This window comes from Arvicola amphibius, chromosome 4 (genome assembly GCF_903992535.2).
Source record: "Arvicola amphibius chromosome 4, mArvAmp1.2, whole genome shotgun sequence".
Lineage (NCBI taxonomy): Eukaryota > Metazoa > Chordata > Mammalia > Rodentia > Cricetidae > Arvicola > Arvicola amphibius.
The window spans coordinates 119,312,311-119,456,489 of NC_052050.1; the positions used below are offsets into that span (position 1 = coordinate 119,312,311).

A 144,179-nucleotide genomic window follows, 5' to 3' on the forward strand; every position below is an offset into this window, starting at 1 on the left:
TCCATCTTCAAATATCTTCCAATATTGCAGATTTTTTTCTTAAGGATACATTTTAGACCCAGAGTTTTGGGGAGTGCTAGTAATCCTAACTCCTGGAAGGCTGAGGCAGGAGAATTGAGAACTTAAGATCAGCTTTAGATTCACATCAGAAACTAGTGTTCTTGCGTGCTCCCTCCCTCCTTCTCGCTCCCTCCCTTGCCCTCCCTCTTCCCACTCCCTCCATCTCTCAAACTGAGCAGAGTATACTTTCAGAAGGCAGCAACCGCCTTCTTCTCCCCACCCTCAACATAATCTTTTATTTTTTTTTCTTCCAAGTTTAAACTTTCTTGAGTTCTTCATTGCTGGCACCTCTGGCATTTACAGTTTGGCTCTACAAGCATTGTTATATTCTCTGTTGATTTCGCCAAAATCAAGTCTGCCCCTCACTGAGGATTTAATATTATTCTTTTGAAATTGTATTTGAATTTGTCCAAAGGTTATTAATTATTGGAAGCACAAATGACTTTTTTTTTTTATAGAGAGTATAAGCGCTAGAGAGACGGTGCAGTGCTAAGAGAGCTTGCTGGGCTTGCAGAGGATCCCTTCCAGTTCAGTCTTCAGCAACCTCGGTAGGGTGGCCAAAGGCCTGTGTCTCCAGCTCCAAGGGAATCTAATGCAGCCCTCTTCTGGCCGCCACAGGTATTACACCCATGCAAACATAATTGTAAAGAAATTAAAAAGAGCACATACATTTTTTTTAGCTAAAGAAAATGAGATTTGCATCGTAACAACATATGAACATAATATGTCATCATCACTCTAACTGTAAATTGATTTGAAAACAAAGACGAGTAAGATCTTCCAGGGTGTGATTGACAGCCTGTTGCCCTATCCCATGTGTATGTATGTGTTGTTGACTCCAGAATAGAAATTGTTCCTTAACAGAACTTTGAGATAGATTATTCAGTAATTTCCCAGTGTGAATGTATTAGGCTTTAAGATGTAATCATATGCTTTCTTTGTAAAAGATCATATTCAAAACAAACTCTCAGAAAATATACGAAGACTAACTCTATTTAAAAGTACAATGATAATTTGGCTTGTTTGGCTCTTTGCTTTGAGACAGAGTTTCTCTGTGTAGCCAAGCTTTTCTGGAACTCACTATGTAGCTCAGACTGGCCTCTAACGTGTGAGTCTCCTGCCTCAGCACCAATTTCCTGAACCCTAGGATTATATTCATACACCGTTATTTTCTATGTCATTCACTATTTAGACGCATTAGCCAAGCACAAACTGTTCCTTTCAAAAAGATGAGAGAGAATAAAAACATGTTATTTTTGTATGCCTATATGTTCTTTAAAAAAAGAAGGTTAAAGACAGCATGGGGTTTATTCCTGTATTTACCCTGGGAGTAGAAGCTTAAATTTGCCTATATAATCTTCCTATATGGAGCCATAAGGACACTTCCTATGCCTAATAAGGTATATTACATAATCACTAACATGCCAATATAGACTTCACCGTTTACTTTAGGAACAATTCAGAAATCCCTCCTCAATTATATGAAGCATATTTCTAACGGCATAACTTTGAGATTGTAATTTCAGTAACACTGCCCATCAAAACAATCTTTTCTGTTTGTTTGTTTTTCGAGACAATGTTTCTCTGTGTAGTAATGGCTGTCCTGGAACTCACTCTGTAGACCAGGTTGTCCTCGAACTCCCCCTCCCTGAATGCTGGGATTAAAGGCGTGGGCCACCACCACCGGGCTCATCAGAACAACCTTTAAGTGAAGTATACCTCTAGTTGCCATGCTGACTTCCAGAAGTTTGGCACTATTCTGGGAGTAACAGTGAACAAAACAAACAAAAGGCCTGCTGCAGGTAGAAATAGGGCAACCTTTTCAACATCAAGAAAATGAATCCTTGGGAGAAGAAAATCTGTAGTTCTTGATATAGCCACTAGGTGGCAGAGTGCGCGATACAAATAGCCTTCTGTAGAGGAAAATGTGTTGCAAAGAGTCGCTTTCTGTAAAATTGTCTAACATAGTTCGTTGCAAGTGTTTCTTCTTTAGCAATACAGCTAGTAGCTGACAATCACAGCACACCAAGTTCTCAATTTTACTAAGCGTCCATCCCCTGCTGGGCGCTGGTCTGTTCAGAAGGCAGAGAGCCTGCTAGGTCTATTCAAAATCCTGCCTTCCAGCTCCCTAAGCTTATGTTAAGTAACTAATTTCTTTTCTTCCTCACATTTCTTTGTACTCCGGATGTACAGATTATAACAAGAGTCTGAATATCTGAATTCACAGAGTCAACTAAGCCTTGGCTCAATTTTATTCAAATGTACGTAAATATATTTAACTATCACACTTTTGTCTATTAATCTGGGAAGTTAGGGTCCAAACTAACATATTGGGATAATACTCATGGGGACAAGAACTAAACACAAGCACCAATAAAAACACACGCATAATCATGCACATATTCAGCTAGATCCCTCTTCTTTTTTTTTTTTTTTTTTTTTTTTTTTTTCTTTTTTTTTTTTTTTTTTTTTTTTTTTTTTTTTTTTTTTTTTTTTTTTTTTTTTTTGGTTTTTCGAGACAGGGTTTCTCTGCAGCTTTTTTTGTTAGAGCCTGTCCTGGAGCTAGCTCTTGTAGACCAGGCTGGCCTCGAACTCACAGAGATCCGCCTGCCTCTGCCTCTGCCTCCCGAGTGCTGGAATTAAAGGCGTGCGCCACCACCGCCCGGCTATCCCTCTTCTTTTTTAAATATTTTTTTCCATTCAAAAATTTACACTTCCTCCCCTCCCCCCTCCCCCTTCCTCCTTAAGAGAGGGCAGGGAATCCTGTCCTGTGGGAAGTCCAAGGCCCTCCCCACTACATCCAGGCCTAGGAAGCTTTGCATCAAAATCGACTAGGGTCCCAAAAGGCCAGTACATGCTGTAGAAAGAAGTCCCAGTGCCTTTATCAATGGCTTCTCAGTCAGCCCCCATTGTCAGCCACATTCAGAGAGTCCGGTTTGATCGCATGCTCATTCAGTCCCGGTCCAGCTGGATTTGGTGAGCTCCCATTAGATCAGGCACACTGCATCAGTGGGTGGACCAACCCCTCAGGGTCCAGACTTCCTTGCTCATCTTCTCCCTCCTTCTGCTCTTCAACTGGACCTTGGGAGCTTAGTCCGTTGCTCTGATGAGCATCTCTGTCTCTAGCTCCATCTGTCGCCAGATGAAGGTTCTATGGTGATACTGGAGATAATCATCAGTGTGATAGTGGGGCAAGGCCAGTTCAGGCACCCTCTGCTCTGTTGCCCAAGAACCTAGCTGGGGACATCCCCGTGGACACCTGGGATTCCCCCCCCCCCCCCCCAGCCAAGTCTCTTGCCAACCCTAAAATGGCTCCCTTAATGTAGATATCTTCTTCCCTGCTCCTATATCTGCCCTTCCTCCATCCCTACCCTCCCACTCCCCCAAGCTCTCTCTAGTTTTTCCTTTCTCCCTTTTCTCTCCTCCTCCCCTTCCCCCAACCCCACCCCGACCCCTCTGCTAGATCTCATGACCTTAACTGCAGAATTAAGTTGCTTCATTTATTCAGACTCCTTCTATGGAACAGAACTGATATATTTTTCCCAAATGAAACTGGACTTTCATTTATTCTTGCATCTATCATAGAGGTTAAAAAAAGGAAAGAGAGAAAACCACGTTGTCTTCTTTAATGAGTAGTTTGTACAAGATGCAGAAATATCTGCAATCATTTAAATGCAGACTCTGAGCTTCCCTCTGCACTGGCCTGTGAGGTCCATATTCTTGTTTTTAGATAAGAGTTCTTTGATTCTAAAAGGGAGATGAGTAATACCACTGTCTGAAGACGCTATATCCAGATGATTAAGGTCCTTTTCTATGGACATACATGAATTTTTATGCTTTGGCTTTGGTGTTGGAGACCAAAGTCAGGGGTTCACACATCTCATGCTTGCTAGGCACACACTCTGTTTTTGGACTGCATTTCCTCTCCCTCTCCTCCTCCCCTTTCTCCCCCACCCTCGTCTTCCTTTCTCTAGAATCTTGCTACGTAACCAAAGTCAGCTTCAAAACTTCTGTCCCCCTGCTAGATTACAGGTAACCTTCCTTTGTAATTCTAGCAATATTGTATAGCACAGTCATAGTTATCTTATTATAGTTATATAGTTATAATTATATGACTTATCTTTTTAAAATATATATTTGTTTGTTTATATAGAATTCTGCCTGCATGTATGTCTACATACCAGAGAGGGCACCAGATCTCATCATAGATGGTTGTGAACCACCATGTGGTTACTGGGAACTGAACTCAGAACCTCTGGAAGAGCAGCCAGTGCTCCTAACCTCTGAGCCATCTCTCCAGCCCCTGACTTATCTTTTTTGCAGAATCTCCTTCCATACAATATCTTATGAAATGCGGTAATCACTGAAATACAATTCAAATAAATAGTTGTTTGAACAAAAAATATTGATATTGTACCACATGCTGTTTTAAACACAAAATCTTTTTATTTCTGTACGTTTTATTTTTTTGCTCTCAAGATTGCCACTGTAACTGACATTACAGCAAATCACAGTTTGCAACCCTAACCTTAGCCCTGAGATGTACATTAACTTATGAGAAAATAACAGTTTCCATCTTAAGAAAGGCTTTGTCATTAAAAAAAAAAAAAAAAAAAAAAAAACAAAGCAAAACAAAACAGAACAAAAAACACACAGCTCTCTTCAGAATATCTTGTAAATGCTAACGGATTGTGAAATAGAGACCATTGGCAAAATCAGTTCAGGGAAAGACTAAGCTGCACGTTATCTGCAACTCTCATTTCAATATCATTATAAATTAAGTATACGATTCTGCAACCCAGATAGTAATGGCATTTTTTCCTACAGGAAACTACTGGTGAAATGTATTTCTCAAACATGAGTTTCTGTCTCAAGCCAGTGCTGAGTTATGAGGCATGATACAAACGGTCCCGGCATCACAAAATGGCTTTGCCTTTTCTTTTTATCATGGATTCCAACTGAAAAACAATTTAAAGATGTTTTTTATTAAAACCAAATTTTGAGCCCTGTGTGCATCCAACAACTCCACCTCAAAGTGTTTAAACTTTTATTATTGCATTTATCACATTGTATTACAGTCAAGAGTATCATGACCACACATCCTTAGTTTATGCGTCTTATGCTGAAGTACCATCTGGTTTAGCATTTTAATACCCCGAAAAGTGTCCTGGTTTAGACAATAAACCCCAAAGTTCCCCCATTACAAGGCAGGTGCCGGCTGCAGAGGCTAAGACACACTGCAGTGGTCCGAGGCTGATCGTGAATCTCCATGACTAATTACTGATGCTATGTACCCAGTGATGTCTGGCTGGTTTGTCTAGAGAGACTCTGGGGAGAAACGCAGGCGAAGGGTCAGAGAGGCAGAAAGAGTCAGTGGAGGTATGTCTAGAAGTAGTTAAGGACTGTGGCTAAGCCCATACAGAGATGGTTCCTCAGACTGTTTCTAAGAACAGAACATACTCAAGATTGTAAGTACTAGAGATAACACTGCCTTTTATTTGTATTATTTATTACTTTTTATTTCATGGCATTGGTACCTTCCCTGCATGAATGTCTGTGCAAAGGTATCGGATCCTCTGGAAGAACAGCCAATACTCTTAACAGTTGAACCACCTCTCCAGCCCAGTACCTGTTATTTTAAAACTTGGTCTCTGTAGCCCAGGCTAGCCTTAAGCTCCCTGTCTCACTTGCCTCAGTCTCCAGTGTGCAGGTGCACCAGCGCAGTTTCTTTTTTTTATTATTATTATTTTTATATTATTAAAAATTTCTGTCTCCTCCCTGCCTCCCATTTACCTCCCCTTCCCACCTCCACTCCTGCTCCCTCTCCTGGCCCAAGAGCAGTAAGGGTTCCCTGCCCTGAGGGAAGTTCAAGTTCCTCCCCCCCCCCCCCTCCACCCAGGTCTAGGAAGGTGAGCATCCAATCAGGCTAGCGTCTCCCCCCCCCTCCCCCGCCCCCCCCCCCCCCCCCCCCCCCCCCCCCCCCCCCCCCCCCCCCCCCCGCGCACCCCAAGCCAGAATGTGTAGTTGGAGCCAAATCCAGTGCCATTGTCCTTGGTTTCTCAGCAGCCTTCATTGTCCGCCATGTTCAGGGAGTCCGGTTTTATCCCGTGCATTTTCAGTCCCAGTCCAGCTGGCCTTGCTGAGCTCCGATTAGATCAGCCCCACCACCTCGGTGGGTGGGAGCACCCCTCGCAGTCCTGACTTCCTTGCTCATGTTCTCCCTCCTTCTACCAGTGCAGTTTCTTTATGTTTGTGAGTGTGTTAGGTGACAGTCCCTTGTTAGAGTGACGAAAGTTAGAGTGACGGAACACACGAGGATGTGACACGCAACTCGGAAGCATTCCCACGGTCTCTGACACGAGGTTGAACTTGGAGTGGAATTGTGGTTGCTCATGTCGTAATCATCAGGGTTAGATTTAATTTGGGTTAGTATATTTGCTTTTGAGTATTCTGAGTATAAAATTGGTTACAGTGTATTAAGTAAAAGTAAATAGTCTTACCTAATTTTTGAGACAGGATCCCACATAGCCCAGGCTGGTGGTGAGCACAACACATAGTTGCCGATGACCTGGATTTTGGGTTGTAAGCACATGATCTTTGATGATATTTCACTGAACTCTATCCTATCTTGTTTTCTAAGGCAGTTCTTTGGTATTTCTGTTTGTTTGCTGAGGACAAAGCTTCACATGGTCCAGCCTGGACTAGAACTCACTGTGTAGTTGAAGATAACCTTGAATTTCTGTCGTTCCCAATCTTCCTTCCAGATAGTTAGGTGCAGTCATTGAAACTGTGCATAGTAAAATAGTCACACGTGGGGATTCTATGCGTATCAATTGCCTCAATTATTCATCACTTTTTTTCCAGGAAAAAAACATTCAAAATATTTTCTTCTAGCTTTCAGAAATATGTGTTACATTAGCAGTACTTGTACTGGGAACTGATAAGAAAAATATCTGGTAATGGAACTCCTCATGTACTGGCAAGGACATAGGTTGGCCAAAGAAAACATTCCTGAATGCAGTCACTTGGAACTGAGTGTTAAATACATTTGTAAAATATTTTTTTAATTCACTTATTTGAGAATTTAGTTACAAATGTGGATGTGTATGTATACACACATGTGGGCACTGATGAGCTACCATGCTCTCATGGAAACCAGAGGGCGAACGTCAGGAATCTTTCTTGCCTTCCGCCTCATTGAGGCGAGGTCTTTCTTTCCTTTCATGTGGGTTGTGGTGGCTGAAAACGAGTCATTAGGTTTATGTGGCTAGCTCTTTACCTGAGCCAGCTGCCCACCCCCAATACTTTAAATTAATAATGGATGGTCAAGACATGTAAATTAAGTTCTTTGATATTTAAGGACGCTGGGTTGAGAACACTTGTGAAAATCAGTTTTGATCATTCAGTGAGTCCTTGTTTAGATCTGAGTAAGTGCCATGTACTGTTCTAAATGTACGATGACACCAGTCTATGCTTCAACGCCATGGTTTCTCCTACTGGCCTATATTCCTTCAAGGTTCTATCTTTACCTTTATCTCCCACCTGAATACCAGATTACTGAGGAAATCTGAATGAGAAATGTCTCCCGTAGTCTTGGTCATTGAAACACCTAGTTCCCAGTTAGTGGCACTATTGTTGGGGGTTTGGGAGGTCTAAACTTTCTGGAGGAATTCCATCACTCGAGGAAAGCTTACAGGTCTAGAAGTCTCCACCACTCACTCTGCTTCTGCTTGTGGTTCTTCAGTAGGTGAGCTCCCAGCTTCCTGCCACCATACTTGCCGCTTGCCGCGATGCCTCCATGATACAATGGAAGCAAGTGGAAGCCTCTGGAACCAGAAGCCAAATAAACCCTGCCTTCTGTAAGTTGTCCTCTTCATGGGGTTTTGTCACAATGACCGAGAAGTAACTAACACAACAGCTGTCTAGGATCGTCTTTACAGAACTGTTGCTTCTGTCCTTTAACCAATTGAAAGAGAACGTGCCGTCTCTTGTGCTAAGGCCCTCCTGGCTTATTCTTATCTTCTTCCCAACCCAGGGAAACTCCGCTTTTATTCCCTGCTCACCTTCTGGTGGCAACACTTTCAGCCCACATGGGGTAAACATTTTCACTCTCATCTTTGTATCCAGTACCCTAAGATGGTTTACTTTAAAAGTGTCTCTCGAATCATTTGCTGTCTATTCTTCTCCACTGACACTGCTAACGTTCATATTTCAACTACATTCCACTTGCATAACTATAAGCACGTAATTATGATTATGAATCTGCATTAATTTCCTTATAACAGAGTTCATTGCATTTCTGCTGTGTTTTGTATCGTCATTAGGAAGGATGGAAACAGATCAGGAGTGACATATTTTGTTTTTCAAAATCCCAAACATAAAATGCTGAATCTCTTTTTCAGTGCTTACCCCATATTGTTTAGTCATTTCCTAACTAAACTGTGCTTATACTTTCCTCTCCCACGACAGAGGGTTAGTCAAGATTCCAATACACTTTTGTCCATGCTTTGGCTGGAGAACACTTGTCAAAATTACATTTCTGCCAGTAAGAAAATATTAAAATAACACGCTTTCTCCTGTTATTCTTATGGTTCCTAACATATACAAAGCACTTGAGTGCCTTTAAAGTATTGTGGGAGTTTGAATGGAACTGGCTCCCATAAGCTCATTATTATTATTATGGTATTAGCGGCAGTATTAGAAGGTATGGCTTTGCTGGAATGGGTATGGCCTTGTTAGACAAAGAGTGTCACTCTGGGGGCAGGTTTCGAGGTTTCCTGTGCTCAGCATATCACCCACTGTCTTGGTTGACTTTCTGTTGTTTGAAGATATAAGACTCTTGGCTATTTCTCCAGTACCATATCTACCTGCATACCGCCCTGCTCTCCACCATGATGATAAAGGACTGAACCTCTGAAACCGTAAGCGAGCCAACCCAATTAAATATTTTCCTTTGTAAGAGTTGCCCTGGTCATGGTGCCTCTTCACAGAAATAAAAACCCTAACTAAGACAAATACCACAAGGTACCAGTGTAGCTTGTGGGCCCTGTAATGGCCTTGTGATCCCCCGAAAACCACACTACCTCATCTCCTGCTACATCATGTGTGCCTGTGTGAACTTTGACAGAACTGAGCCTGACTGTGCCTGCCTTCCTCCATCAACATCCCTGAACCTTTGACAAAAAAGGTATAGTTTTCTTCCTCTATGTTTTCTGTGAACCGCATAAAGTCCTTCCTGGCAAAAAAAAAAAAAAAGGATTTCTTTTGATTTGTTTTATATTAACAATTTTCAATTTTGTATATGCCTGAGTTCAGGAGGGTTATGTGCATAAGAGGCCAGCTGCCAGCCAAGCATGAAGCATAGGATCCCCCCCGGGAATGGGAATGGGAGTTAGTTGCCAGAAGTGAAGACCAGGAACCACACCCAGGTCCTCGGCCAGAGTGTATGTACTCTTAACCTTTGAGTTGTCTCTCCAGCTGCACAGGCTGTCTTTATCTGCTTGAGAATTTGGATAACTTTAATGTACAATCATGTCCTAAGTTTCTTGCCCCGGTAGGTACTAGGAGCTATGTTAACCTTGGCTATACGGAGTACAGCATGAATATGTGGGGACTGAGACTTTCCCTTACAAAGTGAGAAAGCCATAGAACGCATCAGACAGACTTAACCCTTATGTAGAATATGGCTGGCTAGATTAATGCTGAAGTACGTTGAGGTCATTTAGTGAAAGTCTGAGTCACAATACAATAAAATGAGAGAGGAAAGGGCAAGACACTTAAAACGGGGGAATATGAAAGTGATAGCCATGAGGTTGGAAACAGAAGATCTGACGAAATTTTAACTTACTCACTTTAATTCTTTACTTAGTCTCCAACTCCATAACCACTGTCTTCACTCAGATTTCAGCTGATTTTCTTTTATGTATTTCTTCATCTCCTCGCTCTTCCTTGTCCATGAACTTCTTACACAGCAGCAGTACAAATTTCTTCTCTTTAACCTGCTGCTTTCAGGAAATCTACAGCTAAATATGTTCATATTAAAGTTTTTACTTACTGTGAAACCAGAGTTCATTTTATGGGGAAGGCACGGAAGCAAATGCTGGTAATTCCCAGAAGAAAGTGATTTTAGCTATCAGGTTTTATATGTGCAAAATGATCTCTGTTTAAAAATGCATTTGGCTATTGTGCCTGACATAAGATAGAAAGCATTTCATTGGGGTAGGTCCCCTTGCGATGATTCCATGAACGCCAATCTACTTTATATGTCAACTGGCAAAGTGACAGACTTTACTGGCAGGAGGTGAGCACTGAAATATTTTCTTTTTTTTTTCTCGGTTTAGAGTCAATGTCATGAAAAATACATTTGCTTCAGATGTGTTGACAAAACCAGATTTCTGAGGTGGAGAACCAGACCCAAAGTCAGCACAGATCCATCATGGTAATAAAGTCTCCCCTGGGATGGCAGTGGCAAGGCATTGGATTGTACATAATCTGGGAGAGTTTGGTTCCACTCAAAATTCTAGAAATGCCTATCGCTTGTTACTGAATACTCTGTTGATGGACATCCTAGAAAACTGCGCACACTGGCTTCGTTCTAACATAATTAAGTGAAAAAGAGAAATACACAGTGTTTCGATTTTTTGGTAAAGAAGAAAAATTTCCAAAGGGAAGTAAAATGAGTAATTGCGATCTCTTTGTAAATACAATTGGATTTTGTGGTTTATTTTCATGAATAACGGATAGTTCTGAATTCTATAAACTAAACTGTGTATATGAGTTTATGAGCTTTGAGTATCTCTGAAATACAACCAACTATTTGAGAGCCTTATGTGGCTTTGGAAGAAACTCACCGCTGGGTGATGTGATGGATGACTGACGTACTACTGTTAATACACAAACAAATATGTCATTTTACTTCGTTGTCTGAGTAGAACAGGCAGCCTTGACAAGCTTGTCTATGACACACCAGTGGATATTCACTGCAAACCTGACTGTGGCAGAAGCCTTCTCCATGCAATGACCAGATAGCCAAAAATGACTCAGCATCAAAGTACTTATTTATTCTGTTTGTTTTAATAAAAGTTGGTGAATGGACATCATGTTAAATTTCTGCAGAAATAATCCTTAGGTGTTTATTACATCCTCAAGATCTTTCAAATGATGCCTTTGTTGTAAGAAATTTCTTTTGAGTGAAACCTTTTGAACAGATTTAAAAACAAAGTCATAAACATTGATACATTGGTGTTGATAATTGACGCAAGTAACAACTTGTATGTTATTGTGATTTAGTATTGATATTGATAACTGGTATTCTTTATACTTGATATTGGTACATGTTTAAATTATGTATAACATAGAAATTTTATAAAAGCATGTTTATAATATCAATACAAATAAAAGCGTTTTTGTTTTTACTAAACAGATAGTCATATTCCATCTTTCAGTGTTAGCTGATCGTGCAATTCATTTTGGATGTAAATTCATGAATAAATGATATACTAAGTCAAATTTTAATCACAAGATTAACTTAAAATCTCCACTAGATATCAGGTCATGCTTCTTTGTAAAACTGTGTTTTAAAAAGTGTAAAACAATTTTTATGTTCAAGTGCTTTGATTAAAAAAAAGAAAACAGAAGGTAACCTGAGATCCTAAATTCTTTGTTTATTTTAATTTTTGAAATGCATTAGAGGGGAGGGAGGACGTTAGCAGGGATTTTTGTCTTCAAATATTTTCTTCTGCAGGTTGTCAAAAACCTTAACATTCTAATAAGTGATTAACTGTTTGAGAAGAGACTGGAAACAATATCTTAGGTTTGTGTCCCCAAACATATAATTTCTGATGTAGACCTTTAAAGTGTCAATACAAAAGAGACAGGGCCATTGACTTGTACCTGGCACTAGTTCCTCCAGTTAATTTCATTCCTGGAGAGTGGCTGTGGGCGACAGAGCGGCGTCCCAGTTTCCCAGGTTTGCAGCCTGACAAACTGCAGTGGAGCGAAATTCAAGGAGCCTGACAAAATACCATGTCATCATTTTAATTAAAGCCAACCCATCCTGTCCTGCCCCACCAAGAAGAAAGACCCTCCCCCAACTTTAACAAATGAAAACTTTTTCCCAGTATAGGTTTGGTATACTTCTCTTGTTGGTTTCTAATTCAATTAGACATAGATAAAATAAAATAATCTACTTTTCTACACTTGAAAACAAAACATTTGTCTGAAACCCAATTTAGCAGACAAGCCCACTGCCTAAAAAAATATCAGGAACTTTGGATAAAAATACTTGAAATCATTCTGAGGGTAAACTGTTCCAGTAACTTAGAAACAGTATTTAACTTTATTTTCTTAATAGTCCAGTGAATTCATTTTGATTTACCTAAAATATGTTTTTCTTGAGCATTTTTTAAAAGAAGATAAGAAAAAATCTTTATAATGTATGTTGGTATGTTCTTTTCCCATCTTTTTTTCCCTTCATAACTTCTGTTTTGTTTCAAATGGTAGTTGTAATGTGTGCATATATCTCTATACATATTTGTATACTTTAATGAGAATGTATCTGGGTCCACCCAGATACCTCGCAGAGTATCAGATGCCTATGTAAATATCTCTTAGGACTGACTCAAGATAAGAACATTCCAGATGCTTCCAGTTTTTCTGCTTTCCTTTAAAAACAACAAAATAGTTAAGTGTGTTGCTTACTTTTTTTTGTGTTTGACAATATTTCCTGAGGATGGCTTCCTGGAAGAAAACAGTTTCTTGGGTGGATGTTTGACATGAACTCTGGTGTGGAATATGGTGATATTTAGAAGTTGGCAAGCAGATTTCAATTAGGATAGACTGCTATTTATTAAAAAATAATTGAGGCTTGTGAATAAGCTTGTTCTTGTGAACATCATCCTCGGCGGTAATCATAACATTACCACACACTTCAAAGAAGAATTAAGAGAAGTAGAATAGGAAGATCAAAGGATTCAATTTCTAAAGTTAAAAGTAGTAAAAAAAAAAAAAAAAAGAGGGGGGGATGACTCAGGCATTAATAGTTCTGTCTGCTCTGACAGAGGAATGGGTGCAATTCCTAACCCCTACATGGTGGCTCACAGATTTGTCACCCTCTTCTGCTCTCCTAGGACACTGAATGCTCATGGTACACAGATATGCACACAATCAAAACACCATACATGTAAAAAATTAAAAAAAGTAAAAGCAGAAAATGTTTTTATTTTAAAAACTAAAGCAGCAGTGATTCGTCCAGTTTCCTGAACTTAGGAGAGTGGGAGGTTGAACTTTGCTATACTTAGTCTTGATTGTCTGCTCCACATGGTCTTTAATCACCAGGGAAACTGGCTACTGGGTTAGGATAACTGGGGCAGGAAGACCCCACGGTAGGTGGCACCATTCCGTGGGCGGGGACCCCAGGATGCACAAAAAGGAGAAAGTAAGCCACCTGCGAGCATCCATCACTTTCTTCTTACTGGCTGTGGACACACTATAATCTGCTTCAAGCTCCTGCTGCCAAGATCTCCACCATGGTGCACTGTACCCTTGAACTGTGAGCCAAATAGACCTGTTCTTGAGTTGCTTTTTCAGAGTATTTTTATTACAGCAACAGGAAGTAAAGTGTGCATGCTCTCTCTCCTCTCTCTCTCTCTCCTCTCTCTCTCTCCTCTCTCTCTCTCTCTCTCTCTCTCTCTGTGTCTCCCTGTGTGTGTGTTGTATGGTGTGTATCTTTGTATTGTGTGGTATGTGGTGTATGGTATATGGTATGTGGTGTATGGTGAGTGGTATGTATGTATTGTGTGTGTCTATTGTGTGTGTGATACAACAGTAGGAAAGGGATTATGAGAGGGGGAAGAGAGATACAAAGGTAATGGGGAAAGGGAAAGTAATAGAATACTGTGATGTGAAAGCAGTGATTTTAAATGATTTGAGAGGACAAAGGGGGGTCAGTATGAGGGAATTTGTGAGGTTAGTATGGGGCAAATAAACAAGAATATTGATAGATTTGTATGAAAATGTCACAATTAAACTCATTATTTGGTAGCTAACAAGAACAACTATCAGTGTTAATTGAACAGAGTGTCCTCGGGAAAGAGCTTTTGGTGACAAATTTGGAGACTAAAGTATTTTAAAGTACTTTCTTCTTCCTCTTTCTCTCTCCTCCCTTTTCTTTTCCTTTGCCTCATTCTTTCTTATTTCTCATGTTTTCCTTCTCTGTAATTTTTCTTCATCTCCCTGCTTTCCACCTTCTCTCCTTTCTTTGCCTTTCTTTTCCTTTCCTTTCTAAACATGACTTGTCTCAGAAAACATGACTGCTGACTATATAAGAACTTGCCCACTTGGTACAATGGTACAATGTAGACTTGAGACAACCCAGCCCTTATTGAGGAAGGAAATTGTAGACAGGCTAAGTAGCACTCTTGTGAGTTTCAGCAGAGGTCAGATTACATATTAGGTGAGGGAATAATTGTTTAGGGACAATATAAAAGCCATTAGCAGTAGCGTGACTTTCTAGCCTCATCGAATTCAGCCCCAGGTGGAAAGAGAGTCAAGAAGTCTGAAAAGAAATGGAATAACTTCAGTGTATACTATACAGTAAGGGTCAAGCTCAGCATCCCTTTGGAGAAGAGAAAGGGCTGGTGATTGATCCAATGGCCTCACATGCTAAGCAAGTCCTTCTCTAGTGAGCTATACCCCTAGCCCTCAGTACCCTTCTAGACAGTACCCTTTCCTAGCCCCTGCAATACCAATTTCCTTTAGTCTTTCTAAAGTTTTGGTTTTCTTTTCATACTTCCCTTTTCTATATCAAAATTTAAAATTCTATTTGTCAATTTTATTATATGTGGATATGGGTGTTTAGATGTACGTTTGTCCATGTACCACTTGAGTATGCTGCCTGCAAGGCAAAGAAGAGGATGTTGGATCCCTTAGAACTTGGTTACAGACTGTTGTAAATTGTCACGTAGGTACTGGGAATCAAACCTGGGTCCTCCAAGGAGAAGCCAGCACTCTTCACTGCTGAGCCATCTCTCTAGACCCCCAGCATATTTTTACTAGATCATTCTATTTGTGTGTAGGGAGGTCACAGGACCTCTGATCTCTACACCACTGACCAGAGGCAAGCACACAGCACACATACACAGCTATTTTGTCCAGAAACGAGAAAAGTAACAAACATTTATAGATGACAGGCACTGCAGCTGCTGCTGCGCAAATGTGACCCCACGAATCACGAGCCTGGAACTGGTGAGTGGGAGGACTGTTAGGAACTACAGACTACAGAAGCCTGACACGCTAAAGTCAGAGCATTCGGGTCACTCTATAGGAAAGTTGAGGAAAGATCAGGATTTAAAAAAAGTGCACATGGCAAACACCAGGTGAGGGGAATGTCAGAGGGGAAAAGATGAAGAAAACACAAGAAGATTTCGGGGAAGATAGTGATCTGGAAAAGCAACTGGGCACATTCTGTCTGTCTTTAAGTGAGATATGAATTTTAAAACAATGACTAAACATTTTTAGGCACAGCAGAAAATTGATGGTAGCACATTTAGTGTTGCAGTATGGTTATAGTTCTCTGCTCTCAATAGATTTAACGCGTGAAAGACAGCAGAAAAGTGGGAAATTACATTTGGGCAGAAAAGAAGAATGAATGAATGAATTTCAAATTGAGGACAAAGTAGCCGAGGCAAACTAGGGTCATAAAAGAGCAGCGTTTGAAAACTCACAGGGATTGGTGGCCTAGAACGCACTTGACACCACGCTGTGACAATCAAGAGGAGGACGGTGCACATCACCTGTCCAACCCAAGGGTGTGAAAACAGAAACCCGATGAGAGTGCCTAGGTAGGTAAGAACCTTCAGGGTACATGCTAAGGCTGGACTGGCTGGAGAAGGGACTTCCCAGGTTCAGGCAGAATGGCACACAGAAACTACATCACCTGTGGTCCAGCGGTCCAGTGGTCCATGGTATATCTTGAGTTGGCAGTTGAACTTGGGTCATTACTGACATGAATGTTGGCAGGAGTTTTGGGAACATCAAGGTACTAAAAAGTTGTTGTGGCCAGGCAAGGTGTAGCAGGGAGTTTCCCTGAATATTCTGAATGAAGCATGAAACTGAAATTGAGATCTGTAAGTTACAATAGCAATCTCAGGAAACCGGAAATGTCAGAAAAATGAATGTCTTCCAGGGACAGTTGAAGGGACTGAGTGTAGCATCTAAGGAGGTCATGTGTACTTCGGGTGGCAGAGCTGGGCTAATAAGATTATACACGTCTGTTGGAGCCTAACTGATGCCATCAATGAGCTCCGGATCCAGGACAGGTGTGTAGAGTTTGTTATTTTTCCTGCTGGGTTTTGATCTCGCTTTCTTCCAATCCTTCCTTGCTCTGTCCACACTCGTCTCTTTTGCAGTGGGATTCTGTATGGCACTGCATATTTGAAACATGTAACACTTTTTTTTAACAGAAGCTCATCACTAAATAGGTTGCTTTAAGTCTAGAAGAGACTGAGGTTTGGATTTTTGAAGTATTTTTGCATTGAGACGGCCATACTTTTATGGGGTCAAAAGGGATGTTATAGTTTGAATGTGGAATGTCCCCAACTGACTCATGTTCTGGAACACTTGGTCCCCAGATAATGGTGCTGTTTCCAAAGGCTGTGGGACCTTTAAGGAATAAGGTTGGCTAACAGAAATGAATCCTTAGATTTTACATTATAGTCTGACTTTGCTTCTGCGAAGCTTTCCTTTCTGATCTGCAGAGATGTAAAGGGGGTGTGCTGTATGTTTCTGCCTCTCCTGAAAGCTCTCACCACCTTGTACCAAGCTGGCCCCAATTGCCATACCTTCCTTGCAATGCTGAACTATCATCATCCCTAACACATAGGCCAAAAATAAAGCATTTCCTAAGGAGGGGCATAAAAGAAAAGGATGTTAAAGTAGAACTGCATATTCAGAGAAAATTTCTTCAAAAAGAAAGGTATTGTCAAATATAAGTATGAGTCCTGGGCTAGAGAGATAGATAGCTTAGAGGTTAAGAACATTGGCTGCTCTTCCCGAGGTCCTGAGTTTAATTCCCAATGACAACATAGTTGCTCACAACCATCTATGAGATCTGGTGACTTATTCAGACATGCAGACATATATACATAGTAAACAAACAAACAAACAGTCTTTAAAAAAGTATGAGTCCCACAAAAACACAAAGATAACAGCCATAACATATATGCAGAGAACTTGGTGCAGACATATGCAGGCCCCATGACTGCCACTTTAGTGTCTGTGAGCCCATGTGAGGTGAGACATGCTTAGTTGAGTTGGTGGATCATGTTGTCCTGGTGTCCTCAACCCCTTTGGTTCCCAAGAGAGGGACCTGATAGAGACCTCCAATTTTACTCTCTCTGAAAAATGCTTGGCTGTGGGTTTCTATACTTGCCTCCGTCTGCTGCCAGAGGAAGCCTCTCTGATGATGACTGGACCAGGCACTAATCTATGAGTAGAGTAGAATAGCATTAGTATCATTTCATTGATTTTTTCATCCAGTTGTGTTTGGGTCTATCCTATGTCTCTGGGCTATCCAGTCTCCAATTCCTGGTCAACCAGGTAGTATAGAACATGGGTTCCCTCTCTGATTATTTTCCCTGCTCTTGAGACTCTTCCTTCTCTTGGGTTACCTTTTTCAGCCCCAATACAAGGGCTTTTGTCTTGACTTACTACATCTTGTTTTGTCCTATTCGGCCATTGTCTTTTGGAGGCCTGATCTTTCTGTTTCTGAGGAAACAGAGTCAGGGGTGGGTTTAGGGGAAAGGAAAGGAGGGTAATAGCTGAGAGGAATGGAGGGAGGGGAAAGAGCGATTATGATGTATTGTATGACAGAAGAATCTATTTTCAATGAAATAAAACAACAACAAATCAAATGAAACTATGATAACTAGATGACCACAATTACAACAGATGTTCTCATTTTGAGAAGAAAAATACTGTAAAAAGGTTTTGAATCTTCACACACACACAAAGAGTATTTAAAATTATATTATTAGTAAATACAAAAATTATTTTTTCTTACTTCATTTAAAGATGCTTGTTAAAAAAATAAAAGACTTTAGATTTTATAATATATAACAACTCGAATATTGTGGGTAGAGAATATGCCACACAAAGTGTTAATTTAATAATTATAGTTAATTACAGTAACTTAATATAACTGACATAATTTAATTTGCAGAGGGTTGTTAGCATTTGGAAAGAGTCACATAATACTTTTACATTTCCTTGAATGTAAATTTTACCTCAAAGTGAAAAATGGCTAAGAATGTAGACCTCTAGTCAATGATGTATAAATTTAGCAACAAAGAATATATATTTTTGAAGCTAATCTTGGTGTGTTTAGGATATTAAGGTAAGTTGGCAGATGGAGGGATGGAGGAATACACGATGAAGCAAATAGTGAAGCTGTCGTTGCAGAATTACAATGGGTGAAGAGTGCAGGCTTTCTCTGAAAAATGTTTCAACTTTCTGTTTGACTATGTCCATAATAAAATTATATTGAAAAAAAGAAGGCAGAGTGTGAAAATCAAAAAGAAAACAATAGGGAAATGAAGGCTTAAAAAAAGATAGTCAAATTGAGAAAAGGGGGGTAGGTAGAGAGGGAGAGAGCTATCAGCAGGTAAGAGAGACATCTAAAAGTGGGAGAGGTCAATGCATCATTCACCAAAAAATAACTAACTAGGGGAAAAAACTCCACAGCTTCCCTCTTATTGCACAAGCATGAGCTCAAGTCTAAGCATCACTACTATAACCTAGCACAGAACACAGCACACGCCTGAAGAGTAAAGAGGATATAGTGAGATTCACGGCGTAATATCCTTTTATTATTAACTCTGAAGATAGATTGAGATTAGGAAAATAGTTAGGACCAAGTATTTCAGAAACAAGGACGTAAAGACTTCCCCAAGTTCTAGGGAAGTGTGACTTTTAAATTCTGACTTTTTTATATTCTAAATATTTAAAGGATGTATTGAAACTTTATTAACCCAGAAGTTTTAAAAATGAATCAAATGATAACTGTTATACAAATAAGGCCAGTTTTGCATAGTATATTAATAGAGTAACAAGTCAACACTCTTTTCAAAGTTCCAAGAAATGGGAAGCTGGTATTGGTTTCCAGGTCAGATCCTGACTTTGATAAAAAAATTTCCAAACTCAGTTCAAGAGAAAAGGAAAAGCTTTAGTTAAAATCTTTACAATAAAATAATTACGATTATAAATCTCTTTAGTTAAATATGCATACATTACATGGTATTTTAAAGGATGGAAATGGATCGTTTTCAGAGAAATCTAATGCACAAACACTCCACCTTAGAGCGCATATGTCAGTTTAACATTCTCTACAGCTGTGTTATACAATGGCTGTTTTGTGCAAACATGATGAGCAAAATTAAGAAATATTCACCAATATTAGTTAGTTTTGAAATTTCTAAACTAGAAAACAGTGAAACAAAAAGAGGCTGTGCACTCCAGCTTGGCCGCATACAGAGGCGGAGAGACCAGCATTAATGCAGCCCATTCCTGCTAAGTCCTTTCCTGGGCAGCCTTAGCCTGGAGTAAAAGTTGAAGTACCAACAATTGTGCTTTTATGCAGCCACATGGCCAATAAGGTAGATGTTGTCATAAAGGTGTCCTACAAAATCTTCACTAATGTTCTGAGCAGCACGGCGGGTATTTCGAATAAATTCTCTTTTTGACATTTTATTCTTCACATGGGGACTAGTGAGGTCAATGGACAGTAGAATCAAAGAGTAGCACAGTACGTAGACAGCATCTGAAGGAAAAGAGAACACATCGGTTAGTGATTTGCTCAAAATATCACTGGTGCTAAGGAGACAAAAGTTCCTATCACAAAAGATCACACAGGGCGGCCAACCCACCCTGTGAGTCTAGGCTTTTCTTCCAGGTTAGTCTTCAAAGCTCTGGGAAATTGCCTATGACCAGGCAAACTGAGATAAACTCAGCCAGTCTGATTACTTCAAGATTTTTAGAGTTTGTTGTGAAAATACCTTCCAGACTTAACATTTCAGAATTTGCTCTACTTTCATTTTCAAATGGGACAGTTATATCCAACTATAATAAAAATAAATCCTACCACCAGCTTATCATCCTCCCCATTTAAAAAAAAAAAAACAAGATAGCCGGGCGATGGTGGCGCACGCCTTTAATCCCAGCACTCGGGAGGCAGAGGCAGGCGGATCTCTGTGAGTTCAAGACCAGCCTGGTCTACAGAGCTAGTTCCAGGACAGGCTCCAAAGCCACAGAGAAACCCTGTCTCAAAAAACAACAAAAAAAATCAAGATATTTATTTACAAAGAATGCTTTTTACAAAACCTAATTTAATTTGAGAGAATTTTTAATGGCATGAAATGTATTACCTTGGCACTAAAAAGAGATTGCAAAACGTTTTTAAGGTTGTTAAATTACTATTCACATTTGAGAGGTGTACTCTGAAGGTGGGTGGAATCTGTATATGATCTTTAAAAATATATCTTTAGGGAAACATTGCCCTACTTGAGCACATCAACAAAGGAATTTTCTTTTTTCATATACTCACAAGGTGCTTAAGATCACAACAGTAACAACATGATATTTACACTATTATACTATTTTAGAATCCTGAAATCTTAAGAAAGCTATGTTAAATGTTATATTTCATAAAACATACTCAGCAAATTTCATATGGCAGGTATGTTTTGTTCTACAATCATTGCTTAATAAGCCTAATCTTAAACCCAAAGATAGAAGTAAGTCTATAAAATGAAAGTACACATATGAGACTTGAGAGCTAGCATGCGTATATATGTATATACATAGTGAAAATTAATTGTATTAAAACAAATTTTAGTGGAAAATATTGTTATCTATGTACAGCTCATTAAAAGCTTCAAAGAACTTTACATCAGCTGGTAAAAATAACAAATAACTTTTAAAAATTGACATAGTTAGTCTAACTTCTTCCTAATGCTGTGCATCTGTTATGTGCAAAGGGTTAGTGCATGTCCTTCTGAGTGTGCACCCATGCCATCCCTGTGCAATGGGTTAGGGCATGTCCTCTGAGTGTGCACCCATGCCATCCCTGTGGCAACACTTAAACATTTACAGTTTGTGGAAGTATTTTCCCCACAGTGGAAAAAATGCCTCATATTATGATTATTTTCCCCACAAAAGGTAGGAATTGGAAAAATAGTGCAAAACTCGTGCGTGTGCGCACGCATACACACACACAGAGTTATCCTTACCAGGACTAAGGCCAAGTTCTCGCATTAGGTCAGGATTACAAGCACAGAACCTATGTGAGAACTTTGTTATAAGAGTTTCAAGGTACTCCCCACGTTCCTCAGGAGCATGAATATGACGAAAAAATTCTCTCAAAGCATTTGGCAAGAATTGATTCCTAAAATTATGCAAGGTTACAAGGTCATCCAAGACATCTCTCCTAAGGAAGGAAAAAAAAGGTGCATCTGTAGTTAATACTTCTAAAAAAATGAAAAATCATAATTTGTCATTTTTGTATAAAGTATGAATCATCATTGATTACTGTATCAGTTAGTCCTATAAAGTATATAATATCCATACCCTTTAAAACCTTTAAATACGATCATTTACAAAGTTATTTTGAACCCCTTCACAAATAGCCTAAAACAAGATAAAGTGAAATATGGAATTTTACTTATAAAATAATATACTTATAAAATAATTCTACTTATCAAAATTTGAAGTATAGAAAGTGCTGCTCAGCTGGTATAGTGGCACTCATGAAGCTGATGCAGGAGGATCATGAGTTCAAGGCCAGTCTGGGCTACCCAGAGACAAACACCCTTCCCGCAGAGAAACAAAGAAACGCTGCTTCTTTACCAGTCTGTGCCTTCTGATCTAAGCCAAACAGAAGTAGAATTTATGCCCTTTAAATTAGAAGGAATCTTTCTGTATTGAACCAAGACACATTTTCAGAGGTAAGAGCTATTTATGTAGACTTCTAAAGACACCCACATAGACTATATACACACTACTTTATAATCTGCTCCTCCTTCCTGATAGTGTTCATTGTGCATGGTTTTGTCTTTAGGAATAGATTCACTTCATTCTTTTTAGTGGCTGCTCACCATCCCAACATATGGATATATATTTAAGTGTTTGTAATTGTGTAATTATTGTATAATATATAAACATACGTATATGTTATATATTTTAACCTATAGAATTAAATAGAGACTCTTTGTAATAACATTCTTTGATTGTTGCTGAACTCAAACTTGATTATATGACCATAGCCTTTGTTTTGACCAATTGCTTATGACAAGACTAGGCAAATACAGCAAGTAGGCAAACTAGAGCCCACTGCTTACATTTGTAAATAGAGTTAATGGAATAGGGCCATACTGCTTTGTTTATAGTTGGCCTGTGTCTACTTACACAACACAAATGGCAGAGTTAAAGCAAATGCAACAAAAGAGCACAAGGTCAGCAAAGCTAAATATTTACAGAAAGATCTACAGAAGAAGAACCAATCTCTAGGTCTCTAGCATTTAACGACACAGTAGCAAGGACAACACTTTTCATAGGAGACTTCATTCAATGACAAGAAAGCTGATGTAGATGCTCTCTCAATATTTTCATGTCTCCAATTAGCTAGAATATAAGGGCACGAGTGAATAACTACCAGATGAGAATGACATATGATCCGTTATCTTTACCTGTGTGATTGAAATACTTAATGTCACCACCTTTTAGACTTTTTTTAATATGCATGGGTGTTTTGTCTGCATGCTTGTCTGTGCACCACTGAGGCCAGAAGAGAGCGAATGATCTGGAACTGGAGTTATAGACTGTTGTGAGTCACCACGAGCGTGCTGGGAACCATACCTGGATCCTCTGCAGGAGCAGCAAGTGCTCTTAACTGTGAGGCATCTCTCCAGCTTCAGCTTTTCAGACTTTGTAGACATGTGCATAATGTCTGTGCAATATTATGCAACTATACGCAACCCTTAGAGTTCCAGGTTCTGCAGTTTACCGTTTGTCTTTACAATAGATTTTTAAATGAACAGTTTCAGGATTTAGAACTTCTGGTCACCTAAACACTTAGTTCATGGCTAACTATTAAGTTAGGGCTGCAACTTCCACAAAGAGGATACTTGATCTTAGATTGCGTCCCAGGGATGCTGGGCTATCATTTTGTATCTATTTATGTTTCTGAGACAGTGCCTCACTCTATGGCTGTGGCTGGCCACAGCTCTGAGATCCTCTGCCTCAGCTTCTGATGCTGTTATTACAGATGTTTATAAGCTTATGTCAGAACACACATGACATCTGTTACTTTCATAATGACAAGGTTTCATTAGCATTCGAAACAAAAAGTCTAATCAATTCTAAGACATAATAAATTTTTTATGTTTTTACTCAATTTTACAACTAGATTGTTCTATGTACTATAGCATTTAAAGTAAAAGTTAAAACATTACTTAACTCATTTCTGATAAAAATTTAATTTTTGCTTTACCTTTCATCAAGGTAGATTCTCAGTTTTTTCCAATTTAGTGTTCTTGTACAGAAGATAAATTTTGCTATTTCCTTTGGCGAATCATCTAGGATACCCTTGGACATAAAGTAGCTCACTCCCTAAGGCAGAAAGACAAGTCTACATAAGCAAATTCAGCCTTGATTTATAAATTTTAGTCATTAGGCAATTGCAGAACCATAGCTACGGGTTCTTTCCAGCATTACTATAATGTTGATAGCTTTAACATGCAAAACACAAACTGGAGCCTGAGCTAAAACCTAGTATGTATAGTTGATAATTTACATGCAATGAAAAGTAGGAAATTCAAAGTTAAGATTCATGAAGAGATCCTATTTTCTGGCTCATGACAGGTAAAATAAGTATATAGAAATATGGACTAATTTAGGAGGGGATGTGGACAAGCCATGATACAGACTATTAAATGAGTTTTGCAACAGATACTTCCCTTTCCTAATAGAAAGCATAATTTTTTAAAGCTCAGGTATGTACTGTGGTATACATTTTAAGAAAATAGCTTTTGGAGAAAAAACAATTAGATTCTCCAAATGGAACACTAACAACTTCTTTCTGGAAATAAAGGTAATTACATTCTGTAAGTTATAGGGAAGAAGGCCAAACTCCAGGTCGACTCGTGGGTTTTACTACTTTGGCTTTGAGCACCACTACATTTTATAAGCATCTAGTTAAAGTACCACTGAGAGAAAGCATGTAAGACAAAGCTTTCAGTTGTACTTGATAGGTTTCTCTTTGAATTTCCTTTTCTCTGCATGCAGAGTTGTGCAGAGAAGCACTACCCGCACATTTGTATCTACCTTTCACTTAAAAATCAACAACAGAAACATCAACAGCAAAAACTAAACGCTGAAAGCAATGCTCTCGCACATGTAGGAAAGTCACATTCAAATAAATGCCAGATTCATTTGAATGTGCAGTTATTGAAATAAAAGGCAGGTGTGTTTATTTCAACTTGTAGTTCTCCAGATACATGCATTCCCATGAATCCATGTGTCTGGATACTAGAACAACGTGTGCAGCTAATTGGCAGAGAAAATGACGTATAATGTGCATGCAACATACTGTTTTCACACATAAATTCCTTCAGCATTTCTTCAGTCAGAAATATTGTGCACAATAGAATTTTAAGAGTTGGAAAAATTTTTATGAAAGACTCTCAAAGATAAAAATGTTCTCATTAAAATTTTGCATTAAAATTTTTAAAAAGCAATTTGGTACCATGAGGTAATGCTTTTGAAACGTTATAATTATCTACAAATTGCAATTTGAAGATAAGGGTTTTCATATAAAGCTGATTTTATGAGCCAACAGAATCTTAACAGCAACATTATCAACTTTTCATGTGAAATGTAGTCCTATAAAGCAATGCTAAGGCAGCGACTCTAAAATGCGCACAAAAAAGAGCAGACAGTGATAGCATGAGGCTTTCCTGTCAGTTTCGGCTGTGTTCCACTGGCTCCTTGGAAACAAAGCTACATGATGTACTGTGATTAAGATAGAAAGCCTTTTTTCAGAGGGAGGCTTTCTTGGCAGTGTTTGAGGGGGCGGGGACTAGACAAATTTTAATGCTTGTTCCATCCTTTCCTCCATTAGTCTAAATGATTGAGAGTTGACTGTATGTTTACTTGATCTAACTAGACAAAGGGAGTCATGTTTGTTTGCCAAATGGCTCTATGTAAAACTGATAAAACTACGTTAGAATTATTTGCAGTGTTTCATTTTAACTGAAGTAATTTAAAGAAAAAATGTTTATTATACATTACAATACTTTATTCATATCAAAATTACCATTTAAAAGATAAAAAATTAATTCTAGTCTCCCTATTTAAATTACCCAAAAATAAATTTATACTTTTCTAGATAGAGTATGGTGACATTTCAACATCATTTGATACTATTTAGTTACACCTTGATATTTGGCTCATTAAGTATCATAAAATATACTTAATAATAACAATGCACTGTTGGTCATTTCTTTCTCATGGAACGTGTTTTGAAAACTTACATATCTAATCTAACTTAAGTTCTCTAAAATAACTGAATGAAAAAAGTAAGCACAGATAGCAGTTTTAAATACAATCCTGAAGCCTGGAAAAATGATCTGAAATAAGCCAACTTTACTGTTTTGAAGAGGAAAGGAAGCAGGTGCCAGTGTCTAGGCTGAGCTTTCCCTGGAGCAGGCAGCTCAGCCCAGGTAAGCACAGGAGGTACAGCCAGCAAGCACGGAGATCAGTTCACATTAGAAGCATGTAAGAAACAGGCTTGCAACTATAGCTCGGCTGCCCAGTCAGTCTGTCATCTGCTTGATTCTCCTTCCTTTTTGCTTTTCCAAAACAGACTTAAGTTTCAAATTTACTACCTTAACTTCACATTTATTTATTTAATCCCATTGCTTATTAAAATTTTAATTCCTGATATAAACTCTATTCTGTTCCAGTTTTAGGATTATTTAAGTTGTTGTGATCAGGGTGTAGTTGCTAGTTTTCACTTGGGGAGAAATCTAAAATGTATTTGTTAGGTGAATGCAATTGACCACAATGGTGTTCCATCTTGTAGTGAGCTGCCCCAAGACACAAAGATAAGCTCAGAAGTATTAGCCAAAGCAGATGTTCCTTAAAAGTATTTCTGAAGAAAAGTTACCATGGGGGTAAATAAATCTGTATAGAAAAATAGACATCATGCCTAATATTTCTTCAGAAAAAGACAAACTCATAATGTTTATACTAAAATCCTATTTCTTTCCCGCAACTCCCCCTTTGTAGAAGAGGCTGGCCTTGATTCCAGAGATCTACCTGCCTCTGCCTCCTAGGTGCTGAGATTAAAGGTGCACAACACCACTGCCTGGCTGAAAAACCTGTTAAAATTTGATTCATTAAAAAAAACATTCTCACAAGGATTCACCCCTAAAAGAGGCTCTAGAAGGCCATTAATGGGCACAGGCACCTTGACTCACTGAGACATCTAATCAGCCCCAAAGAATTATAGACCTTTAAGGAAATATCCATTTAAATTTCATAGTTGGATATAATGAATACCCAGAGACTAGTTTATAAAACAAATCCATGTGCATATTTACATATTTCTCTATATGCATCGATCTTAAAAGTTTACATAGGTTATGAATTCAGTAGCAGGTGCTGAGTAGTGTAAGACAAGAATTTTACCCAGAGAAGAGACACATAGGTAAATAATAATACATCCACAGACAAATTAGTGATACAAGATGGTTGAATAAAGCTTAAATGAACATGTAAAATAAGCATTTTAACAGTTCAATGCCAGAATTAATTACTAGGAGCTAGGACACTTGGGTAAGACTTGAAAGAGTGAAAAGGTCTTTGACTAGGAGAAACACTGAAGAAGACCACCTTAGTTTATATTGTATCAAGAGAGTCAAAGAAACACAATATACCAAGTTAGGCTGCTTTTAGAAAAGAGGGAAGTATTCGATATTTGAAAGCAAGTCTCAAACTGGATTTATAACATTATTTAATTTTATGGTAAGATTTGTATGTTCTATCCACATATAAGTGAACACTTCTGACGGCTACATAACAAAGAGAAACAATAGTCTACAATGTGAATTTGGCAATGTAACAATCCTTTCTTACTATGGTTTGGCTTTCTGGCCTCTTATTTAGTCACCTTGATAAAAAAAATACAAAATGTGGAATTCTAGAAATATTTCCTAGAAATATTAAGAAAAAAACTTCTTTTTTTTTTTTTTTGGTTTTTCGAGACAGGGTTTCTCTGCAGCTTACTTAGAGCCTGTCCTGGAACTAGCTCTTGTAGACCAGGCTGGCCTCGAACTCACAGAGATCCGCCTGCCTCTGCCTCCCGAGTGCTGGGATTAAAGGCGTGCGCCACCACCGCCCGGCTAGAAAAAAACTTCTTAAGTTTTAAATTAATCATCATACTTAAGAGTGTGAGGTCACAAGCTTCTCGGCTCAACCTTATCTGATATGCGTCCCTCTTTTATCTGATACAAGTTTCATGCTGGCTATGAGATCAGTTGTCCTTGTGTTACTGTACTTGTGTTTAACTGATCTGTGTTTTACTTAAAAGTGCCCCCAAAGCATAAAACCACATAATGTTAGCAATGCTAGCAAGGGGAACCCAGAAGGGTATTGCTTTTAAAGAAAACATGCAAGTACCATAAGTCATATTAGAGAACACACTCACAAGCTTTTTATAACAATATATTTTGTGAGTTTTCTATTAATATTGTATCTAACTATTCCTCATTGATGAGTTACGGTTATAATAGCTACATATACACAGAAAAACAAGGTATGCGTAGATAGCTTCATGACTATGTACACACACGAAGTTTCAGGGAATCTTGAAATGTGTACCCTGTGGAGATGACTATAACATACAAACAATTAATGTAATATAAATTCCAATAGTCTGTGGTAGTTGGCTATCACAGATATCCAAATTTGAGCATGTAGAAAAACAGTAGAAGTAGGAAGTAGTAGATTCTAAAACCATATTTTAAAACTCTATATGTTGCAGGAATGAAGTTAAGAGAGGAGCTTACTTGATAAATATGCTGGACATCAGTCCACAAGTTAATGAGAAGTGAAAGATAAGCAATGTTTCTGGCCTGATAATGAGAGAAATGACTACAAAAAACCCCAGCAAAACAAGAGATAGACTGGAGATGTGGTTCCGCTGGTATCAAGAGCGCTTGTCTATACACAAGGCTTTATCCCCATTACCACATAAAAACAACAACAACAACAAAAAAGCGAAATTAGGAATGGCAGTGCATGTTTGCAATCCTGGAATTCAGGAAGAGGAGACCGAAGGATAAGGAGCTCAAAGGCCAATATGGGGTATGTGAGACCCTGCCTCAAAACAAACAAATGGGGGTCTTAAGGTCTGGGGAGAACTCAGTGCTATAGTACTTGTTCACTGAAGGTCATTGAATGCAGGACCCTGGGCTTGATTCCAAGATGAGAGAGGAAAAATGGGAGAGAAAGAGGGTAGACAAGGAACACAAAAAACATTACATTAAAAATTAGACCTATCTATGCATGATTGCCCCCAGCAGGAGTTAAAAACAAAATGAGTGGATAAAGATTAAAGAACTACAACAAGAAATATGAGAGGTAAGGAAGATAACAGAAGAACACCTCAGCATCTAAGAGACTGAGATTATTTTCAAAGGTTTATTTATTTATTATGTATACAGAGTTCTGTCTGCATGTATGCCTGCAGGCCAGAAGAGGGTGCCAGATCTCATTACAGACACTTTGTGAGCCATCATGTGGTCACTGGGAACTGAACTCAGAACTTCTAGAAGAGCAGCCAGTGCTCTTAGCCTGAGCCATCTCTCAAGCCCAGAGACTGAGATTTTTTTTTTTTTTAAAAAAAAGGATCCATAAAGACCAGTGCTAGCCTGGTATGGTAGTTAATACTATAATCCCTGTACCAAGAATGCTGAGGCAGGAGAGTCAATGCTAACCTAGGCTATGCAGTGAAGTATAGGCTGGCTAAGACCCAGTTTTAAAAAGTTAAAAACCTCACACACACTTTACAACATAAAATATCAACCAAGAATACAAGACAAAACAAAAACAAATGAAAAATAAAAACAAATTCCTGAATGACAAAAGAAGCAATTACTCAGGGGGTTACAGGAGCATAGTTTTCAGAAGTGGCATTAAATCTCAGCTCTGACCACAGCTTTGCCACCCAGTGATGTGGAAATAATGACTTAAACTTCTTGAGCCTGGGGGCCTGGAGAGAAGACTCTGCTGCATTAAGAGCACTGGCTGTTCTTCCAGAGATCCTGAATTCAACTCCCAACAACCACTTGGTGGCTCACAACCATCTGTAATGAGATCTGGTGCCCTCTTCTGGCCTGCGAGCCTACAAAACATCAGCCTGTTCACTAAACAATAAAAGTCTTGAGAGAGTTTTTTATGGAAATACGACAGTGACTGACAAAAAAACACAGTAAGTTTCCTTTTAGACAGATCTAGGAAATTAATGGGAAAAAAGGACACTATAATCATTGACTGGGAAAAAAGAAAGCAGTGACCTTAAAGAAGTCTCTCCATAGATTGAGTTAAGTTCAATACTACTACATAAGGAGTGAGTTCATGTAGTGTGACTGAGTATGGCACACTTATCTGAAGATGTCATTACACAGTGGAGAAGATGGAAAATTTAATTATTGAGAGAAAGAAAAAAAAGAGTATCTTTAAATATAATTTTGACTTATACACATCAGAAGAAAAAAGAAAGTCGACAGAGAAAGGAGGCCGGAGCAAAGCAGGTGAAGAGAGCAGGAAAAGAAGGAATGCACAGCCAGGATGCACAGTGCTTTGCAAGCCTGCTGGACAGGGCAGGGTATTAAGAAGGCAAAAAGTGAAAACAAAGCCCATATTGGTTGATTTTTGCTTTTATGGTTATTTTGTGAGCTTTAGTAAGTATAATACCTAAAAAGCAACATGGTAACACCAGTGGTCATACAACAGGAAGACCTCATCATCTTAACCCAGAAGAAAAATAAGAAAACTATCATGAATATAACTTTATAAAGATGATAGAGACCCTTAAAAAGGAAACAAAAAATTCCCTTAAAGAAACAAAGGAAAAGACAAAAATTTAGAAGAAATCAATATATCTCTTAATGAAACTCAAGAAAACTAAGGAAAAAATGATCAAACGGGTGAAGGAAACAGTTTAAGACTTGAAAACTGAATTAGAGGCAATAAACAAAATACAAACTGAGTGAATTCTAGAAATGGAAAATCTGGGTAAACAAACAGGAACTACCAATGCAAGCATAACCAACAGAAGACAAGACATGGAAGAGAGAATATCAAATGTTGAAGATACTAGTAAAAAGACTCATTGGTCAAGGAAAATGATAAATCCAACAAATTCTTAACACAAAACACCCAGGAAATCTGGGATACCACAAAAAGACCAAAACTAAAAATAATAGGTCTAGAAGAAGGAGAAGAACTCCAGCTCAAAGCACAGAAAATATATTCAACAAAATCATAGATGAAAGTTTTCCCAACCTAAAGAAAATTATGCCTATGAAGGTACAAGAAGCTTACAGAACACCAAATAGATTGAACCCAAAAAATCCCCCTCGCTATAAAATAATCAAAACACAAAACATACAGAATAAAGAAAGAATATTAAGAGCTCCAAGAAAAAAGGCCAACTAACATATAAAAGCAGACCTAATAGAATTACACCTGACTTCTCAATGGAAACCATGAAAGCCAGAAGGTCCTAGACACTAAGAGACCATGGATGCAAGCCCAGACTACTATATCCAGCAAAGCTTTTAATCACCACTGATGGAGAAAACAAGCTACTCCATAACAAAACCAAATTTAAACAATACCTATTCATAAATCCACCCTTATAGAAAGTACTAGAAGGAAAATTCCAACCCAAGAAAGCTAACCACACCCAGAAAAACAAAGGCAACAGATAACCTCATACCAGCAATAACCACAAATAACATAAAATATCTTGTGGTAACACTACTCAAAAAAGTGAAAGACCTGTTCGACAAGAACTTTAAGTCTTTGAAGAAAAAAAAAATGAAGAAAATGGAAGGATCTCCCATGCACTTGGATAGGTAGGGCCAACATTGTAAAAATGGCAATCCCACCAAAAGCAATCTACACATTCAATGCAATGCCCATTAAAATCCCAACACAATTCTTCACAGACCTTGAAAGAACAATACTCAACTTTATATGGAAAGCCAAAATATCCAGGACAGCCAACACAATCCTGTATAATAAAATAACTTCTGGAGGCATCACCATTCCTAACATCAAGCTCTATTTTAGAGCTACAGTAATGAAAATGGCTTGGTATTGGCATAAAAACAGATAGGTTGACCAATCAAATAGAATTGAAGACCTGGATATTAGTCCACACACCTATGATCACCTGATTTCTGACAAAGACACTGAAATTATTCAATGGAAAAAAGAAAGCATCTTCAACAAATGATGAATGAAAGTAGATTCATACTTATAATAAGTATGAATGAAAGTAGATTCATACTTATCCCCAAGCACAAAACTCAAGTCCAAATTGATTAAAAAAAACCCTCAATATAAATCTAACCACACTAAACCTCATAGATTACGAAGTGGGAAGCAGCCTTAAATGCATGGGCACAGGAGATCACTTCCTAAATATAACCCCAGTAGCACAAACACTGAGAGCAACAATAAATAAATGGGACCTTATGAAACTGCAAAGCTTCTGTAAAGCAAAGGACACAGTCAATAAAACAAGAAAGCACCCTACAGAATGAGAAAAGATCTTTACCAACCCACGTCAAACAGAGGACTGATCTCCAAAACATATAAAGAACTCAAGAAACTAGACATCAAAATTCCAAATAATCCAATTAAAAAATGGCATACAGATCTAAACAGAATTCTTAACAGAAGAATTTCAAATGGCTGAAAGACACTTATGAAAACGTTCACTATTCTTAGCAATCAAGAAAATGCAAATCAAAATGACTCTGAGATACCATCTTATACCTGTCAGAATGGCTAAGATTAAAAACACCAATAATAGCTTGTGTTGGAGAAGATGTGGCCTAAGGGGAACACTCCTCCATTGCTAGTGGGAGTACAAACTTGTACAACCACTCTGGTGGTTCCTCAGAAAATTGGGAATCAACCTACCTCATAACCCAGTAAGACCACTCTTGGGTAAATACCCAAAGGATGCTCAAACATACTATAAGAACATTTGTTCAACTATGTTCATAGCAGCATTACTTGTAATAGCGAGAACCTGGAAACAACCTAGATGCACCTCAACTGAAGAATGGATAAAGAAAATGTGATACATTTGCACAATGGAGTACTACTCGACAGTAAAAAAACAATGACATCTTGAAATTTGCATGCAAATGGATAGAACCAGGAGAAAAAAAAAAACATCCTGTGTGAGGTAACCAAGACCCAGAAAGATGAGCGTGGTATGTACCCACTCACAGGCGTATACTAGCTGTAAAGTAAAGGATAAAGAGACTATAGTCCACGTCCCCAGAGAAGCTGAATAACAAGGAAAACCCTATGAGAAATATATATAGATTCCCCTAGGAAGGGAAAACAGACAAGATCTGAGAAAATTGGGAGAGTGGGGTGGGAGGAGAAGGGAAGGCAGAAGGAGAGAAGGAGGGAAGAAGGGAAGGGGGGAGTAGAACTACAGGGTATGGAATGATATACATGGAGGAAGAACAGAGACGAAGAACAAGGAAAGAAATATCTTGATTTAGGGAGCCATATGGGGCTAGCAAGAATCCTGGCACTAAGAAATTTCCAAGAATCCACAAGAATAACCCCAGCTAAAACCCTAAGCAAAAGTGGAGAGATGGTACCTGAACTGGCCTTGCCCTGTAGTCAAATTGATGACTATCTCAAATGTCATCAGAGAACCTTCATCCAGCAATTGATGTAAGCAGATGCAGAGAACCACAGTGGAACATTGGGCTGAGCTCCCAAAGTCCAGTTGAAGAAGTGAGAATATGAGCAAAAAAGTCAAAACCATGATGGGGACACTAAGTTTACTTGAGCGAATGGGAGCTCACCAACTCTGGTCTGATAATGAGGTAACCTGGACCAAACTAGGCCCAAAATAGTATCAAATTAGGCCCTCTTAATGTGCATGACAGCTGTATGGCTGGGGCAGACTGTGGGGCCACTGGCAGTGAGACCAGGGCTTATCCCTACAGCTTGTTCTGGCTTTTTGGAACCCATTGTCTCTGGAGGTATACCTTGCTCAGCCTAGATATAGTGGGGAGGGCCTTGGTCCTGCCTCAAAGCGATGTGTTAGACTCTGTTGACTCCCCCGCATGGGAACCTCTCTGACGATGATGAGTGGATGGAGGGGTGGTGGGGAGTGGGGGGGTGGAGAGAGCAGGAGGAGGGAGGGCGTGGGAACTGGATTTGGGCATGTAAATGAGAACAGATAGTTTTAAAATAAATTAAAATAAAAAACAAAGCTTGGATAATTAAGAATGATCTATCTGAGGGTTTTTGTTTGCAAATGAAAGTCACCCTTTTTTACTTGCAGTGAAACAAATGTTTAAGATGTATTAATGAGAAATTTAAACTGTTTTTAATCTTGTTAATTCATCTTGCCATATACACTAACTTTTGCAATATTTTCTCTCCTCTTTAAGTGTGTACAGCCTTCTCACATGCTGCTTAGAGACCTTAATAATTCAAATGTAATATGTTTTTAAGAGTAACCAAAATGAGTCATCTCAAAATGTACTTCTTTAGCATATTTCCCAACACCTTTTCAGAGGTGTTACAGATATAGGGAATGATTCTGAAAAGTTGGACTTTTGTACAAACAAACTTACACTTGTCTCTGTTACCAAAAATCTTTTCATTGCAAAGAATGATTAGGGAAAACTCTTTGAAGAAAGACTTTTTCCTTTAACATAAGCTTTCCTATTACTGATACACCCACACTGAAGTTAATTTACTGGAATGTTCTATACTGCATAGAACTTAAGAAAGGGTGTCCCCAAACTGTAGCTGTCATCTCTTCTTCCTAAGAACAGTGGCCACATACTGTCCACACTGAAGAGAAGTGACAGCCGTGGACAGTGGCAATGTGCTATGACTAATTCCCTTTAATGTCATACCTGAGCACCACATCTCATCCAGAAGGTGGGAGAAATCATGTTATTCCGGTTTGAGTGTGGGATTCAGGAAGAAACCACATTATTTAAGAATACTGCTTAAACTGGCAGAATCTTAGCTTCCAAGGACTTTGTGGTATATAAAAATGTAGGATGCTGAGAAATGGTTGAGTATTGACCACATGTATCTGAAATGTCTTGTGCCTAGAATGTGACAATAGGAACTCTCATATAAAAGATAAATAGGTAAATGAAAATTATAACAGAAATATGGGGAAATGGAGGGTAGATCCAGGACAGATTTTTCTGCCTGTTTTTCAAAAGAGATAAAGCAATGGCATTAGAAAAATAACATAAACCTTGCTATTTATGTTTTAAGTACTAAAAGCCATATTAATTAATTTAAATAGAATGAAACGGAAAACAAGCCACATCTGTGAGTAACTAAAAGCCTCTAGGAGAGCCATGCCTGTGACTAATGGGCATCATTACAATCACTGACTGATATGACGGGTTTTCTCAAACCACAAATTACCACCAATGATTAAACATACAGTCATCATTGTGATTGTTTCTGAAACAGCTGCTCTCATCTGAGGTACAACTCTAAGAAGAACCCGTTTTCTCTTCAGCCAACTCTGGGCTAGGAAAGGAAGCATGTAGAAGAAGTTTTATTAGCTAAGGTGTGATTGGCAGTGATCCAAACTGAGGAGACAGTGATATTTGCGCACTATGAGCTGATTTAGAGATCTTGCTTTATGTCATATATAAACATATAAATATTTCATTTGCAATGTATACATACATCTAACCCTGAAAACAAATTATAGTTTTATCATGATTCCTACATTTGAATACTCTTAGACATATGGACATCTGAAATATTCTGCACATCTGAAGCATTCTTTGAAATAACATTTTTTAAAAGCCTTAAGAATACAGAAGTAGAGAAATATATTTATCAAAACAACATGTTACTGTGTATACATGTCAGGCAACACACTACTAAAGGCAAAAAATCTCACCAGAGTTTGAAGATCTTGACCTGAATGATGCACACTTTATGAAGTACTACTTCCCAGGCTGCAAAGAGGTATTTACTAGCAGGTTCGAGAGAAGCTTCAAGGCCTAGAGCAGCACGTGCTTCTTCAAATTATAAGTAACTGAAGCTGGGCCTGGGGAACACGTATCTAGACATAGCTGGTGAGCAGTTGGAAGCACTAACCATTGAACTTCTTTTATTTTATTTAATTACTACAATGTCACTAGTACTTTAACTACCTAGTCTATGGAGCAGAAAACAACACAGAGGTTATTTGCTTCAAATCAAAGTGACATGACTCATACAAAGTAAAGATGCTTAGTAAGACACTCCCCCAGGATACACGGAAGTGCCTCACATTTACTTCCTGAAGGTTAGAGCACTGCTCCAAATCAGCAGCTGCAAAAGCAGATCACTGTATACGACTGACCCTGGCCTAGACGCTTCAGCATTAGGATCCTGAATCTAAAGAAGGTATCTCTCAAAGCTTAATGATAAAGAAGAAAACATTAAATAATCTAATGGATAATGCACACCGTGGTCTATTTGTTAAAATAAAGTTAATGTTATACTTATGCTAGTCCCATACTTTGAAAGCCATGACTAAGCTCCTAGAAGCTTCCAGTCAAGTCATCCAAAAGCTGAAGGAAAAATGTTGTTTATATTTTTGATACGCAGCCATGTTGGTAAGCATCAATTGCTAAAGACAGGCAATAGAGGCAACTATCTTATTTAAATCTGGAAAGTGATATCAAGTATCTGAAACTATGGTTACAACAAGTGAGAAAACCTAGTCAGAAAAAGTATGCTAAAAAATTATGGAAAAGATATTTTTCTTTGAAATGTATTAAAATATCTAACATAAGACTTATAAGTATATTTATCTAAATTGATAAGAAAACCATTCAAATGAAGAAAAAGTCTTGTTCATATGTATAGTCCACCAACACTGTCTACTAATTTCACTTAGCATTACAAATCCTTCAGTACACTTCTGCTTATGTTATAGCTAACAGAACTAAACTACACAAACACTTCTGGGTCAACAGAGAAAGAAACAGAAAGACTGAATGAATGGTTTAGGCCTGTATTTCAGAGACTCTGCTAGGATGCAAAGCAGGAAATCAAACTTTTATTAAGCACCCCTAACACCTTTTTAATGAGCAACCACTTGCAAAGGCTTGATTCTCTCTCTTCTAGTTCTTCTAGGGCTCATGGGTCTACCCCTCCTCCCAGGGTTATCTCGAGGACATTTTCTGGCCAGATATCTTGTTGCACTTTTCAGCTAAACATCCTGTTTGTTCTTGTGCTCCCTCTGCCCCCCTGGTGGTTAGCTATAGGGTCATTGTTTACTCCATTTTAGCGGTGGTAATTTCCAACTGCCTGGGGGAAATTCCATTGTGCAGCAGCTAGGTATATCAGGGATTCCAGAAACTTGAATAAAGAAAGGGCATTCGGCATTATCTCCTCAGGAATGACTCATGTCTCTTGTGGGTCCTTCCAAGCATTACAGTTCTGGTGTCTGCTGGGCCAGATGCCTAATACCCAAAGGAAGAATATTAGCATCATAAACACTACTGAAGAACTGTTTTGCCATTTTAAATCCTCCTACCACTGAGTGAACAGGGGGCTATTACTGCACAGAAAAGACAAAGGAGGTAGATGTAGAACTGAGCTTCTAACATGACAGTAAAAAAAAGTGTGTATATATACGTATATATATATAATATTTTGGCTTTAACTCCTCACTAGCGAGACCACATAAATGACAGGTTACAGTCATGGCCTTTAGAAATGAAAATAGATTTTTCTAAGATGACCACATTGATTGTATCTTTCTTGGATTTCTTGGCATCCATGTGATGCAGCTCTAACAAATGCATTTGCTGATTCTGATATGCATGCACATGTAACGACAAAACCACCTCCAGCCATCTTCCAGTTGTGAGGACTCTCAGCAACACACTGAGAAGAGAATATTTGGAAGAATTGAGTCAACTGTAAGGCTAATAACTTTTTAAATCAAATGTATCCCTTCACGTGATTGCAATCAAGTTCCCTATTGTTGATAGTTCAAAGAGTCTTTATGTATTGTTTATCTTCATTACTACCCAAACATATAGGAGTTTAACAGGTAATCCTTAATGGAAATTATTCTAAAACACTGTTAATTATCAAGGTAATTGATTTATCTTCATATTTGCTTGTGAGAATTTAACTGGAGTAAAAGGAGCTAGTTGACAATTAGAGAAATCCCATACCCCAATCAGCTCATCTAGTTTTTCCTGGGGAAGTTAAGAATTTTAATCTGTTAGTGGGTTACAACGTGACAAATGTGCTGGGGCAATGGTGGCACAGAACTTGTGGAAGTGGCCAGTCAATGTTTGGTTCAACTTGAGACACATGCTCTATACTGCCTGGATTGGATAGTCCAGAGATCTATGGGAGAACCAAACACGGCTGGTCTAAAAAGAAAAAAGAAAAGAAACCAATGACATGATTCCTAATGATACTCTGCTACATTCATAGACTGCTGTCTTGTTCAGTTGTCACCAGAGAGGCTTCTTCCAGAAGCAGATGGAAGCAGGTACAAAGAGCCACAGCCAGACATTATGCAGAGGGAGAATCTAAATTGAAGGTCCCAACTGGGTCCCTACCCTCAGAGCTTGGGGAAGCTGGAAGAAGAAGAGGAAGAAGATGGTAGGAGTCAGAGGGGGTAGAGGACATCAGGAGAACATGGTCCACTGAATCAACGAAGCAAATCTCAATATGGCCTCAGAGACTGAAGGGACAAGCACAGGGCCTGCAAGGGACTGTACAAGGTCCTCTGTGTATACGTTAGCGCTGTCAGCTTTGTGTTTTTGTAGGACTCCTAACAGTGGAAGTGAGTGTGTCTCTGAGTCTTTTGGCAGCTCTTGAGACTCTTTTCCTCCCATTGGGTAGCCTTGTCTAGCCTTGATATGAGGGCTTTTGTCTTATCTTGTTGTATCTTGTTTTTTCCTGTTTGGCTTTCGTTTCTTGGTGGTGTCTTTTCTGAACAGGAAACAGAGGAGGAATGGATCTGGGGAGAAAGAAAGTGGAGAGGAGATAGAGGAGTGGACAGAAGGGAAACTATGATTGGGATGTATTATATAAGAGAATAATCTATTTTAAATCATTATGAGACATCACCCTCAAGATGCCTTAAAGGAAAAAGAGGATACAATTTAAGCTACTGTCAGCTTAGTCAAAGCATTCTATTGGATTCACACTAAAGGTAGCAATTCATAAAATGAGGCACTGACTGAGAAGCAAACTGCCAGGCAGCAACAACTCAATCATTCCAAGATAAACCTCAGTTTATATCCTAGCTAAGAATGGCCTTGATGCAGGGGGAGGAGCTTGGTCTCAATGTGTGATGTGAAGTGCTTTGTTGTCGTCGCCAATGGGAGGTCTGCCCCTTTCTGGACAGAGGAGGAACAGATGGTGGGAACAGACAGGAGGTGGGGAAAGGGAACAGGAAGAGAGATAGGAGGAGAAACTGTGGCTGGTATGTAAAGTAAATAAAAAATGTAATTAAAAAAAGAAATTCAAGTTTCTTTATCTCTAGCTATAAAAGATTGTTCAAGGTACATACGCCTTTCTTCCTTATTTCAACTATCTACAACATATAGTTATTATTGAGACTATTTTCTGCAGAAAGATGAGTAAAATTTTCTAGCTCTGTGTCTCTACAGTTAAAGTCTCGGATGAGCAAGTCCCCGAGACTCCAGATCCCTGAGTGTCTTTGCTTCTGCTATGCCTCCACATGTTTGCCACTGCCACTGCCTCTGGTATCTGGCATAGGGTGAATGGGAGTGAGGAATAAAGAAATAAAGAATAAAGAAAAAATCAGAAGGAAACCATCAAGAGAGTGTGTGTGTCTTTTCCTTCAAAAGTCTTCTCAATCCCTGAGCTGCTGAAGGCTGCTGGTCCCCCAAGACATATGACCTGTAAATCTTCACTGGAAATAGAGGAGATACTTAGACATTATAATGTCATACATAGAATAAGATGTCGAAGACATAATTACAAATAGTTGATTAGTATCAAATTACTTACAGGGAAATTTGCATCAATCTATAGCAATATTGAATATTACGTCAGAGGATTATTTTCTAAAGTAACATTTTCCTTAACAAATTAGATAAGAACCAAAATACAAAACATGAAAATTACCTTAGTTTGTCAAGAAACCACAAAACTGTTGTTTTTAAGTAGGAAGTACTAGTAGACAATGGAAAAGAAAACAAATAATTACAGGTATGTAGAGTCCATTATAGAGGTTGCATCTTAAAATTTAAAACTAGTAATTATAACTCAACAGAGTTTTATCAGAGAGGTCACATTAGATAACTGTAAATGAATAATATGGCATCTCAATCATTCTTAGATTTATAAATGTGTATGTATCTGTGTTCCTTGGAACGTTTAAGAAAACCAAATATCACTATATCAAATAAACTTGGATGATGCTACACACCATGTTTACCTGTTGAATATTCATCGTACTTTACAATGCTATATCGTAAATAAGCTAACTAACCAGAAATCTATCCTATTCAAATTTACTAGACTTGAGAACACTTTCCTTACTATGTAATTGGGAATGTTCATCTGTATGTCCTGATGAAACTTACTGGGGTTATCTATCCTTAGGAGTGAAGTTTAAGTTATTTTCATCACTGTTCCTATGCTATAAAGTGGATAATAACCATTTTTATACTATAAATAGAAAGCTCAGTCAAATCTCTAACATTAAGTGAGCTCACTCTTAAAATTTTTCCTTTAATGGTAGAACTTAAACATTTCCTGATTCAACAGCAAAAAGAATATGTAGTTTTAACAATAAAGTATACATATGTGTGTGTGTGTTCATTTCCATTTAAAGTATGTCAAACAAAATATTTCTATAATAGGTTTTATTCAAGATCCATTTTAGTAAAATGAATAAAAGTGCATGTAATTTTGTATTTCTATATAAATATAAAAGAAATATGTTTATATATCTGAAGCATACTTTCAAAAATCTGACTAGATGATGTTAGACTATTTAAAGCATGTAGAGATAAAAACAAGTCTATATTACTATGTGTACTACCTGTTTTCAGACTCAAAATTTAATGATAACTATGTCCAGAAAATAATCTAAAACAAGAAGGATCCCAAGAAATACTGGATGGTAGCTAGAACTGCTTTATCACAACACTCCTAGAAGGGCAGAACTGACACAGTGAGCTGGTACATGCAGGAAGTACAACTTCATGTACACAGAGAGTACTCAGCACATTCCTCTACTAGGATGTGGTCACCACCACAAAGTACACAAGCTCATGCACAAGATCAAGACACTACATACAGCTGAGATCACAGGGTCATGCAGATAACAATAGCGTGCTAGATCATCGTACCAAAAGTGTGCAGATGTTCTCCCCCACCCCATGAGCCACTGCCAGCAGTTGCTATGGAGTTTGGTTACCCATATCCGTGACATGAACGGTGTCCTTTGGAGAATCTTGTTCCCTGTGGCTGTAAGTATTCTTATATTTATATTTTAATGATGTTTGCTATGAACGATCTTAAGTACAAAACTAGAAATCATGGAAAAGTACACTTTTTTATAATACTCAACAATTATATGCACCTTATCTCAAGCAGCTATGATAAACACCATTTATATTTGAACATATCATCAACAATAATTTATCGTTCACTTAGATGAACCCAGAAAAATATGTCTGATGACAGTGCTCCAGTGAGTGGGGGAAAAATAAATCTCCAAAAAGTACTTTGACTCTAGCATTCAAAAATCTGTGTAAGAACCACCCCATGACCTGGCTAATTACACTCATATTGCCAAGTTCTACATGAGAATATCTTTCTGATAACTTTCTTTTATGTGACTTTGATTCTACAGGCTTTATTTTGTAAACAACAAACAAATTTATAATGAAAATTAGAATATAGTCATTAAAAGGTTTTCCCCCATTTTTCTGAACACATTAAATGAATTTCAGTATTTAAATGCCTTTTTTGGAGTGGCCTATTTGTCCTGTAAGTGTATTCTGGTAAAAACAGGATTCTATTTTCCTATAGGTAATACCTACTAAAGTATCACTGATATTCACAAAATCAGAGACGCAGAGTCTGGAGCCACAGACATCTGGATTGGCTCAGCTCTGTGCTGTTTGGCAGCACTATACAGACCTTTCAGAATAGTGAATTATTCAAGAACACTCTATGGTATTCTAAACCAGGCCCATGAGTAAAAAAAGAAATACAGCCAACTCTCAATAACAATGGAAGGTAGGATGGAAAAGCAAACTGACAATCTGAAAATATTATTTTGATCAAATACTTTAAAAATTCAAATCATCATCACATTAAAAAAGGACTTGAATACCACCTTTTTCTTACTTCCCTCAAAACACTCTTGGAGTTATTAACAAGAACTCTATTGTATAATGCACACAGTTGCAAACATAGAAACATACTTTTGTGTCTAACTTTTCCCAATTTAGACACTTAAAACTATCAAGCCCATTTCCTGATGTGTGACTTACCAGCAATGACATCTCTCTCTCTGACTGCACTACTTGGCACTTTCTAAGTTATACTTTACTTACAATGGATCATTTGCAAATCATACGATTAAAGATGATAATTTGATTTAACATTAGTATAATTTATGACAGAAGCCAGTGAGACTTCATAAACTGAGTATAATAAGATGGGGCTTACAAAAGCAGTCTCTCCTGATTCTCACACATTCTGGAGCAAAACGCTACCTTCCCTAAGTGTCCTCAGTTCTTCTCCAGCAATCACCACGCAATTGCCAAGCAGACCAAAGCAAAACATCAGAAAGCTCACCATATGTGCTGTTTAATCAGCAACCAGTAACAGTCTAATTATAATTAAAACACAAAGGCTCTGAAACTACTCCAGTCTCTGAATAACTATAGTGAGATCACTGTACAACACACGTTTGCCACAGAACAAGACCTGAAGGGTGATATGCTCATATTGCTATCTGTTTACACAGAAGATGTTATGAAAAGAAATTATACTCTATAACAAAAGACACTGGGAATTATAATAAAGGGATAAGTGATAAACTCTAATTTGTGATAATTCATTATTGTTTATTACAGTTTATAAGTGGCTTTTTACATTATAATGGCTTTAAATATATAGTTTGAATGCTAGCTTTTAATAAATTATTCCATTTTAATTAAGAATATCATGAGTTTTTTTGGGCACACTGTTTAAGGTCCCAGCACTCAGGAAGCTGAACCAGGAGGATCAGAAGTTCAAGGCCAGTCTGAGTAACAGTAAATTCAAGACAGGCCTGGGCAATAAAAAAAAAAAAAAGTCTCAAAAAGCCCAAACCACAACAGTAACAAGAAAAAAAACATTAGAATTTTACCTACTTCTTTAAAACATTGATAAGAACAAAGAATGATAACAGGCATCTGATTGTCAATATTACAGCACATAATTTGCTACACTTGTAAGAATAAAACTAAATGATTATGTGTATGTTTAACAATGATATTCAGTTTTATAAGTGTACAAGAAAAACTTAACAAAGAAACTATAAATAGTAAGTAAAAATCAATTTATTTAAAATATACTGTCACTGGGTTATTTCATTCATAGTTATAAAGGCAATACTTAGATTTAAGCTTAAAATTAAAAACTGGCAAAATATTTTCCTACTTACAACAAAATTGAGATAATTTTTTTTTTTTTTTTTGGTTTTTTGAGACAGGGTTTCCCTGTAGTTTCTAGAGCCTGTCCTGGAACTAGCTCTTGTAGACCAGGCTGGCCTCGAAATCAGAGATCCGCCTGCCTCTGCCTCCCGAGTGCTGGGATTAAAGGCGTGCGCCACCACTGTCCGGCTTCAAATTTAGATAATTTTAAAAACTTCTTGGATGCATGACTTACAATTCTTTTCCTCCCCCTTTAAAAATGTATTTATTTATGCATTTTATGTATATTGGTGCTATACTAACATGTATGCCTGCATAGAAGAAAAGGACATCAGATTCTATTATAGATAGTCGTAAGCCACCAAGAGGCTCCTGGGATTTGAACTCAGGACCTCTGAAAGAGCAGTCAAAGTGTTTTTCTTAACTGTTGAGCCATATCTCTAGCCCCCAACTTAAACGACTTTTAGTAACTTTATAACAAGTTAAATCATCTTAAAATAACTATTAAATTAAGATAGTTCTGGTTAATGTTCCCATAGTAAACAATGCACCCAGAAGCAGTAACTTCCAAGATCATTTCATTTCTATTTGGATTTGGAGGCATAAGTCCAGTAGATGTGTAAGCATTTCTGAAACTTTTAATTTTTCAAAAATACATTAAAATAAGATTAGGAAAAGGTGAAGGAAATTTTTCTTTTCACATTTTCATTGTTCCATATTATGAAAGAAGTAAACATCATTTTGAAACAGAATCAAGAGGAGGTTTTAGATAAGGTAAAACTATGCTTTCTAATTAAAAAATATTATGTTTGTACATGTGTATGTGCCTGTTCCATGACACAAGTGTGTAAGATAGAAGGCAACTATGAGGAGTCTGTTTTCTCCTTTCACCTTTGTAAGAGTTTTAGGGATTGAACTCAAGCCGCCAGACTTGCATGGCAAGCTCGTTTATCTGCTGAGCCACCTTGCCAGCTAAAGTCATCAATATTCAACATCTTGATACAGTACACTAGAATAATGTTTTCTGTGATTATCTTTAATAAAGTACATTACTACTAAATAGAATAGATGGAAAGATAATGGTGCAGATATAATTTGATGAACATATTACATGTTCTCATTAACAAAGTTTTGTACTTCCTGGTAATATGTACCTTAGACAGGTAGAGTACTGTATACCCTCAGGATGCTGCTATAAAATGTTAGCAGGTGGAAAGATTAGAATATGATCAGGGAAGGCAAATAAAATGCATTATGACATACAACAGTAACAATACTTGGTTTTTCAGAGATTGGAAAGGCATTTTCAATTACTTTTAATCAGAAAAGTCAGCCAGCCCAAAGCAAACAATCCTGTTCTCTCCTTACCTCCTCTGGGTTGGCATTGAAGGTGAGGCTCCCTTCATCCAGCTGCAGGTACAATTTCCTAAAAGAGAATCCTAAAGGTGGGCTCTTATTGTAAATAGAGCAGTGACCCCAAGTGGATTTACACAACCTAAAAAATAGAAAATAAAACCAAAGTTATAACATTTCCTAAGATAAACACACATTCACATGATAAAATTCTAAAATTAGATGACACAGAATTAGATTCTGCAGCTGTCAGAACACCATCTAAGAATGGAGTCATGCAAAGAGAATTCTGAGTGCTTATGAGAAAACTCCAAGAAAACAAGTCTTGTGACCTCAATTTCTTCAAAAACATGGACTTGTTCTTCAAATATGCTCTCATGCCCCTCCCAGGGGTAGTGGATAGGAGGTTTACTTCAGATATCCATTACAAGTGGCTACTGCTGAGTGTTATAGGCCTCCATGGAAACCATGTTTTGCCATATAAGCCTGTCTTTGTGACTGAACACCTTACTCATGGGATTCTTCTTAATCCTCAGAGTGTAAGCCATCTGCTCTGAATAAAGTTGGCTATACAGGAGAGTTTAGTGCGCCTCATTTTAGGTTCCTTTCTCCCAGGTCCCACTGCATTAAGAGTAGTAAATACATGATTATAAACTTTTATTTTAAATTTTGTACTTCTGCTTTACTAGACTATTACAAGTGCCATACAATTAGCAATTCCTAAGAATTTCAGTTGCAACGATTAATCATATTCATGAATACTATCTGAAGTTAAAGACAAGCAATTAAAAATAATCAGTGATAGACGACAATCACTTAGAGATTACTGAAATGACAGTCACTATTTTCAGAGTTTTAATTGTATTGGCTTGCTCAATCCTATCAACAATTTTCTGATATTGGTTGTAGTCAAAATTTCCTTTGTGGGACTGCCAGCCCACAAATAATGACACCAATACTTATTATTAATTATGAAAGTTTGGCCTTTAGTTTAGACTTGTTCCCAACTAGCTTTTATAATTCAAATTAACCTGCTTCTATTAATGTACGTTCTGTCTTGTGGCTTTTATCTTCCTCCCACCCTTTTTGTTTTCTTTTTCGAGACAGGATTTCTCTGTTGCTTTGGAGCCTGTCCTGGAACTAGCTCTTGTAAACCAGACTGGCCTCAAACTCACAGAAATCCGCCCGCCTCTGCCTCCCAGTTGCTGGGATTAAAGGTGTGTGCCACTGCCCAGAGTCTCTCTCTCCCATTCTGTACATCTGACTTGTTCCACATCTTGGTGGCATCTTTTGGCCTCTCTTCCCAGAGTTCCTGTCTCTCCCTGGAAATCCCATCTATTCTTTCCTGACTAGCTATTGGCCATTCAGCTCTTTAGTAAACCAATCAGAAGGTGTCTTAGGCAGAGACACCTCTTCACACAGTGTAAACAAATATTGCAGTAGTTAGTACGCAATACAAGAAACAGAAACAAGAAAATTCCCAAAAGAAATCCAGCGAACATGCATGTGGCAACATTTAGTCTTACTCAAAGCTCACAATGCTAAGAAGTTAGTTAGAATCTTTTAAATAACCAACGCCAACGGTGATATAATACTAATGTTGGACAAGAAGATTTCACTTGCTTTTTCAAAAAAGCATATATTAACAAATTAACAAAGAATAATTCTACAACTGTGCACATCAAGTACTGTGATGATGACCATGCTTAAGATACTGTTTCAGATCCATGATTCTTCACCACCATGAAGACATCAGCTGTTAAAATTTCTATTCAAGGAGTGCACCCAGGCAGGTAGGAGGTCCCCTCCTTCCTTCATTAGCCTGCTTGCAGCAAGGTAGGCCCTTTGTCAGCGAGCTGCTTGGCCTGCAAGGAGACCTGACAGTCGGCCAGAGGATCCATCATTCATTGGGGTGAGTGAGGAGTTAGTGCCTGAACCACAGAATCGGCCAGGAGAGGGACCACTGGACCACTGACATTCCCCAACTCCCCCTCCCCCCCACCCCACCCGCAACAACCTTCCCTGCTCTTCCTGCAGGGGCTATTTCTCCCTGGATACCGCCCTCTCTCTTCCTGTCCCTTCCCAGCTTGCACCCAGAATCCCTCCCCTCCTCCCCCCCCCCCTCATCCTCCCGTCTTTGGGGCCACAAAATCCCACAGCTCAGCCTGTTTGGGCGCTGGGGACCTGGAATTGAATGCACCCAGGCCGGTGGGAGGTCCCCTCCTTCATTAGCCTGCCTGCAGCAAGGTAGGCCCTTTGTCAGTGAGCTGCTTGGCCTGCAAGGAGACCTGACAGTCTGCCAGAGGATCCATCATTCATTGGGGTGAGTGAATTGAATTCATTGGGGTGAATTGAACTTCTAAAAGAAGTCCCAAAGGGGACTATTCAGTGGAAGAAATGGGCAGGCGCCAATGCAAGAATTCCTCTAACAATTTGAAAAAACAACATGAAAGCACCAGAACCCAGCGAACTTATAACAGGAGGACTTGAACACACTAATCAAGAAGAAGTAGAAAAAATTGACCTTTATGAAAAGTATAGAGTCCCTTAAACAGGAGGTGAAAAACTCCCTTAAGGAAATGGACGAGAAGAAATAACAAAAGTTGAAGAATTGAGTAAATCCGTAAAGATATCCTAGGAAACCCAAGAAAAACAATCAACAGATAATGAAACAGTGCAGACTTGAAAACTGAAAATGGAGCAAGGAAGAAAACACAACCACGAGGGCCAGCTGATATGGAAAATCTATGTAAACTAACAGAGGACTACAGAAACAAGCATAACCAACAGAATACAAGAGATATGAAGAAAGAATCTCAGATTCTGAAGATACCTTAGAGAAAATAAATGCACTGATCAAAGAAACAGCAATCCAACAAATTCTCATCACAAACATTCAGGAAATCTGGGACACAATAAAAAGACCAAACCTAAGAATAATAGGCGTAGAAGAAGGAGAAGAAATACAGCTCAATGGTTCCAGAAAATATATTTAATAAAATTATGAAGAAAACTTCCCAACCTAAAGAAAGATATTCCTATTAAGGTTCAAGAAGCTTACAGAACACCAATAGACTGGATCAAAAAAAAAATCCCTCGCCATATTTAATCAAACACCAAAACATACAGAATAAAGAAAGAATATTAAGAGCTGCAAAAGGAAAAAGGTCAAGTAACATATAAAGGTAAACCTATCAGACTAACACCTGACTTCTCTATGGAACCATGAAAGCCAGAAGGTCCTGGATAGATGTTTTGCAGAAACTAAGAGACCATGGATGCAAGCCCAGATTACTGTAACCCAGCCAAGCTTTCATTCACTATAAATGGAGAAATCAAAATATTCAGGATAAACAAATTTAAACAACTACATAGCCACAATCCAGCCTTACAGAAAGTAATAGAAGGAAATTCACAAACAAAGGAGTCCAGCATTGCCCAAAATAACTCAGACATCTAGCGACCTTCACCAGCACATCTCAAAGAAAGGAAACACACAACTCTCTACTACCAATAAAAAATGACAACCGGAGTTAAAATCCACTGGTCATTAATATCACTTAATATCAATGGACTCATTCACCTATAAAAAAGGCACAGGCTAAGAGATTGGATACGAAAACAGGATCCAACATTCTGCTGTTTACAAGAAACACACCTCAACCACAAAGACCGACATTCTACTCAGAGTAAAGGGTGGGAAAAGGTTTTATCAAGCAAATGGACCTAAGAAACAAGCGGGTGTGGCCATACTAATTTCTAACAAAGTTGACTTCAAACTAAAATCAATCAGAAGAGATGGAAAGGGACACTTTATACACATTACAGGAAAATCTATCAGAATGAAGTCTCAATCCTGAATATCTATGCCCCCTAATACAAAAGCACCCACTTATATAAAAAACATTACTAGAACTCAAGCAGCCATCAAACCAAACACACTGATAGTGGGAGATTCAACCCACTCCTCTTTCTACCAATGGACAGGTCAATTCGACAGAACCTAACAGAGAATTAAGAGACTTAATAGAGGTAATGAACCAAATGGACTTAACAGACATCTATAGAACATTCCACCCAAACAGGAAAGAATATACCTTCTTCTCTGCGGCTCATGGAACCTTTCGAACATCTGACCACATACTTGGTAACAAAGCAAACTTCCACAGTTACAAAAAACAATTAGTAAACCACCTGCATCTTATAGGATCACCATGGATTAAAATTAGAATTCAACAACAATGCTACCACCCCAGAAAGCCTACAAACTCATGGAAACTGAACAGTCAACTACTGATCACACATGGGTCAAGGAGAAATAAAGAAAGAAATTAAAGTCTTTCTTGAATTTAATGAAAATAAAGACACAACATACTCAAACTTATGGGACACTATGAAAGCAGTGCTAAGAGGAAAATTCATAGCACTAAGTGCCCACTTAAAAAAAAATCGGAGAAAGCACACATTGGAGACTAACAGCACACCTGAAAGCTTTAGAAAAGAAAGAAGCAGACTCACCTAGGAGGAGTAGAAAGACTGGAAATTATCAAACTGAGGGCAGAAATCAACCAAATAGAAACACAGAAAACAATCACAAAGAATCAATGAAACAAAAAGCTGGTTCTTGGAGAAAATCAACAGATTGACAAACCCCTAGCCAAACTAATCAAACGGCAGAGAGAGAACAACAAATTAATAAGATCAGAAATGAAAAAGGGGACATAACCACAGACACAGAGGAAAGTCAGAGAATCATTAGATCTTACTACAAAAGCCTGCATACCACAAAATTGGAAATGTAAAAGAAATGGACACTTTTTTGTAAGTACATATACCAAAGTTAAACCAGGACCAGGTAAATGCTCTAAATAGTCCTGTTAGTCCGTGAAGAAAAAGAATTAGAACTATTTATCAGAAACCTCCCTACCAAAAGAACCCAGGACCTGATGGGTTCAATGCAAGAAATTCTACCAGAACTTCCACGAAGACCTAATACCTATACTCCTTAAGGTATTTCATAATATAGAAACAGAACAGTCATTGCCAAATTCCTTTTATGAAGCTAAATTACCCTGATACCTAAACCACACAAAGACCTCAACCAAGAAAGAGAATTACAGGCCAATTCACTCATGAACATCGATGCAAAAATTCTCAATAAAATACTGGCAAACAGAATCCAAGAACACTAGAAAACTTATCCACTATGATCAAGTAGGCTTCATCCCAGAGATGCAGGGTTGGTTCAACATACGAAAATCTATCAATGTTAATCTATCATATAAATAAACTGAAGGGATAAAAACCATATGATCATCTCATTAGATGCAAGAAAAGCATTTGACAAAATTCAGCCACCCTTATGATAAAGGTCTTGGAGAGATTAGGGATACAGGGTTATTCTAAATATAATAAAGGTCTTTACAGCAAGCCGACAGCTAACATCAAATTAAATGGAGAGAAACTCAAGGCCATCCACTAAATCAGGAACGCGACAAGGCTGTCCACTCTCTCCTTATCTCTTCAATATAGTGCTTGAAGTTCTAGCAATAGCAATAAGACAAAACAAGGGGATCAAGGGGATTCGAATTGGAAAGGAAGAAGTTAAACTTTCGCTATTTGCAGATGATATGATAGTGTACATAAGCTACCCAAAAAACTCCTCCAAAGAACTCCTACAGCTGAAAAACTCCTTTAGTATCGTGGCAGGATACAAGATCAACTCCAAAAAATCAGTCGCCCTCCTATATACAAAGGATAAGGAAGCAGAGAAAGAAATCAGAGAAGTGTCACCTTTCACGATAGCCACAAATAGCATAAAATATCTTGGGGTAACTCTAGCCAAGGAAGTGAAAGACCTATTTGACAAGAACTTTAAGTCTTTGAAGAAAGAAATTGAAGAGGATACCAGAAAATGGAAGGATCTCCCTTGCTCTTGGATTGGGAGGATCAACATAGTAAAAATGGCAATACTACCAAAGGTAATCTATAGATTTAATGCAATCCCCTTAAAGATCCCATCAAAATTCTTCACAGATCTTGAGAGGACAATAACCAACTTTATATGGAAACCCAGGATAGCCAAAACAATCTTATACAATAAAGGAACTTCTGGAGGCATTACCATCCCTGACTTCAAACTCTATTACAGAGCTACAGTATTGAAAACAGCTTGTATTGGCATAAAAATAGAGAAGTCGACCAATGGAATCGAATAGAAGACCCAGATCTTAACCCACAACCTATGAACACCTGATTTTTATAAAGGAGCTAAAAGCACACAATGGAAGAAAGAAAGCATCTTCAACAAATGGTGCTGGCATAACTGGATGTCAACCTGTAGAAGAATGAAAGTAGATCCGTGTCTATCACCATGCACAAAACTAAAGTCCAAATGGACTAAAGACTCAATATCAATCGTGAACACACTGAACTGTTAGAGAGAAAGTGGGAAGTACTCTACAACATTTGGGCACAGGAGACCGCTTCCTACGTATAGCCCCCAGCAGCACAGACATTAAGGGCAACATTGAATAAATGGGACCTCCTGAAGCTGAGCAGCTTCTGTAAAGCAAAGGACACTGTCACTAAGACACAAAGGCAGCCTATTGACTGGGGAAAAGATCTTCACCACCCCGCAACTGACAAAGGTCTGATCTCCAAAATATATAAGGAATTCAAGAGACTAGACTTTAAAATACTAATGAACCCAATTAAAAAATGGGGCACTGAACTGAACAGAGAATTCTCAATAGAAGAAGTTCGAATGGCCAAAAAGACACTTAAGGGCATGCTCGACCTCCTTAGCAATCAGGGAAATGCAAATCAAAACAACTTTGAGATACCATCTTACACCTGTCAGAATGGCTAAAATCAAAAACACCAATGATAGCCTTTGCTGGAGAGGATGTGGAGTAAGGGGTACACTCATCCATTGCTGGTGGGAATGCAAACTTGTGCAACCTGCTTTGGAAAGCAGTGTGGAGGTTTCTCAGGAAATTTGGGATCAACCTACCCCAGGACCCAGTAATCCCACTCTTGGGAATTTACCCAAGAGATGCCCAATCATATTACAAAAGCATCTGTTCAACTATGTTTATAGCAGCATTATTTGTAATAGCCAGAACCTGGAAACAACCTAGATGCCCTTCAGTGGAAGAATGGATGAAGAAACTGTGGAATATATACATATTAGAGTACTACTCGGTGGTAAAAAACAATGACATCTTGAATTTTGCATGCAAATGGATGGAAATAGAAAACACCATCCTGAGTGAGGTAACCCAGGCCCAAAAAGATGAACATGGGATGTACTCATTCATAATTGGTTTCTAGCCATAAATAAAGGACATCGAGCCTATTAATTCGTAAAAAATCCTAGAGAAGCTATATAAGAAGGTGAACCCTAAGAAAAACATATAGTTATCCTCCTGGATACTGGAAGTAGACAAGATTGCCGGACAAAAAATGGGAACATGGGGGTGGGGTGGGATGGGGGGAGGGGGGATGGGAAGAGAAAAGTGTGAAGTGGAGGATGGGAAGAGCTTGGGGGAATAGGATGGTTGGGATATAGGAAGGGTGGATATGGGAACAAGGAATTATATATCTTAATTAAGGGAGCCATTCTAGGGTTGGCAGAGACTTGACTCTAGAGGGGTTCCCAGGTGTCCAGGTAGACGCCCCCAGCTAGGTCCTTGGGCAGCTGAGGAGAGGGTGCCAGAAATGTCCAGATCCTATTGCCATACTCATGAATATCTTGCATATCACCATAGAACCTTCACCTGGCATTGGATGGAGAAAATGACAGAGCCCCACATAGAGCACCGGACTGAGCTCCCAAGGTCCTGATGAGGAGCAAAAGGAGGGAGATCATGAGCAAGGAAGTCAGGACCGTGAGGAGTGCGTTTACCCATTGAGACGGTGGGACAGAGCTAACGGGAGACCACCAAGTCCAGTTGGAATGGGACTGATGGAACAGGGGACCAAACCGGACTCTCTGAATGTGGCTGACAGTGGAGGAGGACTGAGAAACCAAGGACAACGGCAATGAACATGAACCCTACAGCATGGACGGGCTCACTGTGAGCCTTGTCAGTTTGATTGCTCACCTTCCTGGACTTCGGGGGAGCTGGGAGGACCTTGGACTTAACATAGTGAAGGGAACCCTGATGGCTCTCTGTCTTGGAGAGGGGTGGATTGGGGGTATGGGTGGAAGGGAAGGGAGGTAAGGGGGAGGAGGAGGGGGAGGAGATGGAAAATCTGTAATAAAAAAAATGAGAAAAAAAAGAAAAAAAATTTCTATTCAACCTTGAATAAGAACTGTATTTCATAAAGCTCCATTTCCTCTAGATTAGGACTGTGCTTTCCAATCTATAAAGAGGCACTAGTTAGTATTTGAAAGCTGAAGCATTTAGTGCAATGCCTCAGAGTCCTGGAAATACATCAGGCACTAAGTCTAAGTATATTACTATCAAGATAAAGAAATACTGAAACTATATCTGATTATATTTAAATGTCTTTACAACCCTGTTTAAAAAATAGATTCAGAACTAATTCCACTAAGTTTAGAATTGAATATCTTTTTTTTTTTTTTTTTTTTTTTTTTTTTTTTTTTTTGAGATAGGGGTTTCTCTGTAGTTTTGGAGCCTGTCCTGGAACTAGCTCTAGGTAGACCAGGCTGGCCTCAAACTCACAAAGATCCATCTGCCTCTGCCTCCCGAGTGCTGGGATTAAAGGTGTGCACCCACCAACCGCCGGCATTGAATATTCTTTTATGCACATATAGAGACTCAGTTGGGTATGGTAGTGCACACCTATAACCCTAGCAATGGGAGGCCAAGGCATGAGGAGTTGAGGCCAGTTTGAGCTACAAACAAAACAAACAAGAAAGTAAAACAAATTTAAAATAAAAGCCCACAAATTAAGTTTGTGGAAAATGCTAAGATGTAGGAAAAAAAAGGAAGACAAAGAATAACTCATGTTTAAAGTATTATTCTAATCCCCTTTTATAATGATCAAAGAATTAAAGACTCACTTATTTTATATAATACTATATGAATTTGTGCTAACCCAGTATGACACACAAGCAAATGTTTAAAACAAATTATTTTATGTATTTTTAAATACTTTTATACTACAATTCTGAGACCTTAGGAAGCTCACGTCCGAAATGCTGCTCCTGGAAACACACCCCCCTGGAATCTGGCGATTTCAATCAATTTATCAAGTCTCTCAATTAACTTTCCAGTCTAGGTATGCTATTATTATTGATAAGTTCTTAATCGTTATAAAAGCTACTTTAAAACAATGAGACTTAAACTTTGGGAAGGATACTAGGAAAATCTGAAATCCAGTTAATTCTTCTGATTGATAGCATTTTAAAGAAAAAAACCACGTTCCTATGAGCTTTCATTAGAATGGGAAGCTATTTAAGAACAAATGACATTTTTTGAATAAAATATAGATTCCATTCTACAAAAGCTTGTGGATTTGTCCTTTAAATTGAAACTTGTGCAACAGCTATTAAATGTCCATGTAACCAACTGTCTGTTCATGGTTTCTAATGTTTACCTGCCTCAGTGATAAAAATGAGTTTTAGAAAAAATATAGGTGAAGTTATCACAATTTAAGTGTTGATGACAGCACATGCTGTTAAACAGAAACACAAAAAAAGCACATGCTCACTTGAAATTAAGGAAAACACTGTTTTTCCTGATGTTTAAGTATGCCTGTTCTTCAAAATGGTACTCTTCTGGGGAATGCAAAACTGTACCAAGGTATAAAGACTGCACACGTTCAATTATAACTTCTTATGCAGCACGGGTGTGCTTCTCAAATGGCTGCTGTGCACTAAACAGACACGTTTTGATGTAACTTCCTCCTTTCTGTGCAGTCATCGTCCCACTGTCTTCCCTACTGTCTTTCTTGCAATATCAATACTGACTGAGAAGATAACTAAGATAATTGTTCTAGGATTTAGTGAAATAAATACGCTCATATTAAAAGAAATTGTTTCACAATACATGCATGCTAGTAAAGAACATTAAACAAGACAGGGATCTGACTTAAATGCTGGTGGGTTGAACTTACCCTTGCCAGAGAAGTTCATCATTAGCAAGGTCTTGCCAAACACATGAGGCTAAGCAGAGGTCAGTTGCATTTAGGTAGGACAAGATGGTGAAGCTTAGCTCAGGAGGCAGCATTTCCAAGTTAATGAACCCTTCCTGCTCTTTGGACTTCCTTGCTTTCAGAAGATGATATATATCGATGCCTCCTTGGGCTTGTTTCCGTTGGCTGGACTGAGAAATGTTGCTTGAAGTCCCTCTCCTGCTCTGCTCTCTGCTGAGGTAGCCTGGCTCACTGTAGGCTTCCTGTTGGAGATGCTGGTTTCTGGCCACTCTCCAGAGTCCTTGACCCATCTGCAAGCCTGAGAGAAGGCCAGAAGGTAATGAGGATGACATGGAAAGTTAAACCATCTTTCCTACTGGTCTAACAAATCTGACAGCACACTTGTTTACCAGAATTATAATTTCTCACTAAAGCCGATGAAAGCTGCAGGGTATTATTAAAAAAAAAAGAGTTGGGGTGTTGGGGTAAAGCATTTGGAAGAGAAGTTTAACTACCTGGTCTGCTCATTACCTCTCTCAGCTTGTTTGCTAAAGATTTTTAAGATCCACAGGTGACATAATCATTTTTTCATGTGGTAGGAGTTAAGTTGCTGATGTCCTGAAGACACTTAAAATTATATTTATGTGAACTTGTGGGCCAGCATTAAACCCAGCTCTGAGCAGAGCACAGGACTTCAGTTAAACGGCCTCCAGACACTGCTTTTTATCACAACTCAGGCTCAGCTAAGCTAGTCCCTTTTAACCAGACTCCCAGATGCACACCAGCTGTGACGAAGGCTTTCCGTTTAATCCCTGCCATCTACACTTAGGCTGGAGACTGTAATAAACTGTAACATAGGCCCTGAAGTCTAATTCAAAAACCTTATAAATTAGACACCTAGAACTCAGGGATAAATTTCTCAGCAATAACCAACTACTTGGTTTCACTGGTGCCTACAAATGAAGTTGTAATTTAGAATAACTTTCAGTTCTTCTCCAAACAGCCCTGAGGATTTGTCCAAGGCACCTGGGAAAAGGTGTAAGGTGTGTTCCAGTCTCCCCACCATGTCACCTGGACTCACCAGACACGGGTATTTAGAAAATGACAGGCTTAAATTTATTTGACACTGCTTTCAAAGCAAGCAGTTTTTCCAAAGCAAATAAGCTTACTATGAAAAACTAAATCAGAAAGAGCACTGAATACAAATAATTACTTTCACGAATCCCTTCTCAGAAAAAAAAAAATCTTGTCTCAATACTCATTCAAAAAATTGTAGAAAAAAGATACAGATTTTCACATAAGTCAGTAAAATAACTTTCATGGTATGATCTGAACCTTAGATGGACACAAAAAAAGAAAACAAGCCATTAGACACACAAAATACAAAACAACCCATTAGACACACAAAAATACAAAACAACCCATTAGACACACAAAACAAACCACTAGTTAGCAAAATGGAAACGTCCTAGAAACAACTTCAGTTTCCAGAAGAATTTCAAAAATACTGAGAGTATTATTTTCTTACTTAAAAGAAGTTACATGAATATTTACTAAGTATTTGGTTATTATTGGGACAAAGCTACTATATGGGGTTACTTATGGATCAAAATAGAAAAAAAAATGGTTCAGGGCAAGTTTAATTCTTATCCCTTACCTTGATGTTCTTAGGAGTCCACCTATAAAGGGTGCATACATATGCATATATATACATATATATACATACATACACATTCCACCGTGTGTGTGTGTGTGTGTGTGTGTGTGTGTGCGTGCGCACGCGGTGGTCACAAAGAGAAGGAATATAGTAATGATTTTCAAATGTGGGAAATTCTGTTTTTGTACATAAAGAATAAACCTTTCCTGTCCTAAAACACAAAACTAAATAATATTAAGTTGGAGGCCTCATCCTAGCTCCTGGCATCTATCTTTGGAAGCCCCCTCCCCTGAGAGTTGCCTCAGTCCAAACTCCACCTCCCCAGGGAGGGTCAAGGAAGCCCTCCAAACCTTGACCCCCTCCCCAGGGAGGATCAAGACCACTTCCACAGGCTATTTAAACTGCCCCCCAGAAAATAAACACATGGTCTTCCCTCTTCCTCCCCGGTGGTTGTGTCGGCTTGCTGTCCCCCTCACCTCGTTTTTCCCAAGGCCACCCGAGAGCACAGACATCCAATTAAACCTAGATATCTTTTAATTTGTCTGATTTGGGCTGATTGGATTGGGATTATTTTTTCCAATGGAGAGGCTTGTTGGTAAGAGGTATTCCTAACATTTATCAGTTTAGCTAGCCTCAAATTTTAAAAATTAAATTCATGGGACTGAAGAGATGACTTGGTGGTTAATAGCACTGAATGTTCTCCTAGAGGACTGAGGTTCAATACTCAGCAGCCACATGTGAGTTCATAATAATCCGTTTCTCCAGTCCCAGGGGATCTCCAACACCCTCTTCTAGTCTCTGCAGGCACTACACATAGAGTGCACACACATACATTCAGAGAAACACTCAGACACACAAAATCAAAATATTAAGACAAACCACAATCTCAACTTCATATGGAAAAACAAAAAACTCAGGATAGTCAAAACAATGATGTAAAATAAAGGAACTTTTAGAGGCATCACCATCTTTGACTTCAAACTCTACTATAGAGCTATAGTAACATAATAAAAGCAGCTTGGTATTGGCATAAAAACAGACAGGTGGACCAAAGGAATCGAATCGAAGACTATGGTATAAACCCGCACACCTTTGAACACCTGATTCATAGGTGTTCATAGCAGCTACAACTATAAAGTAAAAAAAAAGCATCTTTAACAAATGGTGCTGGAATAACTGGATGTGAATATGTTGAAAAATGCAAATAGATCCATATCTATCCCCATGCACAAAACTCAAGTCCAAATGAATCAAAGACCTCAACATAAAACTAACCACACTGAACCTCATGGAAGAGAAATTGGGAAGTAGCCTTAAATGCATGGGCACAGGAGACCACTTTCTAAGTGTAACTCCAGTAGCACAGACACTGAAAGCAACAATAAATAAATGGGACCTTCTGAAACTGAGAAGCTTCTGTAAAGCAAAGGACATGGTCAACAAGACAAAATGGCAGTCTACAGAATGAGAATAGATCTTCACCAACCCCACATCTGACAGAGGACTGATCTCCAAGTTATACAAAGAACTAAAGAAACTAGACATCAAAAGACCAAATAATCCAATAAAAAATGAAGTACAGAACTAAACAGAGCACTCTCAACAGAGGAATATCAAATGGCTGAAAGATACTTAAGGAGATACTCAATATCCTTAGCCATCAGGGAAATGCAAATCAAAACAACTCTGAGATTCTATTTACACCTGTGAGAATGGCCAAGATAAAAACTCTGATGATAGCTTATGCTGGAGAGGGTGTGGATCATGGGGAACACTACTCCATTGCTGGTGGGAGTGCAATCTTATACAGCTACTTTGGAAATCAGTATGGCGGTTTCTCAGAAAATTAGGAATCAATCTACCTCAAGACCCAGAAATATCACTCTTGGGCATATACCCAAAGGATGCACACTCACATCACAAGGGCATTTGCTCCCCTATGTTCATGTCGGCATTATTCATAATAGCCATAACCTGAAAACAATGCAGATGCCCCTCACCTGAAGAATGCATAAGGAAAATGTGGTACAATTACACTACTCATCAGAAAAAAAAAAACAAAAAAAACCAAAAAAACAAAAACCAGTGACATCTTGAAATTTGAAGGCAATGGATGGAACTAGAAAAAACCATCCTGAGTGAGGTAACCCAGACCCAGAAAGACAAATATAATATGTATTCACTCATAAGTAGATGATAGACATAAAGCAAAGGACAATCAGGCTACAGGCCACAACCCCAGAGAACCTAGGTAACAAAGACGACCTTAATAGAGATATACATGAATCTGCCTAGGAAGGGGAAAAAAGACAAGATCTCCTGAGTAAATTGAGAGCTTGAGTAGGAGGGAGGGTAGAAGGGGAGGGGAGAGGATGGAAAGGGAATGCGAAAAACGTATAGCACATTCCTATCCAAACAATTAAAATAAGAAGGAGGGGGGGGGCAATAGTTCAGCTGCTAAGAGCACTCACTGACAGCACTGGCACAGGCCCTGAATGTGGATTCTGGTACCCATTTACAACTGCCTAGACCAGTCTCTGCCCTGCATGAGCACCACGTTTTCCTTCATAGGCACTAACGCTTGTGAGGAAATGAGAACGTGGGCACATTTGGAAGATAGTGCGGTAGTTTTTTTTTTTTTTTTTTTTTGCAAAATTAAATATACTTTGAATCTATAATCAAGACTCATATTTCTTGTTATTTACTTACATAGGTTAGAAGCATCTGTCCCAACAAAACCCCCCTTCATGAATGTCTGTAACAGTTTTATTCTTAATTGCCCAAATTTAAAACAAAAAGATATACTTCAGCAGGGAGTGCATACACAATGGCACATCCATACAACGAAATACTACTCAGCATAAATAGTTTAAACACTAAAACACAATGCTAAAACAGATATAAAACTTGTCACTTGTGACAGTTACTTGGTCAAAACAATTCAGATGAACACTGAGATCACCTAATATGCCAAAAATTCTAATTGAAAAACAATTTTTTTATATTTGCAAAAATGAATTTTGCTATAAACATTAATTTTTGTGATGAAGTTAGTGTTGGTTATTTATCTTTACTAAGTAAAATAGATAATTCTATCTTTTTTCTTTTTTTTTCTTTTTATTAAAAATTTCCGCCTCCTCCCCGCCTCCCATTTACCCCCCTCCCCCTTCCGCTCCCCCTCCCTCTCCTGTCCAGAGAGCAGTAAGGGTTCCCTGCCCTGTGGGAAGTCCAAATTCCTCCCCCCTCCATCCAGGTCCAGGAAGGTGAGCATCCAAGCAGGCCAGGCCCCCCCCAAAGCCAATATGCGTAGTAGGATCCAAATCCAGTGTCATTGTCCTTGGCTTCTCAGCAGCCCTCATTGTCTGCCATATTCAGGGAGTCCGGTTTTATCTCATGCTTTTTCAGTCCCAGTCCAGCTGGGCTTGGTAAGCTCCGAATAGATCAGCCCCACCATCTCAGTGGATGGGAACACTCCTCGCAGTCCAGACTTCCTTGCTCATGTTCTCCCACCTTCTGCTCCTCATTTGGACCTTGGGAGCTCAGGAGAGGGAGTGGGAAAAGGTTAGATCCTATAGCCATACTGATGATTATCTTGCATATCACCATAGAACCTTCATCTGGCGATGGATGGAGATAGACACAGAGCCCCACATTGGAGCACCGGACTGAGCTCCCAAGGTCCTGACGAGGAGCAGAAGGAGGGAGAACATGAGAAAGAAAGTCAGGACCGTGAGGGAACCTTCATCTGGCGATGGATGTAGATAGAGACAGAGCCACACATTGGTGCACCAGACTGAGATAATTCTATCTTTAAAATATTCTTGTAAGAGTATACTAATTTACATGTAAATAGAAGTTATTCTCACTATGCATGGTAGTGATTTCTATAAAGTTGTTATAAACACTGGAATAGTGAAGACAGAACCACAGACTGTGGAAAAAATGGAAGGTTAAGTTTCTTCAATAACCAAATGAGTAAATGAACATGATGAAAGAATTTGTTTTCCTAAATTATGCAAACACAACCCCTGATCTATCAAGTACTTACTTACTCCTTACACTATCAAGTAATGGTATGTGTGTCCCAGAGATATTGTATACATGTTTGTTTTAAGAGCAAAATAATTCATACTTGATTTGAAACACATGCACGTATGTCATAGTGGACAGTAAATTCTGAAGTCTTACCTTCATGGATGCTAAGTTACCTTGAACAGTCACTGGAAACATGTTACAGGGACTGAACAATAGCTGGTTTTATTAATTTAATCATAAGATTTTTTATTTTGATTTGTTTATTAATATTTCTTACATTTCAATTTTCTGTTTCTAAATTTCTATGCTGTTACAGCAGAGTAGCTCAGCTGACATTAATAAAAACAAGATTTAAGATGGATTTGAAAACAAAAAAACTTTTGAAAACTACTTATAATTCATAAGCTTAATTAGCTAAAGCTCCATTTAAAAATAAATAGCACATGAAATGGCTTAGCCAGCAAAGGCATTTGCTGTAAAGACTAACAACCCATGCTGGGTCCCCAGGACCCACATAGTAGAAGAGAAACAATTCCCATAAATTGTCCTCTCGTCTTCAGATATGTGTAGTGGCAAAGGTACACCCACACACATACTGACATACTCATACAAATGCAAACATATATAAATAACACAAAGTAAAAAATATTTACAATAGAGAAAGAGTCACGCTCCTTTGGAGACATGGCCACTGGTAGGTGGCTCAAGCCCCAGGGGGTGGCACACTCATGTGCATATGGGCAGCACTAACTAGATTTAAGAGGGTTTTTTCTTCCCTTTTTTTAATATTAAGGAGAACATGAAGTTGTGTGTATGGGGGTGACAGGAGCTACAGAGAGCTGAAAGGAAGTCATGGTGGTTGGCTATGACAAAAAACATTGGATAAATGTATGAAAAATGTAAAGAATTATTTAAAATGGAAGAAGAGTAGTTTAGAATATTGCAGAGAGGGAACCAGAGACTTAGATGTCCTAAAGAGGTCACAGAAGGTGGAGGACTTGAACAACCACAGGAAAAAGAAGGGAACAACTCAGGGGGAGATATGAAATGAAAACAAGGGGTGAACATCTCTGGATCACTGCTTCTTTACTTGCACAATAAGGATAAAAAAAGATTCTTCTTTTAGGTCTGGAGACATAATTCAGCAGTTAAGAGCACATACTGGTCTTGCAAAGAATCTGAGTTAACTCAGCAGCCACTGTGGGTAGCTCACACATGCCTGTAACTCCAGATTGGTGGGATCTGATATTCTGGCTATGTGAGTGCCTGAACACACATCCACAAAACAGACATACAGACATACAGCACATACACAGAATTAAATTATGTCCTTTCATGAATAAATGGTTACCAATAAACCACCCTAAAGTAAAGACCATCAGTCATATTGGGATCCATACATCTTAAGTCAACATTTTATTTCCTCAACAATCTAATGTTTGGTCATTAAAGTACTACTAAAACACATACACAACAGTCTAAAAAAATTTTTAATCAGCAACTCTTCAGCAAAGCTAGCAGTTTTCTAGGTGTATTTGTGTGTTTGGTTTTACAGTATGTGTGCATGTGCACAGGGAGGCCTGAAGTCTTCCATTGCTCTCCATCTTTGGTTACTGATACAGAAACAGAAGCTCATGGACTTGGAGCAATACTGATTGATCAAGGGGCTTCAGGGGTCAGCCCCCACTTAGGCTTTGCTCATGACTGCTAAGGATCCAAACTCCAGTCTTCATGCTTGTATAACTGAGCAAGTCCCCAGCCTAAAGTTAACAATTATAACTGATTTTAACAGACATTTCTCCTCCACATGTTGCATGTTCTGGGAGCCGCCTACAGCATTTCTGGAATATGGAGTTAGTGAAAAAGGTTCATCTTTCTCTCTGCTTTCACATTTCCAGGCCACTTGATATTTCCTTAAAAGCTTGAAATAAATATTGTTTTGTTATTGAGATTTGGTCTCTCTGTGTAGTTCTGGCTGTGTTAGAATTCAACGGGTAGATCAGACTGGCCTGGAACCCAGAGATCCATCTGCCTCTGCCTCCTGAGTGCTGGAGTTAAAGGCATGTGCTAACATGCTTGGTCTATCAAGAATTCTTTTTTTTTGTTTTTTAATACAACAAAGTTTTATAAAAAAAAAAGAAATTTACCAAGACACAGCTATCAAAGAACAGCAAGAAATATTGCAATCATTTTAGGTAGTAACAAAGTTCTTACTAACTTAAACACAAAAATAAAAGAAAATGGAACAGTTACTGGACATAAAATGACAGAAAATCAAGTTGAGTTAGATGCCTTCAGAAAAACAGGCTGTGTATCTTGATTTACATTCACTTAAGAGACAGAACCAGCTGCATACCACATCTATCAAGAATTCTTAAGGCAACATTTCTTAAACATGGACTGAGTTAGCTAAAGGCAAATTAAAACAAAAGCAATTATGATACCTTGAAAAGGGAAGCTTGGAATTAACTTGATGATGTGTCATTACTCTTGGACAAACTTTGGACAATTTGGATATTAAGTAAGAAGAACAATAATGGATTATATTCTATTAACATTCAAAAAATTCTACAAATCTACATAAGTGACCAATGAAAATATAAATAAAAAAGAAGAAAATGCTATTTTTCAACAATATAATCACTAATAAAGACAAAGAATAATAGGATAAATGTCATCTCATAACCTTCAGAGAAAAAATAATTCAAGATATAATTATTAAGGTATATATTATAATGAATCTTGAATGGAATTTGATAGAGAAGTAACAAAGGAATTCTGATAAGAAAAATGAAACAGTAAATCAGTATTATTTTTGATATTTTGAGAAGAATTAATTAATATGTATGTGTGTGTGCAATATGTGTATAGTTGTCCAAGAGGTTGAATGAGAACATCAGAATACATATTCAGACATGGGTGTTGGGACCTGAACTCTGGTCCTTAAGAAGGGGGAGAAAGTGTTCTTTAATTGCTGTCTTTGACCATAAGAATAATTATTTTTAAGAGCAGAGAAAAACCATTAAATAAAGTAGGGGGAAAATACCCCTTAAATCTTTTTTTGGAAAGGTGAGCATCCAAACAGACTAGTCTCCCACAAGGCCAGTCCATGCAGTAGAGTCAAAACTCAGTGCCAGAGACTTGACTCTAGAGGGGTTCCCAGGTGTCCAGGAAGACGCCCCCAGCTAGTTCCTTGGGCAGCTGAGGAGAGGGTGCCAGAAATGTCCAGATCCTATTGCCATACTCATGAATATCTTGCATATCACCATAGAACCTTCACCTGGCATTGGATGGAGAAAATGACAGAGCCCCACATAGGAGCACCGGACTGAGCTCCCAAGGTCCTGATGAGGAGCAAAAGGAGGGAGATCATGAGCAAGGAAGTCAGGACCGTGAGGAGTGCGTTTACCCATTGAGACGGTGGGACAGAGCTAACGGGAGACCACCAAGTCCAGTTGGAATGGGACTGATGGAACAGGGGACCAAACCGGACTCTCTGAATGTGGCTGACAGTGGAGGAGGACTGAGAAACCAAGGACAATGGCAATGAGCATGAACTCTACAGCATGGACGGGCTCACTGTGAGCCTTGTCAGTTTGGTTGCTCACCTTCCTGGACTTCGGGGGAGCTGGGAGGACCTTGGACTTAACATAGTGAAGGGAACCCTGATGGCTCTTTGTCTTTGGAGAGGGGTGGATTGGGGGTATGGGTGGAAGGGAGGGGAGGGAAGGGGGAGGAGGAGGGGAGAAGATGGAAATCTGTAATAAAAAAATGAGAAAAAAAATTTGGTTGGAATTTTATCTAACTCATCCTTATTAGAATTCATTACTATAGAATTTTTGAGAGGTAACACTGCCTTGATTTTTTTCATATTAGTTGGATAAAAACAATCTCTTTGCTTTAACTTAAATTTTTTAATGAAGTATTATAGTAACAAGAATAATATACTGAGACACTCATACTTTGGAGTGAAAAGTGAGTACACACAAAGAGAAGAGGGTTTCGTAGTAGATTAATAGAGAAAAAAGATCGAGGGAAGAAAAGAGGAAAGAATGCAGAAGGTGGGTTGTGGTTAATATCCATAGAGTTTAAAAGTTGCAAAACAATATAGGTAAGAAGTTTAGAAATCACAGGAGATGGAGAATACCCTGAAAGTCCATTCGTCAAGGCATTCAACTGAGGAAGTGGCAAGGAGCAATTTCAAAAATATGTCTAATTGCTGTAGGAAAATCCTTCAGCCAGTAGCCTTTACGTTACCTGCCCACTTGGGCATGGCCTCTTATACTATAAATGCCATTGTAAAAAAACGTGGTCCCTCGCTCTTCTGGCTGCTGTATTCCCTGTTGGAGCAGAGGACTGTGATCTGTGAATCTACCCCTAAATAAATAACCTTTTATTATATTAAAAAAAAAAAAAACTCAGTGCCATTGTCCTTGGCTTCTTAGTCAGCCCTCATTGTCAGCCACATTCAGAGAGTCCAGTTTGATCACATGCTCCATCAGACCCAGTCCAGCTGGCCTTGGTGAGCTCCTATTAGATCAGTCCCATTGTCTCAGTGGGTGGGCGCACCCCTGACTTCCTTGCTCATGTTCTCTTTCCTTCTGCTCCTGGATGGAGAGGAGAGGACCTTGGACTTCCCACAGGGCAGGAAACACTGTCTGCTCTTAGGACTGGAGAGGGAGTGGGGGGAGTGGGAGGGAAATGGGAGGAGGAGAGGAGGTGGAAAGTTTTAATAAATAAATAAATAAAAATAATAAAAAAAGATCACCACAAAAAAATTTTTTTGGATATGGAGATCTAATTCCTACAGTTTGTTCTTGTTCTCATCCTTTTGTTTGTAGTATTACACCTGGAACATTTATATAGTACTTAACATAAACATTAACTAATAATATTGTTTCAGTGCTACAAACTGTTTATTTACTACTCTGTGACAACCACTGAAAACTTTTATATATCAGTACACCTTAATTCTCACAAATATCTCCAAAGCTCAGTAGAAGTGTCCAATAAGGTTACGATCACCTAGCTGGCAAAGAGAAAATATAAGACTCATATTTGGGTGTATACGAATCAGCAAACAGTACAGGGATAGCTGCTGAAGCTGAAATGCTGACTCATCACCAGGTCTCCTTTCTGATCTGCTTCTGCTCATTACCTAAGCTGCTGCTGCCAGATGCAGCTCTAGGCTGTCCGGTGGAAAGCTCTTGGGCTTTCAAGTGAGCTTAATCAATCTTCAACAGAGACTTTGATTAGTTTATAATCTTTGATTCTCATTTTTTTCTCACTGGTAAAATAAGGATTGATAATTATTATCCCAGGCGCATGATAGCACATAAGATTTGGTGACTATGTCAGAACAGAAACTTGTTATCCCTTCCATCCTTTTTAAATAACAATTTCTATTTTGTACTTCCACCCCAGTGTACATCTATGTGATTATTTTAGATTTAATTACCTAAGTAATCATAATCCTACTTCTAAATTGTATTTAGACTTTATGAGATTTAGAGCAATTCCATCAAGTTTTGCTAAGATGATGCTAACTGCTTAGGCTGATACACCATACCTAAAAACTAAGTGGCCAATAGGGAAAACTATTTTATAATAATTCAGTGCAACAAAGATATTTTTGACAGGTTCTACAAATCTCTTTTTAAAATATAATTTATTTAATTTTATTTTATGTGCATTGGTGTGAGGGTGTCAGATCCCCTGGAACTGGAGTTACAGAGTTGTGAGCTGTCATGTGGGTGCTGGGAATTGAACCTTGGATCGTCTGGAAGAGCAGCCAGTGCTCTTATCTCTCCAGCCCCTACAAACATCTTTAAAAATAATTTTATTGTTTTCATTACTCGTGTGTGTGTACATGTGCAGGCCTGCTGCATATTCATGGGTGATCAAAAAGGGCTGAAGTGGGCATCTGACCTGGCACAGGAGTTACAGGAAATTTTCTATTGCTACTGGTATGTTTTCTAGAAAGAACTCCAAGAATCGATATGAAGATTGTTAGTCACTAGTGTCCTTTTGGAAGTACCATGAAGATATATGATGTAGGTGGGTCACCTGTCTACTTTCATTGGTTAATAAAGAAACTGCCTTGGCCCTTTAATAGGACAGAAAATTAGGTAGGCAGAGTAGACAAAACAGAATTGTGGGAGAAAGAAGGCAGACGCTTCAAGCAGTCGCCATAGCTCTCCTCTCCGAGATGGACATGGGCTAAGATCCTTCCTGGTAAGCCCACCTTGTGGTGCTACACAGATTACTAAATATGGGTTAAAGCAAGATGTGAAAATTAGCCAATAAGAGGCTGAAACTAATGGGCCAGGCAGTGTTTAAATGAATACAGTTTCCATGTAATCATTTCGGGTAAAGCTAGCGGCGTGGCAGAATGCAACCTGCCCCTCCCATCACAACAGATATATTTGTCATTTAACAGAAAATTTCTATGTAGTACTAACACACTCATATCACAAATAATCTGAATTATAAAGTGATATTAGTGTATCAATCGCTGAAAACAGTATTTTTTGAATCTGTATCTCACTTCACAGCCCAAACTTGCCAAAATCGTTGTCTCAGCCTCTGTACGACAAGTATTTGTGATCACACTGAGATCAGTATTTTTAGAGTCTTTTCAAAACAGAATCTTCCTGTTTAGTCAGGTTGGCTTCCTTCCACAGCCTCCCACAGGTGCTGCGATTATAGGTAAATTATATTTCTATATTACTATAAGTTTATTTAGATATAAATCTACTAAAATAGTAAGTTTGGAGTGCATGGATAATATAATTTTATTCATTTTAATTCTTTTTATCATAGAAACGTCATAAAACACATACATATATTTACATATATATGTCTAATATATGTATTATATATATATTGCTTATAATTCTGTGGTACTACCTGTTTAAAAATGACATGGGAATGCACAAAATGGGTTCACATTTCCAATATGTAAAATGAGGGTAGCCTTTCCTCTATGTACTAAAATTAGCTGACACCACACAAGGGACTACATGGAAAAATCCAGCATCAACCATATATAAAGCTGATTTAAAAACTTGATTCAAAAGCTTCAAACTGAGTATGTAGCTCACTTGCAGAATGCCTACCTAGTGTACGCAAGGCCGTAGGGTTCAATCCCCAGCACTATAGACAGAGACATAGAGAGAGACTTAGAGAAAAACTTTAATGAAAGCTTTGAAAACTGTCCAAGTGTGCAAGAAGACTGGTGTGATTTGTCAAATAGTAATTATCTTAGGTTTTAGCACATTCAACTAATTGTTAAAAACCTTACAAACCATCTCTGACATCAGTTAACTCACTGTATCTAAACTGAAATAAGACACAATCAAAGATAATAAATCTTTAAGGACACAGATCCTAAAACGATGTCTTAACTGTTTAAACAGAATGCATTACTAGTTAGATTAAGATATAAATGGAAAAAGTACTATTTGTGTGCCTCTTAATGATTAAAACAGGACAACGTAGGGCTGCAGATGTAGTTCACAGGGTACTTGCCTAGCATGCCTGAAGCATTCAATCAACAGTAGGAAAAAATAAAGCAAAAAGACAATGGACATTTAAAAGGCAAAATGGTGAAATTGGTATCGCTGTACATAAACTAATATGATCAGGACTGTTTCAAATAGTTCTAATACATGTGGAAATGGTTTTACTCAATACTTTCTTAAAAACCAGAATAAATTTAATTTAAATCACCTAATTTTTATATATACTTGTTTCTACTAAAATAGTAAGATAAATATCAGAAGTAACAGTTTAATTGCACAAAACCAAATATTTAATAGAAAACCCAATTTAAAAAAATCTAGACATTAAGTACTAAAGTCTTTGATTTTATTGTGTTGAAACTGGAAACTGTGGAGTATATAATGCCTGCTTCAGAGAAATGAACAAAGTGTTTTTGGCACTAGTACTGTGAAGGAGAAGTTTATAGCTCTAATTATTTCATAGTTTGCTGTCTTTAAGCCTCCATGCCACAGTGTGGGAGAAACTAAAAATCTGCCATGATATAAGCCAAGACAATTCATACAGAAATATTTTTTTTTGTTAATGTGAATTACATTATCTCTTTTCTATTCATTTTTTTTCATAGGATACATTTTGATAATTATTTTCCCCTCCCTCCAGATCCTCTCTCTCATGTCCTCCCCAACTTTCCTCTCAACCAGCCTCACATTATTTCTTTCTCTTTTTTGTTTCTTTTTTAAAAAAGAAAACAAACTATATTTTTTTCATTTTACATACCAATCCCAGTTCCCACCCCATCCCCTCTATTCCATCCCCCCATCTCACTCCTCAGAGAGGATAAGGCACATTGCTTTGGGGAAGGTCCTACTACATCTAGGCTGAGCAAGGTATACATTCAAAGCGAATATGATCCCAAAAAGCCAGTACATGCAGTAGAGATAAATCCCAGTGCCACTGTCAGTGACCCCTCAGTCTGCCCCAGCCATACAACTGATACCCACATTCAGAGGGTCTAGTTTGGTCCTATGCTTGTTCCTTTCCAGTCCGGCTGGAGTTGGTGAGCTCCCATTAGCTCAGGTAAACTGTTTCAGTGGGTGAACCCATCATAGTCTTGACCTCTTTGCTCATATTCTCACTCCTACCACTCTTTAACTGGACTTCGGGAGCTCAGCCCAGTGCTCTGCTGCAGATCTCTGCCTCTGTTTCCATCAGTTGTTGGATGAAGGTTCTATGGTAACATTTAAGACAGACATCAGTCTGATTACAGGGCAAGGCCAGTTAGGGCACCCTCTCCTCTATTGCTTAGGGTCTTAGCTGGGGTCATCCTTGCAGATTCCTGGGAATTCCTCTCTAGTGTCAGGTTTCTTGTTGGCCCCATAATGGTTCCTTCAATCAAAGTATCTCTTTCCTTGTTCTCATCTCTGTCCTTCCTCCATGTTGTCTATCCCATTCCCTCAAGTTCTCCTTCCCTCACCCCTTTTTCCTCCTTCTTCCCTCTTTTTCCCCTTCTGCCCTTCCTTCTCCTCCCACCCCCATTCTCCCCATTTTGTCAGGTGATCTTGTCTATTTCCCCTTTTGGCTAAGATCAATTGTAGTATCTGCTCTTATCAGAAATATCTTTTAAATGAAAAAACACTACATAACCACCAGCTCCATTTTTCAAAAGAGTTGAATGTGAAAACCTGAAGGCCAACCCTACTGGTCAGAAAAGACTTTTGGATGTATTTTTTGTATAGAAGAAAAGCAGCCGAGGACTGGGCAATGGCTCAGCACTTAAGAGCACAGATGGCCCATCCAGGGCACTCAGATCATATCCCAGTACCCACAAGGCAGCTAACAACCATGTGAGACTCAGGGAAATTGATGCCTTTTCTGGCCTCTGTGGGCACTGCATACGCACAGTGCATAGACATACATGCAGACAAAATGTCAAACACATAAAATAAATGTAAGAAAATAAAAAATAAAAAGCACAGCTTTCATTTTTAGAAATATTTTATAAAGGAATTTAAGACCTAAAATAATGCCAGAGCTATTAGCAACAATGATATTAATTCACAATAAAATTTTCTATACAATTTACTTCCAGTAGATGGCTGTATTTCTTAATGATGGTATTTTTGACTATCACTTTTTCACTCATCGTGTGTGTGTGTGTGTGTGTAGAGAGAGAGAGGAGAGAAATATATATTTCTGTTCTTTTCAAAATAATAGACTATTTCTATGAAAAACAAAATAAAAATTTTATTTGTAGCTCTTATATACTAATATAAGCCTGCCTATTAAAGAATGAATAATTTTAATCTAAACATTCCTATATAAATTGGGTGGTGGTGGCGCAAGTCTTTAATCTCAGGACTTGGGAGGCAGAGGCAGGCAGATCTCTGAATTTGAGGCTAGTCTGGTCTACACAGTGAGTTCCAGGATAGCCAGGGCTACACAGAGAAACCCTGTCTTGGAAAAAACCCAAACCAAACCAAAACAACAAAATTCTTACATAAGTGAATATCAAACTGTAAGCATAAGAAAAGGTAATTGCACTAATGCTTTTACACAGTTTCACTGAGCTGAGCATTCAGGTGGCACATGCTATGGCAGAAACCCTACTTATGTTACTACTGATTTGATGAAACACCATGACCAAAAGCAACTTAGGAAAAAAAAGGTTTATTTGGCTTTTCCCTCCACATCCCTGTCCAGCACTGAAGGAAGTCAGGACGGGAACACACACAGGGCAGGAAGCTGGAGGCAGGAACTGATGCAGATGCCATGGAGGTGCTGCTTATAGGCTTGTTTATCATGTTGTGCTCATCCTACTTTCTCCTAGAACCTAGAACCATCAGCTCAGTAACAACTTCATCCACAGTGGGCTGGGCCCTCCCCCACTGATCACTAATTAAGAAAATGCCTTATAGCTGGATTTTGTGGTGAGATTTTCTTTGTTGAAGTTCCCTCCTTTCAGATGGTTCCAGCTTATGTCCACTGACATAAAAACTAACCAGCATACCCAGTAATGAAGAATGGTTCATCTTTCAGTTAATATCTACACAATGGCAAAAGGAATAGAAGAGCCTCTCAAAGTCACATTTTAATTATTTATTTTCCTACAGCTAATCCAGTTCCACAAAGTTCTTTCTGAGCTATCTTAAGTCATATTTTAGTGATGACTGAGAGAACATGAATAGTTTTATTTAAATACTCACTGTAAGATGCTAGCTGTTTTTCCACTATTTTTTAAAATCTAGATAGTGGAGATGAAATTAATAAATAAACATCCTATCTCAGATAGAGTGCTAACATATTTCAGACAGTTATGTCTAAAATACAAATTTGATTAAATTTCAAAGAAAAGAAATTCACATATCTTAAAAAATGCTTTTCCCCAACAGACTGCAACAACTTGATGCTTGGTTATTTTAGGTTTTAAAATCTTCAGGTGGCATGAAGTGATATTAATGGCATAACAATGTGGGTGAGTCTGTGAGAAAATTCTTTCTGCAAGGCATTCACAATCAGATTGGCAGGCTATAATTTATGTCTGGACATCCAGAAGAACAGACCACCAAAGTTGTTTAGAATAGACTGGTGAAAAAAATTTAAAAACACCTGATAACCAATCACACTCCTAAAATTTCGAGTCCACAGCTCCAGAGAAATGAAATAAGGTAAGTCTGCAAGGTGGGCTTTCTAAAGAGAAAAGGCAAACAATTAAGCACTAAGAGGTCACAAGGCGCATTAAACACATAAAAGCCCCACTCATTAAATGTAGAGATCTGGCCCTGCAAGAGCGGTTTTCCTTTCTAAGAGGCAGACCATTTGTGGGTTGTTTTAATTCAAAAAGATTTACAATATTGCCTTGTTTTCTAAGGTTCGCCCCACCCCCACCTCTTTAATTTCTTCCTATAAGCGCTAGCAAAGAACATTTAAACAAATGTAAGAAAATGAAGACATACTATGCAAACATAACCACGATCTGAGAAGTTCAGGTTTATTTAATTTCTTCAGTTTGCTTTAATCTAAACATGCTGTTATGTTTTAACTTGTAAATATAATTAATGTATCATATTGTTCACAGATACCAGTTTTAACTAAATTGGTTCTCATTTTAAAGAATTACTATTTGGCAGCAGGACTGCACCAGCACCCACGATGGCACATTTCAGCCTACCTCCTCAGTGGGCAAGTATAAAGCCAAGGACTGAGAGCAGCCAAACTAGGGAGGAGTCAGAAGGAAGCTGGTTTGAGCTCAGCGCCTTCCTTAGCAAGCTGTGAGAACTGGGCTCTTAAATTTTGAAGTCTCAGTTTCCTCATGTGTAAAAGAAGGGTTCTGAGCTTGATACCCCAAATCTCTTTCAGGCATACATTTTTTTTTTTTTTGCTTCCAAGGATTCCTGCAATTAGCGAAGAAATATAAGACATTCAAGTAGGAAAACCAAAAGTAAAAATATCTGTTTACAGATATGACCTTACATGCAGAAAACGATAAGCATTCTACAAAACCAAAAGTAAAACTATAAGCTGAAACTCACAAAGGAAGCCACACCATGTCAAGTATTCTTTTATAATACTAACTGATTGGCATTTTGTGATTATGGAGAGTTGGAATGTAGCCGATCCAGAATCAAATTATCTTGGACTACTTTTAACCCCCTAAGTGCCATCCATTGCCCACTTGAGTCTGACCTAACATCCTCGTGACTGTCACATGAAACCTTTTGGGATGCATTAACTTAACAGAGCAACAGTTTTCACCAACCAAAAGCTAAGCATATATCAGACAACATCTGAAACCTGTGGCGGAGATTTCCTTGATGTATTATAACCTTCCTCATTTTTTCCCTGCTTTTGAAGAGTGCCTTGATCTAGATTTCTTTTGTTCTGTAGCTATAAAAACGTCACAAAACTGATACATGCTGGAACATGGTATTTGGGATAACCTGAAACCATGTTCTCAGACTGGAGTCATGTCTGGCTCCAGAATAAACTATCTTTTATTCTCTTTGAAGTGAGAGCTGAGTTTTTGTGTTAAAAACAAAACAAAACCCTTAGAATTAACAAATTAATTCAGCAAAGAGGCAGGATGTTAGGTCAACAGAAAAAAAATGAATTGTATTTCTATATCCTAGTGAAAAATCTGAAAAAGAAATTAAGAAAACAATTTCACTTACAAGAATAACAAGAACACAATATTTAGGAATTAATTTAACCAGACTTCTACAATGAAAGGTAGAAATGTGCTGATAGAATTTAAAGGCAAATAAATAGAAATACTTTCATACTCATGAATTTAAAAACTTAATATTGTTAAGATTTCAATACTATATATAAACAATCTACATGACAATGCTTACATGAAATACTTAGAGTAGCCAAAATCATAGAATATAGAATGGGGTTACTAGGACACAGGGAAAGTCACAGGGATCAGATGGTTGGTGGCATAGACTTTCAGTTTTATGAAACACAACGAATTATGGAGATAGTGGAAGTGGTCACATGCCAACATGAATATACTTAATACCATTGGTCTGTATGTTTTAAAGTGGATAATATGATGCATTTTATTTGGTGTACATTGTTTTACTAAAACTGAAAACTAGAAAAACAATTTCACAATTGCATAAAAACAAAGGAAAAAAGAAAAATACCTAAAAATGAATAACATGAAAAGTTGGTGGAGATGGTGGGGTATATTTAGCACCCATGCTTCCCACCTCTTGTTTCTCCACCTCCATCACATCTATAAAAAGCTAAGGAGTATGGGCAGATAAAAGCTAAGTTTGGTTAACTTGTTAAATCTGGTTCCTTCATTTAAATGTTTAAACAATCCTATGCACTTTTTTCTTGAAGAATATGTAAATGGCTAATTCTAGAATTAAGCTTCATAAATTTCTTGCCCAAACTTAAACTGCATATATTTGTTTTATGTCTATGAATTTGGATAATAGTTTACAAATAAATAAGGATTTATAGAATCTTTCAAATCTGGGAAGAAGCATAGGCAATTTTATATTGGGTCTTAACCCAAACAGTGCCATAACACACCCTGAAGCCAGAACCTTTTGCTCCTAATAAGCTTTTATGGTTTATGGTAAAAGCTGCGCAGATGAAGTGTAGTGAAGTGGATAGACAGGAGGTGGTGCCAGATGATGCAGGACAATTAAGAAAGGAAGAGAGCTGCCAATCTGTACTGCTGAGAACCAAAGAATCTGACAGGATTAGGAATCACATGTACAATCAAAACACGTTTTGACTTTCTTGTGACCCACGGATACCCACATACTTTGACTTTTTTTTTAACCTATATTTTTATCTGATCACACTCAAACCTACAGAATAACACCAAAAAGCAACGTATCTTAGATAAAACTAAGTAGACCCAAATCAGTTTTATTTACTTTTGTAAAACCCAAAATAATATAACTTCAAAGGCAATCAAAATTTTATGTATTGCTATTGTTAAGACACTTGAATACAACTCTGTCTTCAAAAGTCCAAGACGACATTTGAGTGTGTGCCCTCTTTTCTTAAGTCCCTCTCCCTCTTTCAATGCTACTATTAAATCTACACTACATTTTTTCTTAATTAACATTGCTTCATAGGTCTCATCCTGAGGTGTTTTTATGGTGTAGTTGTTTGGTTTTTTTTCTGTATAGTTAAAAGTATGTTGGCTCCACTTGAGAAGTTTCTAACAAGCACCCCTTGGACTGACATAAGTAGCAACATGGGGTATAGCTTATTCTGCTACCACTACCACTCACAAATGCCATTTAATGCTTTTTTTAAAAAAATTCAAAGTATATTTAAAAAACATACCTCTCCCACCCCTATTTGATCACATGGGTTTAGCACAAATTTGCCACTGACTGCATTTTATCCACCCCAGCCTTTCTTTACTCGTTTTCCTTTTCAAAAGGCTATCTTTGATACGTTCATTTGGACCAGATTTCAGCGACATAAAACGGCCACAGGTAAGAAATACACAATCTCCAGTGGTAGACCCTAAAAACCAAACATTACTTTCAGACACCCTATTCTTCCGGTGATTAAATGATAAATGATATTCTTTCATATAATTAATATAAAATAGATTTAAAACTATTTTTCAGGAAGGGCTGATACTAGTACATTTCACTTCAAAATCAGGCTTCCTCTCCCCCTTGTCAGACTTCAATTCTTTTGGACATATTTTGCCTCAGTTATTCTTACTTATTAACTACTTTAACTGCTAAAAGTTATCAGCCACAGTATCTATTCCAGGTGCCTCCAAAATGCCTTCCAGAGACCCTGCCTCCTGAGCTTTGAGGACTGTGTTATACTCTGCCTTTCTAATGTGGGTTGGGTTTAAGATTCCTAGCAAATACAGCACAGCAGCAATGACAGGGTATCACCTCTAAGGTTAGATTATAAACTACAGGTATCTTCCTTCAGTTTGGATCCTCTTTCCTGGATGGCCTGTGGTAGAGGAAATCAGCTACCATTCTGGAAGGTAGTGAAATGAAGAAACGCAAAGGGCAGAGAATCTTGGCAACCAGCAAGCGCATGTGTGTCCTTGGAAGCAGAGCCTTACTCCGTCTCAGTGGAGCTTTTCAATATCACAGTTCCCAACTACAGCTTAGCTGATACCTCAAGAAACAAACTGAATTATTCTGTTGATTGTTGCCCTACTTCTTCACTCAAAGAAACCAGGATAATTCATGTTTGCTGTTTTGAACTGTATTAAGTTAGGAGATAACTGTTAACCAGCAGGACTTAAATAATGAAGTAACTCAGATAATTGTCCATTTGGACAAACTTCATAAAGATGGATATTTCTAAATTAACTTCAATACAATCAACTTATTTATTCTTCATCCTGAGACTCCATTCTTTAAACCACTTCCACAAAGGTAATAGGAAGTTTCTCTCTCAGGAGTGTAAGTACCAAAGTTCAGACATTAAACGAAAGGGAAGAGGGCTTAGCGGGCTATTGCAAATCGGTATTCAGAGCCTTGGGAAGCCAGGTCGAAGGGATTGCTAGCTAGGAACAGTCGGGGCTACAAAGTGAATTGTAGACCAGCCTGAAGTATATGGGATACCCTGTCTCAAAAAAAAAAAAAAAAAAAATGTGGCCAACAGCAGGGGCTGACTGAGAAGCAAAGGACAATGGCTCTGGGCTCTGATTCTTCTGCATGGACGGGCTCTGTGGGAGCCTTCTCAGCTTGATCGATCACCTTCCTGGACCTGGGGGGAGTTGGGAGGACATTGGTCTTAGCATAGAGTGGGGAACCCTGATGGCTCCTTGGCCTTGAGAAGGAGGGAGGGGAGGTATGGGGGGGGAGGGGAGGGGAGGGAAGGGGGAGGAGGAGGGGAGGGAGGGGGAAGGAGGAGGGAAGGAGATGGAAATTTTTAAATATATAAAAAAAAATAAACCATGAAAAAAAAAAAGAAAGTCAAAAGCTTAAAAAAAAAGCGAAAAGGGAAGGGCAAACTCTGAAGTGAAAAACAAATTGCATTCAGTTGCAATAATACAGGTAATGCTTTGAAGAGAACACTGGGGGGGTCCTTAAAAATAAACGTTTGGCTTGTAAACCAAGTAGCCACAATTATTAATTAGTAAATACAGAACGCAAATTTAAAATATATCGAACAGGAATTGCAAATTGATATGATTTTTGTCTGATGAGAAATATGTATTAAGTATATACCATGTGGGAAGTGTAGACCAGTCACAGAAAAACAAAAGGCAAGAATTTAACCAATTTTATAGTCAATTTGTTATCTGTAGCAACTAGCAACCAGCAGGGATCCTAAACTTATGTATTTGGACACGTATTAATGGGATATCATAAAAAAAATCAGAGCGCCTGGACACCTAATAACACAATCACCACCATAAAAGCAACACAAACACCTTAAAAAAGTAACCTTCACCATTTGTCATCTTTCTTTGAAGACGACACCGCGTCCCTGCCACAAGTCCCAACTCGACCTCTGCACCAATGGCCTTGAAAGAGAAGGAAGAGACCTACGCCCGCCTCTCGACAGGGAGACACCGTTTTAATAAGCTACCGCCGCTGTCACTCAAAATGTCGTACCGTGTCATTGGTCCTAAACGACAGCTTACTGGGCCGGTGCTGCCAAGGGGCGAGCACCCGCCGTCTGGATTCCCGAGCAGGAAAGTGAAAGCGTTCAGGTGGAAGAGGCCTCGGAAGTATCGGGGCCGACGCGAGTACCTGAGCGACCTGCGATCTCCACCGCCGCCGCGACGACTCAGCCTCTGGGCGGGAGCTGTCAGCCGAAAAGAAAATGGCTCAGCCGGGAACCGATGCCCAAGCCATGGAGAGGCCTGTGCAGACCGCACGCGTTCACGCCAGGGAACACGACTGCTGCGGGAGCACCAGAAACAGCCTCAGCCTCCTGGAAACTCGCAGCGCCTCCGCCTGCAGGAGCCGGAGGGGCGGACAGGACAAGTTTTTGACGTTTCCTATTGTTGCCGGAAGTGACGTCGCGGAGGGGCCCTTAAAGAATAAGGGTTTCACTTTCGCAGTTGCAGATTCTCCAGAACGTCTTTATTTCTCGCTTCTCATTCTGAACGATTATAGCCATAAAAATTGTATTCATTTGAAATATGATACTTTCTATGAGGATTATAATTGATAAGATTCTTCTGAGATTCATGCCTTCCGAGGAAGACGCGGGAACGGAGTATGGAATCTGCACCGAGGAATCTCAGAGTGTGGGACAGCCCGCGGCTCGGAACCTTTAGCCGCTTTTCGCGGCGCGCTGGAACCCACGGTTCAGAATACAAACGGTCGGCGCGAGAGGAGTCCTGGGGCGCGGGCGCTAGGGCTCCGGGGCTGGACGCCTGGTTCCCGCCACTTTCTCGAGTTACTTGTGCTCCCTTCTCCTTTCCGTATTGGTCCGGTCGCCTTGGGAACCCTGCCCTTTGCCTGGCGGCTGCTGGCAGCACCAGAGCCTGCGGACGGACTGTGCTCCGGCTTTGACGGGGTCGCCTGAATGCTGTACGCACCGAGGTTCCGGAGTTGTAGGCGAATGATCAGGTCTGCTGTTCATCCTTTTAAATCTAGGGGCAGGAGGGGAACCCTAGATGGGACTTGCTTATGCACCCAACTGGTAGATGCTTTGGAAGACAACCAAGGAGGAAGAATCGCAGTCCACCTCTTAGAATTGATGTGTGACTTACTTAATTCTGCGAGGTTAAATGAACGCTGATGTCTCTCGGGTCTTTTCAGTCAGGGATACATCTAGACTGGCTGGAGGAGTCAGTCCTTCATGTTTTCATGGTGCTTTTAAAGAATTCTCCTTGTCTCGAAAAACAAAAAAAAAAAAAAAAAAAAAAAAAAAAAAGAATTCTCCGTCTACTTTGAAGACTACAGATTCTTCTTTCTATAGAAAGAAAACTAATCTTAACTTATTTATTCTAGACTTAGAGCTGCATCCGATTATTTTACAGAATTACTTGCAAGCATTATTTTTTTTTATAAGTTTTCTATGTAAACACGGTGGTGCCACTAAGCCATTGATCACATTTGGCCCAGCTAACTCCTTTTTTAAATCCCTCATCAAAACATTTCTCTTGCAACAGCATTTTCCTAGTATCTGTAGTACGGAGTGATTTTGTAAATTTAATTGCTACAGATCTATATTCCTCTATCTAAAAATTTGGTTTTTAGGAATTTGAGCTGGAACTCAAAATCATAGGTATCCATTGCAATTATTAAAGTCTAGTTACTTCATCCTGCACAAAATGATTTTTGAGTTCAGTGACACCTTATGTATTTAAAGACCTGTAACAACTATGAGATTGAGGTGGGGTTAAAATGAAAAAAAAAATCTTAGACTGCTGGGCTAGAGATCTAGCTCAATAGTAGAGACATTTAGTGGTATGCCAAGGCCCTGGGTTTAATTCCCTTTCCCCACCAATTCAAGTTGTGCTATTCTCACCTTTTCCAGAAATTCAGTTGGCAGATTTGATTTGTTCCTAATTCTTTAAAAAACTCGGTAGACTATTGAGACCTTAATGATTGAATCTGTATACTTTCTCTATTTAATGTCTTTTGATAGGTTATATAAGGTGAAAAGGAAAATCAGTTTTATTTTTAAGTAATAAGTTTTTTCATCTAGAAATATGTTGAAGATCACTTTCTGGCCTTTTGACTAAGATCAAGTGTAAAGTATGTAATAGTACTTGATTGGATTCAATTAATAATCTTGATTTTAGTGTTTACCAATTTAAAAAAATTAGAAAATCTTTCTTGCAAGCTTTTTTTCTATGATCTTCCTTTAACGTCTTTGTGTTTTTCTTTCTTGTCATCTCATCTTTTCCTTTCACCTACAGATCCATGCTGTACTTGAATCTTACTCTTCTTCAAATATTTATTCTGCTGGTAATGAAGAGGATGTGTTCCCGGGACATACTTTATTGTCAGAAATCTCATTACCAGAGGTAGAAATAATATAAGGATAAATGTGTTCCAGAATATGAGAAAACAAAAAGATACCACAGAGTATTTGATAAAATCACATGTCCTGGGAAGATGGAATAGGATTGAAAGCAAAGAATTGTGTTAAGTCAGATGGGTCTGGAACCTAAAACAAGATCAGACCTGCAATCTTAAATCCCAAGAACAAGGTTTTTAGTAAGAGTAGTTCCCACTTCACCTTTTCTAGACAGTAAAGGTTGGTGTGGGAAGTCTGTCTTACCATTTCCATATGTCTGTTTAGCTCTGGCATCTGCAAAGATGTGAAATAAGGCTTACAGTATTAATCAGTATTTTGTATAATTTGATTTTAGGATCGCTTCCTTTTTTTTCTCCCTAAAGTCTTCATTGTCTAAATATGTTAATCTTTGATCAATGTAATTTAATGTTTCAAAATGGCGACCAAAATGCCAATACAAGAGTGTTTAAAAGTATGTTCAGCAGCTTATTCTACGCCATGTTTATAAGGAGCAGACTGGAAATGGTATTCCTACAGAGATAGAATAGGGTGCCTATATCTAGTTGTTGAAGGAGCGGCAGGGCTGCGTCCCGCCACCCAGCTAGCTTTACCCAAAATAATTACACAGAAACTGTATTCTTTTAAAACGCTGCCTGGCCCATAGTTTCAGCCTCTTATTGGCTAATTAACCCATATTTAGTAATCCGTGTAGCACCACGAGGTGGTCGCTTACCAGGAGAGATCTTAACCTGCGTCCATATTGGAGAGGAAAGGCATGGCGACTGCCTGAAACGTCTCCCCCACTGCCTTCTACCCAGCATTCTGTTCTGTCTACTCCGCCTACCTAATTTTCTGTTCTCGTAAAGGGCCAAGGCAGTTTCTTTATTAATAATGAAAGTAACACATAGACACTCCTCCATCATCTAGGGAAATGACTATGGAAATGGGTGGTGGCCCAGGCTTAGAATTTTGCAAATTTCCAGTTTTGTTTACCTCAGAGGACGTATCTGAAGGGGCCATTTTATGTTAGTTGCTGAAATGTAGACTGGGGAAAAAATCACATAAAGTATATTTCATCTAATTCTTGACTTGTTCTTTTTTGTTTTTAATGTTAGTGATTTTTTTTTTAAAGGAGTTTCATTCTCGGAGAATTTGTTTCTCTGGGTACTTTTATAACTTTCTTGAGCAAGACGTTGGTGTACTATGAGTTTGATTTTGAACACAAGCATCTAATTGGCAACTACATGAAATCCAAACCATGGGGATAATAACTAAATTTGTGCTGTTTGCCATCATTTCTTATTGCTTATATAGCTTTTATAAACATTCAAGATAGCCAGTGATGGAGACTATTTCAGCTTGGTATATTTTTTCAGATGGTACCAGCTATGGTTTGGATGAAAAGTGTCTTCCATAGACTCTTATGGTTGATCTCTTGGTCTCCAGCTTGAGGTGCTAATTGACAGGTTGTGGAATCTTTGATAGGTAGAACCTAGCTAAAAGAAGTGGCCTGGGGATTGGAGATGCTTTGAGATAACAGCCTGGTCCCACCTCTGTGCTGTCCTGTCCTGTCCTCTGGACTGGTGTAATGTGAGCTAGCAGCCACCTCATACTCCTGCCACCTTAGAGCTGTGTGTCACCATGGTTTCCATGCTATAAGGGTCCATATCCTTTCAAACACTGAACCAAGGGGCCACTTTTCCACTGGGTGTCATCCTTCTGTTAGGTATTTGGTCACAGCACAGAGGTAACTATTGTAGTCCATTATCATCAAGGTAAAATATTGGGAGAGTGCTAGATAAAATACATTGAATGAATATAAACATAAGGCAAACTTATTTTTGTGAGGAAAAATTAAAGGGCGTGGTTCACGCTAAGTTTATATTTAGGGTTTAGAGTCAGTACCATGCAGTAAGCACTTCACCCGCCACCAAAGCGCTGTTATAGGAAGTAGAAGTAGTGTGGCATGAGTGTATGGGGCCTGGAAGAGGCGCACACAGCGTAGAGCAGAGCAGCTTCCCAAAGCACGCGCTTAACTGTACTCATAATTTTATTTTTAGATGAAAAGTTACATGATTTTTTAAGAGTTGGAGCTGAATCTAATATTCAATAATGGCAACAGGTGACTTAAAAAGAAGCTTGCGGAAGCTAGAACAAGTACTTCGTTTGCTAAATTACCCTAATGATGTCGATTATGTTGGGTAAGCTATAGTACATTTGGTATTTGAAACTTATTTGTGCTTTTTTTCATTTTGCTAAAAGTTTGAGATAGTGTGTGACTTGATGGGGGGGGGGGATCTTAAATGAAAATAACATCTAACAAGTTGGTAAAGGACCTGACTGCCAAGCCTGATGACCCTGGCTTGCATTCTCAGGACTCACATTGAAACTAGAGATCCAACGCCTTCAAAATGTCCTTTTTTCTCCATACCTGTACCGAGGTGTGTATGCTGATGTGCTGAGAATTAAACTGTTTCTCGGGTGGAGCCGCAGGCACTGTTAACTGCTGAGCCATCGTCCAGCCAAATTTTAAAGAACGGGGGCTGCCATAAGAACTCTCGCCAATTAGAATTTTCCAGCCTAAGAGAACACATGGTGTAACTGTATGAAATCTATCTTTTGTACAGTGAATGCACAAAGAAATAAATTTGCAAGAAATAGTAACATCTGTGATCTTATTGGCTATATTAAAATGAATACAATTCTGTGGAATGAGGAATGGAAGACTATATAATTAATAAGATCCATTCTACCCCATTGAGTTTAAAATTACATGGAGAGAATATCTAGGCTGATGTATATACAGTTTAGTGCTTGGCACTTACATCAGGTGCCTTCCATCTGCCTGTGCTCCGGGCATGTGCTCATATATGGCACACATACACAAACAGAAAAGAATATTTTTAAAATTTTGGGGTGAAGATTTCTGTGGAAAATATGCTGTTTATATGTAAGAACAGGATAACTTTAGTTAACCAGTAGTACTGGCTAATTGAAGAAATAATTCATTTGCTGTTTTGTGCAGCAATCAGTAAGACATTTTGCACCAATAAATAGCTAGACAATTAGAAGCTGACAGCATGAGGCAGAAGGTATTGATAGATCAGTATGGATCAGACAGATGATGGCTTCATGAAAATCGGCTTTTACCTAATGAGTTACAATGAATAAAGACAGGCAAAGTGTAGGATACCCTCCAAGACATGAGCACAAGCTAAGAAGGTGCAGTTCTCATGCAAGCAGAAGGGGAATGTCTAATCATAGCATTCGCTCTTTCCAGGGTGTTCCTCATTTGTACCTTAGAGTTCATAGGATTAACCTTTGCAGGTTTGTGTAGGAACAAATGGGTTAACGTAACAAATGTTACAAAACCTTAAAGTATTTTTGAGAACTGTAGGGTAGTATTACTAGGAGAAATAAGATATATCAAGTAAGAATAAACTTTAGAGGACCAATAAACGCTGTAGGAGATAGACTGTACAGCTGTAGTGAGATTTTGAGCACATGAAAATGACTGTTTCATAGTCAGTGGTTTAGAGTAGGATAGAGAATCTAGAGTCATGAATTACGTCATTATTGTGTCTGTAATAACAACTAAATTCTTGACAACATTGCTAATTTTCCTTAATCAGCTAGCTTTTGGAACTGTGCTCACTGAGTCTTTTCCCTTTGCCCTGACAGTTTGATGAGAGGGGACACCGCAGCATCCTTGCCCATCATCAGCTATTCTCTTACCTCGTACTCCCCTTGTATAGCAGAACTTCTGATGGAATCCAATATAGAGCTCATAGCAAAGAATGATGTGCGCTTCACAGACACCGTCTATAAGGTATTTGAGTTCACAAAACAATAATTACTTGAGAAACTGTTGAATGATTTTTAAAATTAATACTTTAGTAATAATTGCCAAAACACAGTTGCATATTTTCTTAACAGTGTTATACATCCTGAGAAATGCATTGATAGGCAATTTTGCCATTGGACAAGCATCAGAGTGTGCTTGTACAGACCTAAATGTTGTCTGTATACATAGCCTATTGCTCCTGAGCTACAGCTTGTAACATGTTCCTGTTCTGTATGTAGTGTGAATTATAGTACAATGTAAATATTTATGTCTAAACATGTAAGAAATTTAGTTAAAATACTAAGCAATAGGGAAAAAGTCAGCTTTATCATAATCTAGGGCCACTATCATATGTTGTTATGTATCACATGGATATTTATTTGACGGAGTATTTTCATAGGTGTTTTTCTCATTAAAATGTGGTCTCTGTAGCTGACCTGAGCTCATGGGAGCTCACGGACTTTGGACCAACAGCTAGGGCACCTGCATGGGACTGACCTAGGCCCTCTGCATGTGTTTGACAGTAGCTTGGTTTGTGGGGCTCCTAGCAGTGGGATCAGGACATGTCTCTGGAGCTTGAACTGGCTTTTGGGAACCTATTCCCCATGCTGGATTGCCTAGCCCAGCCTTGATGCAGGGGGAGGAGCTTGGTCCTGCCTCAACTTGATATGCCATACTTTCTTGACTCCCATGGGAGGCTAGCCCCCTTCTGAACAGAAACAGAGGAGTGGATGGGGGAGGGGCAAAGGAGAAGGGGAAGTGGGGAGGAGAGAAGGGAGGGGAAACTGTTCTGGATATAAAATGAATGAAAAAATTTAATAAAAAATGGGATCTCTATTGAAATTAAGTTGTAATTCATGTTTGCTTCATCTGTTTCCTCTTTATTATGGCAACCGGTAAATGTTTGTCACTGACTATAATTTGCTTGCTTTCTATGAAATTTTAGTAAGACTTTGTGTACTGGAGGAAGCAAGAGAGAGAACTTATAGTCCACAGGCTTCTGCATTAACTGACTTGTGAGATACAAACTGAAACATCTATAGTTTGTTCTTTGAGATCTGAAACCAGGTCTCATATCTGCAGTAGTATGTGCACACCTGGATGGAGACTAACTTTAATGTCAGTTAGTTTTGATCTTTAAGAACCTTAATGTTTACCGTTAAGTTTGGTCAAGTACTGTGATTTGTGTGTATGTGTGTAGCTATTACCTTCTGACCAAGTGGCTATATAATTTTGAACTAAATATTACCTTTATTTCTTCACAGCTTCTTCGTGATCAATTTGATTATAAACCAATTTTGACAAAAAAGCAGTTTTTACAGTCTGGATTTGCTGAGTGGAAAATCCAAATTGTCTGTGATGTATTGAATTGTGTGATGAAAAAGCACAAGGAATTGATTGGCTCTGACAAGGTGATTTAATGAGTAGATTTCAGTAAAGACTTATGCTGAATACCCAAATATTTGAATAAGTAGCAAATTATTTAAAAATGCAATTGTCACTTGATTTGCTGCACCCAGAAGTTCTTTGTCTCATTAGACTTTAATGATTAGAGAAAGAATTCAAAGACAGACATAGAAGAGATGTAAGCATAGTCACAGAGTTGCTGTCAAAGTGAAAGCAATAGTGCCTTTCTTCAGGGATAGGGATGGCAGCTAAGCGGGTAAGTGAATGTCCCAGATGCTTAGGCATCAGCGTTTTATGAATGGAAGGGAATTCTTATGTTAATACTATGTGCATAATTGTGGCATTTTTCTAGGAATTTCAAGGACGTTTCTAGAAACTAGTGTTAGTTTGAACCAAGATGGAATTGGAAGGAATGAGAATGTGTAAAAACACAGAGATGCTGAGGAATCCTCCCTCCAAACTTTTAGGTCTCGGGATTCCTCTTCAGGATGTCCATTATTTCATAGCTAGCTTCCTGCAGAGAACAGGTTGCTGCAATACCCAGATGTCCTAGGGTCTGTACCTGGATAAGGCCAGGAGTGCCTAGTTAATTCTGAATCCCATTGGTCCACACAGCCCATCTATCCGATGCCATCGTTGCTGCATTGTCCACATATGGGACATAACCCTCTCAAAGGTCATCATGTCTCTGATACCAGCCACATTTCTTACATATCTGTGACCTGGAACTAAGTTAACAATTCAAGTATAATGTATTTTGTCACTTCTAAAGTTTTTGCTTGTTTTATTTTCTTGTTTGTTTGTTTTTAACTGTGTAGCCCGGGCTGGCCTTGAACTTTCTATGTAACTAAAGCTGGCCTCAGCCCTCTTCCTCACACTTCTAAATATGGGATTAGAGCACCACCATACCAGTCTCACTTAAACTTACAATAAACAAATAAGCAAAAGCATGTTTCATTACTTTCACTATTTGCTGTTATCAAAAATAAGTACTGAAATAACGGGATTTAAGTGTACATCATACTTTTCTATAAAATATATTATTTTGTTTAATTCTGTTCCTTTCTTAGAATCCATCATGCCAAAAAAAGAAGAGCATCTCTGAAAAGCCAGAACTTTGTTTGAGCAGTGAGAACCCCACTGTAGAGGCTGTTGGCATTGACATCACTGGCAGGTTCATGACTTCAGGGAAGGTGTGAAAATAGAAAGAACAGAGCATATCTGAATGCAGTAAAGATTCTTCTCTGACTGGCATTTGGTGACACATTGTGGTCAGATACCACAGTATGCAAGGCATTTTTATTAGTCTTTATTAGTTTATTTCATTTCTTTATATAAGTACTTTGGTCATATCCACCCCCACTGCTCTTCCCTTCCCTACCCTCAAATAGTCTCAGCAGAAGAATATAAAATTGAAAAATCGATTGGACCTTATCTTTCTGATTTTCAATCATTTTAATTTCCTAGATAAATTTAGTAAGGTTATATTACAGAGGTGTTGGCATCTACTCTTTTAAAATATGTGTGCATGTGTTTTTCTTTTAATCTTCTATGTATGTGTACCAGAAGGGAACAGGATAGGGTGTCATATCCCTTGGAACGGGACTCATGGGTGGTTGTGAGGCTCCAAGTGGGTGCTGGAAATGAAGCCTCTGTCGTAAGTGTTCTTAACCTTAGCATCTTTGCAGCCCCGAGCATATGCTCTTAATTACAAACCTGATCATCCTAAAAAGGGATGCATGTGTAGTAACAACCCCTTAGTAACAAGAGTGGTTATAATGATCCGCTTAGATTCATTAATAACCTAGAATATAGATTATCTAATAACCTGGTTTTGAGTATTCTCTATAACTAGGTATAGATTGTCTCTGCCTTTGTCTGCTTTGAGCATCTGTGGCTAAATGAATCTAATATGTGTAGAGATAGCATTTTTCCATATCCAAGGGAACTCAAAGCTAAAACACCATTTGCATAATAAATGTGCTTCCAGCTATTTTACTCCTGGGTGAGAGGACAGAATACAGACAAATAACCAGTGTGCAATTAGACATAGATGTTAAATGTTTCTAGATAAAGTAAAATACATAGAGTTATTTATTCCCTAATCCAAAATACATGACTAGCAGAGCCTTAATACCAAAAGCTTGAGTAACTGCTACAAGACTGATAGAATTTATAAATATATTTCTTTTTTGACAGAAGGTGAGTCCGTGCTGAAGCCAATTGTCTTCTTCCTGATGCCTCATCTCATATGGATGCATTTTATGGTTTCTTTATCACGTGATAGGGGTTTTCAGTGTCTGTACGGACAGTGCATAGGCATAAAGAGTGGGTAAAGGGTTAATGTAAAGTCCTTGTTAGTACTTCCCCTTTTTCAGTATTTTGAACTTTTAGCTGAAGGTAAAATATATATTGGGATTTGTTCAATAGAAAATGTTTTAGTGTGTCCTCATTATAATATTTATAGTGATATTTATAGTAATATTTATAATATGTATAGTTGTTGATTATTTAACCTATAAATTATGTCACAACTTTTGTTTATTTGTTTATTCATTGACGAGTCTCACTGTATAGCTCAGGTTAGCCTGGACCTTATAATTCTGCATGGGTTTACTGAGTGCTGGGATTATGGTTGTGTGCTACCACATCTAATATATTTTTTTCTTCATTTGTTTGTTTATTTTTAACTTTCTATCATGTAACACTTCAAACATTTACAAAAACACAGATCATCCTGTTTCAACAATTAATCAAATCTTTACTAATTCTCTTTCACCTTTTCTATAACCACTTTTTCCAGCATATTGAAAAAAACCTAGGTATGTTTAAAGTATATTTTAGTGTTTAACCTAAGACATAAAAATGCTTTCAAAAAGGCGAACCACAATTTCACCAACACATATAAGATATATAAATATTAACGTGTTATGCTGTGATACATTGTATGTGGTAATTTAAATGTTTTAAATATGTGTAGTCTAGAGAGTTACTCTGCGTATACATAAAGTAATTGTGCACTGACACCATTGAAGTAGTCCTTCCGTGCTTGTCTCTGTGCAGAAAAAAGCTGTGGTCATCCGTCACCTGTACAATGGAGACAGCGTTGGCGTGCCCGAAGGGACAGGAAGTTCGGCAGAAGTGAGTGAAGGGTGTGAAGATTCAGAGCAGACCTCTGACATCATGATTGCTGACGAGCAGGCCTCCAATGTCGTGATTGCTGACGAGCAGGCCTCTGACGTCAAGACTGAGCTGAAAGTAAGGGCCGAGGACCTTTGTGACAGATTTCTTCAGTATCTGATTATTTCAGTGTTTGAAAGTTGGAATATTTCTGAACTCTTAAATTATGACATCTGTGTTATAACTTAAGAGCCAGTCAATCTTACTAAATGTGATTCAGAGAATTCCAGTTGTCAGATCTGATTGGAGGTTCCCCTGAGTTAGAAGTACAGCAAACGGGTAAGAGATGGGATGCCCAGGGAAATTACTCTCCAGCCAGAGACTTGTGCCGCTTTGCACAATGCGGTTTTCTACCACTTGTTTCCTCTGTTGGCAAATAGAAACGCTTGGCCTTTTATTCCTGTTTTCTCTTTGGTGAGTCTGCTGTATTTTCCCCAAGCGCTGTGGTCTCACGGTATAGCCTTGGCCAACTTTATGTATTTGTGTTAAACTCCTGCCTAGCCTTTTGTGTGGTAGCTTATAGATGTGCGCTATCCTACCCGACTACTTGCTGTCCTATCATTTCTATTACTCCTTGCTGAGACAAATACCATTATGTATATAATCTCTGCTGTTTCTGCTAAAATGCACATATATTGTCATTTCTATACATTTTGGATTACAGTTGGATTTATGAAATTTTATTTATGGGCCTACTTTTTACTATATGGCACTCTAGGTAATCTGCATATTGTCCTTTGCTTATTTCCTCTTGGATTTGTATTAGGCATTGTCTAAAGAAACTAGCAAATGATAGTGAATTGTACTGCCTTGTCTAAGTGCGTCTTACAGGTTAATTCATAGGTAGCAGTTGTGAAAATGAAGTCGTCAAAGCCACATCTGACAGCCTCCTAGTAATGCCCACTGCTCTCTACAGGGGGAGCTCCTAGTTCCATACTGTGTTCCTTCCTTAGCTATGAAAACAAAGGAAGTGGAACTACATTGGTCCTTTTCAGAGGAATGTCCCTTCATATCATCTGGAGTCCTGTTTGTCATTTCAGGATGTGTGTGACAATCCTGAGATTATCGCACTTCAGATTGCGCTTGCTGAATGCCAAGAGCAGCTTCAGAGGCTGACGTGGGTGGAGAAAAGGCTTGAGTGTTTGGAAGCCACAGCAAAAGGGAAAGTGATGGTGGACGAGAAGGCCTGGAATAACCTCCTGAGCCGAGTCACTCTTCTCGAGACAGAGCTGCTGCTGTCTAAGAAGGTAGAAAATATGTAAGCTTTCCTCAAGTACAGTGCAGTGCTCATCTTAGTGACATCTGTATTCTTTTGGAAACCGCTACACATGAGGCTCTGTAGGAAATAGAAAATGTTTGGTTAGAATGAAGTCTACTTCAGTTTAACAAGTTTTCTTATACTTCCTGCAGCTATTTTTTTCTATCAAATAAGATAATTTATGAAACCTGTAAGTTGAGCGTTTCTGATTAATAGTGCTTAGAATACTTAGAGTGAGGTAAGAATTTTTTGAAAAACTTAAAATTATTTTGTGTATTTTAGTAAGACAAAGCTTCTTCAGTTTACAGGAAAGGTTGTAGAGGACTTAAAACTGAACTTTCTTTACACACTAACTGCAGTCATAAGGTGAATTCATAGAAACAGTTACTAAATATACTGTCTTAGTCACTATTCTACTGCTGTGAAGAGACACCGTCACCAAAGCAACTCTTATGAAGGAAAGCATTTAGGGGCTGGCTCACAGTTTCAGAGGCTTAGGCTGTTATCAGCATCATGGCAGGGGGCATGACCCGCACTGAAGCAGTAGCTGAGAGCTACATCCTCATCCACAGGCATAGAGAGGTGGAGGAAAAGAGACGCAGAGCCTCACAAAGCCCTCCTATTGATGTGCTTCTTCCAACATGGCCATGCCTGCTTCAACATTGCCACACCTCCTGATCCTTCTCGAATAGTACTGCCCCTCCCCCAGGTGACTAAACATTTAAATACATGAGCCTATGGGACTATTCTTATTCAGACCGCCACATTTACCATTGCTTTATGGAGTCTGAGAAATATGTCTTATTTCTTAGGGTTTCAGTTTCTAGTTGTCTTATTTTTAGAGACTGGATTTATAGATTCAAGGTTATTCTCTGCTTCCACACTTAAGTGGTTGTTTTTTTTTTTTTTATGCAGAAGAATAATTATTTATTATTGGTAAATAATTTATTAAAACTAAACATTCCCTGTGCTTTGCTTATATTTATGTTACGTAGCATCAATTGAATCACCTTTGATTTTATTCTAAATATTTACCTGTATGTTTTAGAATGAATGCGCAGAGCTTGATGCAGCAAGTGAAGACTATGACTCTGTTAGTGGCTTGAATAATGTGCCCCTTGGTAAGTTCATAAATTGTATTAGTACTGCTGACTTGCAAGTATTTTCTGAACAGTACTTTTTTATGGGCCTTTGGCATCTTTAGCATTCGTGTGTGTGTGTGTGTGTGTGTGTGTGTGTGCGCGCGCACACGCGTGTGCATGAGCTTGTATGGAAGCTAGAGATCCGTATCAGGCTTCTTTCTCAGTTGCTCTCCACATTACTCTTTGAGATAAAATCTCTCGCTGAGCCTGGAGTTCACCAACTTGGCTATGCTTGCTAGCCAACAAACTCCCAGGCCCTTCCTGTCTCTGGTACCGTACTAGTGGGATTGTAGGTACAAACTACTTCATCTGATTTTTTTTTTTAACATGGTTTTGGAAATCAAGTTTAGCAAGCACTTGACTAAAACCATATCCCCATTTTTTATTAAACATTTTTCTTAAAATAAAATAAAATTACAGATCTCGTAGAACAAAGAAAACAGTGAACCACAGACTGCTAAGAATTGCTTATAAAACCAGAATATATATCATTCAGGACATAGCTTGCAGACTTTGGGGGAGTTTCACTTTTTAATCGTTCTAGAATAACACAGGACTGTTGAATAAGAAAAGCAGAGCTCTAAAAGTTCTAATTTTAAGCCTGAGTAGTAACATTCTTGTGCATAAATGAGATACGTGACAAAAGAAAATACATTTCCCAGAAACCTGTCAAGTGCCTTATCTGACAGTAATAACATGAAATGGTGTAGAACCAGAGCGGCCTTTCCCATGTCACAGTCCTAGTGATGCTTTCGTCTTTCTGAGCGTCAGGGATCTCTGCTCACAACAAAAGCTTTTATTCTCTTGAGCAAAGGCCTACATTTTATCTCATATTATAATTAAATTATGTTCATAAAAAGATAACTTCTATAGCTGAGAATTTATCATGAAATTAAACTTCAGTAATATATTTAACATCATTTGACCATTCTAGCTACTATATATTTAACAATATTCAAAATGCATTGTTTTAATTGCTATATTAGCTTATTTAATTCCTAATACAACCTTGTAAAATAAATACTATTATTATCCGTGTGTGAATGTTCCAGATGAGGAAATGAGCTTCATTGAAAATTGCTGGTGACTGTCCAGTGGTCACACAATTGCTGTATGGTGGACAGAGTTGAATCAGGACAACTCTGATAGCTTTCCTCAACACAACATTGTCAGTGCAAATACGGCTGTCTTTGCACAGAGTTGGTTTTGGTCATTAGCTCAATTGAGATTTTAAATTGCTGGGTTTTCCATAGACTGCAGGTTTCAGATCAGGTAACTTTTTCCATTTGTTACTCATGCATTCAACAAATAACAAAATCCAGCTATAAAATTCTTAAGAGCTTACATTTTGTCCTGGGATCTGTCTAGCAGAAAAATACTATATCTACAACTTCTATATCTAGTATGTGGGTATCTTAAAAGTTCAAATATTTACTCACTAAAAGAGCATTTAGCCAGAAATATAGTTAGCCCAAGTATAGTACTCCAAAGTGTGTATTTTCTTCAGTATGAGTACAAGAAGGCTGTGCATGTGTACATCAAGGGAGTGGAAGCGGAAGAGTGGAATGACCAGGTCAGGGAGGTTACCCTGGAATCATAGAAAGATTATAGCTAATATTTTCAGATTTGAATTTCAGAAAGATTCTCATTAAAAGCTGAATAGTCATCAACTGGAAGAAACTAAAACAGACAGGAACAGTAGTGGCCAAGTGGTCATTTTTTCAGAATAATACTGAAGAATTTTACTGAGATATTAATTATGAGGATAGTGAGCAGATAATCTCCTGCGGACATAGGCAGGTGGATCAGTAATGAACTGTGGTTATTGATAAAAATAAAAGCAGTGAAGGAGAGAGGCCAGGACAAGACCAACCTTACACTGGGTTCCAAGTAGTTGTTACTCCTTAATAGGAGGGAGTGTGCAAGGGGAGGAGGAGATTTGTAATAATAATATAACTTATCATGTATGAAATACTTCAGAAAGATCTCTACAACTTAGGTCTTGATTTGTAAGCACTGGCTTGCAAACTTTTGAAGACCACTGAGTCCAATTTGTTCTCTTGTAGGTAACTGTAATAACCCTCCAGAGTTGGCAGAGAAAGAGCAGTGGTCACATGAAGAGAGCTGAGTAGTCTCTGTGTCTCTGCCTGCATTAGTAGCATTCCTTGCATGACCTGGGATCCCTCCCACTTATGCTCTCTTAACTCCAACTTCAGTGGCTTTGTGTCAGGAGTCACTGCTGTTCCTTTTCGTTCCAATCTAGACTCAGTTACTAATTCTTTTCTTAGTCTTCTATACTACTGCCAAGAGCCCATCACATTTAAACTAGTAAAATCTCAAGATTTTACTTAGAGCTCAGGAAACCAGTAAGAACTGTCATGAATATAATATGCACTTAGCTGATCTGGCTATTAAATGTGGCTGCCATTCTCTATGTACTGCACTTGATAACCTCCAGAGTCCCTGGTGGGATGTCTCTCTGAACAGTCTCCTAGCTTGCCTAACACTAACTTTCTTTCACATGAAGCAGCTACATGCCTCAAAACTCAACCCCAAGATTCAGGGTGAAGACAGCCATTCCGTAACTATCTCCCAACCCTGCATGCTTGTCTACTTTCTCCTTTTGGGACAGCATAAAGGTATTCAGAACTTTCAGAAAGCATCTCAAACAGAAGACAGTAATACAGTATTTAGAGGCATGGAAGTTATATTTCCTGCTGAGTTTCAAATTATTCCTTACCATTGCCGATTTCCCACGGCCCCTGCTAAAAATGCCTGTGTCTAGCTAGTCTTCAGAGCTGTAACATGTGACCTCATTAGTCTCAGCTAACTAGATCACAAATAGACATCTAGAACCCAGTAAATATCAGTCCCAAGGGTGTCAAGTTGAGTTACACTTCTACCTTAGAATTTTGAATTGGAGCTCTGAAAGTAAGTCAGTTGGATCGTGTTAAGCTTGCACGGGGCGGACTGTTTCATTCAGACTGAGCAGGTTTATAGGGGTGAATAAACCGAGAAAACAATTCCACAAAGAAAAGCATTCACTCGAGCAGATAACAAGTTGGCTAAGGAGGATCTGGCTCTATCAGATGAAAGGCATTTTCTTAGTCCTTGAGTATTTATATTTGCCATCAGCGAATGCAGAAACAAGTGCTCGCTATGAAAACCAGTTTAAATGGATGTTGATTTCTTTTTGACTTTATTTTTGTAGCCAAATTTATTCTTAATAGAGCATATGTGTAGAATTGATTTGATAGAAGTATGTCGTGTCTGTGCTGTTCAATAACTGATGGAGTTACTAAGTAAATGTGCCATTGTTTTGTCTCATTGATATCAAGATATCTGATATAAGGCTCTTTATTTTTTTTTGAAAAAAGAAACTAGACATTGTTTTCCTAATTTGTTTCCCATATAATTAGCTCAAGATCAGATTCCTCTTGATTTTAATATGTGTGTGTGTGTGCACACACACACACCTTTTAAATAAGTATAATTAGTTTTAGTAATAATTGCCACTAGCTGCAAAGCAATGATAAGCAAGTGTGAAGTGCTTTGACCTTGCTATACCATAGCCTATGGTTTATTTTTTTCAAGGCTTATTCATTCTTGGGGGTTTGTGTGTGTGTGTGTGTGTGTGTGTGTGTGTGTGTTTGTTTTTTGTACATGAGTGCTCTGTCTTCACACACACCTGAAAAGAGAATCAGATCCCATTACAGATGGCTGTGAGCCACCATGGAATTGCTGAGAATTGAACTCAGGTCCTCTGGAAGAACAGTCAAGTGCTCTTGACTGCTGAGCCATCTCTCCAGCCCAAAGTAGTTTATAGTTTAGATTACTAACATTCCTATTTATTCTAAATGTTTTCTGTCATGATAAAGGTAAAATGCTTTTGGATTTTTTTTTTTTTTTTTTTTTTTTTTTTTTTTTTTTTTTTTTTTTTTAGGTTTGAGACAGGTTTCGCTATATTACCAAGGTCATCCTTGAACTCATGGTTCTTCTCAGTTTCCCAAGTACATGTGATTTCAAGCGTGCACCACAGAGTGGTACACAAAAGTATACTTTGAAATTATTAGAGAATGTTTAGCATCTGTCTCCATATGTATACAAAGTATTAACTCATTTTTGACTATACCAATAACCATTTTAAATTAATTTATCTGTAAATAAAATTTTAAATATTTGACTATATGTTGTAGTGGAAAGATATCCATAAAACGTGATTTCTTCACAGATAAACAGTACAGGATGGGGGCACCAGCCAGTACGTACCGCTCGTCTGGCTGTAGCACAGTGTCACCAGAATCAACGCCCACGGGCTCCACTGTTCATTATTGTGGACTGAAAGATTTTTCAGAGGTAAGAGAAGCTGTCAACTGCTTAGACGATTTCTAAGGTAGAGAAGAAGAAAGCATCATTTTTAGTAAAAGCTACGTAGTATATACTTTTGGCTAGAAAAATGCTAAAATTCTAAGTTTCCTCTCTCAAGGGTTCTTTGTGTTGACGAGTCTTCTTATGCGGTGTCTCAGAGTGCGTTTCATATATTCAAGGTCCATCTTTGAGGATTGTTTACTTTGAGAAATTGCCTAAATTTGTTGCTTTTTAAATTAAAGGAAACAACAATGCAGAAAATGGAAAGGATGAAAAAGATGTAAGTAACAGAAAGGGGCAACAGAAATCATTTCTCTGGAGGGAACTGGACTGGAGTGTGGAATGCGGATGCACACGTGTTTTAGACCTTGAGAAGCTCAGTCAGTGTGGAATTTCCTTTAGGACTCCAGTGGATAGTGAATCTACTTGCAGTTGGGTGTGTGTGAGATGAGTCGCGGCTTTGGTTTCCAGTAAGCACTGTAAAACACAATACAGAATTTATCATGGGTTACAAATGGTAAAGATGCTTTGGTGGATCATTAATTCAGATTTCTCTACTTCTGATAACTGATTGACCAAAACATTATGATAGTTGGGAGACATTTAATATTAGTTAGGCTTCAAAATTGTGCTGTTTCCAGTGAGCTATCGATGCAGTACCACAATGATGCTTTTACTGGGGACAAATAATATTATATCTGATTTTAGCACAGAGTGGTTTAAAGGAAATAAATGATGAAATGGTATCAAAATGTTTTATACCCTACTACCTTAAGAAACTACAAAACTCTTTGGCATTTGGAAAATTCTAAAATAATTTATGCTACAAGAATTGGCTGATTGATGTTTGTTCTATTTTTATATATTAATATTAATTCTGCCTAAAATAATGGCTCAGAAGCATATGTCTAACAGCTTCAAGCCTGTTACATTACAAGTTGTGCACTTAGCTGATAAGTCATTTGTTCTATTTCAGGTTTGAAGAGACTGCGGAGCTACTGAAATGCTCGAGTCGCTAACTATAGAGTTTTTTGCATGAACATCTCTAGGACTTTGGCTACTTATATATGGTATATTTAAGAATCCCTTTTATAATTTTAATATATTGTAATATTTTATTAAGAATTTGAACTCTATTTGATAATTGAGGTTTTTTCTTTCCTAAATAAATACTTTTAATATTTTAAGCTGTAATTGTAATGATTTTCTCTTTCAATTTTTTTGGTAACCTTCTGTTCCTGAATATTGCTGTTACAGAGTGAAGTCGTTACAGCAAGCTCTGTATTTTCGTGTTGACATTTACTGGCAGTGTGATAAGTATCATGTTTTTAGAAGTAAGGGCTGGAGGACCATTGTCTACATCCTACTGAAGGCGTTGCACCTAGGACTTGTATATTGTACCCAGAAGGCAGGCTCTCATATGTACAGTCTTGCAATCTGTGCAGGTGAATAAATTTTAATGCAAATTTAAAATGTTGACTGAGAACAAAACAAATGCAGCTGTGTCTTCTTTATTAACACTGCAGTACGGAGGGCATGGTTCTTCAGTGTGCTCCCTACGGGAGATGTGCTGAGTGCCCAAAACCATCAGCACACACATAGAGGGAGGCCATCCATGTGATACACGGTGAAGGAGATTTTCACTTCTAATAATGGAAAGTTATCAGCTTTTAGGGGCAGAAAAATTCTTAAAGTTAAATTGAAAGAAAACTAAAATCACTTAGAAAGTTACTAGGTAAATGTCCTTCTAACTTTGTAGATAAAAATGTGATACTAATTCTGGGTGATAGTAAAAATCATGGAAAGATATTCTTCTATTTTATATTTTATGTTGGTCATCTCATTATACTGCACAAAGTGACTTTACTGTTGAGTGAAATATTCATTGGTTATAAATAGAAGTAACTTGAAGCAGTTTTTACTTTAATATTTAGTGTTTACACTTAAAAACTGTAATATTATGTTAGCATATAGAAGCCTATAACCTTGAATTTAGGAACATTTCAAGAGAATTTCTAGAATAAATCCTGTTGACCTTATTTATTTTAATTGCAAGTACACTTAGAAAAATCAAGAGACTACAGAAAAATTAAGAGACTACAATTTTGCAAATGCTGGTAGACCCCAATAGAGCACCAACATGGGTTCACAGCGCCACCTAGTGGCTGCCACACCACTCTCCCTTTTTAGTAAAACTCAAAACTCAACCCTAATTTTTCTTCCTTCCTTCCTTCCTTCCTTCCTTCCTTCCTTCCTTCCTTCCTTCCTTCCTTCCTTCCTTCCTTCCTTTTTTCCTTCCTTCATTCCTTCCTTCCTTCTTTCTTTCTTTTTTCGAGACAGGGTGTCTCTGTATAGACCTGGCTATCCTGGGACTCACTGTAGAACTGGAACTCTGTGTAAAACTCACAGAGATCTTCCTACCTCTGCCTTCCAAGTGCTGGAATTAAAGACATGTGCCACCATACCTGGCTATGGGGAATATTCCTAATCTAATTTATTTATAATATACAAAATAATAGATACTGAAATTTGAAATTTTATGTTAGAAACTAGAAATCTGGAATATAAATTCCTTAGGATTCTTTCTAACAACTTTAATAAAAATCAAATTTATAAGTGTTGTATACTTAACATTTACCAAACTTATTTTGAAACAACTTTTAGAATGATAAAGTATAACTCATTGAAATTGTTGAAGATAATTGTCAAATTATTGTCATTTAGAAAATACTTTCTCAGCACTGACTGCTCTTCCAGGGGACCTGGGTTCAGTTACAAGCACCCACATGAAGACTCACAACTATCTGTAACCCAACGTCCTCTTATAGGTGTGCATGAAGGCAAGACACCAATGCACATAAAATAAGAAAAATAAATTATTAGAAAAAACGATTTCTCTCAGGGCTTTGATAATGGGTTTTAATAATAAAACATCCCCTTAGGTTAAACAGAAGGTCTTCAGGAAGGTGTAGTTTGTCATGTACCCTCAGCTAACTGTGGTTTTCAGTTAGCCCTTAAAAGTATTGTGTTGCCAGTGATGGTTTCAGTTCAGTTTGCATTTGTTCCTAAGCTGAGAAACCAGGAAACAAGCGTGTGTGGGTCTAGATGAGAGTAGGCAGGAATACTGTAAGGAAATGGAAGGTAATTTTCTGCCAGGCTTGGGGAATAACCGCGATTACAGACCGGTCTAGGCAAAGGCAAGGACTGCCGCCCTGGTGCTGTAATGGAAGTTACAACGGAATACATTCCTTATAAAACTTACAGGCCCTTTCATGCCATTCTATACACAGAGCTTTCTGTAATTGACGGCGCCTGGGGAGGCGTAAAAGACTAAAAGGCCTTGTCAATTTACACATGGCAACACTTCTTTTAGTTCAAACAACATTAGAGCTTTGATTCTACAGTTTACTAATCCCCGATTGTCTGTCGTTTTCTCTGAGACTTAGGGCGATGCAGGAAACAGCATGAAACTTGACACTTGAGAACTAGAGCTTATTTGTCACCTGAGCTTTCCTGCTGAAAATCAAAGGTTTCTTGTTAGCAACAAACGGCTAGAAACGGTCCAGGGCTGACAGCAGCAGCCATGTTGAGGGCATTCAAATTGATTTTTATTGGGAACAGTTGAAAAGCTGTACTTTTGTCATGATTTCCAGGAATACTTGTAGGAATAAGTGGCTATACAAGTCTTTTTTCTTCTCTAAACCACTAACGTGAAATTTCTCTTTCCTTGTTTTTGTGGTACTTGGGTTTGAAGACAGCTCCTCACATATTAGATTAATATCTATCAATAAGCTGATGTCCAAATTCTCTTACTTACCTGTTGAAATAAGGCTCTGGTAAGATAGTGAAGCTGTACAGAGAAACCCTGTCTAAAAAAAAAAAAAAAAAAAAAAAAAAAAAAGAAAGAAAGAAGAAAGAAAGAAAGAAAGAAAAGAAAAGAAAAAAAAGATAGGCTGGCATTGAATTTATGATTCTCCAGCTTTATGATCCCTAGTAACTAGAATCCTGGGAGATGACCCCGTGTTCCATACAGCATATGTTTATTTATATTTGATGAGATTTCTCTATATTGCACAGATTACTTTGCAACTGGGAAGTACTGATTTGTCTGACTCCAAATTTTATGAACCTACAAGCACGTGCTGCCAAACTCAGCTCAATAATAAAATTAATTTGATTTTGACTGTTAGGACAGAGGATTTATGCAACAAACAACCCAAATGGATGAACTACTTGAATTTTATGTGATGGAAGAGTACTAAAAAAAAAAAAAGGTGGGGGCTGGAGAGATGGCTCAGCAGTTCAGAATTTTTTCTACTCTTGGAAGAACTGGGGTTCCATTTCTAGCCGCACATAGTGGTGCACAACTGTCTTTAACTTCAGTTCTAGGGGATCTCATACCTTTTTTTGACTTTTAGGATACCGGACATATATGTGGTATACAAACATACATTTGGACACACACATAAAGGAAGAAAGACCAAGAAGGAAATGTCTGAGAACTGATGACAAGAAGGTTAAACATTTGTAGTCTCAGTGTATGCAGCTGCTGTCCAACTAACTTACTAAATCATTAGATTCCTTGGTTAATGTAGTGTGAGGTATATGGAAGTTTTCATCCCTCCTGGTCCTGCAGCCATTCAGTCCCAAAGAAACACACAGAGGCTTATATTAATTATAAACTGTTCGGCCTCTTACCTCATGCTTATTATCAGCTAGCTCCTACGACTTACATTAACCCATAATTCTTATCTATGTTTAACCACGTGACACGTAACCATGTTTACCTTTTCTCAGTGCATCATTTTCATCTTGTTTCCTCTGCATCGGAGTGGCAACTGCAGACTAAGCCTTTCCTCGTCCCAGAATTCTCCTAGTCTGGTCGCCCCACATACACTTCCTACCTGGCAACTGGCCAATGAGTGTTTTACTAAACCAATACGAGTGACAAATCTTTACAGTGTAAAAAAGCATTATCGCACAGCAATGTTGAAATTTGGAGAGATCCTTGGAGGCCCCTGAATTATCCCATTTCTTTTCTCATAAACTTCTTGCCTCCCAACTCTTAATTCTAGAATATGAGGACAATTTTTTACAGTAGAGTGCTGCTTTCTGCATCCCAGTCAATAGATTCCACTATTTGCTTACTGTCTTAAAAACTTTTTCTCTGCTGTGAGCTGGGACCATGACCTGACACATTCTGAGAATTCACTGTGCCACTGACCTCCTAACAATCTATCAAAGCTTTGAGTTACTGCTGCTGGCATATTTATGGGGAAAAATACTTTTAAAGAAAATTGGAATAACTTGATAATTATTAAAACTGTCAGATTGAGCTACAGTGGAGTCAGTTGTCTAGTTAGCTCTGCTACTTTCTAGAAATGTCATTCTAAGGTAAGACCTTCATTCATACATTATTAACAAATGAATTTACAGTGAAAGTTCACTGAGAACCTACAAAACCCACTCTACCCCCCAAACCCACTGAGCCTATCACCCTCCTCCTGGCCAAACATCCAGCTCAAGATCAACAGTCCCTAGAGGCACAAGCACTGCCTGCACCAATTGGAAGAAGAAGTGAATGACAGGTCTCCCAGCTAAACTACCCCAATCCCTAGGTCCTAAGCCCCAGGGCACATTCCCTGCCCTTCGTCTTCCCTTTTCATCCCCAGTAGCCAACTAGCAGGTAAGAGTCCTGCTGACAGGATGCTCTATTACCATCCCCAATCACTGGACACTAACCTGTAAGACCCACTCTGCCACCCAAGCCCATTGCATCCATCACCTTCGCCCTGGTCAAACATCCTGCTCAAGATCAGCAGCCCCTAGAGACACAACCACCGCCTGCACCAATTAGAAAAAAAGAGATGGGTAGACGGCACTGGAAGAATACATTCAATAACATAAAGAGCAATGTGGCTTCACCAGAACCTAGTGGTTGTACAACAGCAAGACCTGAACATCCCAACACAGATGAAGGAGAAGAAAATGACCTTAAAATAGCTTTATAAAGATAACAGAGACCCTTAGAAAGGAAATAAGAAAATCCCTTAAAGAAATCGAGGAAAAGACAAACAAAAATGTGGAAGAAATCAATAAATTGCATAAAGAAAGCCAAGAAAAAGCAACCAAACAGGTGAAGGAAACAGTTCAAGACTTGAAAATTGAAGTAGAAGCAATAAAGAAAACACAAACCAAGGGAATTCTAGGAATGGAAAATAATAAATAGAAATGAAAGAAGCAAGGATAGCAAACATTGCAAGAGATGGAAGAGAGAATTTCAAGTTTTGAAGATATGATGGAGAAAATAGATCCATCATCCAAAGAGAATGTTAAATTCAACAAATTCTTAACACAAAACTTCTAGGAAATCTGGGACGACACCATGAAAAGATCAAACCTAAAAATAATAGGAATAGAAGAAGGAGAATTCCAGCTGGAAGGCATGGGAAATGTATTCAACAAAATCATAGAAAAAACTTTCCCAACCTAAAGAAGGACAAGCCTAGGATGATACAAGAAGCTTACAGAACATCAAATAGACTGGACCCACCAGAAAAAAAAATCTCCTCACCACATAATAATCAAAACACTGACATACAGAATAAAGAAAGAATACTAAGAACTACAAAAAAAAAAAAAAAACAAAACAAAACACCTAACATATAAAGGCACACCTGTCAGAATTACACCTGACTTCTTAATGGAGACCATGAAAGCCAGAAGGTCCTGGACAGACATGCTGCAGACACTAAGATACCTCAAATGCTAGCCCAGACTACTATACCCAACAAAACTTTCAATCATTATAGGCAGAGAAAGCTAGATGTACCACAACAGAACCAGATTTAAACAATATCTAGCTACAAACCCAGCCCTCCACAAAGTACTAGAAGGAAAACTCCAACTCAAGGAAGTCAGCTACATCCCCCAAAACACAGGCAATAGATGATCTCACAGCAGCAAATTCCAAAGAAGGGAAAAGTACACACAATAACATCACCACCAACAAAAACTAAAACACTACACCACCACCAAAACTAAGAAGTAACAGAAACTAATAGTCACTGGTCATTAATATCTCTTAATATCAGTGGACTCAATTAACCCATAAAAAGACAGATTAAAAGAACATATAAAAGCAGGAACTATTCAGCTGCATACAAGAAACACACCTCACCTTCAAAGACAGATATTACCTCAGAGAAAAGGTTTGGTAAAAGATTTTCCAATCAAATGAACCTAAGAAACAAGCTGGTGTAGTTATCCTAATATGTAACAAAATAGACTTCAAGCTAAAACTAATCAGAAGAGATGAGAAAGGCATTTCATATTCATCACAGGAAAAATCCAACAAGATAAAATCTCAATTTTGAAGATCTATGCCCCAAATATAAGGGCACCCACATTTGTAAAAGAAACGTTACTAAAGGTTAAATCACATATTAAACCCCACAGACTAATAGTGGGAGACTTCAATACCCCACTTGTACCACTGGACAGGACTGCCAGACAGAAACTTAGCAAAAATAAGGGAACTAATAGATGTTATGATTGAATTGGACATAACAAACATCCATAGGACAGTTTACCCAAACACAAAAGAATATACCTTCTCAGCACCTAAGGGAACCTTCTCTAAAACTGACCACATACTTGGTTACAAAGTAAATCTCAATAGATTAAAAAAAAATTTGAATAAGCCCCACTTATCAGATCACCACAGGTTAAAGTTAGAATTCAACAACAATATAAACTACAGAAAGCCTACAAACTCAATAGAAACAAAAATTCTCATCTGAATTATGACTGGGCCAATGAAGAATTTAAAGGCTTCCTAGAATTCAATGAAAATGAGTGCACAACATATTCAGATTTATGGGACACTATGAAAGCAGTGCTAAGAAGAACGTTCATAGTACTAAGTGTACACATAAAGAATTTGGAGAAATCACACACTAGCGACTTAACAGCACACACGAAAGCTCCAAAACAAAAAGAAGCAAATTCAGCCAGGAGAAGTAGGTGGCATGAAATAATCAAACTCAGGACTGAAATCAATAAAATAGGAACAAAAAGAGTAATACAGAGCATTAATGAAACAAAGAGTTGGTGCTTTGAGAAAAATCAACAAATTGGCAAACCTTTATTAAAACTAATCAAAAGGCATAGAGAAAGAGAGAGAATATCCAAATTAACAAATCAGAAATGAAAAAGGGACATAACAGACACAGAAAATCCAGAGAATTGTCGGTTCATACTTCAAAGCCTGTACTCCACACAACTGGAAAATATAAAAGACATGGACAATTTTCTGGATAAGTACCACACACCAAAATTTAATCAAGATCAGGTAAACAATTTAAATATACTATTAGTCCTAAGAAAATAGAAGCACTCATAAAAGTCACCCAACACCCCCCCCCCCCCCCCCCAAAAAAAAGCCCAGGGACAGGTGGCTTCAGCACAAAATTCTACCAGAATTTCAAAGAGCTAATACTAATGCTCCTCAAATTGTTCCACACAATACAAAGAGAAGAAACATTACCACACTTTTTATGAGGCCACAGTTACCCTGATACTCAAACCACCCAAAGATGATAACAAAAGAGTTACAATCTCCCTCATGAACATTGATGCAAAAATACTCAAGAAATTAATTAAAAATGCTGGCAAACCGAATCCAAGAACAGATATAAAAATCATTTACCATGACCAAGTATGCTTCATCCCAGAGATGCAAGGTTGATACAGCATATGAAATTCTGTCAATGTAGTACACCATATGAACAAACTGAAAAAAAAAACCTACATGATCATTTTATTTGATGTTGGAAAAGCCTTCTACATAATCTAACACCCTTTCATGATTAAGGGCTTGGAGATATCAGGGATAAAAGAAACATATCTAAACATAATAAAAGCAATATATGGCAAGCCAACAGCCAGCATCAAATTAAACAGAGAGAAATTCAAAGTGATTCCACTAAAACCAAGAATAAGACAAGGCTGTCCACTCTGTCAATATCTAATCAATATATACATATATCAAAGTTTAGCTAGAGCAAAAGACAACAAAAGGAGATCAAGAGGATACAAATTGGAAAGGAAGAAATCAAACTATTGCTATTTCAGATCATATGATAGAATACATTAGTGACCCCAAAAACTCTATCCGGAAACTCCTGATAAACACCTTCAGTAATATGGTGGGATGCAAGATTAACTCAAAAAAGTCAGTAGCCCTCCTATATACAAATGATAAACAGCCTGAGAAAGAAATCAGAGAAACATCACCCTTTACAAGGGCTACAAATAATATAAAATATCGATAACTCTAACCAAACATGTTAAAGACCTGTATAACAAGAACTTTAAGTCTTAGAAGAAGAAGGGAATGATAAGATATGAGAAAACAAAATATGTCCCATGCTCTTGGGTAGATAGGATTAACATAATTAAAAATGGCAATCTTACCAAAAGCAACCTACAGATTCAATGCAATCCCTATCAAAATCCAACACAATTCTTCACAGACCTCAAAAGGACAATACTCAACTTTATATGGAAAATTAGAATACTTAGGATATCTAAAACAATTCTGTACAATAAAGGAACTTCTGGAGGAATCACCACCCCTGACTTCAAGCTCTGCTATAGAACTATAGTAATAAAAACAGCTTGGTATTCGTATAAAAACAGACATGTGGATCAATAGAATCTAACTAAAGATGCTGACATTAGTCCACACACCTATGAACATCTGATTTTTGACAAAGAAGCCAAAACTGTACAATGGCAAAAGGAAAACATCATCAGTCAGTAGTGCTGGCATAATTGGATGTCAGCATGTAGAAGAATGCAAACAGACTCATATCTATTGCCCTGTACTAAACTCAAGACCAAGTGGATCAAAGACCTCAACATATATCCGGTTACACTGAAGTTGATAGAAGAGAAAGTGGGAAGTAGCTTTGAAAACATTGGCACAGGAGACTACATCCTAAATATAATATCACTAGCACAAACATTAAGATTGACAATAAATGGGATCTCCGGAAACCGAAAAGCTTCTGTAAGGCAAAGGACACTGTCGATAAGACAAAACAGCAGCCTACAGAGTGGGAAAAGATCCTTACCAACCACACATCTCTCAGAGGGCTGATCTCCAAAATATATAAAGAACTTAAGAAGTGAAATATCAAAACACCAAATAATTCAATTTTAAAAATATGGTACAGATCTAAACAGAATTCTCAGCAAAAAAACCACACCTGGCAAAAAAGACAGTTAAAGAATCGCTCAACATCTTTAGTCATCAGAGATGCAAATCAAAATGACGCATAGATACTGCCTTTTATCTGTCAGAATTGCTAAGATAAAAACATTGATGACAGTTTATGCTGGAGAGGATGTGGAGTAAGGAGAACACTCCTCCACTGTCAGTAGCAGTGCAAACTTTTTTTTTTTTTGTGGTCAAATATCCGACAATTTATTATTTGGCAGCTTTTTTTTTTTCATTTTCATGGTTCTTTTTTTTCCCTCATTTTTTTTATTAAAGATTTCCATCTCCTTCCCTCCTCCTCCCACATCCCTCCCCTCCCTTCCACCCATAACCCCTCTCCACCCCTCTCCAAGACAAAGAGCCATCAGGGTTCCCTTCACTATGTTAAGTCCAAGGTCCTCCCAGCTCCCCCTAAGTCCAGGAAGGTGAGCAACCAAACTGACAAGGCTCACAGTGAGCCCGTCCATGCTGTAGAGTTCATGTTCATTGCCGTTGTCCTTGGTTTCTCAGTCCTCCTCCACCGTCAGCCACATTCAGAGAGTCCGGTTTGGTCCCCTGTTCCATCAGTCCCATTCCAACTGGACTTGGTGGTCTCCCATTGGATCTGTCCCACCATCTCAGCAGTGCAAACTTAAACAGCCATTTTGGAAATCAGTATGGTGGTTTCTTAGAAAATTGGAAATCAGTCTGTACCTCAAGACCGAGCATTGCCACTCTTGGGCTTATGCCCAAAATATACTCAATCATACAACAATGTTCATAACAACATTATTCATAATAGCCTGGAAATAACCTAGATGCCCCTCAACTGAAGAATGGATAAAGAAAACATGGTACATTTACAAAATGAAATATTAAACTCAGCTGTTAAAAACAATGACATAATGAAATTTGAAAACAAATGGAAGGAGCTAGTAAAAAAATAAAACCATCCTAATTAAGGTAACCCAGACTCTGAAAGACAAACACAGTATAAGGGATATCATAAGTGAATATTACATGTAAAGCAAAGGATAACCAGACTAAAACCCACAGCTCCAAAGCAACTAGGTAATAAGGAAGGCCCTAAGAGGGAAATGTGGATCACCATGGGAAGGGGAAGTAGATGAGAACTCCTGGGTAAACGGGGTGCAGGGTGGTGGTAAAGGGGAGGGGATGAAAGAATGGATGGTCAAGCAGGGAGAGGGATGGAGTAGAGCTTAATAAAGAGAGCCTTTATGGGGTTAGGGAGAAACCTGATACTAGAAAAATTCCCAGAATCCACTAGGATGACCCCAGCTAAGATTCATAGTTGAGGGCATGCTCCAACTGTCCTTTCCCTGTAATCAGATTGGTGGATACCCCAAACGATCATCATAGAGCCTTTATCTAGTAACCGATGGAAGCAGATGCAGAGATCCACAACCAAGCACCAAGCCAAACTCTGGAAATCCAATCAAAGAATGGGAGGGGGGGGACTGTATGAGCAATGGAGGTCAAGATCATGAGAAATCTACAGAGACAGCTGAAACAAGCTCCTGGAAACTTATGAACTCTAGACCAACAGTTGTGGAGCCTCCATGTGACTGAAAGAGGCCCTCCTACATATGTGGGAGACAGTGGTGAAGCTTGGCCTATCTCCGGGGCCCCTAATAGTAGGACCAGGATCTATCCATGGTGCATGAGTTAGCTTGTTGGATCCCATTCCCTATGGTAGGATGCCATACTTAAACTTAATGCATCAGGGGAAGAACTTGGAATGTGCCAGACATTGTTGACTCTCCATGGGAGCCTTTACCTATTGGGAGGAGTGAATGGGGGATGGTCTGGAGGGGAGGAGGGGAGATGGAAGAAGGGGTGAGATAGAGAACCATGGTTGGAATGTAAAATAAAGGAAAAACTAAATTAAATTTTAAAAGGGCAAAAAAAAAAAAAAAAAAAAAAAAAAAGAAAGTGGAGGCAGGACCTGGAGTAAGTAGTTCAAACTCTTTGGCATCAGATTCTTCTTCTTGAGAGTTCTGACCCATAACTAATTTTTAATTGTGTAGCATAGAAATCATGAAGGTTCTAGAAATCATTGGAGGTCTTTGATCCTTTAAAAGTTTCAGAAACCCCCAAAGCTCTGAACTTTTGTCCCCAGTGATCCCTACTGATACCTCATTTTATATTTGTAAATCTTACTTTTTAACTGTCCCATGAAATTTCAATGGCTGAATCACAGTCTGAAAATAATTTAGGGAACATGTGAAGTAAATACCCAAAAATGAAGGCCTCTGAAAATGTAAATAGCCAATAAAAGGTATTCATAACATACAAAGAATATCTATATACAAGGAAAGTGGATTTTAATACAAAAGCAAAGAGACATTAAAATTGCTCAGAAAAATGCTGACTGAGCAATTACATATGAAAACAAACTGATGAAATGCTCTTTAGATTTATAAAATTTAGATCAGACAGTATCATTAAGGTTATTGCTGATAATATTCTTAAATTCTTCTGACTAGAGTTCAGCCAATACAACGAGTTTGCAAACTATTGCAAAGTCTAGCAAAGATGAAGATATACTGATAACCAAGAGTGCCACCCTGTGGTTTATCCTTTAAATTCTCCCACTGATACTTAAAAATGAAATAATACTTATTGTATTCATACAACATTACATGAAACTGTAAAAATATACACAAACTGTTGTGAAGAAATGAGACAGGAAATCTTGACTGGCATGTTCATTTGAGGATTCACTGAGTAACAATTAATCTGGAGGCATTTTAGAAGGGAAAGAGAAAAGGACAGAAGTTGAGCGTGGCTATACAGGAGACTTAAGTTAAATTACAGTGGAATGAGCATGGTCGAGCACACTTGTAATCATAGTACTTAGAAGGTGAAGGCACATGAGGATGAGGAATTCAAGAGCATCTTCCACTAAATACTGAGTTTAAGGACAATCTGTGCTTCAGAGACCCTGTTGGAAAACTCAGAAGAAAAAGGAAAAACAATTGTAGTGGAGATAGGAGTGAGAAAAAATAAATTCCAAGGAGCTGGAATGGAAGGACTACAGGCTGGTTGAATCAGGAGAGAAGAGAAGGCTTTACCCATCTTGCCTAAATGACACTCACCACCAAATGTTGATATTGTCTGGTGGAAAAGCCATCTTTGAAGAGACCAGTCTTCTAGTCGGTCCACCAAGACAAGGCATCTCCAATTTATAACTCTAGAAAATTAAATGCATTTATTTGGATAGACTTATTTTTTTTTAAGTGATTGACAGGAATTTAGTACAATACTTTCAACTTCATTTATGCATAGGTTAAGTCATAATTTTCTAGTAGCGTCTCAGAGTTCTCCCCAAGGAATCAAATATGGCTACCTTCTTAACACGAGGAGCTAGTCATCTCAGGTCTCTCAAAGACGAGCCCCATTTCCTCCACTGTCTAATCTGGAACTGACCTTTAAATCTAAACCTTCTCCCATACTGTTCATCCTGGCCATGGAACTAAAGATGTAAAATGGATTTTTAAATTATGGTTGTTTTCTCTGACAAGTGAGGAAGTAAAATGATTTTGATGTGGGATTTTCTTCTATATGCTGTGATATATTTTATTGCCATTAGTTAATAAAGAAGCTGCTTTGGCTTATGGCATGGCAAAATATAGATAGGCATGAAAACTAAACTGAATACAGGGAGAAAGAAGTCAGAGTCAGGCAGATGCCATGTAGCTACTGAAGGAGAAAGACGCCAGAACCTTACCAGTAAGCCACAGCTTTGTGGCAATACAGAGATTAATAGAAATTTAATTTAAGATACGAGAGAGAAGAATATGCCCTGATCTAGTGGTCAAATAGTATTGTAATTAATATAATTTCTATGGAATTATATTATATTCTGGTCTGGGCAGCCAGGAAACAGAAGTGTAGTCTTCATCTACAATAATTATTAATATAGAATAATTTATATAGCTGTGATAGGAAAATTAGAAAATCATTTGCTAACCAGCCCATACCCTCTTCCTTTGAGACATTTTGTTCAGTTTTCTAGTAGGTAATGAACTAACTCGGGTATATGCTTATTCATCTTACAGCTCTTTCTTCTTATTTAGAGGTACTTATTGACAGATGAAAAAAATGATGGTAGGAAAGAGATGTTTGCTGCCCTTCTAGGAGAGAGGGTTTTTTTTTTCTCCTTTCCATAGCAGCTGCCAGAAGAAACTCTTTATACAGTGTAATGTAAGGATGCAAGTCTGGATTTGATAATAATTTGTACCTAAGGGGAAATCTGCCACATGGAAGTAACGCTGTAACATATGTTTGAAGTGCCGGATGCAGCCTGACCAAAGCTAGGCACGTCTATGTACTTTTCAAGTGTGTAACTAAATACATTGGCATTGTGTGGATTCTCAATGGGTGAGGTGCACATAGAAAATTCTGTGTGACTTTTAGGAAAACATTTGAACACATTTCTTTTTTCCCAGAGCAAGGAAATGCTATTGGATAAGTATGACTTTCTAAGCATAATACTTGACCTACACATATACAGATATACATATTGAGATACTGTACAACTCAAACTAATTACATTCTGCATAAAGGGTATTGACTGCTAGCAGGCCAAGGAGATTCACACCTGCAATCCTAGTGTTCTAGAGGCTAAGATGGCAAGATGTTGATTTACAGACAAGCCTGTGTTATAGAATAAAAACTTATTTAAAAAATAAAAAGGTATTGGTGGAAGGGAGGGGAGGGAAGGGGGAGGAGGAGGGGAGGAGATGGAAATTTTTAATAAAAAAATGAGAAAAAAATAAAAAAGGTATCAATTGCTCTTCATATTTAAGTTCCCACGTTGTTTAATAACATGAATTTAAATAGCATAGTGGACAGTTGCATAGGAAACTGCATGACAATGCATTAGCATTTTCATCTAGTAAATACATTGTAGTAGTGTTAATAAAATTGTGAATCAGGCTAAGTACAGAAAAATCCCAGGTAGGAGTTTGCTCAAATACAAGAACATTGCACATGTAACAAGGGTCATCCATAAGAATTGTCAGAAAATTGTTCTTCTGCTTTTAATGCAGCTTTGCAGATTTTAAGTTGTAAAAGCTAGAGGAGACACATGCTTTTAAGCTGGGATGCTACATCTTCACAGCAACAAGAGTTATGGTCTATGTTAAAGTGTATTTGGTGGTTCAGCAATGGCACTTGCTTCCAGGGTAATGACTTTGTGGATTGTCCTTGACTCATGGGAACTACAACAGCTATATTTTTACAAACCAAAGGAGAAAATTTCAAGAGGCCATCTATGTCGCCCCCCTCTTTCTTCTTTAGAAAACAATTGCTAGTGAATATACATCAGTCTTTAGTCTACCACCAGACTTGTTTAAAATACGTTTACGTAAAAAATAGACTCCTAAAGTCTCCTGTTAAATTTCAACCTTAAGTTTGTATGAATCACTACATTTTTTATAAATCTAAATAGTTCAATAAGAATACTTCCTACTATCCAAGTGGCACATTTTATCTAGAAATGAGCTGGTTAATGTATTGGTATATCTTAATATTTACATGTTTTTCTATCTGTATTTGTATAGATTGTGTGGTTATTAAAACTGAAAGTTCCATTATAGATGTAATTTTTGTGCTTGGCGTAAAACCAAAATCTTTTAATTCATTTCCTTTTTTTGTATCTCAAAGGCCCATAATGTCCATTAATATAAAAATTATCAAAACAAACATTTTGACATTAAGTCTTTGATACAATGTATTTTTTGAAAAATACATATTATCCCAAAACATGCATGTACATATGTGTTAATATATGGTATAATTTACATATACATAAAAAACATACTATCACAATACATATATTACCATAAGAGTGCCACCAGCTGGGGAACAAGTGTTCACATGAGAGCCTATAAGAGATATTTTACATTCATTACCTAACAATGTCTTCATGTCTCTTTTGTGTTTTCTTCCTTGCCATGGGAAGCTACCCATCTCATCATGCTTCCTGATCTGGCTTCTTCAGTGTTTACTCCCTTTTTATCAGATCGTATGCTTTCCCCTTCTTGGACTCTGATGTCTTAGTTACTCCCGAATTCTGACTGGAAGACAAACTCCCTGGAGCTCCAACTTTTTCAGTGTCTGCATACTAACCTAGGGGTTCCCCCTTCCTGCTGCATAGGAGATTCTTGTCTAATTTCCTACTCCAGAAGTTTATTAAAATGTCTACTGATAATCCCTTCTCCTATTCTGCTGTGAGTGTATAGCTTCTATATTTCCTTGAAGTCTCAGGCAAAACCTTTATTTTTAAATCTTTTAGTTTTGGTAATTTCATACATGAATATTACATTTACATCATTTTCACTCCTCCTTCTACCCCTCCAACTTCTACTGTCACCCCCCCACTCCCTTCAAATTCATGACCTCTTCTGTAATTATTATTATTATTGCACGCACACGTGTGTGTGTGTGTGTGTGCGCGCGCGCGCGTGCGTGCGCGCGTGTGCGCGCACGCGCGCGCAACTTACTGAGCCCAGTTACTGTTATTCTTATGGATATGTACCAACCATCATGCCAATGTAGCTTTAAAAAGATTTTTTTGCACATATTTTTTCATTATCATTGTTAAGTGAAGGCTACAAAGCTTTGAGAAATGTATGCTTTCTTAGAGTAGAGGCTTTATCCCATTAGTTTCAATGTTTCTATCAACCAAAAATCATACAGTTTGTACAAAATTACCATAGAAAAATCCTAATCCAAATCCAAAAGTTCCAAAATGGTCAGTTCTTCCTTACTTTCTCTCCTTTAGTTGAGTTCACACAGTGGCACGGCTGTGAGTACAAACTGCCCAAGGAAATAAAATTAAGAACAGTTCAGTAGTGAAAAGGGTAAACAGAGAAAATGTGACAGTCTTTTGTTTGGAATGCTGAAGGCATAGGGTCGAGCAATACAAAGAATATAAATTAAGTTCTTTGTACTTAAGAGTCCTAAATCATGGTTGGTTACATATTCTGAGTTGGGCTATGCCAATCTTTTAAACAGCGTAGGAGAGAGAGTAGCAGCAGAAACAAAGGAGAACAGCAGAGATATTGACATATTGTGTGAGCAATGACTAGGGACATTCTGCTAAGTGAATCAACTGCAGCTGATAAATTAAATTATATTTCCATCTGCTGTGTGTAATAGCTTGGTTTCTTTCATTGTATTTATTGATGCCTCAAAAAGTTAACATATTTTTCTCTTCATTTTCATAAAATAAAATTTAAGTTTAGTAAAATCTTTATGATAAAAAATATCTTTCTCAATTGACTGTATGTACCTCAAAACAACTGAATTGGCAAAGGTCTTCAATAAAGCATCTGTTGGTCAGGACCATTTACTCTTTTGGTTCACATGTTTGCTCAGTATATAGGTCTCAAATCACAGTATGCCTTTGGAGAAAGGGAAACTATCCTCAAAGTTGAACATAGCCATGAAATCATAACTGAAACCATGTATTTTATTCCTAGGACTGTACCTGCTACTTTCCCGGAATAGTATCCTAGAACATGTTAAACATTCTTGTCTGTTAATAGAAACTGGTGGTTTGAATAGGTATGGTCCCCATAGATTCAAGTGTTTGAGTGCTTTGCCCATAGAAAGTGACACTGTTATGGAGTATGGCATTGTTGAAATATGTATACCCTATGTTGGAAGAATTGAGTCACTGTGTGGGTGGGCTTTGTGGTCTCATATGCTCAAGCTACTCCCAGTGTGGCACACAGTCTCCTAGAACCTTTCGATCAAGATGGAGAACTCTCAGTTCCTTCTGCAGCACCATGTCTGCCTGCACACGTCCATGGCCCACCATGATGATAAAGGAGTGAATCTCTGAAACTGTAAGCCAAGCCCAGTTAAATGTTTGCTTTTATAAGAGATCCCATGGTCATGGTATCTCTTCACAGAAATAGAAATGCTAACTAAGACAGAAACAATCCATCAGAGTGTTGAGCCAACATTTCTTGCATAAGACAGAGCTCTTCTTTAGAATTAACCAGAAATGGGAAACTGACTACACTAGGCAGAGTGGACATTTATATTTACTGAAATATTTTAGATAAGAGAAGACTTGTAAAACCAGAAATCACTTTTAGAGAGTATTTTCAGAAAAAATGTTATAATCTTCTATTCTCTTTGGCATAAAAAGAATTGTTTTATTTATTGACGGTGACAAACAGTGTGTATGGTTAATTGGAAATTTTAACTTGAAAGGATAAATTGCTCAAACACCATTTTAGTTTTTTTCATTACTATATACAGTCTGACTCTGTGGTCTGGCAGCTGCCCAGTGGCTATTTATCTAGTGTGCATACCTTTCCACAGCTGGATTTTCAAATATGATTATAAAGTCCACATGACAGAACTATCCTGGAAATAAATATGTCAGCAAGCTTGGTTTTATTTTATGTATTTATTCTAGATGTAACTTAACTTGGTACAAGCGTATACTACAGTTTATGACATTTGGCCAGAGTGGTTCGGTATAGACAGCATCATTTGGGATTGTGGAGGTAATTTAAAAACACCTGGACTTAATATTTATATCTATGCCTTGAATCCAAAAGCCTTGCTTTTTTATAGTCCTTTTGGGGAAAGATGGGAACCGCATTAACACTTGTCAGCATAACAGATACTGCAGTACTGAGACAGACTTGTAAAAGTTTTGAAAATTATACAAAAGAAATGAAAAGAACACTAAAAGGGTCAGCATCTCATCAGGATTTATAGGTTTAGAAGTATACCATTTAGAGTTTATTTTTAGAAATATACTTTCAAGTTTGGGAACATAAAACAAAAGTTTACTGGAATACATTTTAAATCTTACATTTTAAATGAGCGTCCACTGTTTTGAGCCAGGCTCTCATGTAGCCCAGGATGGCTTTCAACTCCCCACATAGTGGGGAATGACTTTGAAGTCATCATCATCTGGCTGCCACCTCCCAAGTGCTGGGATCAGCATGCTTTTGCAGTAATGTGTGGTAGAATTTAGCTAAAAGTCCTATTTAGTATAGAAAGTAAGAAAAGCTGTAAGAGTAAACAACTACTATCTTGGCTGGTCAGTGGTGGTGAAGGCCTTTAATGCTAACATTCGGGAGACAGAGGCAAGCAGATCTCTGTGAGTTCGAGGCCAGCCTGGTCTACATGAGCTAGTTCCAGGACAGGCTCCAAAGCTACAGAGAAACCTTGTCTCAAAAAAGCAAAACAAAACAAAACACAAAACAAAACAAACCACCAGCTACTATCTGATTGAAATTAAGGCCTACTCTATGAGATGGAACCCATGCCAAATATTGTCTAGGTAGCCAAGAAGATGAGAATAAATAGGACTTTGACTTAGGGGGAAGCTCAAATACTATTGTTCTATTAAGGGAATACATGATAAAATGACTCCTAATGGCATTCTGCTGTACTTATAGGTTAGCATCTTACACAGTCTCCATCAGAAAACTTTCTTTTTGCAGAAGATGGGAACAAATAGAGAGACCCCAAACTGGACAATGTGTAGAAAGTAAGAGACCTTGGAAGACTCAGCCCTAAGTAGGATGTCTCCCCTCAAAGCTCAGGGAAGAGAAGGCAGACAGATTCTAATAACAAATAGGGATAACAGTCATGAAAGATGTGCCTTCTAGACACAGCAGGACGGATGTACATATGAATTCACAGAGACTGTAGCAGTAAGTCTGGAGCCTACACAGAGCTAAGCCCGCTGGCATCTGGGTTCTGATAGGAAAAGTAAGCAGATGATCCACCCCTAACTCCAAAGCTAGCTCCAATTGATAACTGTTTTCAAAGGGAAAAATCATTTTCTCCAGCAGAGTCTGACTGGAAGTGCAAGCCACCCTTAGGGGCCAGCCCAGCATTGACAATCCACACAAAACAAACTCAATGGTGCTTTTGGAGGGTTTGTTATAGCTTTTTCTTTTGTCTCATAGTCTGGGCATTCTTTTCTTTTTTACAGAGGTTTTGCTCATGTATTATGGTTTCCAGATTGTTTTTCTTTTTCTTTCTTTCTCTCTCTCTCTCTCTCTCTCTCTCTCTCTCTCTCCCTCCCTCCCTCCCTCCCTCCCTCCCTCCCTCCCTCCTTCCTTCCTTCATTTTTTTCTTTTTTTTTTTAAAGGCAGGGTTTCTCTGTGCAACAATCCTGGCTATCCTGGAACTCATTTTGTAAACCAGACTGCCCTCGAACTCAGAGAGCTCCACCTGCCTCTGCCTTCTGAGTGCTGGGATTAAAAGCATGTGTTCCATGCCCAGCCTCTAGTTTGTTTTTATGGGTTTTCTATGTGTACAAATATGTAATCTTGAACATCCCCCAGCTCAGCCTGTTTGGGCTCTGAGACAGGGTGGTGAGCGTGGGAGTTCCTTTGTTTCAATAGCCTGCCCGCAGCAATGTAGGCCTTTTGTCTGCAAGGTTCCTGGCCACTTAGGGGCTCTGATCCTATACCAGAAGGTCTATCAGAGTGGTGAGTGAGTTCCTGACCCATGGCAGCATCCCGGGAGACTGAGCACAGACATTCCTCAACCCCCTTTACTTCCTGGTCATCCTGCAGGAGCTACTCTCCCTGGCTACTGCCTCCCTCTTCCTATCCCATCCCAGCTTTCACCCAGGCTACCCCTCCCTTCTTCCTCCCTTCTTGGGGTGGGGTGGTGAGCAAATTCGAGTGGGAGTTCCTTTGTTTCAATAGCCTGCCTGCAGCAAGGTAGGCCTTTTATCTGTGAGGTTCCTGGCCACCTAGGGGCTCTGATCCTGTAGCAGAAGATCCACCAGAGGGCAAGGTAGACCTTTTGTCTGCAAGGTCCTTGGCCTGCAAGGGGAACTGATCCTGAACCAGAAGATCCATCAGGGATCATTAGGAGGAAGAGATGGGCAGGTGTCAATGCAAGAGTCCCTCCAACAATCTGAAAAACAACATGAAAACACCGGAACCCAGCGAATGTACAACAGGAGGACTTGAACACCCTAATCAAGAAGAAGTAGAAAAAAAAAACTGACTTTATGAAAGTGATAGAGTCTGTTAAACAGGAGGTGAAAAACTCCCTTAAAGAAATGGATGAGAAGAATAACAAAAAGTTTGAAGAATTGAGTAAATCCGTAAATGATATCCTAGGAAACCAAGAAAAAACAATCAAACAGATAATGGAAACAGTTCAAGACTTGAAAACTGAAATGGAGGCAAAGAAGAAAACACAAACGGAGGGCCGGCTAGATATGGAAAATCTAGGTAAATGAACAGAGACTACAGAAACAAGCATAACCAACAGAATACAAGAGATAGAAGAAAGAATCTAAGATTCTGAAGACACCATAGAGAAAATAAATGCACTGATCAAAGAAAACAACAAATCCGACAAATTCTCATCACAAAACATTCAGGCAATCTGGGACACAATAAAAAGACCAAACCTAAGAATAATAAGGGTAGATGAAAGAGAAGAATTACAGCTCAAAGGCCCAGAAAATATATTCAATAAAATTATAGAAGAAAACTTTCCCAACCTAAAGAAAGATATTTTTATGAAGGTTCAAGAAGCATACAGAACGCCAAATAGACTGGATCAAAAAAAAAAAATCCCCTTGCCATATTATAATTAAAACACAAAACATACAGAATAAAGAAAGAATATTAAGAGCTGCAAAGGAAAAAGGTCAAGTAACTTATAAAGATAAACCTATCAGACTTACACATGACTTCTCTATGGAAACCATGAAAGCCAGAAGGTCCTGGATAGATGTACTGCTGAGACTAAGAGACCATGGATGCAAGCCCAGACTACTATACCTAGCCAAGCTTTTGTTCACAAATATGTAATCTTGTGTGCATTTGGGATCATCTGGTTATTCAGTGAAGTGACTGGCCTATAAAAAAGTCTCACTCCAGTATTTTTGTCTTCAGAGAGCCTTTCACTCTTCAGTCTAGCAAGCCAGGTATGGCAGTTTGAATATGAATGATTCCCAAGGGTCATATCCATGAATGCTTAGTCACCAAGGAGTAGAACTCTTTGACAGAATTAGAAGGTGTGGCATCGTACAAAGAAGTGTGTTCTGGGGTTTGGACTTTGAGGTTTCAAAAGTGCCTGACAGGCCCAGGCTCTCTCTCTGCCTGCAGATCAACTACTTCTTTAGCACCGGGCCGTGCCAGCTGCTCATGCTCCCTACCATGACGATAATGAACTAAACCTTTGAAACTCTAAGCAAGCTTCCAATTAAGCGCTTTCATAAGAGTTGCCTCAGTCATGGTGTCTCTTCAGAGCAGTAGAATGATGAATGTGGTTTTTTTTATTGGTAGCAGCTTGCCTCTGCCACCAAAAGTCACCACCTGTGGCCATGCACACCCCTTCAAAGTGTGCCCCACGCACAGTTCTATCTCTTACTCCTCTTTCCTAGCCTGTTCTCTCTCTCTCTCTCTCTCTCTCTCTCTCTCTCTCTCTCTCTCTCTCTCTCTCTCTCTCTCTCTCTCTCTCTCTGTCTGCCTCACTCCTCCACTGTGAGATGCTCTTTCCCTCTCACTTTTCCTCCTCCTCCCATAAAACTCTTGCACTAAACTTTTGCATGTGGCATGTTTTTTAATGGCATACCTTTGCAGGTCCCATACAGTTAAACAGTAAAGGAATTGGGTTTTAGTCTAGAAATTTGAAGTCATTACGTTGTACACTCCAACTTAGTGTTTTCAGTGTCAATTTTAACTCTTAGACTCATACTGCCTTTAATGTAATGGGCTCATAGCAATCTCTAATTTTAATTTCTTTTAAAAAATAGTGCAGTAGGTTTTAATGTTCAATCTGGAAGCTGTTAAATAATCCCTGCAAAATCTAATGGATGTAGAAACAGAATGCAGTACATGCCCCACAAGTCTTCAGAGTTCAGGTATCTTGACCAGGAACTGCAAAGGAAGGGTGTCACATCTGAGGCAGAAGCTTCTGTAACTGACAGAAGATTTTATACCTCTTCAGAAATGTCTCTGAGTAGGACACAAAAGGTGTAGTGGGTGAGAAAAGCTTTAGGTATAGGAAACTATACTTCTGGACAAACTAATGTAAACTAAATAAGCAAGATCAGATACAAAAGAAAATGTCTTACCTTCAATTCCACAGTTATCATTTTCAGCCATCCTGGGTCTATTTAATACAAGAACAGTTTGATTCAGCAGTATCCATGGCTCGTCAATCATCAAAAATTCCTTTAAGGTTACTTAACTTTGAGTTCCAGATGACTGTTTTCCCCGGATCATTTATCCATGGATTTAGCTCAGACCTAACTCAAAAATCTAAGTTCTCCTTCTCTTTTGATTATAATGAAGTCATTTAATTGCTGTCTCACTTTTTAAAGCTTTACAGCAAATAATGGGAGAAGTTATGCACAGGCTCCACACTTCCTGAAGATTCCTCGAGCAAGAAACTGAATTTATCACTCTTAAATTTTGATATCACCATTGGCTCAAAGATTCATGTCCTCTAAGTACTTATTCTGTTCCCATTATTTAGCTGGTTAGTAGGTTGGGGGCAGGGTGGGGCATACACTTGCCATGACACCTGTGTGGCAGTCAGAAGACCAACTTCAGGAGTCAGTTCTTAATCTGAGGATTGAACCAGCTACTCAGCAAGTGCTTTTGCCTCTACTGAGCCAGCTGGCCCTCCCTCCATCAAGTTGATGGTCACTTAGTAGTAAGGATGGCTTTCTTTCCTGTTTCTAATAACTTTTAGTCCATTTCTGTAATGGCTCATTACAGTTGCTAAATGTTGGATGCTAGGCATAGTGGCTCATACCTGTAATCCTAGCCCATGGGAAGTGGACATGAGAGGCACAACAGTTTGGGTTCATCTCAGATATGTAGTGAGTTTGACAGCAGCCTGGGCAACATAGGACTTTATCTCAACACTGAACAGTTTCATACAAAAGTGAAAAAATACTAGGGAATGGCTTCACTATGATAATATCCTGTTCATACCCACTTAGATAATCTCCACTTGATCTTAGTACAATGCCAAGAAACAGTTTCACTGGATGATATCCAAAAAGCTTCAGGACTCTCCTTAGTTCTTCTCTGAGCCCTCACCAGAACCACCACTGATTTTCTGTTTACATCATTCTGGCCTTTCCAAAACATGCACTTCCAAATGCAATCTTTATACATCACACCCAATTCCAAAGCCAAGTCTAATTTAGGGAGTTTTGCTAACTAATCATCCTTCTTCTGGGTAAAGAATTCTCTTTAGTCTGTCTGGGATGCTATCACATGATAGCATATTCACTAGTAAATAATAGCTTATTTCTTTTAGTTAGAGAAGCTGAAAACCCCACAATGGAGTCTCCAACAGTTTCAATGTCTAGTCAAATTTCACCCTCTGTTTTCCAGATGGCCCTTCTTGCAGTACTGTCACTTGGCAGAATGGCTAAAAGGATGGGGTTGCTCCCTTCAGCTCCACTTATTAATGACTTAATAAAAGCTCATTAATCCCATTCACCTAATTGCTTCCTAAAGGCTCTGCCTTTCCTTTATTACGTTGGTAATGAAGTGTCAAGTGTTAGCATATGTCTATTGGAGAGATATATTCGGTCCATTACATTCACCAACACTTGACCTTGGATAGTGTCTTCAGTTTTAGCTAATTACTGGTATCATGGTGATATTTCATGAGATCCTAATTTATATTCCTCTAGTGACTTCTGATTATGAGAATATTTTCACCTGCAAGTCCATTCTCACTTGCTATCAGTATATTTATATTCTTTTGTGAAGATTGAGTCAGATCTTTGGCTCATTTTAAAGCTGATTTTTTTTTTTGTGCTGGTTAGAGAATCCAGTAGGTAAAGGTGTCTGTAACATGAGGGTTGGGTGGGGTTTCTGTCCTGCCCAGTTCCCACAGCCTGTAAACCCCCAAAGAAAATCACACAGAGAGTCGGCATTAATTATAAACTGATTGGTCCATTAGCTCAGGCTTTGTATTAGCTCTTGCAGCATCTATTAACCCATTATTCTAGTATATGTTAGCCACATGGCTCGGTTCCTTTCTCAGAGGGGCAGGTCACATCTTGCTTCTTCCGTGGTCTGTACAGGACTACGAGGAATGGGCTTCCTTCTTCCTAGATTTCTCCTGTTCTCATCATCCCGCCTCTACTTTCTGTCTAGTTGACCAGCCTATACTTCCTTCAGCGTTTATTTAAAATATGATTGACAGAATAAAGACAATTATCCTGCACCAGGTGTCTGTTACCAAGTCTGATGACCCAAGTTCAAGCCTTGGAATCTGAAGAGTGGAAGGAAAGAATGGACTCCTTAGATGGCTGTATGTACACTGAGGCACAAACTTGCCCTCCCCCACCACAAACAAATAACTAAAAATATAATTTAAAATTGATTTGTCATACTATTCATGTGTGTGTATGTGTGCCCATGTTTGCATATTTGCATATATGTGAGGGCATGTGTACACAATAGTGTAGATGCTAGAGGTCATTAATATGGTTTCTCAGGACTAGTTTAGAACACATCTATTAGGCTAAGTTAGGCTGGGATCCAATTGTCTCCACCCCTCCAGCACTAACTAGGATGTGGGGTTGAAAGATTTTGCCACCGCACAGTGTTGTTGTTGTTGTTTTGTTTTGTTTTAATGGATGTGTGTTCTTAGGGTTAAAATCAGGTCCTTGTGCTTCACAGTGAATGCTTTCCAGACTGAGCTATCTTCCCAGCCAACCGTCATGTGTTCTTAAGAGAAATCTATCATCTGGCATTTTACTATGACTTTTTCTCTGGTTTCTGGTTTTTCTTTCTCCCTCCTTTCTCCTTCCCTTTCCCTCTCTCTGTCCCTCTTTCTTCTTTCTCTCCTTCTTTGGGTCAAATTCAAGCCCTGCACATGGTAGGTCAAGTATTCCACAGTGGAGCTACATCTCTAGTCCCTCTTCATTTTCTTTAATGGCATTCTTTCTTAAGATCAAAAGCTTTTCATCTTAATGAAGCTCAATTTCTATTGCTCTCCTTTTTGTCTTCTGCCTTTATTTTTCTGTTTTAGAAGAAACCAATGGGTAAAAAGATTTAAAAAGCTAAAACGAGTCTTCACACGTCTAAAGGTGAAGTCAGAAGTGAACCAAGTGCTCTGTTTCAAAATCCCATGGAAATTTTGCATTCTACTTAATATGATAGCATTATTTGCTTTAACATAACAATAATGATTTACATATAGGGAGGGAATTTATCTCGTGACCAAGAATGAAGGTCAAATTCATTGGACAGTCTAGGACTACACACATTCAGAACATATGATCATAGAAAAAAAGAGGCTCGTTGCTTCAGAAATCATAGCATTTTCAGTCAAAATGAGTTCGGTACAAACAAAAGGGAGAAAGGCCACGAGTAAAAGAGAAAAGAGGAATTACTATAGCAGCTTTATGTATGTACAAACGCACACATGTTTATGTGTGTACAATGGATTCTGCTTTCTTGTTTTCTGACCATCAGTCATATTATTAATTAAATGAATATTTACACACACACACACACACACACACACACACATATATATATATATGTATATGTTACCAATAAACCTTCATGAATGAATAACAGCTGGACAAGTGAACATAAACGAAAGCAGATGGCCTGGAAGAAGAGGATCCAGAACTGTCATCAGCTCTACACAGTCACCACATATTTTCTCTAACAGGCTCATAGGCCCACAGCACATTGCCAGAATGTATTGACTTCTTCCAACTATTCTCTATGAAATTATAATTGTGCTCTCGCAGGGTCCAAGACTGACGACTACAAAGGCCTCTTACCTAGGTTGCTCTTCTTCCAAAGAAGTTGGTACCCATAGCAGTACTGTGCAAACTCCTTCCACAGCACACAGATGCGCTCTAGGACACCACTAGTATAAATCTTTCTCCATGACTCTGGCCACGGAGGAGGTAGGATAGCTGAAAATATTCCCCCCTCCTTCAAATCCAATCTCCTACCTAGCCACAACCCCAGCTCCATAGCAGACCACCTGCCGCTGCCTGTACTCCCACCCTGCCCCCAGCTCCATTGAACTACAAAGACCTCCCCTCCAACTTCGTATCTCCCCAACTCATAGCTTTATCCCAGCTCACACATCCGACAAGAGTTCCCTCGGAACTCACAGGCTACCACGGCAAGGGAAGCATGCAGGCTAACTGCGGAGCTTCTGGATCTTACGCAGAAAGTGAGAGACCTTGGGACCTCCTTTGGGCTGAGGGAACTTCAGCAGATGAGGTGGAAAGAGTGTAAGGTCCAGAGGAGGTGGAGGAAGCCGTGAAAACAAGGCCCTCTAACTCAACACAACTGAGACACGTATGCGAAGGCGATGGCACGGCTCTGCACCAGACGGGATCTAGGGCTGAAAGATTTCCCTCTGAGTTTTCCACATCTTCACAGTAACCAGAGTCAATCATTATCCTTATCTTGATTTGAAATGATGAACTCAAGAGCTTTCTGGCAGTGGTACAGTTAAAATTCTAAGAACATTTCTGCCTCTTTTCAGCAAAAGAACACTGCATCAAAAAACCTTGAGGACAGCATGAAGTAACACATCATCGTGATGAAATGTTAAGTCAGCTGAGAAGAACTGAACTGTACCTGTGAAAATCTCCCCTAGGAAAAGTGCTCCTTGGAGTGCATTTGTAAGAGAGATGGCTTTAACACTTTGGGTTGCTGATCTGCAGAATGCTATGGTAAAGATGTGAATTAAAATCACGATGCATCTTCTCTGTAGAAATCAGAATCTTAATGGAAATTTCCAGAGCATTGTGCCAGCTTGACAGAGCAACAAATGTTGCCTTCTGCATGGCAGAAGCAGTGTTTTGACAGTTCATAGCCTATTTTGCAGGTCGACTGAGACCTCTGGGATTGTATTAAAGGAAGAATTTAGTTTTGTTTCCATGATAACCATAATTACTCTATAAGCCTGGTAAACAAGACAGCTTGTAATACACTGTCTTATGTAAGACAATCTTAAAAATACACCACTGAAATTTTTTTTTATCTGGATTTTTATCTGCCTGAGAAAAATCTAAATCTGTGATACGTTGCAATAAATGAACTAACTAGTCATGGTACAAGCAAGCCCTGGTGCTCTTCAGGTCCTAAGCTGGAAATCAGAACAGCTTGTCCAAAAGGAGCAGGAATTCTACCCAGCAACAAGGACTATCACTCCCTCTTTGAACTAGTGGAACACAGCATTTTCTTACAGAGCTTCCAACCACGTTTCCATTCAAAACCTACCTTGGTCTACTACAGAGATTAAACCACTTAAAACTGAACTGGTTTACCACCATAAGAATACATTATTATTATTATTATTATTATTATTATTTTAAAATCCTGTTCCATGTTTGCAAAATCCCCAAGGTTTCCCACTTTTAAATCTAAAAATCTGAAATCACTTAATGACCCAGAGATACGAGGCAAGCAGAATTTGGGACATCCTTATCTTAAGTATTAAGATTTTGAAATGTGAAATTGAGGGGCCCAAGGTAGCCTGGCCACACATGGGGCCCAGGTGGCAAGCTACCATAGCAGGCAGAACCTGGTTCCAGGAAAAGCCATAAGCTGATACCACCCAGGGACAGACAGCATCTAAGGGGAAATACCCGACCAATCATTAAGATTAGATAAGATCACCAGACGTTTCTGAGCCCAGGACTCACCTGTTCTCCTTTTGCCAAAACCCTAGACAAATGTCAGCCAATCAGGGTCCTGAACCCTGGAAATACCCTCACCCCAACCTCTATTGGATAAAAACCCTACTCGGACTGGGTATGGAACTCTCAGCTGACAACCGACGTGTCAGACAGACAGAGAGTCTAAGCTTAAGCTTGAATAAAGGCTCTTGGCTTTTATATACAGCATTCAGTCTCCTAGTAGATTTTTGGGGGACTCCGTGATCTGGGTACATTACATGCATTTGTCAGTTTGACCAACTATAAGGTCAATATTCCTGCATATGTCTGCATACCAGCACAATAAAAATTGATATTAATAAAGATAGATAATACAATTCTTATAAAATGATAGTTCCTTTTGAGGTACTTACATTTAATATATGAAAAAAATTCTTAAAAGTGAGAACAAGTGGGAGGGGAGGGAGAAACATGAGGAGCATGAATGATTCCAGGTCAGCCTATGTCAGATATTAAGACACTTTAAAAACAAAATAAGCTATAGTATGTTAGTTATCATACAAATACATGCAGCAACTAGCAGGAGAAATTTTAGAAGGCAAAAAAATTTTCTGCATTGTTTTTGTACATATCTGATATTGATTTAATTACTTAAAACATCTCATGAATTTATATGTCTGGCTATATACACACATATACACACATTTTGACTGTATTTCTGACCAAAGTGTTAGTGCTCATTTCTGTTCAGCACTAAAAGGCATTTTATTGTCTATTGTGATCTATTTAACCATTAACCTACTAAAGAAATTATTGATGGCTTTCACATTTTGATTGTTGTAAGGAGGGGGCTGCTTGTTCATTCCTGGCCGCTTAGCCCCGAAATAATCACACAGAAACTGTATTAATTAAATCACTGCTTGGCCATTAGCTCTAGCTTCTTATTGGTTAACTCTTACATATTAATTTAATCCATTTCTACTAATCTGCTGTGGCTTACTGGTTAAAGTTCCGTCTGGCTCTGTCAGGGCTCCATGGCTTCTCTCTGACTCTGCCTTCTTTCTCCCAGCATTCAGCTTAGTTTTCCCTGCCTAGCTTTGTTCTCCTATAGCTTGCTATAGGCCCAAAGCAGTTCCTTTATTTATCAATGGTAATCATAGAATACAGAGGGAAATCCCACATCATGGATAATTTAAATAAAAATTTTAAAAATAGCTATATGAACATTGTCCTGTAGAGATGAGTTTTCAACTCTATTAGTTCAATGCCAACGAGCATGATTGTCAGATTGTTTCACAAGACTGTGATTTGTTTGGGGAGTTACTGCCAAGAGATTTCCTAAAGTAGCTGTTATCATTTATAAAACAGTGTGTGATATGAGGTAGGTGCCATGAGGGACATCCCAGGCAACCCAAGGTCTTGGCAGGTCCTCTTGGTGTGTGGGAGACCATGGCAGGTGAGAGACAGGTACACCATGCAGTGAGAGTTTGGGTATAGAGTCTATTTAGTGAGTTATGGAGGGGGAAGGGAAGGGGATAAGGGGAAAAGAGGAGAAGACAGTGTGTGTGTGTAGGGAGATATATATATATATATATATATATATATATATATATATATATATAGAGAGAGAGAGAGAGAGAGAGAGAGAGAGCTGGAGAAGAGGTGGGAAATCTGCTTACCTTAGCAGGAGGAGGAAATTGGGAGTGGGTGGGCCTACCGTGGCTCTGAAAACGAAATGTAATTTCTTCCTGAAACACATGACCTCTATTATTTCGATTAAGAGCAGGTCAGATGACCTCACCACCATCTTGACTAAGGGCAGGTCAGATGACCAAGTCCTGCCATCTTGACTAAGGGCAGGTTAGTTAGCCAAGTTGCCATTCTTACTGAGGTATTCCTTGCCTAGTCTCACTGTTTACTTACATTTTTGTCTCTAACTTTCTCTTACTGACTCTGTTACATGTATGTTTTACACAGTGGCATGCTTTCAATAGAGCCCACCAAAGCATCCACTTGGCCCAACTTCTGTTTAATATGTGTGTGTGTGTGTGTGCATGCATGCGACTCTCAAGTTAGCTTTATGAATAAAGTAAGTTAGTTTTAACTCTGTGTGTATATGTATACATGTGTGTTTTGTGTGATGGCATGTTTTCAGTAGGGCTCACCAAAGCATTCACTTTTCTCAACTCTTGTTTAATATATGTGTGTGTGCTTGTATGTGACTTTTGAGTTAACTTTATGTATAAACATAAGTTAGCTTTAACTCTGTTTAAATATGTGTATAAAACTTATGTTCAACTGTGTGTAAATGTACATATACTTAGTGTTAAATGTTTTAAATAGTCTATTCATTGTGTCTTATTCCAGACTAAGAAAGCAGTAAGTTTTATATTTTAAATCTCTTCCAGAGATATTGTATATAGGTGATCCAACCCTGCTTTAAAATATATTAAGCTGTTCTCTATTATTGTCAGTTTTACTGTTAAGCTTCTATTGCAAACAATTTTTTCTTTGTCTTTCACAAGTATTAATCTTACCTGTTAAGTTAAAAACCAGTACAGTAAAGCTTGAACTCAGCTCTCAATGCAGATCCTATACTGTAGCTTACTTATACCTGATAAACAGCCCTCTAGTGCTCAGAGATCTGGGGAATATGACATTTAAATGTTTAGTTATTAAAAGACTTTTCATAACAGAGAGTGCAGCAGCACTCTATTTTCTGCTAAGAAGACAGAAGATAGGTGGGCACAGAACAACGTCCATCCACAATTTGCTTCATCAGGTAAAAGTGCTAACCACTGGGAGAACTGCCTTTCATCAAAATTGAATATCTCCAAACATTGGATAAAAGAAAATTAGAATTGACAACCTAGCTGCTCAGGGCAAGGTAGGTTTGTCTTCTTATAAATTTCCTAATCCACAGGATCTTCTTACACCTGCCAGGCCCTGCACTAAACAGCAGAAGGCAAGTACAACCCTCAATGACCATAGAGGACCCTGAGAAGAGGCTCTAGGTAGACATCCAAGTAAGTTCTCTGTTATTTTAAATCAATAACTCCTCAAGGAAAATTTTATCCTTCTCAAAGATCTCTGATGCAGTTTGACAGCTGAGAGGTTTTGTCAGTTTAAAAGGACAACCTCACCAAACAAATTTCAGTACAACTTCTTAACATGTTCTAAATAAATATGTTTTAAGATATACAGAGGAAAGTTATTAATATATGTACCTGTAAGTTATAAAGGTGTGAGGACAAATGCAAGTTATCAAATTTCGCTCTCACACTTCTTTTCATGGTCTTAAAGAGACACTTTTCATTGTACAAAAACATCTGTCACAGTCATTTTGACATAAATATGCTCCTGTTTATACAATGCATGTATCAAAAACATATGTTTTCATAAACTCAGAGAATTCTTGTGAGTTCCAGGGAGCTGATTGAAGGATTCACCTTAAAAAGGTCAGATACAGCCATCTCAATTCCTTGGTTCTGAAAAATATCTTTATCTTTCTAAACTTAACTTTGTCTTCTGCTCTGCCAACACCTTGCCAGGTCCAAGAGACACCGGACAGTTCTACACCACAAACCCTGGACAGGAGTAAAGCAACCAGCTACCCCAGGTTGTGACCAGCACCCAGCTTTCTCGGGCCCCCCAAGACGATGCCCACAAATAAACAGGAAACAGTCTCTTGAAAATCTGTCATCCCAATTCCCTCAACCTGCCATGCCTAACTCCTTGCCTTTTTATTATAAGAAAAAGATGGAAATGTTGTAATCTGCTGGCTTTGTTTTTCACCTGGGTAACCTGTCCCTTTAAGAGATAAGCTCCACCCACTCCCTACCCTCTCTTCCTCTGAAGTAAACAGTTCTGCCTCCTTTTGAGCCTACTCTCTCTGTCTCTCCCTCTTCTGAAGAGGTAATTACTGCCGCTCTACCTTCTCCCCTACCCTCTTTCCCCCCTCCTTTCTCTTTTGTCTTTCTTTGTTCCCCTTTCTCTCTCTCCCCTTCTCTCCTCCCCTTCATAACCCCTTAGTCTTATACCATTCCCAATACCCACTAAATAAACTCTATACCCAAGCTCTCTCTGCATGACGTATCTGTCTCTTCCTGGCCGCAGTCTCCCACCAGCCAATGGCACCCACTGTTGACCCTCATGGGACCACTGCCCCTCATGCAACTGGCCTTGGGTCACCCATTTTATAAATGATAACAGTAGCTATATCACTCTGCATTCCTACTGATATGAGTAAGAGTTTCTCTTGAAGCCAGGTGTTGGTGGCACTTGGGAGGCAGAAGCAGGTGGATCTCTGTGTGTTTGAAGCCAGCCTGGTCTACAGAGTGAGTTCCAGGACAGTTAGGGCTGTTAGAAAGAAAGAAAGAAAGAAAGAAAGAAAGAAAGAAAGAAAGAAAGAAAGAAAGAAAGAAAGGAGATCCAGTGCATGTACAGATATATCTCATTGCTGTGGGCCAGAAAAACGGCTCATTTCTGTGCCAATGTATGTTGGAAGTATGCGATCTGCTTATTGATTTTGAATTTATAGAGGGCTACAGTTAAGACTGTCTTGAGTCTCAGAAGAAACTTTGAACTTTTTAAACAATGTTGAGACCTTTGAAGTTGAACTGAATTCATTTTTGCACATTTTATGACTACAAAACTATTTGAGTCAGGAAGTGGGATGTGATGGTGTGAATAAGAATGACCCCTACAAGATCATAGAACTGAATGCTTAGTCACCAGGGAGTGGTACTGTTTGAAAGGCACTATTGATAAGGATTTAGAGGTGTAGCCTTATTGAAGGAAGTTAGTCACTCTGAGTTGGCTTTGAGATTTCAAAAGCCCATGCCAAGCCCAGTCTCTTTCTCTCTCTTTCTGTCTGCAACTCTCAGCTACTGTTCTGGCACCTGCCTTGCATGCTGCTGTGCTCCCCACCATGATGATTGCCAAGGCAAGATCAAAAGGATGATACATGATACCTTGGGAAACTGTGAGAGAGGCTCCAGGAAAAATGGCAGAGGGTCTTTTACTTAAGGTACACTTTGCTCCCTGGTTTGTTCTTGGATGTGATTTTGTGCCTCCTGAAACAAATATTTACATTTAATTTATAAGGCATGTTTATTCGCGCTGGATGTTGGATCATACATAGATAGCTATAGAAGCCAATCTGATGAAAGGACATGCTGAGTGCTATCCTCAGTGTACCCTGAATCTGGATACGGGTTTCTGCTGTGGGACATGGTCTTTTATCCTGTCACTTGTACTATTTTTATTAAAATGCTGATTGACCAGTAGCTAGGCAGGAAGTAGAGGTGAGCCAACCAGGCAGGAAGTAAAGGCTGGGCAATGAGAACAGGAGAACTCTGGGAAGAGGAAAGCTCTGTCTGCAGTTGTGTCCCAGATGCAGAGAACAAAAGATGTGACTACCTTGTCAAAAAAGGTACCAAGCCACATGGCTAACACAGACAAGAATTATGGGCTGACATAAGTTATAAGAGTTAATAAGAAACCTGAGATACTAGGTCATACTGAGATACGTAAACCTCTGTGTCATTCTTTGGGACTTAATGGCAGCAGGACTGGGCAGGACAGAAATCCTCGGTCAGCAGCCTTCTGCCTTGTTTTCATGTGTTCCCACATACAATCTAAAGTATGTGTCAGACGACTGTATTTAGATTTGTCTGTTCTGAGAAAATTCTGAGAAAGCGCTGCTCTATTACTATCCTACTGATATTTCTTAACATGTTTTTCTGATCATGTTTTTCTGAAACCAAACAGCCTTCCTTGGGTCATATTGCTTTTTTGTTTCATTAATATATCAAAGTACACTGAAACTAAAATAAAGTTGTCTATAGCAATAGACTGTAGTCAGCCTGTTTTTTAAGGTCTTCAAATCCCAGGTCTTGAAGACAGATATGCGTGGTTTGGTGAAAGTTGACAGATAATGGACTAAGCCACTGAAAATATAAGCAAGTTCTCGAATAGCCTGCCTGCAGCAAGGTAGGCCCTTTGTCAGCCTGCCGCTTGGCCGGCAAGGAGACCTGACTGTCTACCAGAAGATCCATCATTCATTGGGGTGAGTGAGTGCCTGAACTGCGGCAGCTGCCCGGGGAGGGACCACCGACATTCCCCAACCCCCCCACCCCCAAACACACTTCCTGCTCTTCCTGCAGGGGTTATTCTCCACGAATACTGCCTCTCTCTTCCTGTCCCTTCCCAGCTTGCACCCAGAATCCCACCCCCCTTCATCCTCCCGTCTTTGGGGACACAAAATCCCACAGCGCAGCCTGTTTGGACGCCAGGACCGGGAATTGAGTACACCCAGGCCGGTGGGAGGTCCCTTGTTTCAAAAGCCTGCCAGCAGCAAGGTAGGCCCTTTGTCAGCAAGCCACTTGGCCAGCAAGGAGACCTGACTGTTTACCAGAAGATCCATCATTCATTGGGGTGAGTGAATTGAATTCATTGGGGGTGAATTGAACTTCTAAAAGAAGACCCAAAGGGGATTATTCAGAGGAAGAAATGGGCAGGCGCCAATGCAAGAATTCCTCCAACAATTTGAAAAACAACATGAAAGCACCAGAACCCAGCGAACTTATAACAGGAGGACTCGAACACACTAATCAAGAAGAAGTAGAAAAAATTGACTTTATGAAAGTAATAGAGTCCCTTAAACAGGAGGTGAAAAACTCTCTTAAGGAAATGGACGAGAAGAATAACAAAAAGTTTGAAGAATTGAGTAAATCCGTAAATGATATCCTAGGAAACCAAGAAAAAACAATCAAACAGATAATGGAAACAGTGCAAGACTTGAAAACTGAAATGGAGGCAAGGAAGAAAACACAACCCGAGGGCCAGCTGGATATGGAAAATCTATGTAAACGAACAGAGACTACAGAAACAAGCATAACCAACAAAATACAAGAGATAGAAGAAAGAATCTCAGATTCTGAAGATACCATAGAGAAACGCTTGAAGTTCTAGTAATAGCAATAAGACAACATAAGGGGATCAAGGGGATTCGAATTGGAAAGGAAGAAGTTAAACTTTCGTTATTTGCAGATGGTATGGTAGTGTACATAAGCGACCCAGAAAACTCCACCAAAGAACTCCTACAGCTGATAAACTCCTTTAGTATCATGGCCGGATACAAGATCAACTCAAAAAAATCAGTCGCCCTCCTATATACAAAGGATAAGGAAGCAGAGAAAGAAATCAGAGAAGCGTCACCTTTCATGATAGCCACAAATAGCATAAAATATCTTGGGGTAACTCCAACCAAGGAAGTGAAAGACCTATTTGACAAGAACTTTAAGTCTTTGAAGAAAGAAATTGAAGAGGATACCAGAAAATGGAAAGATCTCCCTTGCTCTTGGATTGGGAGGATCAACATAGTAAAAATGGCAATTCTACCAAAGGCAATCTATAGATTTAATGCAATCCCCTTAAAGATCCCATCAAAATTCTTCACAGATCTTGAGAGGACAATAATCAACTTTATATGGAAGAACAAGAAACCCAGGATAGCCAAAACAATCTTATACGATAAAGGAACTTCTGGAGGCATTACCATCCCTGACTTCAAACTCTATTACAGAGCTACAGTATTGAAAACAGCTTGGTACTGGCATAAAAACAGAGAAGTCGACCAATGGAATCGAATAGAAGACCCAGATCTTAACCCACAAACCTATGAACACCTGATTTTCGATAAAGGAGCTAAAAGTACACAATGGAAGAAAGAAAGCATCTTCAACAAATGGTGCTGGCATAACTGGATGTCAACCTGTGGAAGAATGAAAGTAGATCCATATCTATCACCATGCACAAAACTCAAGTCCAAATGGATTAAAGACCTCAATATCAATCTGAACACACTGAACCTGTTAGAGGAGAAAGTGGGAAGTACTCTACAGCATTTGGGCACAGGAGACTGCTTCCTACGTATAGCCTCAGCAGCACAGACATTAAGGGCAACATTGAATAAATGGGACCTCCTGAAGCTGAGCAGCTTCTGTAAAGCAAAGGACACTGTCACTAAGACAAAAAGGCAGCCTACTGACTGGGAAAATATCTTCACCAACCCCACAACTGACAAAGGTCTGATCTCCAAAATATATAAGGAACTCAAGAGACTAGACTTTAAAATGCTAATGAACCCAATTAAAAAATGGGGCACTGAACTGAACAGAGAATTCTCAACAGAAGAAGTTCAAATGGCCAAAAGAACCTTAAGGGCATGCTCAGCCTCCTTAGTAATCAAGGAAATGCAAATCAAAACAACGTTGAGATACCATCTAACACCTGTCAGATTGGCTAAAATCAAAAACACCAATGATAGCCTTTGCTGGAGAGGATGTGGAGTAAGGGGTACACTCATCCATTGCTGGTGGGAATGCAAACTTGTGCAACTGCTTTGGAAAGCAGTGTGGCGGTTTCTCAGGAAATTCGGGATCAACCTACCCCAGGACCCAGCAATCTCACTCTTGGGAATTTACCCAAGAGATGCCCAATCATATTACAAAAGCATTTGTTCAACTATGTTTATAGCAGCATTATTTGTAATAGCCAGAACCTGGAAACAACCTAGATGCCCTTCAGTGGAAGAATGGATGAAGAAAGTGTGGAATATATACATATTAGAGTACTACTCGGCGGTAAAAAACAATGACATCTTGAATTTTGCATGCAAATGGATGGAAATATAAAACACCATTCTGAGTGAGGTAACCCAGGCCCAAAAAGATGAACATGGGATGTACTCACTCATAATTGGTTTCTAGCCATAAATAAAGGACATTGAGCCTATAATTTATGATCCTAGAGAAGCTAAATAAGAAGGTGAATCCAAAGAAAAACATATAGTAATCCTCATGGATATTGGAAGTAGACAAGATTGCCGGACAAAAAATGGGAACTTGGGGGTGGAGTGGGATGGGGAGATGGGGGGATGGGGAGAGAAAAGTGTGAAGTAGAGGATGGGGAGACCTTGGGGGAATAGGATGGTTGGAATATAGGAAGGGTGGATATGGGAACAAGGAATTATATATCTTAATTAAGGGAGCCATTCTAGGGTTGGCAGAGACTTGACTCTAGAGGGGTTCCCAGGTGTCCAGGAAGAGGCCCCCAGCTAGTTCCTTGGGCAGCTGAGGAGAGGGTGCCAGAAATGTCCAGATCCTATTGCCATACTCATGAATATCTTGCATATCACCATAGAACCTTCACCTGGCGTTGGATGGAGAAAATGACAGAGCCCCACTTTGGAGACCGGACTGAGCTCCCAAGGTCCTGATGAGGAGCAAAAGGAGGGAGATCATGAGCAAGGAAGTCAGGACCGTGAGGGGTGCGTTCACCCATTGAGACGGTGGGACAGAACTAACGGGAGACCACCAAGTCCAGTTGGAATGGGACTGATGGAACAGGCGACCAAACTGGACTCTCTGAATGTGGCTGACGGTGGAGGAGGACTGAGAAACCAAGGAAAACAGCTATGAGCTTGAACTCTACAGCATGGATGGGCTCACTGTGAGCCTTGTCAGCTTGGTTGCTCACCTTCCTGGACTTAGGGGGAGTTGGGAGGACCTTGGACTTAACACAGTGAAGGGAATCCTGATGGCTCTTTGGCCTGGAGAGGGAGGGAGTGGGGGTATGGGTGGAAAGGAAGGGAGGGAAGGGGGAGGAGGAGGGGAGGAGATGGAAATCTTTAATAAAAAATGAGGAAAACAAGAAAATATAAGCAAGTTCTCAAATTAAATCCCTTCTCTTATAATAGCTGCCTTGGTCATAGTGTCTCTTTGTTGCAATAGAATAGAATAGAACAGTTATTATAACAATGGGTAAAGGTACTTGCTCTCAATCCCTGCAGCCAAAATGATGGAAAGATACAAGTTTCTCAGGGTTATACCCTAACCTCCACATGTAGTCCACTGAGTATGTGCCCATGTTTATACATACAGACAAAATAAATACACAGAAAAGAAAAATTTTAAGAGCATAACTTATTGCTGTGTTAATTGTATTTCTTTTGGGGAAAATCACATAGGACATGTATTGTTTTTACACTTTTCTCTGAGTGTCTTCTTGGTATGATATTTGCAAAGTTCATCTCTTTTTTCAGTTGGGTTGTTTGCTTCCATATGATTGAATTTTTGTAAATCCTTTGGATCTTTTGGATAAGAATTCTTCAATAAATATGTCTTTTGCAAACATTTTCCCCATTGGCTTGTCTTTTCATATTTGTAATAGTACACTTTACAAGGTAATGAACTGATTAAAAATATACTCCATTAATTTAATTTAATTTTTAAAAAGTTATATTTAGTTTTATCTTACATGTATTGGTGTTTTGTCTGCTGTGCCCATGGAAGCCAGAAGAAGGTGTCATATTTTCTGGAACTAGAGTTAGAGATATTTTTAAGTTACCACGTGGATTCTGGGAATAGAACCTGTGTTCTCTGGAAGAGTAGTCAGGGATCTTTAAAAAAAATATTATTATTATTTTAATTATGATATCTAGGGGTAGGGATTTTCAAATGGGGGATTTGGTGGGCAAAATAGGCAGGATTACAGGAACAGGAAGTAATCATAACAAGTTAGTCATAATGACCTCCTGAAAAAAGGCATTACTGTTGTCTTTGAGAACCAGAGATTTAATCACAAACAGGAATAAATCTAATTTGTCTTTTCTATATGATGGCTTTCAAGTCCAAGATGGTGGCAGGTGGGTTCATCAATGTGGATATGTGTACACATGTTCATCATGTATATATCCATGTGTGCACACATGCATGTAAAGAAGTATTTGCTCATGCATACATGCAGAGAAGCCAGAGATCAACACTGGGTATGTTTCTCTGCTGTTTCTGTGGAAGAGGGTCTCTAGCATGGCTGGATAGTGAGTCCTGGGGACCCACCTACTGCCATTCTCCACCCAGTACTATGCAGAGATATCTGTACAGCCATACTTGGTTTTTATGTGGGTGTTGGGAATCTGTACTCGCATTCTCATACTCATACAAGAAGCACTTTACCTCTGAACCATCCCCACCATCCTTGAGAAGCTCTTTTAGACTGAGAATAATTAAGATTGTGAACTTTTAGCTTTATTCCATACTCTTCTGATAAACCTGGACAGTAACTCCAACACAAACTAACCATCAGGCGTCTCACAAGCACAGGAAATAAATGCTATCTCTATTGTGGAGCTCTCTGAAGGTTATAAAAGTAAAAGGTAATATACATGCCGTGTGTGTGTGTGTGTGTGTGTGTGTGCACTCATGTGTATATGTTTCCTCCTGTATATCTTCCTCTGTATTTCGACATTTGTCTCCATGCTATCTGTCCTGGAACCATTCAAACAATTTGGAGACAGAAAAGAAAGAAGAACAGTTTTTGTCTGTCACCAAGTCCTCAAACCTTCATAGAATTTAGGGGACTTGGAAGAAGCTGGAAAAGAATTGGGTGTAATTTAAAGCAGTGCCTTGAAATAACATAAAGGGACAAATGTTCTTTGAGAGTACAAGGAAACTTTACACGGGTGAAGGAGAGGATGGGGAGTGATTAAGGATGCTCAGAACAAAGGCTATCTACATGCCTTGCAGTAGTTCCTGAAAAACTAGCAAGTCTCACAGTAGGAAGGCACAGAGCAAATCCAGCAAGGGGACCTCAGGCAGGCTCACAGTAGATTTCTCCATCCAAAGGAGATGGAAGAGCAGCAAAGACTGCCAAAGCTGAAGGTGTGGTGGTACCAAGGCTACAGGATAACTTGGATATCCTTTTGGATAGTGGAAAATGACTAGAAGGCCTTGATGCCATGCCATGCCATGTGACCCTAGAACCAGAGCCCAACTCTGGGCTGAGCAGGAAAGGCTCTAGGAAGATTTTTCACCGTAGTCCAGTGGGAGGGAGGCTAGAAATTGACAATGAGTTGCTCTGCAAGAGAATGAAGAATCAGAAGCTAGCTGGGCATAGTGGAAATCAACTGAAATCTAACATTTTGGAGGCAGAAACAAAAGAATTGCTAGTTCAAGCTCAGGCTGGGCTACATAATGAGCTCCAGGCTAATCTGGGCTAAATAACAAGACAAGACTATGTCAAAAATAAGAGAGCAAATAAAAAACAAACTAGGAGCTATTCAACTTAGTAACTGAGGCCATATCAGTGACACTCAAGTGGCAGGGGCAGCTACTGGCTGTTACCATGTGAAAGGAGTTAGCAAAAGAAGACCTTTAAGCTTCTTCCTACTTAGACAGTCTTCCTTCATTGGTTCACCTAATTTAAGACTTTTGCCACCTTTATACTGGCATCTGACGCAAACATGCTATAATTACCTCTTCTACTTAAATATCTACATCTTTCTCCTGATCCACTAATCCCATAAATTCTTATTCCCTTCCTTTCCTCATCACATTCTTAAGGTGAGACATATTTGTATGCAATTTCTTGACTCCTCTGTTGGCCTCTCCAGCTATTTCCTGAGATTGCAGGAGACTTTTGTACCATGAAGCCTGAAGGGAAACTAGCCCACTTAAACATGTGACTCTGGCAGGTCTTACCCTTTATCCCATTCCCTCTGCCTTGTTAAAATCCATTAGATTCACATTCCCACAGCTGGTCACCAAATTCTATTCCCTTATTTGGTTACTTCTTCCTCCTGAGGCTGACTACCAATGGCTAGCAATCAGAAACCCCCTTTGGTTCAGCCAATTAACATGCCCAATTAAGATTAAACACCCCATCTTAACACAGGGTTTCCCTCTTAATCTTTGTAAACTGTCATGTGCCTTAGTGCCACATCCCTGCTTCCTTTCCCATCTCCCTCATCCTCTATTTCCTTTACAACAGCATCCTAGCCCATTCTAAGACACACCTCTCCCTTTTCTCTTCTTAAGAATGACACCCGCAAGGTCATTTGCAGCTGTTTTAATGTCTGAGTCAGAAAACAGCCACTTTAACTGTTCTTTCATACTTAATAAAGGTTCTCTTTGTGAAAACAGGTGTTTGGGTGTGGTTGATGCCCCATCCAGGCTCTAGAATGGAGACCTCACTGTCTGGGATTCCCCTTCAAAGACAACATACTATTATAGGTCAAATTTGTTTTTTTAAAAGAAATCCTTTATCTATTTAAACTCTGAGTAGTTCTGGGCACTGGATACTACTGCCATATGAAGAAGTTTTGATTTTTTAAATTCAGCATAGTGCAAGGTATATTTTTAATGCCGTATAAGGAGATGATGCCAGAAATTGATGGCATCTTACCTATTTTAAAACCTGGAGTTATGGCTTTAGTAAGTACTGTTATGCCCAGATCTGTGAAGCACCCCAGAAACCAACACGGAGACTGAGTCCTGTATATAGAAACAAAGAGCCTTTATTTTATACAAGTTTGCAAACTTGGTCTCTCCGTGTGTCCAACGTATTGAAATAATCAGAGAGTCTTGAGCTCAGAGTTGGATTTTTATAGTACTAAAGGTGGGGGTGAGAGATTTCTAAGGTTCAGGACCCCTGAGTGGCTGACATTTGCCTAGGGGTGTTCTGGTGAACGTGTGCTGGCAGGTGACCCTGTCTACAAGGTTGGGACATTAGGAATTTTCTTTGGATGGTCTGTCCCTGGGTGGTGCCTGGTTAATCTCAGTTTGTGGTCCTTCCTACAACCAGGTAAACTACTGAGACTCAGGCCTCCATTAAGCTTGTCGTGGCTGAGTCCTACGCGTGCAGGTGATAATGGTGGGAAGTTAACAACTTCCTTTGGGTGGTCTGTTCCAATTAAGCTTATCAAGGTTGGCTGAGGCCTACAGTATTATGCTAATTGTATAGAATTATGGCCAATAGACAAGACCTAGCCCTGAGTGATTCCACTTTACAAAGAGTGCATTTTGCTCCATTTTGAGTGTACATGTGGAGGCAAAATGATTCCATATCTGCATCAATAACCACCATCTGTTCAGCACAGATAATGAGGTCTAGACTAACAAATGACTTGTCTACACAAGCAGTGGTGGAGGTCGTGAGTTTATTGTTGTTATCCAGTAACTTCTGACATTGTGGAAAGACACAACAAGCCATTCTGTTTCTAACATAGCCGGCTTTTGACACCACTGTTGGCTTGTTGTTTTTAGAGAATTTGATGAGTCTCTTCTTTCCTTTTGCTGGTTTATTCATTTCTGTTCCTGTCTGAGAGGGTGAGGATGAGCATGCCAGAGGACACCCTCAGGTGTGGGCCTCAACGTTAAGCCTTGTTTGAGGTCAGCGACTCTCTTCTTACTTTCCAGCAAGCTTCAGACTTCAGGCAATCTGGCCTGTGACATCTCATGACTCTGTAGGAGTGCTGGGATTACAGACAAGCACCATGACCTTTACATGAGTTGTAGGGATCTGAACTCTAGTTGTCAGGCGTAGGCAGCAAATGCTTTTACCTGCTGAACCATCAGGCCCACCCACGGCTGCTTCATATCAAACACAGCAGTTAATTCCTGTGCTGTGTTGCTTCCAGATTCAAATCTGCTGTGCCTTTCCTATTTTTGCCTTCTCAACTCTCGGATCCAAGAAGCAGCCACATGTTGTGTCCATCTGAATAGATTTTCTTAGACATTCTTCTTCTTCTTAACTTTCAGTATACTAGGAAACTCTCATTTCATTGTTAGAACATCCACTATTCAGAGGCAGGCACGGGAGCACAGGTCTGTAATCCTAACAACTAAGAACACAGGCAGAAAGAGCAGGAGTTCAAGACCAAGCCTAGCTACTATAGCAAAGCAGAGGTCAGACTAGGTAACATAAAGAGTCTGTCTGAAACAATGATGATGATAAAACCCGGGGCCAGGGAGATGGCTCCATTTGTATAAGAGTTTGTCACTCAAGCCTGATGACCTGAGTCTGATCTCTGGATAAATCAGTGGAATGACATAACTGAATTAGAAAGTTGTCCTCTCACGGTCACATGCACACTGTGTCACTCACACACTATGTGTTGCTCTTGCTCTGTGTCTCTGTCTCTCTCTCTCACACACAGACTAACAAAAATTTAAACAAAATCTCCGTTCAAACCAATAAACAAAAATATTAAAAAGTTCCCCCAAATTCCAGTTACTTTTTCTGTTTCTAGTCTGCCATATTCAATCCACACCACATCTCCCACACTGAGCCCATAGTCAAGGATACAGGAAGCTTTCCACTGTACTTTCATAGCACCCAGGAAGAACGTTAGACTCCTTGACTCAGTAACTCACATAGTTAACCTCAGAACAGGAGAATCGACATTTGTAAATGATTTGTTACCAAAGCAAAATCCTCAGGCCCCGCACAAGGTCTACTAATTGCAAACACTTCTCCTGACTGATGTGTGAATTAACAAATCTTCTGTGTGATTTGATTCACATTAAAGGTTAAAGTACCACTTCCTTAGCTGGCAAGAACCCTGCATTCTGGATGCTCACTGTTTTTTAAGTCTGTCCCAAATTTGTATTGGTCACATAATTTATGTGTTCTCGCCTCTCGAATTACCAACACTACCAGGGTATAGACTCTTTTCTCTGACTGGGATATGACATCTACTTCATTCTCCCTCCCTCCCTCCCTCCCTCCCTCCCTCTCTCCCTCCCTCCCTCCCTCCTCCTCTTCCTCCTCCTCCTTTTCCTCCTCCTCCTCTTCTTCCTCTCTCTCTCTCTCTCTCTCTCTCTCTCTCTCTCTCTCTCTCTCTCTCTCTCTCGTTTTCTTGGCCAACAGGTATTATTCCTTCAGTATTCATCCCCAATGCTGTGAGAGTTCTGAAAGCTCTCTGATATGCAGACTAGCCTCATTCACCTTGGTACCACTAGTTGGCGGCCTTGTTGATCTTCCTCCCTCTCCACAGTACTGATCTGTAAGCTTGAAGACTATTAGAAACTTTCAATACCCTTTTTTTCCTATCAGAGTTATCTGTTTCTAAATGCTCTTCCTTCCACCTACAGTATAAAATGACAGCAATTGTCTGAGAGACAGGCTGATTCCGATGCATTTACCATATGTTTCTTCTATTCTCTATCCACGTGTCCTGATAAACTCCTTTTACAACTCCCCATATGGCCCCGAGTCTCTGACCAAAGGAAATAATACCTCCCAGGTGATTTGTCTCTACCATTCAAAAATCCTGTGCTTTATTGCTTCCAGAGCAGTGGTGTTTTCCTTTTCTTTTTCTAAAGTCTTGTTGCCTTTCTCCAGTGAGGGAATCCTGTGTAGTCAGAGATGGAACTGAGCCAGGGAATCTATTCACAATCACCAGCTTGGGCTGGGACTCTGAAGACAATTTGCACTGAAATTCAGCCTTCTCCTTCTCAGGGATTTAATTTATTAAGATGGATACTTGAAAAAGAGAAAACTTTTCTCCAGGTCTGAAAACAGATCTTAAGAAATGAACATTGGTATTTGCAAACCGGGGCAGCTTTGCTGTTGCTATGAACTTGTTTCACGTTATCTTCTTGTTCCCACCATTTGATGTGAAACTGCCTGTAAATGATTCAAACTAAGCACCCAATCTAATTCATTAGCTTGAAATCTCAATGCAGATGCAGCTGGAAATTTTCCATTTATATAAGAAATAAAATTAAGAAGTTAAGTGAAAGTAAGTGATTTTTAGTTACCAATAAAGCAGACTTGAAATTATTTGGATTAATATCTAACAAAACAAACTCAACTAAGGATTTACAAATGGCTTTGCTAATTTCACCACCAATGCTCAATATTTGTTTACTTCCATAGATCTATTTGATACATAGAATATGATATGATACTTCGTTATGTCTTTCAGCGAAGGCAAAACCAGTAACCTTTTCATGTGGTTTTCATCATCAGTGAAAGCAGCAGACTTTGGGAAATCTCAGTATTACCTCTGAGCTGCTATAGAAGTTTGTTTTCAAGCAGAAATAAGTCCAACTCCATGTCACAGTTAATGTGAGCATCCAGTTCCTAGGCAAAGAGCTTCTGCAGTCAGACATCCTCTAGGACCTCCCAAGAATCAACCATTATCAGTTTTTTAAACAAAGAACAGAAGTGCTCCAGTCCTTCAGATCTGGAGAGGTGAGGAAAAAGGACAGCGGTAAATGTATTCTTGAAGTCCAGGAGGCTAGAGTTCTTGTTTGGATTCATGGCACCTACAAAGAAGAGGTGCCTTTCGGAAGCAACCGAGATGACCAAGTATCTCAAGGCTCTGTAAGGAGCCACTTTTGCCTGCAGGCTAATAATATTCCTTCCTGGGTCATCTTGCAGCGGAGCTTTGTAATTGGATGCTTTTGACAGCCTTTGACAGTAGCTGAAAGGCTGTCAGTCAGTAATCCTAAATTTGCTCCCCACTCCCTGCCCTGCACACATCAGATGTTTGCCTTCATTCTGCTTTTGGGATGGTCTACCTCTCATGATTATGCAAGGGAGGAGAACAACAAACCCATTGCATCCCCTACACAATGGAGGTAGGGCTTAGGGTGACTTTAAAATTGTCTGTGTGGGGAGGAAGCAGTGCAGTCACTTGCCCAGCGGGATAATTTATTTTATGTAATGATTTTCTAGCATTGAAAACAGATATTCAAACTCAGTGACAACACAAACAAACTAGTAAATCCACCCAGTAGAATCCCACTATGGCTATTTTTTTCCTGTTTGTCACCTCTATGTTTTCTCTCGGTGCCCTGGAGAGGCTGGCTGGCTGCATCTGTATAGAAAGGCAGTAAGGATCACTAGTGTTCTGTGAGATAGTGTATCTGAATACGATACCTGATAGTCTTTCATTTTCCTTCATTAATGTTTTTTACAACCTGCTTACTGAATTGAGGTTTCTTACTGGCATTTTCATATAGGTATATGTTTTTGACTGACCTCCTGCCCCTAGGGTTTTCTATTTTTTGTCAAATATTAAGTGCAATAGAATTACATCACTTTCTCCCTCTCTTTAGCCCCTCGCATCTACTTTCCTTTCAACCCCTGCCATGCCCCTCTACTCTCAAATTGATAGCCTCTTTTTATTGTCTATATGCATATATATTCATAAATACATACAAATATACACCCTGCTAAGTGTGTCTTTGTTTTTGTGTATACGGTTTCGAGACTTACCATTGTCTACACTGGAATACCAGTAATTACCATCCTTGAAAAAGGGTGATTTTATTTCTCCCAGCAATCACTAGTTCCCTGTAGTTCTTTGTCTAGAGTGTGGGACCCCAAGAAATTTCCCCCTTTCATGTCTACCTGTTCACTGATATTGCCATTATTCCAGTCTGTTTTATTTTCAGCCATTTCTAGTCTTTCTATTTTAACTACCACCCTGCCACCCTTTTAATTTATGCCAAAGAAGTAGGGAAAAATTAAGAAACATCCTTGTAACCCTTGATGTAAGCATGTTTGGATGCACCCGAATGGCCAGGTTGCTGGGCTGTGCCTTGTAGAAAGAGGCAGGGAAACTTAGATCCTTCTGTGAAAGAGACTGATGACAATCTCCCTCATGAGGGACACTTAATGACCTGTACTCAGTGATTGATGTACATGGAGTTAAAATTCAGAAACTGAAAATCAGCTGTGATGCTCCACATCTGGAATCCTAGTTCTTGGGAAGTGAAGGCAGGAGGATCAGGTCAGCCCCCACTACTTAGTGAGTTTGGGCTCAGTTGGGGTTACTTGAGCCCCAACCTCAAAACCCTACCCTACCACACCCCCTCTCAAACATTTTTTTAAAAAAGAACTAGAATGCAAAGAAATGTTATAAATTCATGGAAGTCACTAGAAATATAAGACCCTGATAGACAAGTCTCTGTGCTATGTTTAGGTTTGGGAAAGGAAGTTGCTCAAATAAGTGCTAATCCCTTTCCTGCTCAGTTGGTGAAAGATCTGGAAGCTGATTCCTACAGGGCTTGACTAGCATGCCACTATGTCAAGTTCATAAAGCTGATAGTGTAAATGAATAATGTCAGTGTGTTAACCACCTTCAGCCACTTTTGCATCTAGCCTATTCATTTCAGGTGCCACGGTAACACAGAGGTTATCTTTTAAGGAAACAAGCAATTTTGATCATCACAATATGATGATATAGGTAAGTCCATTTTACTTTTGAGTACAGTGTCAAGGAATCAATTTTTAAAATGAGTTACTTGAATCAGGGCTTGAAGATGACTCACTAGGTAGAGGTGTTAATGCATAGGCTTGATGACTTGAGCACAATTGCTGGATCCTACAAGGTGACAGGAGAATTGTATAAGTGACTGTAAAGGACACACACATACAAACACACACACATGCACACATGCAGGTAAATAGAAACAAATTACTTAAATCTAAATATCACAAGTAAGCTGGCTTTGTGGAAAAAGGCCAACCATATATCAAAATGTCAGAAGTTATTTCTAAATAATGAGGGCTCATGGAGTATGTAAATAAATTGCTAACACTTAATGCAACATGAATATAAATTGTCAGAATCCTACATTTTCAGCAAGATGCTAATGGTCATAGTTCAACACCAAGTAGTCCTGGTTTATTTAACTAATTGCTTGATTATCAAATAGAAAAAATAACATAATAAAATCAGAATTTATTCATAAATTATTTAATAAATTATAAGTGACCAATTAGCTACATGTCTTAACCCATTTTGTGTTGGTATTGTAGACTACCACAGACAAACTAGTTTGGAAACAACAGAATATATTCAGCTTTGGGTTCTGGTTGGGATATTGCCAGAGTCTGGCTCTGGTGGAGTTCTGAGCCATGGGGCAGAGGTTTGAAGTCGGTGAAAAATGAAGAGTCCTTCCACTGGTTGATGTTCAAACAGATGGTGTCAAATAACTCAAGCCATGTTTATTTATACAAGTTCCGATGTATTTGAGCATGAGTGGTTTCAATATATTTCTCTATAATCATTTTCCAAGAAACATTAACATTTACCCATTTTAGTTTCTTTTTCTCTTCCCCACTCCCTTGACGCCATTGACCCCATATCATTAATTTTTATATTGTAAGCCAAGTGAATATATTCAACCAGACACATCTTATTCATTGTGTGCCCTAGCCAGGAGCAAACTTGTGATTATGTAAAAAGAGATTCAAGACCTATGACTAGCCTTTAACAATGTGATACTTTCATATTTTTGTAATCAACTGAGTGTATGCTGCCATACCTAGGATAGTATTTTCAGGTGTAAGTCGATTTCTAAATAATCTTTATATCACTTTTATGTTGACAACAGTTCTAATCCCATTCTCTATACATTCTCAAAATGGTGATGTTGAACTCTTGAACTGTCGGGACCAAGTTTCTGTTCTTCCTGGTGGTTTCTACGAGTACTTTTACTTACAAGGGAACTGAGAGTTTTCACTGAAAAAATACCTGACTGATCATGTCCTGGCCCCAGAGAGATGCCTGACCTTTCACTTCCTTTACCTTTTCCTTATGTGTCCCTATACGTTTTAACATCATCTTTGAAGAAACAGTCTCCCAAGTGCTTAAGTTCTTTGGGATATAATTATCTCTCGTTTTGAGGAGAGTTAAACAAGCAAGGATCATTAACCTTAGTGATTTCCTCGTGCTTATTCAAAATGACTACAAAAGCAGCCAGGGCTACCAGAGAAACCGGTTTCTGTGAATGACTGCAGAGAAGCTTAATTTCTTTGTAGAAACTTTCAGAAAAATTATTGACTCCCCCCGCCCCAGTGATCCCAGCTACAATCACAACTGACAAAGCAAAACTTAGATTTATCCTAACAATTAGCATCGTGAAAGTTAGAGAGGCCTGAAGCCCCTGAGCTCCCTGGGATCAGAGCAAGGGTCTGCAGTATCTCTTCCACAGGTCCTTCCAGGTGGATGGGATTCTCCAAAAGACCTTGCCACAAGGAGCTCCATTCACAAAACCGTTTTGCAC

The 144,179-nt window shown here is 38.8% G+C and overlaps 2 protein-coding genes across 7 annotated transcripts; one reads left to right on the plus strand and one right to left on the minus strand.

The window, feature by feature from the left end:
• Positions 1 to 18,901: 18,901 nt before the first annotated feature.
• Fbxo8 (F-box protein 8) lies at positions 18,902 to 77,213 on the minus strand. 3 transcript variants are annotated; one of them, XM_038325283.2, is made up of 6 exons: positions 76,947 to 77,213; positions 54,519 to 54,855; positions 44,445 to 44,571; positions 23,600 to 23,718; positions 21,342 to 21,538; positions 18,902 to 19,873 (listed from the first exon to the last, which is right to left on the minus strand). In XM_038325283.2, the coding sequence occupies exons 2-6, from the start codon at positions 54,845 to 54,847 to the stop codon at positions 19,686 to 19,688; spliced, it is 960 nt and encodes a 319-aa protein (XP_038181211.1). In that variant the 5' UTR covers positions 54,848 to 54,855; positions 76,947 to 77,213; the 3' UTR covers positions 18,902 to 19,685. The 3 variants fall into 3 exon arrangements, with proteins under 3 accessions (XP_038181211.1, XP_038181209.1, XP_038181212.1); XM_038325281.2 differs by having other exon boundaries at positions 76,809 to 77,213; XM_038325284.2 differs by lacking the exons at positions 54,519 to 54,855; positions 76,947 to 77,213 and adding an exon at positions 39,544 to 39,591 and having other exon boundaries at positions 44,445 to 44,548.
• Positions 76,850 to 95,767, plus strand: Cep44 (centrosomal protein 44). Of its 4 annotated transcripts, XR_005284977.2 has the most exons (12): positions 76,850 to 77,774; positions 81,234 to 81,374; positions 82,855 to 83,002; positions 84,283 to 84,429; positions 85,495 to 85,617; positions 87,488 to 87,682; positions 88,645 to 88,851; positions 89,911 to 89,983; positions 94,236 to 94,360; positions 94,615 to 94,652; positions 95,349 to 95,442; positions 95,630 to 95,767. XR_005284977.2 is itself a non-coding variant. In XM_038325278.2 (11 exons), the coding sequence occupies exons 2-11, from the start codon at positions 81,286 to 81,288 to the stop codon at positions 95,389 to 95,391; spliced, it is 1,188 nt and encodes a 395-aa protein (XP_038181206.1). In that variant the 5' UTR covers positions 76,850 to 77,774; positions 81,234 to 81,285; the 3' UTR covers positions 95,392 to 95,559. The 4 variants fall into 4 exon arrangements, 3 of the variants coding, with proteins under 3 accessions (XP_038181206.1, XP_038181207.1, XP_038181208.1); XM_038325278.2 differs by lacking the exon at positions 95,630 to 95,767 and having other exon boundaries at positions 95,349 to 95,559; XM_038325279.2 differs by lacking the exons at positions 95,349 to 95,442; positions 95,630 to 95,767 and having other exon boundaries at positions 94,491 to 95,258.
• Positions 95,768 to 144,179: the final 48,412 nt, after the last annotated feature.

Excerpts from the sequence above, each read along its gene's own strand:
- Cep44 (XM_038325278.2), top strand. The coding sequence starts at position 81,286 with ATGGCAACAGGTGACTTAAAAAGAAGCTTGCGGAAGCTAGAACAAGTA. Across the intron at positions 85,618-87,487 it reads GGTTCATGACTTCAGGGAAG|AAAAAAGCTGTGGTCATCCG; the intron begins GTGTGAAAATAG and ends GTCTCTGTGCAG. Across the intron at positions 87,683-88,644 it reads ACGTCAAGACTGAGCTGAAA|GATGTGTGTGACAATCCTGA; the intron begins GTAAGGGCCGAG and ends TTGTCATTTCAG.
- Fbxo8 (XM_038325283.2), bottom strand. The coding sequence starts at position 54,847 with ATGGGTCAAGGACTCTGGAGAGTGGCCAGAAACCAGCATCTCCAACAG. Across the intron at positions 23,719-44,444 it reads TCAATGCCAACCCAGAGGAG|GGAGTGAGCTACTTTATGTC; the intron begins GTAAGGAGAGAA and ends TTTCTGCCTTAG. Across the intron at positions 19,874-21,341 it reads AGAACTTGGCCTTAGTCCTG|ATGCTGTCTACGTACTGTGC; the intron begins GTAAGGATAACT and ends CTTTTCCTTCAG.